Raw genomic sequence first — 144179 nt, 5'->3', positions numbered from 1 at the left:
ATAAGAATTTTGAGCAAAACTCTGTATCAAGTATGCAGATGTGCAGCCTGGGTTTCACATAAGCCAACTACTTTAAAGCTAAAGACCCAATCCAAAGATCTTTGGAGCTATTATAAAAGTGTTCTTAGGTAATGGTTGAAAAAAACCTTGTGTCATTTTCTAGAACATAGTTTCTGCGGAGCAGCAGTAGTTCGTTAGAAATTCACCTCTGATTGATGGTGTGAAGCAAGCTCACCTTTCTTCCCCTCCCTGTTACTGAGAACTCTCTGTTTACGTGCTTTCCTGATAACGTTTAGCCCCTCACACCCCAAACCTAACATTACTGGAACAATAAAAATGGCGTGCAATATGACAGCTATCCAGCCGAACAGTTTTTAGCCAAATACATCTCAGACGAGGAAAACAAAGATCAACATTGATCTATTTGTCTGCAAGTGGATCCATCAGAATGTAGCAGTCTGGGCGCTTTTGGCATGCCCAGTATATTTTCTACGTTAAATACGCTCTTTTTCAACTGCATTTTTTTCATCTGCTCCTGATGTGAATAAATAAATACTCAGAAATACAATTTTAATATTTATTTTCTTTATATATGTATCCAACATGATCAGAAAAATGCTTCAAGAACATGTTAAAAGCACTCAAAACAGGATTTTCATTGGAGTGGGTCTGTAAAACACAACTTCTCAAACATAAGTGTTTAACTGTATAAAACAGGTTTGACTGACTTTTACAACTTTTGATTTTTTTTTAAAGGCAAATTGATTTGAAAACTGTAACCAACAGAAAAAATGAGGAAACGGTTTAACCTGTCAGCCTTTTGAATGTTATATATTCTAATCTATAGAAGTAAACATCTTTATTTGCACAGTACATTGATTTTTTTTTTTTACTTCTAATATGCGCACGTCTTTGTAGGTGGACTTCAATGTGTTCTCGCATGATCAACCGTGCACCTACACCAATTCGAGTGAGAAGGGGCAGCTGAGAAGCACCAAGCTGAATCGGCCCTAATGTGTCTCTTGACAGTCAGCCCTTATTTTGCAGCAGAATACTCCTATTGATCTGTCCGTCTGTTGCACAAATAAATAAATAAGTCGACTACACTGCACCTGAGTTCACAACCTGCCCTTGATGATGCTTGTGTGTAGAACGCGTGGAGAGAGACGGAGAGGGTTCTGCATTGTTGATCCGGTATGGCATTGATGGACAGCAGCAGAAGGAAAACTGATAGCCATGTTCGGCATGCTGGTTTTTAAAGGACAGACGTGGCTGCCGATCCAAAGTTGACTGAGCGTGAATTCAGCGGGCGATCGCCCCAAGTGGTTGTACTGAAGGGAGGTGAAGATGGAAACTTTCACATATGACTTGCTTGACTCTCTATCTTTTTGTTTTATTTTTCTCCTCCAGAGCTGCAAGTTTCTACTCAAGTTTGATCTTTTTGAAAACTTTTGGGATTTTGTTTTATCGTGCAGCTCTATTTTAGTCAGGAAACACATTAATGACTTTCCCATAATGCCTGAATTACAAAACTTTAAGTTTCCGCCAGCTCATTTGGAAAAATACTGTTTCTAAAAAATGTCAGTGACATTTAAATTCCTACATTTTGCACACCAACTCAAAGTTAATGGACTTCTGTCTTTGAACCTTTGACCAATTTGATGTATCAAGCAAGCTGTCACGCTAGAGATGGATTAGGATGTAAGATTGCGCAACCTGAAGGCTACCAAGCTCATCTGGGCCGCCTTCAGGCGATATGTGGGATTTGGCCAACATCTGAAACATTTTTTTTTTCAAAATGCCTTCTCTTTGAAAGAATAAACTAACAAGATAAATTAGCAACGGTGCTAAGTGCATGCTGCTTTAACAAATGAAAAACCTCCAACTTTGGACATGATCCCACTTTTGGCCTTTTCTTCTGTTCAGGCAACCACACACGGCGATGCTGAGTGCTTAACATTGTGTCAAATTCTAACCAAAACAGTCTCTAATGCTGTTAATTTTTCTTGATACAGTCAGTCTCTGGTTAGCCTCACTTCTACAAAATGTCACACGACACTCTTTTGGGAAACATTCAGCAGCTGCTGCATTTCCAAGCAAAACAGAGTAAGGCCGGCTACAAATCCAACTAAAAGCCCCAGACAAATTAATTTCAAATGGAAAACGAAGGCCAGAAAAAGAAGCGTTTCAGTGCGTAGACTTCAAGTTCACTTAATCTACCCACCTCTGCACGCTCAATTGCTCTACAAGTCATTTGTAAGTAGCAGCGGTTCCTTTTAACTGACGGACAGAAATATTTTATTACAACTTTATTCATTTGGACATTCAGTCTGGGAGAAGGCGTAGTACAATTAGCTAAAATCACTTTACAAATTAAACATGAAGTCATGGGCGGTTCAAAAGTACATGAAAGTCATGAAAATTGCTGATAAGTTGTCCTTTTTATAAGACTGATTATCTTACAGTGCACACCATCACAAATTCTCAATATTTTCTACATAAATTTTGTTTGTAGTAGCCACTTCCCTTTCCTGCTTCCTATACATCTGTCATAATGCATGGTTAGAAATTACATCTTAGTCAAAACTGCCCTTATGTGTGTGTAGGCTAAAAAATGGACAAACCTTTATAGGACACGCAGCTGCCCTGCACAAAATATCAAGAATGTAGATCGCTGGGTGAGCCTGTGAAGAGAGAATGTTCATACAAATGTTTTTCTCCTGCCATGCTGCCGGCAGCATGTCATAGTGAAAACTTAAACAACATTGAAGTTAAGTAAGTCTAAAGTAGGATGCAGGCTTGCCATACAGATTTTTCATTTCATTTTTCCAAGCCCCCCAAATTCTTTGCAAGGGGCCCATTAGTGTTGTTCAAGTGATAGGTGTGTCACCTCTCATGCAGCCTGACGGTTAGAAATTAGGAGTGATTCCTAGTAATGTCCGTCTTAGTGTCATATTAATCCGACCGGACACAAACCACAATTATTAGCGTGTCTATGTTTACAACGGCTGGTACATCCGAGTTTTGAAGCTGACGCCTCCCACACGTTACTACTAAATCCGAGTCCCTGATGGGTAACAGTGCTGTGTTGCTGCAATTCACTGTGATAATGTTCAACTGGCTGAAATGTAAGAGCGCAATGACTGAAAGTCCGATTTGTACGTAGAGCTTGCAACCAGACTTAAGAACTTGTGTAGCGACGCACGATCACAGGCTTTCTGGACGTAGAAGCCTGAAATTCTGGTCTGCCCCATTGACTGCACACAGAAGAGGAGCCAGAGCACACCAGACATGGCTGTATCCTTAACGTGTTTCTAAAAGGAATGAGACCTCTGTCAATGGTTGAAGAAGATGGATTTAAAGAGATGATTAGGGTGCTGCGCACTGGCTACCACCTTTTCTTTTTTAGTCACTTTTGCAAACCTATGGAAGAAAGATTATTTACTGTTCACTAATTGCAAAAGTAAAACCCATGTTCATAAAAATATTTTTTGCTTGCTGGGAAGTTTGGACAATGATTTAGGGCAGGGATCAGGAACAATATAGCCAATAGCCAAACTAATTAACTAATCGAAAAAAATAATAATTGACTACTAAAATAGTCGTTGGTGACACCCCTAATTAAAAGTATCCCCTGTTTCTTTTCTTTTTTGTGTTTGATGCTGCCATCTCTTATGACATAACTCACAATGATATAAATTTTGGGAGGTTTTTGTGTTGCATTACTAGAAGTGCTGTAAGATAGGCTTTTAATCTGAGACCACCTGAAAGGCAGATGATAATGAACCTGTCAATGACAACAGCAACAAAAAAACTGGAAAAATGCCTTACCCAATGACTTTCTTTTCCTTGGTTTTTGTAACACTGTTGGCTAATTAATTCATAAAAATATGTCCCCACTGGCTGCAATTAATGACAAATGAATTACACCGGATGGTACCCATGAGGTCTGGATCTCTTCTTACTATGTGTGCAGATAACATGTGCATCCACTGTGAGTTAAGAAGTGACCAAATGATTATGTATATACACAAGTGTAAGTCTGACCTTGTAATTGAGTTTTTATATGATCCAATTAACCTTAAAACAAGTCATCAATCTTCTGTCATTTTAGTTGGCATGGCTTAATTAATGTCATACAAAAAATTTAGACCAATCTCTTTTATTTTCAGATTACAACAGCACCACCTCATGTCATTTGGAATGTAGTTACAGTGCTCCCTTCAGAAGAATCACTTAACGTGGGCTAAACAGAGATGTACAGCCATCCTGCGAGTAAGAGACTGGAGACTCTGAGGAGTCTGAAGAAATTAATCTAAATCAGACAGCCTGCATTCTCGCAAGTCCTGCACATCACCAGTTTCACCAGTTCTACAACCTGAGCAGTGACGTGCAGTCAGGAGAGGCAGGTCATTATGGGAAGAAAAGAGAAAAAATTAATTCATTCATTCATCTTCTTAACCGTTTATTCCCTTTCGGGGTCACGGGGTTGCCGGAGCCTATCCCGGCCACTTGGGCGTAGGCAAGGGATACCCTGGACTGGTTGCCAGTCTGTCGCAGGGTGGAATATCCTCAATCACACATCCATTCACTCTCACACTCACACCTATGGACAATTTAGAGTTGCCAATCAACCTATGTAGCATTTTTTTGGACGGTGGGAGGAAGCTGGAGACTCCGGAGAGAACCCACGCATGCACGGGGAGAACATGCAAACTCCACACAGAAAGGTCCCCCATTGATGTTGTGTTTTTTTTTACATGTCCCCCAGCCGGGACTTGAACCGAGGGCCTTCTTGCTGTGAGGCAAGAGCGCTAACCACTGCGCCACCGTGCAGCCCAAAAAAATTAATTTAATTATTATATTTAATCAGTAATTTGTGCTTTGCAGTCATTTTCCATTTAAATTTACCATTTTTGGGTGTTTTTTCTTTTCAAAATCGCTGAATTTCCGCATTTGCCGTTCAGATACTAAGTGACGTGCGATGAGGCACCAGCCCGCTGAGCCTCACCTTGGATTGCGCAATACCTATGCAGTCAGACGGTACTGCTGTCTCTCTGTATGTCGGTTCAATCACTTGTACTATATGAGCTGAGTTTACATAATTTAGCAGATGTATATGATGTACAGTGTTTGTTTTTATAAATAACTGTATGTGAGGGACGTGTTTCTTGTGCTGAGCGCTAAACACCGGTTTAGCGCCGCCGGGTGAGGCCAGACATTCTAGTGCCTCATGTTAGGGGGTGCCGGTGAGCCCTTAGATTATGACGCTAAAAAATACTAGAAGAAGTGATAGGAAGCGGCAAGTCATTTTCTTCAGAAGGAGCGGCGTATGGACTTTATTTACAAGTAAAGGTAAGACGGTAATAAGGTTTGTGCTTTTTTTCTATGCTGCAGTTTGCATATGAAAAAAAAACATGTTGAAATGATATTTTAAACAAAACACGTTAACTGTTGTCAATCAAATGGTGAATAAGTTACTCAGTATGGTTCATATGTTTGTAAATCTGACTGATGACGTCAGTGCCTCACCAGCCATTAACCTCACAGCACGTCACTGGACCTGAGGGATTGATACCGCGAGCAGTCAGTGTCAGCCCAGAACTCTGCTTTGTATTTAACTGTAGTTTGATCAGAAAAAGTGTATCTATTTTTAAAACACCCACTGCAATAAAAATCATGTTTTTGATGTTTTTTTTACATGTTCTTGTCACATTTTTCTCATGATGGAGGGCATAAAGAAAATTAAGTTTAAAATTGCATTACTGAGTATTTGTTTATTCAAATCGTGTTGAATCAGGAGCAGACAAAAAAATACTGTCAAAAAGGATGTAGCCATGACACAGCTGCTACAGTCAGTAGGCCAGAAGATTCCTTCTCCATTCTGCTGCATGCACTTGTAGACGACTAGATCCATATACGTCTTTGTTTTCCTCGTCTGATTTGGCATCTGGCTCAAAACTGTACAGCTGGAGAACTCTTGATATTGCTCGCCATCTTTGTTGCGCCGCCAATGTTGGGTTGGGGTTGTAAAGGGCTGTAAGATAGCAGGAGAGAGTGTAAACAAGGAGATCATGGGAAATGAGGGAAGGATTATTTCACAGCAACAGTCTCGCCCACAACTCCGAGGCAAAGTTCTAATGGACTCCTGCCAATCTGCAGAATCGATGGCCCTGGAAATCGATACAAGTGTTTTTCAAATTTTGGCTAAAAAATGCAGAATCATAAATAAAGGACCACTACGGAAGCTCTGAAAATAGATCAAAAGATGATTGGAGTGGGATTTTAAAAACTTTCTTTAAAGACATTTTGATTGTTATCTTTTCATATTGGAATTTTTAGTTGTATATGTAAAATCTTAAATAATATTTAGAAATAGAGCAAGTATGTCTACTAAAATACTGCAGTGTACCATGGTAAATAAAATATTATAAAATGTGAACACGAAGTTTGGACTTTAGGACACTTATTTACTGGCTGCCATGTTTGGCATCTAAAGCAGATGTGTTTACTTGTTTTTTTTTTGCTCTAATATTATTGCTAGTTATGGCCGCATGCTTGTACACGGTTTTTGTTGCTGGTGCTGTCTTAGACAGACATCAGTGGATCTAAATATACTCACAAGTTGAATTAAAGACTGAAAAACATAGAAAAAGCAGCTTGTTGGATTATACCTTTATTGGCTGGATTTCACAACCAATAAAACCAAATTTTTAAAGTGTAATTGTAAAAAGCGTTTGAAATGCGGATGTGTTACCTCAAGGTGCAAACTCTGGAAGTGAGAGTACGACCAGGAACTGCTGACTCTAACATGTATGTAAATGAAACTGCACACAGTTAAATAAAGCTTTTTTTAAATATTTTCTTTAAAAAATCCATTTGAATGTGTGTTAGTTTGGTATTTGACTTGTTTCTGTAACGTTTAAACAGGTTTCCACATTTAGTTCATGTGATTCTTGACCTCGTGTTCTGTTTTGCTCTGCCCTCTGTGTTGAAGTTTCTCCTGTTAATTGTTCACACCTGCTTCCTGTTTTAATCACCGCAGCTGTTTCTAGTTGCTCATTAGCTTCCTTCACTATATCACCTTGTTATTAGCTGTGGCTCGCTCCCTGACAAATCTTTGTCATCCTTCCCATCATGAAGCTCTGCCATATTTATTTATCTTTTCTATTTTTTTATTTATTTTTAGGATTGCAAATAAGAGATTTTTTTATGTACTGTTATGCCCTCCCCCCTCTAAAGAATGCTCTTATTTTTGCATTTTATGTTATAAAACTTTTATTCCTTATTCTCTGTCGATCTAATGTTCGAATATTAATAAAGGAAATTACATTTTTTCAAGCTTAAATTCTAAAATAATATCATAACTCTCTTTTCTTCAGCAACAAAAAAGTAAGCAGTCTTGTTTTTATGCAGAGTGTTTCACAGTGTTCAGTTTATTAATGAACATCAATTAGTCAGATCTGCATATCTCAGGAAATGCTGTAACGAACACACTATAGACATGGTACGAAGATGCAAATCAGAGCAAGAGTGGAGAGTTTTTTCACTTGTGACATAGGCTTTCTTTTCTGCATTATTGTTTGCTTTATGAGATTTAATTTGCTTAGTTAAATTGACATGGCTTTTATTGTTTTCCTGTTTTTTATGGCTTCAATTACGTTCTTTCTTTTTTTTTACTTGATGGTCATTAATTACGTCCTGATCCATGCAAGATAGCCTCTGACTTCTGAAAGTTCTGTTATTAATCAACAGGAAAAAAAATTGAGATTAGAAACAAGACTAAATGTGTTTCACACACAAAAAATCTGCATGTTAATCAAAATAAGTCTTAAAATAAGACAAAATTTAAATAATTATGTGTTTTAATATTGTACAATTTTCATAAAAAAGTATTATTATATTATCTATGTACGCACCTTTTTTGTTTCAAGCTAAATAAAAATATGGGAAGAACAGTTTATAAATACAAAGCACTTAAATTAAATTAAACTTCATTGAAAACCAACATTTTGGATAGAATTCTCGGGTCTGCTTTTTTAAAGTTCTAACATTTTCCTTTAACCTTGTGGCTTTGCCAGAGTCATAGGGGACAAAGCTGAAAGGATTTTTATTCATTATTAAACCCTTACAAATCATTGCTAGAGGACCACAAGGCCCACTAAAGTATTTATATTTTAAGGAAATTTGACAAACAAGATTGAACTATAACACCTGTTGAACATTTTATCCCCACTGTGAGATCAGTCCTGAAATACACAGGGAGTGAATGCATTCGCTGTAATTGTGGTCTGGTCTTACTGTGGTCATTTTGGGAAGACCGGAAAGCCAAGCACATCAATGTTCAAAAGTTCAGACTTAAGTGTGCGCTCCATTACCTTGAAACAGGCGATACTTGAGTGTTCCTACATGTGACACCCCTAAGCCCCTTTCTTTCCTTCTTTTCCAAAAGTGCAAAACTTTCATATGAAATCCAGATCTGGCTCTTCCAAAATGTTGGAAGTCTCCTTTCTGCAATGAAAGTATACAGTGCATTCAGTGGTGGGGGGTTCTGGCTGTTAAGCCTAGCTAAATTAGGAATTACATTGGTTGTGGGCGAGGGGATGTGGTTGTGGTGGGTTGTGCCGCTGCCAAAGGGTGTGTTACTGCAATTTATTAGCTTGCTAAGCATGGCTGTGAGCGAGTGTGGGAGAGACGGTGTGTTCCTAGATTAGCAAACTTTTCTGTTTTTGGCCCCTACAATTTTTTATTTTTTCCTTTTTAAAACTTTGTTGTAATCTTGATTGGATTATTTTCTTCTTTTTCACCCTAGCCGCACAGTACAGGTGCAGTTGGGAACAGGTGTCGGTAGATTGGTCCCTCATGGAAGACAAGTTTGAATGTGACCAGGGTGTCTGCAAGTGTGAGAATTTCTTGGTTAGCGTGTAATTACATGTTAATGACCCCCCCTTTCCTCTGCTCAGCTGTTTGCCGAGTGGAGCAGCAGCTGCAGATCAAGGCTGCGTCCATGGAGAACGCCGGCGAGGCAAACCCACTGCCGTCGCCGGTTCTTTCTCCCACCCTCCAGCTATGTGGCGAGGCCAAAACGGTGTTGGGGGGCAGTCACCCCGCAAAATGCAATCTGCAAGACAGATCCATTATATTTAGGGATTCAGGAAAAATACCCAAAAACAAAACATAAAAGTACAAATAGCCCCGCTATCAGAGTCGGTAAGCACCTGCAGGTTTTGCTCATGTTGGAATATTTTAATTGAACAAGCAGAAAAAGCTACAGAGACAGCAGTATGCCTGTACAACAATAACTACCTAGTCTGAACAAATGACTGGTTTCAAAGCCCCATCAGCAATCCTTTGCGGTAATGAGGGCGTTTTGAGATGGTGTCATTTTACTGTCTCAGAGCCGTGGCTCCTGCTGTACAAAATGTTGATTAGCTGGAGAGAAGTGTTGTCATAACACTGCAGGAGCAGCCATCAGCACAAAGTTAAAGACAAAGGGTGGAAGTCACCGTGCCTACATGTGTTGTGCGCCACACAAATGAAATCTTCAGATGATTGTGTAGCAGGGAAACGCGGATGCGTGCTTACCGGCGTTTTTTTGTTTTCTTCTTCTGCTTGTTGATTAAGTTTTACAACAAAGGAGTGAACTGCCATCGACGGGGGAACAAAGCCCCCCGCTTGCCATTTATTTTGAAAATAATCACTGCCTGATGCAGGCGCAGAGAGGTCATAAATATTTATACTTTTTGTTGGAAAGTTAAATCCTATAAATCTTTCCTGACCTTTGCTTTGAGAGCAGCTGTCCTTAATGAAAACGGTGTCATGTAAAGCCTTCCCCCCCCCCTCCCTTTCTCTTGTTTTCTGCCTCCCATTTTCCTCCCAGTTTGTTCTATTTTTTCCACAACACAATGGTAACAAGCTCCTTTCTCTGCTATCTAGTGTAGGTGGCACAGCAACAATAGTGACAAGGTGAGAGGGCGCGGGTGTGCGCGCGTTGTTGCGTGTGCGTCCGTGCATGCATGTATGAGTGTGCGGTCCTCACGCATGCCGACCAGTCACTGTCAGGGCTCATGTTGCTTTCCAAGGTAACAATAATCATGGGATTTGATTGCCAGTTCCCTCACCCCCTGTAATTGATGAATCCAATATTTACTCTGTTACTCTGTGTGTTGTAAACATTCATTACGGGATTCCTTCCCAGATAGGTGAGCAGGGGAGGAGAATGGGACAAGTCCAGCCTGCAGGGACCAGCTGTCAGTTTGACTAATGACAGAAATGAATAAAATCTCATAATTACTTTAGAAAAAAAAAAAAAAGGACAGTCTCCACCTTATCTCTGGCCAATATGCATTTAAAATTTTTTGGCGGGTTTATTAGATTCCAGCTCAGCCTCCGCTTCCCCACCAGCCCCCCCTCCACCACCACCCAGCCCCCCACTGTAATACATCACAGACAGAGGCAAGTTCTCAAATTTCAAATTTAATTTTGTACTCGCCATACACACACAGTCTCTGTAATCAGATTGAGACATTATTGTGTTTCTATTGACATTAGCATTGTTATTATTTTGTACTGTGTAAATATCAGTAACTGAGTGCAACTGCTTGTTTTGCCAGGATGGGATTTTTTGGGGGGTATTTTATTCCAAAGCTTCTCAAAGTATATATTTTAAGACAATATCTGCTCCCTTCCATTATCACAAGAGGCTGTCTCTGTTGCAATATTATAGTGTGTGCCTGACTATGTGCTGTTTCATGCATGCTTTATTGTGAAAGCCCAAATTGGTGACACAAAAAGTCCCAGAGACCTGCTGGATGCCCTGATATGAAATGACGGTTCATTTAGAAAAGTTGTTTCAGGTCAGCCCATGCTTTTAGATCTCTTGTTTTCATGGGTAGCTGTTTAGATCAGACTTCAGTAATATGTGAGGCCATGAGGTTTGCAGTATTTTAAGCCACATGAGCAATTTTGGTGTCCGGACATGGAAAGCTCTCAACCAAACCATGAATTTTTGGATGTAAGTGTGAGAGAGCAAAGAGGAGGACAGATGAGCAAAGACAACACTGGTGTTCAGCAGGGTTTCTTCCGCCGTGTCGTCTCCTCTCTGAAATCAGGCCTAACAGGAGGCAAGCAGAGAGCGCCTTTCTGTACAAATAAGAGGTAATTGCCATCAAATAAACAAGCACCAACTGGATCCATCAACATGCGACTGATATCGGCATTTGTTGGGTCTCTGGTGTGCTGGCCTTATAAACAAACTGAAAGCTCTTCGACAAAACTAAACTTAAATTTTTGAGCAGCTAATCTCTAATGTGTTTTTGTTTTTTGTTTTTTCGTGAGTGGATCCCACTTTGAAGCATGTAATATGGCATATTTGTGTCTTATGGGGGCAGACAGCTGATCGTGTCCATTTGTCATGCTGTCAAGTTAATTACCAGATTGAAAAGGAGAATGAGATTATCCCTCCCCTACCAACAGACACTCACACCTCCATACATTTGACACGCACACTCGTGCAGATGCACAGAGCTGCATGCATAAGTGCAAAGAGAAGATTTTTCTTTGCACCATTGTGATAACTAACTGTAGTGGAGCGAGCGACAAAAGGTAAGGTCAGGCTGACACCTGTAGCTTTAAATAGATATTTATGAGATAAATTAAGCAAATTACGCTATCTCTCAGGATATCACTTAGGAGGAAGTCTAAAATCTTGTTTAAAAAAAAAAACCTTGCTCTGGCAATAAGAACTGGCTCTTAGACATCAGTTAAAGTCATTTTTATTCACTTCAACTTCTATGAAAAGAAGTTTGTCTCAGTACTCATGTGATCAAAGAGAACTCTTTGAAACAGTGAGCAGATCGTTAGTGTATAATGAGCTGAAGTGCTTTGGGCAGCAAGAAGGATACCTTCAATAAGTGATGGCTTAAGGAGACGGATGCAAGAGAGTGGAAATCAGATTCTCGGGGTCACAGACAACCTTTTTTCTCATCAGGTGAGTCTTCTTTTAGTGTGCATGCTTGAAGCAAAACAGAGTTCAATCAAAGTGGCCAGGAGCATTAACAAAGCCTCCTGGAAACCTGGAAGATGTCTCTTCGTTATTGACAACTCTGATGCAGCTGATGGGTCCTGTTATGAAGACCCATGTTCACCACATTCTGAGAATAAACGGACAACATAAAAAGCAGGCAAGCTGCCTTATTTATTCAGTGGGAGTATCTTCCACTGAAAATAAAAGTTGTGACAGAAGAGAGTTTGGGCTTTGATGAAGTACTGAACAAACCAAACTTGTCAGTTGTGCTGCAAGCTTGGAAAACAACCTGGGTCACTTAGGAAAATGGTAACGTCTACAGGGATATGGAAAATGTATTTAAAAAGAGAGGGGATTCACTCTTGTAATTCATTAACACTTTAATTAAACCAGCTTTCTTTTCCCATCTTGACATCCATGTGTTTTATTGGTAAATTTAAGGTAATTTGTTTACCCAGTTCACAGCGGACCCTCTAATGCAACTATTTTTCAATATCCTTGTTGATCGTGTAGCTTTGCAGCTGTTTTAATATCCCTCCCCCTGTTGGTGTTTTAAAAAGTCGCAGTCTGCTTGGTTGAGATGTGAGGCTTTGTGATGGCACCCAGCTGGCTAAAGTCTCGCAAAGGTGGCCTTTGTGGCATCACTGCAAGTGGTGTTTGACAAAGCGCCAACATGCCAGTTGGGACCTACGAGATACTCTCCGACAGATCGGGACGAGGGCCATCTTGGTGAGCGTGCCCACCCACTGCCCTTTCGCCCCATTCGCTGCCGTCACATAAGGCGGCTTGAGCTTTCGGAAAGGTGTCAGATGCACAGCATGTATTGCCAAGAGAAAAAGCTGCTTCTTGTCAGGTGATGACAAGTAAATGGCAGGCGAGGAAAAATTAAATGCATCACTCTGATTTCCGCGCCACACACGCACTTTCTCATGCTGTCAATTAGTCTCAATCAATCTCGTGTTTTCTGTTTAAAGTTATGGCAAGTCCACTCTGTTTTCCCTTCTGTCAATGCATAATAAGCTAAATGCACAATATAAGTTCCTGTCAGCTGTTGGCAGCGTGGACTTGTGTAATTGTGTTTCCACTCGAAGCAAGTGAAACAAATGAAACCTCCGACTCGCTCGGTTTTGACAAGACGGGACGCTTCTTTCTACTTGTCCAAAACTCCATCTTCTTTTGATCCTAAGAGTGAGGCAGAACTGAAAACTGACAGTGGAGAAAGTTGTCTCCTCAAGAGGATGTGATGTGCAAAGACTTCTCTCAGCTTATTTGACTAAAAAGCAAGGTGAAGTGGTGCTTATTAATAAAGCAAGTCCTCTACAATGTATTATTAAGCTGTGATGGTGTACAGAGTTTGCTTGGTTAAAAAGAACTTCAGTTACGCGGAAGTGAAACTGTCAATCTTCGACTCCTTTGAGAGTCAATTAGCAGATAAACAGGTCGACTTGACTTTGGGTTACAGGGCTACAGAGGGAAAAAGACCGATAGGCTAACTCATAGATGTCCTGGGGCAAGGTAAACTGACAGTACAAGTTTGCCATCAGGGATGGAAGAAAAGCTAGCTGTTTGCGACTGGCTTGCCACCTGAGAGGTAATGTGTGTACTTGTGTCGCCAGCACTGTGCCGTGCACAGACATTCGTCGCTTCTTTCAGGTGCGCCAATACCCACCTGGATGCTCGAGTCAAAGACAACTGAATTTAAAAATGAAGCATTTCTGCAGTACATCATTATGAAGTTCAAAGCGCTGAGAATGATACGGACGACTGTGGGAAAAAAAAGCCAGAACACTGATGACTTTGAGTTAGTCAGCAGCTCTACATTTGTGTTGACTGCTGCAACTGGATATGCATGGGTTGGGATGACTTGAGTGCATTGAACAAATATGGTTATGCCCATGTTTGATGTTTGTAGTGCATGCCCTGCTAGCACACAATACCTCCAGTGACTGAGGAAAAACATGCACATCAGTGTGTGAATGTGTGAGTGAATGTGTGTGTGACTGGGTGAATGGGTCTGTGACTGTAAAGCGCTTTGTCCTTGTAGGAAGAAAGGCGCTATATAAGTATACGCCATTTACCATTTACCACCACGTGGAAAATGGTCATTACTTACATCACATGCCACAGGAAACATGTTTTTCTCCAACAGAGCTTATGGATGGGAGAAAAGTAGATTTTTACCGGCTAATATTTCTTGCGAAATGATACAGTAGAAATGCCCGATTGGATGCGCGTGATATAATCACCAGATCTTTTTTCACAGTTTTATAATCAAAAGACTGAAGCACAACATCTGTGTTGATGTTGACACTCAGTGAACAGATCCACAACATAATTAACAGTCATTTTAAAGCAATGATGGGTATCACTCAAAGCAATTATATCTTCATTAAGGAATTTAGGTAAATCCAGGTAATTCACTTGCAGTGCTTTATTTAATAAAATTGCAATATCTCTTTTGCCTTTGTTATTTAGTTTCAAGGTTAAAAAAACACTTTGACAGATGACTTCTAATGAATGTTTCACTCATTATTTTCCAATTAGCAAACTGTAGCCTATACCTCATTCTGTTAGAAACACTATAGTGCATATCTGTAAATAAGAAACTCAATGCCAGACAGTTTAGAACCCCTTAAAGGCTAGATCATTGGTAGTGTGGAAGAAATCCACTTTGCACGGACGAGGCATCAAAGTCCCACTCCAATCATCTTTGGATCTATTTTCAAAGTGTTCCCGGTGGTCTTTTAATTATGATTATGTGGTTTTTAGCCTACACTTAAAAAACTTGTGTCGTTTTGTTTTAGGAGATAGTTTCTGCAGAGCGGCAGTAGTTCAGTTGAAATTAGCCTATGGGTTGTAGGCGGGACTGTTGTCACAGAGTAAGCTCTCCTCTTTCCCATCATCCATCTGATAGCATGCTAGCAATATTGGAGCAACCGTACAGTTTTCAGCCAGACGCCAGTTCAGACAAACAAATTCAAAGACGTACATGGATCTAGTTGTCTACAAGTGGATGCATCAGAATGGTGCGGGGCAGGGAGCTTGTAGCTTGCCATAATAGCTAATAGCTGGTATTTTTGGGTCTCCTCCTTATTCACAATGATTTGAACAAAGAAATACTCAGAAATGCCATTTTTAATTAATTTTCTTTACATATGTCCTCCATTATGAGAAAAATGTTAAAAACACACCAAAACTAACACCTTTCAGTGGAATAGGGATTTAAGTTCTTATGTTAACCAATTCTTATGCACAAAAAACAAGAGCCTGTTTGCATTATTTTGGGCAAAAAAGATAAGCAGAAAAATAAATAATGTTTGCCCTAATTTTTGTGGTGGGAAGTTTGGTCTTGTTAACTTATTTATACGAGGAGATCTAGGTCAGTGAGATGAGTGATCTAGGTAAATTAGCTTTTAAAACTGTATTGCTAATGAAGTCTATTAAGGTTGTCAATTGATTTTTTGCATTTAACATATTGATTCTCCTTAACAAAGGGGAGTCTTTTAATGACTATCTTAGTTTTTTGTTTGTTTTTATAATTATAGCACTAATCCTGCTTAATCTGTAATATCTGTTTGCCTTTCCATGTTTATAGATTTTAACCTATTTTCTACCCACTTTTGTAGAAGGTGTACAAAGAAAAGTGCAAACTGTATTTGAATCTGCTCAGTTATTCAGTGGCGAAAAAGAGGCGTCATCAGGTGCATATGTTGCGTGAAATGCAAGTGGCGGACGAGTGACAGTGTCAGTTCCTTTTTCTCCACCTTGTCTGTTGGTCGTGGAGCATAAGAGCTGGTTGGCTAGACAAGCGGGGCTAGCGGGTCATGGTGCGTGTATGGGGAGATGCTCTGAGTGAATAACCTTTCTCAGTAACAGCTGTCAGATCCACCGGAGCAAAGCAGAGGACAGAATAGCAGGTCCATCCGGCTGAAGACAGAGTTGAGGCTGATAGGGGCGTTGAAGGAGCAGGAGGTGGGTGCGAGTTAAACTGTCTTCCAGCACTGGACGCGGGGCTCATGGGTTTTGATGGGTGGCCACACCGTGCCTTGACGGGGGTCTCCGCACCCAGGCAGCTTATTGTTTAACACTTTGCTCATCTCTTTTATTTCCCCCAATGCAGATTCCACGCACAGCAGTGCAGAGCACGCAGGCCCAACGGTGTCCTGGGACGCCGCCTTTGTCGACATGTCACTCGCTAACACAGCATCTCAGTATGGTTCACCACTGTGCATGACGGGGGATGCAGACCCCATGAAGAGGGATTAGCAACACACCTATTGTCTGAGGGCACTGTGCTGCTGGATTTGCCTGCATGGCTATTCAAGGACTGTATTTCTATTCTTTGCCACTTGACAGTGACGCTCAGTGGCCTCGCTTTTGTTGTGCTACACCATCAGAATATGTTGGTGTCATGGCCTCAGCCGAGACCCTTATTATATCAGTTGACATGATGAGGAGAGTTGTGATGGTGGATTCTGTTATTGCAGCCTGACCTGCAGGTTAGACCGCATGTTTTTATGTTTTAATAGCTTATGTAGAGTATTGCTTCCCCATATATAATTTACTGTTGATTCTGCAAATGCTGAAAGAGGAGCGTGTTGACTGGGACCTGATGTGAGGGCAGATTCATGCTGGGAATAGAAAAACTGAAGTGATTTTGTTTGTTTTATTTTAGCTGCCTTCTATCGTTCAAAGAGCATTCCATTAATGTTTTAAAAGAGAATGTTCTAACATGTAGAACTATGTAAATAATGGTATGTTTTGAATGTGGCTACAAAAGTGGGGTTCATTGATTACTCTGCAAGTATTGACATTTTGAAAACAAAAGACGCATCAAGTCTGCGGCTATATTTTCTGGAGAACGATGCAGAAATTGATGTTTGTGATGTTCCAAAACCTAAAGTTGAGAGAGAATAGTTTGGATATGGTGTTGTGGGTAATGGGGGTGCAGGGCTCCTTGTTTCCTCATAATACAGCAGCAGCACTGTTATACATATTTTTAAGGCAGTTATTCAAGGAGACTGGGTTTTCTGTGAGTGCTCTAAGCCTTTTCAATGTCACATTTTCTTAAAATTCAAATATTTCTTGGCCAAGGATTCAAGTTTGATCTTTGTAACATGCACACTTCTCTCACCTTCACCTTTACCAACTCAGCATTTCAGAATGAGAATTCATAAACCTTTCTTGTTCCGTCATTTCTTGGAGATGATTTTTCAATTTTGAAATGCGAAAAATGCAGTCATTGCTTAACATGATGTGAGCATTTTGCCGATGTGCAGTCATTGCTAAAGCATATTGATGATACTGTAAACAAAACTCCGGCGTGACTTCATCCTGGGCTTAAAAATGAAATTGCGATCTTTTTTGTGCTGTACACTGTTCAAGTCTTTTTTTCCCCTGCAGCACTAATCAAAAGTGTTTTTCGGTAAACCTTTGCAGCATCTTAAGATGAGAAGATTTCCGAACCTTATACAAAATAAAGCTTAGCAATCCATTACCAAAGATCAGATCGCTATAAAGCATTTTATATTAAAAAAGCAAGAAATGAACAAATTCTGGGACTGATATTTCTATTAACAGCACTATTAAACAGTGTTACGGTGCAACTTCTCGTCAGTTTAAAGAGGAGAAATACTCCATAGATTGCATTCCATGATAGTTTTGAAATTGTCTCACTTCTCACTTTATTTTGCCGTTTGAGTCACAATCCAGGACATAAATAACGAGAGGTTTGACTCACCTTGTTCTCCGTCAGACAGCTATAATGAGAGAAAAATGTCGTCCTCATCAGTTGGGAGTATTGTCTGCAATAAAGGCTTTGATTCCAACTGTTTGAAAATGTCTACTAGTATATGTGCAGAAACTTCTGCCTTTCAAAAGCACCAATGCCTCAGCTCATCAAGCTGAACCTTTAACCGGTTAGAAAAAAGATGAAATGAGAATGACTTCAAACAAAAACTAAATTTAATTTATTAATATTTTTAAAAAAATTAAATAAAAAGCGTGTTTTGATTTTAAAGAAGTGGCTAAATGCATATTTTTCTTTAGGTTGACATTTAAAAAACTGTTTTTTTACACATTTTGTTTCTCAAATAAATCTACCTTTGCATACAGAGTATAAATAAGATATAAAGTAAGGGCATTTTGATGTTGGGCAAAAAAGTTTTACAATTTTAAAGAGTAAACCCAATATAAAATATATACATAATGTAAAAAAATATATTTATTTGCTAAATTTGAGAAGTTGACAGTTGATGGGCTTTATTAAAATATCTCGGTAGCACATACATTATTCAAAATGCAGTTTAAACAGTCTAAAGAAGGTCAGATTTAACGATGGTTGCAAGATTTAATATTTGGCCTTTGTTTCTGTGATTATTTTGTGCATGAATTTTGTAAGTCTTTGATTTGCAGAAATACTTCAATCCAAACAGAATTTATTTTTAGTCTTTTTTACAATGAATCATAAGAATTAACAAAAATGCATGTGTGAGAGAAATTCATAAGTAATTTTGTAATGGTGCTCGGTCTAGGACAGGCACAAAACGTGCATTGAAAGTAAGAGTTCTGCGTATATGTGTACAGTTAACTTGTTTATGTTTGTCTAGTAGCCAAATTCCAACCTTAAAAATGACACCGAACAGTGAGCTTTCTTGTTAAGGCTGTGTGCTGTGACAGACAGGTGACTCCTCTGGATGTTTTTCCCACAAATCACTTAATTTACTGCATGGAGATGTGGAATTCTTTCCTCCATGTTCATCTCCTGCACTGCTTTAAATGCTGTGCATGAACTTAAATTAATCCCTAAATTAGTAAAGTGAGTTAAGAAAATTAAAAATGTTAACATTATATACAATTGTTTGCATATCCTTGAGATAATAGCAAACAAAGAGAAATGGGTCAAGACATTTTTTTTTCTGCTTGTGTGCGTCTGTATAATTTCAATATCAGCCACACAGCAGAGCATGGGCGGAACCAGACATGGCAGAAATCCGGATGAGGTGTCCTGTGCTGTGTGGGTCGCTTCCAATTAACTAGATCACCATTTTCATTTACAATCAGCCCCATAATTAAGGGGAAGCAACCCAGAAATTATCAATCAGTTAATTACTGGGATGCTGCATGACAAATCCAGCTCCTGATTGAAACTCAATGGCTGCCCCTAACAACATGCTGTTGTCATCCACATGAAACCAGAGACGTGTGTGAGCAATCAAATGCAATGAATGGTTTTGTGAGGCAGGGCCGTTTGTAGCAGGTAAAAAAAATGAAAGTCTATAAAATGCTTTCAAATATATGAGTTCTCTTTTTTGTTAGATGACCTCTTATTTGCAGCAGTGATGTGGTATGTTTTTACAGACTTATAGAATTTGTTGCAAAACAACATAAAGATTGAAATTGGAATTGGTTTATTTCAGCAATCATGACACAAAAATACTAAATTAGGCAAACCAAAGAAATGTGTACATAGATGTCTCAAACCTAGGATGATTAGTTATGATTTTAGGGGAATATAAGAAATTAAAAAGTGAGAGAAGATGCACTTCCATATTTATTCATCCTCATCCACATATAAATGACAGTATAATGTCTCTTAATCAGACACGTTTGCACCTATACATGCACTACATCAGATATTGAAATGATTAAATGTGGATTTAAAAAAAAGGATATTTATTGCTTGAAAACGAGTAACAGGAAGAAAATGTAAGTTTTATTTATTTGTTTTTTTTTTTTTACATAGTTCAGTTCTATAATGACACGTACACCTATTTTGTTCTACAATGCTTTTTAGCAGTTTCTTAAAAAATGAGACCATTACTTAGAAAAAAACATACAAAACAATTGAGGATTCGTACTTAGAAATCTAAAAAAACATCCCTATGTATGTATTTTCTTAGATCATATATTTGTTTCTAATATTATCATTTTGTTTCTTTAACTTACTAACTGTAAAAACCTGATTTGTGTTTTGTACTTGTATACAGGTGATATATTTGTGTAGGTTTTCATAGGTACTGAGCAGGCACTCAGTGTGGAGGAGAAACGTTTAAGTGCAAATAATTCCTTTTTTAACTCCCCCCTCTGGACTCTGGCGTCTTAAAATGATTGCATGTTAATCACAATATATTTTAGCCTTCAGCAACATGGAGCTAAACAACGGCAGCAAACCTTTTATCATAATTTCCCTTTTTTTAGAAAATTAGTCATGACACCTAAAATATTGTAAATATAAAAAAAAAATAGAATTAGCATTTTTTTTTAAATAAAAGTCTGCTGTTTCAAATGTTTTTGGAAGCTCATAGCATGAAACAAAACATGCCGTTCTGCAAACATAAGATTCTTTTTCATTTTTTTAAACATTTTTTTGTAATGACCTCATTGCTTGAGACCTCAAGATGCTTTGTTGGAGCTGCAAAAGCTGGAATGCAGCAGTTTTCTGCTGGTGGTTGGCAGGTAGTCATGGGGGTGGGGGCTGGAATGACACTTTAGAGGCCAAATCGTAGAATCTGGGCCCAGGGTTTTTTGGCAGGCAGCAGAGTGTGAAATTTACAGAAATTCATATGTTGCCGGTGCAGCTGCCTTTTTGCCCACCAGAGCATTGTCAGACAGTAGCTCTTACAAAAGATTAGAGCTCTGGAAAGATGGAGTGGAAGAATTCAGATCTGATGCTTTGACAGCTTTTGTTCACAATAGGACAATGCAGATTGATGAAAGAAATGGTAGGTTATTGATTTTTTTTCCCTTTTTTTTGTTTGTTTGCGTGTGTATGCCTGATAGGACTTCAACTTCAACAGTTACAGATGGTTAAATGGTTTTTTATTCTTCGCTGTCTTGAGTTAGTTTTGCATCCCTCTTGATGCTGAAGAAACACAAAAGAAAAGAAAAATGCAATCAAAGACACTGCTAATATCAGGGACATCTCCACAGTTGAAAGAAGAAAGCATCAAAAACATTTGTGTAAAACAAACTTATCAGAGTGGCTTTTATGCATTGCTTTCCTTCTTTTTCATGATGTCTGTGTCCTTGTCACAACCCTAAGCTTTAAGTACCGGTATTTATTTACATGGCAGTCAAAAACAGTATAACTAACTTGGAGCAGAGGCCATGTTTTCTTTGCAAATCGGAGTCACCTAGTATTTAGTTGTCTTTATTTCTCCACAGAAGAACAATCAGAAAAGTCAAATATGAACACCAGCCTCACTGCAACAGATGCCGTCTTGTCTGGTCGGCGTGCTGCTTGTCTCTGTCAGAAGGGTAGCACATCCTGAATGACAGCACAACAACAACAAGCACCCTGGAGAGCGTTTGTTCACTCTCTAGTTGTTTAAGGAAGATGAGGAGAGTCGCTGGGGTTGATGTGACCAACAGCACATTCTGACACCCTGCTCTGCCTTTCTGTTGACCCCGTTTCTGTCTAATTCCAGACCTTCTTCCTGCTTTTCCTCCCCTTTTTTCTACATGTCTTCTTCTCTGGACATTAATAGATGACTAAGAGAAGGTAAAAAAAAATACCACAAAAGTAGGAAAGAAATGCAAAGCCAGCTAAAGAAAAAGACCTGGTCATTGTCCTGCACTCATTATTTTTTGCTTTGATTACAATCTGGAGGAGCTTAAGTTACCTTGATTCAGCCAGCTGAGGCTTTGGCTGAAATTGTGCTGTGTTGAGTGATGGTTGAATTGAAGTTGCTCGGGAGGGGGGGGTCAGCTCTAAAACGGCTGGGAGAAGAACAAAAATGGAATGATTAAATGAAATTTACAATTGCAATACCAATATAATGTCTGTGGGAATGATTCTGCTCAGTAATTTGAAGTTTAACCAGCATGAAAAAGTCAAAGATGAGAACAGCTGTGTCAATCCTTGAGGGTCGCATTCATACAAACGGGATCTGTTCTTTATGCAGGAATGTTGAGCAAAAAAAAAGTCTCTTTGCGCTTCTGTCCAATGATTGCTGCGTAACAGACAAGCTGGGATTCTCAGGCTGGGGACGGTGGAACTGTGGGAGGCCAGGGAGAGCGGAGGACGCTGCTGCCTCTGGCCCAACCGCCGCTGGTGGTAACCTAATACTGCTGAGGCCTGGTCCCTCTATAGAACTAACCACAACCTTCTGCTCCCTGTGTCTGTTCTCACTAGTCTTACACCATAATGTGTTCATTTTTTTCTATTCTTCATTCTGACTATGACTTTTTCCACATTTGATGCCTTTCTATAGCCTTTTTTATTTTTTTTCCCTAGTTTTTTGTCACCAGTAAAAATCAATATGTACTTATCAATTTAACAACACTTATAGCAGTCATATGATTTTTAAAAATACATTCATGAACATAAATATTTGGACAGAGATACATTCTTTCTAATTTAGTTTCTGTACATTACCACAGTGAATTTTAAATAAAATAACTCAGATGCCATTGAAGTGCAGACTTTCAGCTTTTATTCCATGGGTTGAACAAAACTATGGCATAAAAACATGAAAAACTGAAGTATTTTTTAAACACGATCCCTTTATTTCATGGGCTGATAAGTCATTGGACAAATGAAATAAGTGAAAACAAAATGGTCATTACTAATATTTGGTTGAAAACCCTTTGTTGGCAATGACAGCCTGAGGTCTTGAACTCATGGACATCACCAGATGCTGGGTTTTCTTCTTCTGAATGCTCTGCCAGGCCTTTACTGCAGCGGCTTTCAGTTGTTGTTTGTTTGTGGGCCTTTCTGTCTGAAGTTTAGTCTTCAACAAGTGAAATGCTGCTCATTTGGGTTAAGATCAGGTGACTGACTTGGCCATTCAAGAATATTCCACTTCTTTGCTTGAATAAACCCCTGAGTTGCTTTGGCTGCATGTTTTGGGTCGTTGTCCATCTGTATTATGAAACGCCGCCCAATCAGTTTGGCTGCATTCACCTGGATCTGCGCAGACAGTCTGTCTCTGAACACCTCAGAATTCATTGGGCTGCTTCTGTCCTGTGTCACGTCATCAATAAACACTAGTGTCTCAGTGCCACTGGCAGCCATGCACTCCCAGACCATCACACTGCCTCCACCGTGTTTTACTGATGATGTAGTGTGCTTTGGATCATGAGCTTCTCCACGCCTTCTCCATACTTTTCTCTTGCCATCATTCTGGTAGAGGTTGATTTTGGTTCATCTGTCCAAATAATTTTTTTCCAGAACTGTGCTGCTTTTCAGTAAAGTCCAATCTAGCTTTCATATTCTTGAGGCTTATGAGTGGCTTGCATCTTGCAGTGTACCCTCTGGATCTACTTTCATGCAGTCTTCTTTTTATGGTAGACTTGGATATTGATACGCCTACCTCCTGGAGTGTGTTGTTCACTTGGTTAGCTGTTGTGAGCGGGTTCCTCTTCACCATGGAAAGGATTCTGCCATCATCCACCACTGTTGTCTTCCGTGGACGTCCAGATCTTTTTGCGTTGCTGAGTTCACCAGTGCTTTCTTTCTTTCTCAGGATGTACCACACTGTTGATTTTGCCACTCCTAATACTGTAGCAATTTCTCACATGTTTTTTTCTGTGTTCTCAGCTTAATGATGGCTCCTTTCACATGCATGGAGAGCTCCTTTGACCACATGTTGTCTGTTCACAGCAAAATCTTCCAAATGCAAGCACGAGTCCTCTAATCAACTCCAGGCCTTTTATCTGCTTCACTCATAATCACATAACAAAGGAATTGCCCACACCTGCCCATGCAATAGCATTGAAGTCAATTGTCCAATTACTTACAAGCCCATAGAATGAAGGGATTGTGTTTAAAAAATGCTTTAGTTGTTCACATTTTTATGCAATCTTTTTGTCCAACCCATGGAATAAAAGCTGAAAGTCTGCACTTCAATGGCATCTGAGTTGTTTTTATTTAAAATTCACTGTGGTAATGTAAATAAATATTCAATATTTATGGTCCTGACAGTATCTGCAAAAAATACACCACAAGTTAACTGGTGACTAGAACTGAGTCGTTATTTTTGTCTAGGCCTGTCTAGTAAACAACAATACACGCAGTTTTTTGCAGAGATTTCTGGAAAATTTCTAGTGCACTGATTTCTGGAATCCTACATTTAGATAGCTCTCTAAAATGTTGAACAGACTATATGGTACACTGAATCGTGAAGGAATTTGGACAAAGCCTTGTACATCAATTTGTCACTTTTCTACTTTTTACCGTGTTTTCCTCCAAGGGTGACCATATTAAAACCTTCTGACCATCTGCGAACTGAAATGACATTAGCCAGATGCATCTTTTCAGAAAAATCCCATCACTTTAGTATTTTTACCCTGAAACACAGTTGCACTTCTGCAGTGATGATTTTTGCAGCCATCTCTGATCAGATTAGAATAACTAATTAAAAAAAGAAGAGAAAAAAAAACAATTTTATGAGCTGCCCTAACGCTTCTCTGGGCGGTGATGAGTGAGGGCAAAGTTATTATTCTTTTGAACTCCTGCGGTGTGGGGGAAAGACGGCAGACATTCAAAGCAGCATGACATTTAGTGTTTATTTCTATTTTACTTTTTTCTTTTTTTAATTTTCCTGCCCAGAGATTTATGGCTTGATAAGTGGGCTTTTAATGGGCTTCATTTAAATATATCGTATAAGCAGACAATGACTTCTTGTTGCTGCCTGAATGTTTGTTTCTTTCTGTTTGTTTCTCTCAGCCTCACTGTGTTACTGCTTTATTGTCTCATGTCTTTCACCTAATTTAGATGGCAAAAAAAAAGAAAAAAACGACATCGTAATTGCACAATTATTTATGTATAGAAGGTAATATATAAAACCAGTTTACCCTGTGTGGAGGCATTGTCTTTTCTCCACCACTGTCTTGTTTCATATTCTGTAAGAACTGGCCTTTTTCTGTCAAAGACTAACAAAAACAGATGAGATATAAATCAGGTATAGAGCCTGAGCACATCTCATTTTGTTTTTAAAATCTTGTGATGAGTTTTCTTCAAACTGCTCATTTGGCCATTACGTCATTTCTTTCTTTTTCCTGTCATGCTTGACTGCTTTACAGCCCATCCTTATAATGAAATTGACCTTTTTAAGCTTTTTGCCACGGCGTTTCTAATGTTTTCAGTCTGGTCATTATTCCCAGTGCTCAGATGTAAATTGTCAAAGAGGGAACTAGACTTTGACAGCATCTCGGTCTTATTGTTCATTTAGAATATTAAAAACTGGGTAAAGGTAGTGGGGTGGATGATTGAGCCATTTTCCATGGCGTTCCTTCAAGTGTCAGTTACACAGACAAACCTGTAGTGGGCAGAGCTGGTAGAGCCTGACAACACAGCGAGAGCACAGTCATTAATCACCATACATTTGATCAGAATGCAGCAAACCTCTACTGTTTCCTGTGATGGAAGGACAAAGGAAGGCTCTGTTAGATCTTGCCCCACTAATTGAGTTTGTCCAGCTAATGGCCATTTAGATGGTGGATAACAGGGAGGCATTTTGCTCCACAAAGTGGTGATGGATGCAGAAGCTTGTGCGTATTTGAAATGTACTTAAGATTAGTGTGCGGGGGGTGGGGGTGACAGTTTATGCCTTAGCTTGGTTCAAATGCTAAAGGTATTTGTGCATTTTCTGTGTTTTCACACTTACAATGTAACTATTAGAAATCATTTTAAAGAATAGAAGAACCTGTGGATATTTGTTTTCTATTTCTCTCATTTTTAACATGCTAAGGAGCTTGCTGGGATCTTGTAAAGTGTGTAAAACGATCTGTAGATGAAGGGTTTCAACTTCCAACATCCATGTTTTATACATAAAAAACCCCTCTTTTTTTGAGGGTCTCTTGCTTAATTTCAGCACATGGAGCATTTTCACAGTCATTTCACCTCTGAGCCATTTGGGAAGAACAACAGCCTACTGTACACAGACGTGGGAATTGAGATGGGAATTAAAATTACGATACCTGCATGCCCAGCTGCCCAACTCCGATTGCTCAGCTGTTATATTCTCCTCTGCAATATCCTGCGAATGAGCTCTGTGCAAGGCGCACTAATGAAGCTGTCTCCGGCATACGGATTTCACCGTGCAGGTTGGGAAAATGGAGAAAAGTCAGAGTGAATGCGCCAACTAAAATGGCCTTGGAAGCCTTTTATTTTGATTGTTGCAATTTTTGGAGAGTCCATTTGATGTGATCGTCCACTTGCAGCAAATAGTCTAAAACTGTAGAGCAACACAAATAACCACAGAAGGAGTTTGTATTTGGCTCACTGAGATTAGCTTAGAAACAAAAAAATAAATAAAAAATGGAAAGTTAAAAGACTGGTGTCCTTGGTTCCTAGCGGCTCTGGGGCACAGCTTCTGTTTGGTTGCCAGCACAGTAACCGGACTTGGTTTATTTTTGCTTTTTTTTCTCCAAATGAGAGAGAAATGTTGTTTTCCCCTCCATGAGCAGGCAGGCGCTGACATGAGGAATATGCCTGCTGCTTCACGCAGACTAACGTGACAGGTTGCATGACATCACTTAGCACAAATGGATTGCCACTTCAAAATGGGACAGTCGTGCTCAACGTTAGCAGGGTTTGAAATGGGGTGGGAAAGAAAAAAACCCAGCCCTGAAACGTATGCAGTTTGCCATTTTGTTGTTCTACCTGGGGTGTTGTGTTTTTAGAATGTTGAAAATGTTGATTTATTGTTTGTGTAAACAGAAAATAATATATCAAATTAAATAATCCCCAGTAAAATCATGACTTAAATTGAATGTGGGAATATCTTATATGGGCCACTCCATACTAGGTCCTTGCTTATGATTCCTTTTATACATTTAATGAATTGATATTGCAGAAAATTATCAGGCTACAAATACTGGTTAAACAATAAAACATTTATTTTTTTAAATATTGAAAACTGCAATTAAAATAATACAAATATGTCTACGTTGCATATCTTAAAAAAAAAATAGGTTTCATTTACCGAAATTAATTCAATTTTTATTAAATAGGCAAAAAAAAGTACGATCATGATAAACGTCCATAGAAGTGTTTGCAATTTCCCCCTACCTCCACCCTGTCTCGGTTGACCTGTGCACCAGTCAGGCCCTGGGGGCTCAGGCTCACACATGGCCTGACCGACTGCTGCTGAACGCTTTGAATTTCATTCCAGTGGCTGAACATATACATACACACAAATGCACGCCCACTTTCACAGCAAAAGCACATCTGGTTTCCAGGATGTCCCTCATGAATGCAGACCTTTTAGCTGACGGTACAGGCAGGATGCTGGTGTTAATGACTGGGGCACTCCCCAGCTCCCGGGATAGAAACAGGGAGAGGATGCAAAACAGAGGCAGCCCACTGCTTTCAAGGGGGGTAACCCAATCCTTCCAACAGGAGCTACGTGTGTGTGTGTGAATAAATGGCCAAATGGGGTCGGCCAGCCGAGGTCTCCGAGGTCACAAAACGCTGCCATATTGCCAATTCACCTATGTGCCAGCTCTGGCTTCCTCCCAACATTGCAGAGAGGTCAGAGCAATTTCCCCAAGTTAGGAATACATCAGGGTCCCGCTTCCCCTACACATCAGTCACTAAAGGATGAGGAGGAGAGCGCGAGTCTGGTCTTTGTAGAATTACCTCCCATAATCCCAGGGGTGTCAGGACTGCATGGAAAGTATGCTGTTGTTTGGCAGGCCATGAGGTTATTCGAGGGAAATTTGAACCAGAGACTGTACTTCTCAGTCTGTAACATTAAACGTAATTATTCCATTCATAATAGGAGGGGAATTTCAACACAGGTGTCATTATTTTTCTGTTTTTTGGCGCAGTCCCACATGTTTTCAGTTACCGTCTTCTTTAACTGTGGTGCGTCCCCTCACCTCACTTGGCAGCAATAGCAGAACCCAGATGCTCAGGAGCTAAAAGGGAACGCATTAAGCTCGGAGTTAAAGAGCTCCACAATGACATAAGCAGTTTGCAGAGAAGGAGATAATTTGAGTCGTTCATATCTTCTATCTGTGTTTTCTTGACCTAAACCTGCTGTTCTTGAAGTCATTTCTGCTCTGTTTGGCTTTCGAGTCAAATGTAAATATTACGTATGTGCATTTTAAATTTTATGAATAAATAAATCAATAAAATCGGTTTATTGAGCACTGCAGCACTCCCAAAACAAGCCACAGGAGAATATTATCACAATATTGAACATCATTTGGCTTGGTCTGCATTTTTTTTTTATCCATAGAGAGGAAAAAATTAATTAACATTTTGAAATTTAGATTAAAAGTTTAACTCCGCTGAAACCACATTCAGTATATTTCTTGCTCAGTACATTTAGTGTTAATGGGTATTTTTGGAACTTGAACTACTTACTAAAAGAGAGAACATCAGTGTCCTGAAGTCCTTCTTGATTTATTTAGTGGTAAAGTAAACTTGCTGCGTGGCAGTTCACATTCTGGCAGCGACCTAAGGGTTTCACCATGCATGCACCCAGCCAGTCATTAACAATTAATAAGTATTTATTAACACATAAAAAAAATCATAAACATTTGTCTAGGGATAGTTATGTGGTTCAGTGCCTAAGGAGCTCGCTGACCTGCTAAGATTGAAATCCATCAGAGGCACATATTTCTAGCCGTCATATTTTGGAAAAAAGTGCTCCGTAAAGGGCAGCTGGATCCTCAAAAGCCAGTGCAATGACAAACAAGCACGTTATGCGTTTTTCCTGTGGAAAAAAAAGTAATTCTAAGTTAGTAATACCTGTTTTCATTTTTCACCACATTGTCCTTATAAAACATTGAGCTCGATGAAGCTATATAACCTGAAAGCCAGCACCGGACAGGGCAGCAAACAGGCGGCACATGCGCCACTTTTGCTGTTGATAACAAAAGCATTCACCCTGTGCACTGCTAAGCAGTTACCACATGATTTTATGTGAGCCATGCTCATTTATGAGTGCAATCAGTTGCAACCCAGTGGCCCATAGGATGTCAGTGGTAGCGCCCCTCTTTGTCCAATGATGATGGACTGTCAGTTCAATGGCATTATTGTAGCTCAAGTGGCCATCCAGGGAGTCATACATTGATGACAATATCGGCTCATAAAGAAGGGCTGTTGGAGGAAAGGTCACTTCCTTTCTTAGCCACAGTCAGCCTCTCCTCCCATCTCACCATTCCTCCCTGGATTCTCCTCCTATCTCCTCTCCGTGTGTCTGCATCCTGCTCTCTTAGGGTGACGACGGCTGCCCGTCAGTGTGTAAGGAAGCTGGAATGTCATGTTTTAACTGGAGTTAGAGGTATGTTGACAGGTCAGACAGAGGGAACAGATGGCGGTGTGACATGCCCAAGGTCATCTGGCATACCAGTGTTGGGGAATGAAGGATTTGAAACCCAACACTTTTGTGCTTACCTCCTTTTTTCTCTGTTTTGGAATGTTCTCCTTTCATCCTCTTTCAACTCGGTTTTTATTTAATTGCTTGTTCTTCTTCTGTTCTCTTGGTGTTCCAACCTTCCCTCCTCTTTTTCTAACTCTGTCCCACCTGAATATAGGTCAGAAAGCCTTCTATACAGGCTGCTGCCTGTCTCTCCTCAAACGTATTACCCCCTAAATTCTTCAGTGTCCTTTTCATGCACACTCCACACGTTCTTAGCTCTTTTTCCTCACACAGGCATGCTGATTTATTGCAGCGTTCTCAAACCGTGCCAAGCTACCTTTGTCTCCTGAAGTCTTGCCCCAAACAACCCTGCGAGCAGGGATGCAGAAAGAATAGGGAAGAGATTTAATTACCTGTGCAGCCATGCCTGGAAGGTGGTGCACCGGAAATCCCAGCCATACGGTTACTGTAATCGTGCCATGTTGCAACACGCACTCTCTTTGTCTCAATGCAAATTTTCCAGAAAAAAAAAAAGAGAAACAAGGAGCAGGAAAAAAAAGTACTAAAACAAGGTTGAAGGGTGAAGAAAAAAAATAAAAAGGTTGTCGATTTTTCTGTCTTTATTAAATGCTTTTAAAATGCTCTAATAGAATCTCAAGCAAAGGCTGGAGAGCGCAGTGTCCTTGCTTTACCCACATCTTGTCAGCCTTACTCGATTCAGCTCAGCAGGCAGAGCTGTTTATCCCCAAACAACATTCACTTCTCTTTTGATAAAGGAAACATTTCAATGTTGATGCCAAAAGCATATAAGGAGACAACTCTGACTGAGCAATTCGCACATTTATTTTTTATTTATTTTAAAGATGGAATTTGCATTTTGAGAATACCTAGCCGAGTACATGGGAGATTTGTTTATCAAGCATGTGAGAAACTGCATGTCTATCATTTCCCCTTGGTGGTTACCTCTCAATATGTTTTCCGTTGGAGTGAGACATGCTCTGGTGCTCCAGCCCAAATACAACTTTCACATTCTGCTTGCAGTCCAACGCAAACGCTTTAACAAGACGGTGAGGAGACCATGACAAGTGCAGCCTCCAGAGGTGACTTCCCCAAGCGGACAACAAAAAAAATGCACTAATTTGTATCTGTTGGCTCCTAAAACTTCACGAAATAATGGGATGGTAATTTTGGATATTTTTCTTTTTTTTTGCTTCTACTTTTTTACTTTTTTCTTTGCATCTCTTGCTCATTGATCTGTTGTTTGTTTATTTATTTATTTATTTAGGCAAAAGGTTGTCAGAATATAATCAGTTTATAACAAGGCTGGGGCTGATTATATTTGAATGCAGCGTCAACCGCAGATCAGATCTGTATCTGGAGTGATGCAGCATCAAAATCACGCTGGGATAAAGAGAGGGAAGAGGGGGGATGGGTGGGGAGAAAACCCTTTTAAATCTTCTCATCTACAAAGGTTATTATCTGAATAGTAAGTCTGTCAGCAGAAAACCGCATGTTTTTCCTTGAGTAGAAATATGCACAGCCACAAGCAGACGCATGTGGATGTATTTACCGCGCAACTTGTTCTCAAACTGTTGTGAGTGTAGCGTTTACACTTTGTGTTTTCTCACTTTTCATGGTTCTTCAGAAAAAAGGTTATGGACAGCAATTCCATTGTTTACTTTTAAACAAACAGCCTAATTTGTCACAATTATTTCTTATGTGCACTCACTTTCATTTTTTGATGGCTACCTCTATTTGTTTTTAATTCTGTAAATCAGGTTTAAATTTTTGCATGAAATAAAAAAAAAACACTTTGCAAGCTCTGTGGCTCTGGCCAGGAACACTGATTGCAGTAAAGTTTAATCAACTCCAAAACTTTTTTGTTTAACTGATATTTATTGTCATCTTTTGAACTTGTGTTACTGCACCCAAAGGCCAGTCCAAACATTCCCAAACAATGGATGCCACGATGTGACACCATTTCGGAGTGCATGTGTGGATGTCTGTCTGTGGGGGCAATAGGGATTTTTGAAAGTACAGTGACACCTAAAGGCCTAATCCCACAGGGTTGCCACCTCGGCAGCAGAACTGGAGTTTTGGAGAAAAAAAATTGGAGAAAAACTGAGGATATCTTACTTTTACTGGGCTTATTCTTGTGGACTCTCTGTCTTAATGACATGCCCAGAGCTACCTTCAGGTAGAGAGGATTTTTGTCTGGAGACTTGAGCATCTGATGAGACAGTGGACGCGAAAACTATTTTCTTACGTCGAGGAGGGGATTTTATTTTTCAACGCTTTGCAACCAAACTGATTGAATAAGTTGTTTGTTCACCAAAGAAGTGTTATTTATTCATCTTTAATTGTTTTTAGTATTCATTTTTAAAAAGATGCTGCTGTTAAAAAAAACATTCAAAAACTTGTCATTATTTTTTTACATGACACTTGAAAAAAGTTCATTCATTTTATCTTAGACAGACATTTACCAAACCTTTTTTAAGTAAAGGTTTTCCTTTTTTTTTTACTATTATTTTAATTTATTTAAGATTTTACTGTACTTTATTTCATATCTAATACCTTAGAAATATATCTTATAATTTCTATTATCTTGGGAACTTAGTATTTAAATTTTTTTGTTGTCTTTTTGCTTCTTTATGATGGGTTGTGTTTATTAAAACATTTGCGATACATGTGTTTTTTTTCCTCAATTTGCTATTTCCCTCAAGTCTTAACAACCCACACTCGCATTAACACACATTTCCCAGGCTGAACCGCATCACTGTAGCAGCGAGACACACACTAGGCAGCCTTTTGATGTCGCCCCGTTGCTTTTGTCTACTTTCACGGTTAGCTCTGCATGCAGAGTCCGTTTTTAATATGGCAGCGCACCCTGGGTCCCAGAGTAACAATAAACTTTACCTTCAACTGTCAGCAGGTCTTAATCACTGGAGTTACTAGAGCACTAAATGCTGGATTCCTGTTAATATTCCTCCCAGTGGGGAAAAAAAAGTAAACAGACCCACAGTGATGCATATCATCCGCCCCGAAACAGAAATATCCTTTGGAGTTCACAATCTCATTTTCATCACTTGCGAATATGGCACGGAAGTCAAAAAGAGAAGAATAAGCCTCAGTTTCAATGAATGTGGACTTTCACAGTGGAATTCTTTCTCAGCTGCAGGCTTTTTTTTTTTTTTTTTTCCACAAATGCACAATCGGTCACTCTCAAAGAGCCTTCAGCAGAGCTGTTATTTGTTGTCCCGTGAGGTATCATAGCTGGAGCTCACCAAGCCAACTAATGGAGCTTCAGAGGGCTTCAAATGGCAGACAGGAGGCACACAGCAGCCTCTCTGGGTAAAATAGATTTAGATATCAATTTAGTTTATTTTCCCTGTGGAATAAAGAGAGAAACCAAGCGAGACATTTCAGAAACGATCACAAGTACATTGGTACAGCGTGAAAATTTCTGAAACCATGCATTGTAGCTTGTACTTCTTTTTCCATTTTTTTGTTAATTTTTTCACAATTTCCAAAAATATTAGTTGAGCGGCCTCTCCCACTGACAAATCATGGAAAACGAGCTCAAATCCAGTCTGACAAAGTTCGATGTCATCCATTTATTCAAACACCCAACAAATGGCGTCCAGTTGAGTGGAGCGTGCAGTCTGAGGCGCAAAAATCCCTGCTTTGCCGGGTGTAAATATTTTACCATAGCTTAGCTGCTCCACTAAAATCTGCACTTGTATGCACTCCATTGCCCCTTCATCTTGCTTTGAAAACACCAGTGAATTAGGGGGCCGATGTCTGAGGACTCAAGCGGCTTGACTCTTCCGCGACACGGGTCTCATGCCGCTGTCATATTGTGCGAACAGTCGACAGCGAGAGCGCGAGAGATTTACACAATTCTGGAGCACGCTCTCTTTAGGAGCTGCAGCCTCTGAGAGGATGGGTCTGAGAATGAGTATTCATGCATTTTCATCAACGGTGATATCACTCAAAAGGAATGCAATTCAGGTTGTTTGAGTGAATACATTGAAGTAACAAGGCCCAGCCATTTATTGAAATTGTACTGTACAGCCAGTGTTTAAGTTGTGCATGACTGCACTCTGGTTTCATCTGCACTTTCACTTTTATTTTCCTAAACCTCTTCTTTTTTTTTTTCGTTTTACAATTACCTTCATTGAATTGTATTCTGTGTTCAAAGCCCTAAATACTTCTTTGTTTGCTTTTGAACTTGACTATTTGGGTGAAGTCATGTGATCGTTTGCTTGTAACTGCCATTTTGACAAATAGCTTCTTAAAAGGATATTTTTCTTTGTTTTCCGAAGCTTAGACGTAATACAAACATTAACGCAGGAATAATATTTATTTGTGTTAATGACATGGATCAAAGATGCAGTTGCAAGATGGCACTGCTGATGTATGATCCTGGTTTTCATTGAAATTATTTCTATGGTTGTTTGTCTCACTACTGGCTCAGAATAAGCCTTTTAGGAAGAGGCACAGAAGAAAAATAAGGGGTGGGGAGAGACCGGGTGGTGGGTGGGACTGGGTGAACAAAGAATATGACATTGATTAGTGAACTGGGATAGAAAATAAAGACTTCATCAGGATCATTTTCTTCACTCCTTACAATCAGCTGTGAAACAATGCAGCCGCCCTAATGAGGACAGCGAGGCAGAAAGAAGCTCTGCATCGTGTTTGTGTGCGACTGCATTCAGTCGTGCCACTGATGTGGAGATGAAAAGGATCAGCCATGTGGGCTGTGGGGGTTTCAGTCTGATCTTTGGAGGAATCTTTTATTCCAAATCAAAATGTCCAAATGTTGACCAACAAGTAAAAAAAAGAAAGGAAAAACCCAAATTTAAATTTGATTGCAGCCAAAGTTAAATTTAGAGAATGGTGATTATAAGTGTGATTATTCTGAATATAAATGTGGCAAAACAATACAAGTGCCTCCACTCAGGCATGGAAATAATATTTGCACAGTACAGGAATATATTCTGAAAATGTTTTTAAATTTCCAAAGAAGTCAAACCCCTACTTCATGTTTAATTTTTTTTTCTTTTTTTACACGACGTATTTTTAATCATTTTAAGGTTTAACAGACTAAAAAATATAAATGTTTTGTGTTTCTTCTTTCAAGGGGTTTTACTATAGACTAAGTTTAAGAATAAAAATTTGGAGCAGTATTAACCTTTTTAATTATTTTTTATTAATTACTTTAAAACATTGTTTTATATTTTAAAAGTAAAACAAAATTTCTCCCATGTCACACTTATTTTTCTTGTTGACCCGATCTAAAAAAACATTGTTGCTTCTTTTTGGTTAATTTCTTTTGGTAGTAATCAAATGAAATACATTTTTTAACAGTTCCACCACATAAGGGACCATAACGGGTGGTGATTCACGTGAAATTATGCTTGACTTTGCGTGTTCAGCCATGGAATTAGAGCTGCAGCTGCACCGTAACAGCCCAGCATCATCCGCATCCTCACAACCATCTCAACACAGTTTATTAATTGAAGTGAATGCACAATGAAAAAGCATGCAAAACGCTGAATTATCAAACTGTAAAGAGCTCCTTTTTCTGGGTCAAAAAAGAAAAAGAAAAAACAATTCTGCAAATTGCAAAAAAAATGTAAGCTTCATTGTAATTGCAATCGTGCAGGAATTTTTCTAAATTAACATGTCCACTCATTTTTACGATTCCAATAACTAACTGAGTCGTACTAAGGCCTACTAACATTGTTTAAAAGCCAACTGTGAACTTGTTAGTGTTAGCACTTTGTACAGTCAGGAGCTTCATTAAACACAAACTGCCAGCGAAAGAAACACACCAAACTGGGGCATGTTGAAATAACCAATCCTGGAGAACCCCCATCAAGCAGGCCTCCAATCAAAATCCTGCTCTAAATGATGCTGACGAATCACTCACATTTTTTTCTCCTCCTTTTTCTTTTTTTTACATCTATGTTGAGAACATTCTGACTTGAATGTGAGAATGCCTGAATTGCCTTAATGTTGCTTGCACCATCTCCCCCTCCACTGGTTATTTTGGTGTGTTAGTGAAAGTGTGGCTGACTCCTGGAAGAAACCCTCTGGCGATTGCTATTTATAGGGAAGACACACAGTCGCATTTGCATCTGGAGCTAATGGGAGAGGGACGGGGGGAGGAGTGAAGGAAACAGTCACTATTTTGACATAATCTAAGTTTTTCCGTAAAAGTCCCTTCTTTTAAATAGGGGAGGGGGTAACAACAAATTTCCATCCCAAAAAAGGCAAAAAATAAATAAATAAAAACACCTTGAAAAAGACAGGCTGACACAAATTGAATTAAATCGATTTGGATTCTCCTGAGCCTGCTTTTTCCACGGTGTACGGAGTATTATCCTCCATTTCCTGTGACAGTGTCATGCGCAATATGCATTACTCAGCTTCTTATAAAAATACTCAGGAGGTATGATATTGATTCCTGTGCGTCAATAATTGAGCCGCCTATGCAGAACAATGACGTCCGCATTGTTCCCATTTCTCCCGTTGAAAGTTATTCCCCTTGAGGCCTTTCTCGCAGGGAAGAGTCCTGCGTGCGACCTGCGCTGCACACACACAGTCACTGAGTTCACCGTGACATCAGCAAAATATCATTCTGACTCAGAAAAGGACATCATGTGGGGCTGCTGTGCTTACAGACGTTATAGGCATGAATGAAAATTCAATCTCGGATTTTCTTAATTCAGAGAGTAAAAATTCTTTAAATAAGTAAGGAGGGAAAAAAATCAACCTTTTTGTTGTGCAGATCTCCCTCCTTCTCAAATGACGTTTCCATACGCAGGATTTACTTTTATGAGACGAGAACCTCCAGGGAATCAGATCCCCGATGCCTAAATCTCTTTTCAGAACTACAAGTTGGCATCAGAGCGTATGTGTGACCCTTTCGATATGATCACAGGCGATATCCGTGTGCTGCGAATGTAAAAGAGAAGTTTTTTAAGGTTTTCAAATGAGCCTATTTACATCACTTTATTCTGGTTGAGGAGGCTTAAGGTATAAATATGTTAATGCATGTTTGCCCCTCCCCTCCCCCTCACCACAGGGGCAAGGTGCATGAGTGTTCTGGAGCATACAGTTGTGTGGTGGGAGAGGAGTGAATGGGAGAGTTATCGAAGAGAGGCAGAGGGAAAAGAAGGGGAAAGAAACGATGGAGGGGTGGGTGGGGAGGTGTATACATTATTAACTACGACTTCATCACATGTTCCTAGTTTCTTGGGGACTTATTATTCTGAGGCGCTTTAATGAATAACAAGAAGAGAGGGCAGAGGGAGAGAAAGCAAACGAATTGGTTGAGAATGTGAGTGCATACACCGCCACCATCTGGCTCACTCAAGTACTGCTCAATTGACAGGAAGCTAAGGGTGGTGTAAAGAAAAAAAAAAAGAAAAAAAACAGTAGCCATAATGACAAATAACCTCTAAGGTATACCCGGTATCAACGTTTGACAAGGTCACCATGTGCCATGCTGCAAAGAGATCAGGACCTGCTTTGTCAAGGGTGTTTGTCAAGTGGGGCTTGACAACTACAGGTAGATTTCCGGGGCTCTGAACAGCAGGAAGACTAGACATTAAAACGGGAGCTACGTCAAGCTTTGCTGAAGTTGAGTGTGTGTGTGTGTGTGGTCGTACAAAAAATGGTGAGATGTTTAGCTTGCACTTAGTGCACTTAGTGCTTCTTGGTTCTTTTATGGGGTTTTGTGCACACGTTTCTGATTTTTATCCCAATTCCAGACTCTCTTTGTGTAAAGTGACTGCTGCTTTTCTAATTTGCATCATTGCAGGTATCTAAATTTGTTTCCTATTTATTTGCTTTGGTAAATTGAACAAGAGTGTGATATTTTCGAACTGTCTGCTGGTAAAGCAAAAGGAGGGGAAGAGAAACGAAAGAGTGAAAATATAAAAGAAAAGACCAGATTTCACATTTGTTGGCTCACCTATGGCAAATTTCAGAAAGGTTGTTCTTTTAGTGCTAACAATGTGTCCTTGGAAGTATGAGTGTGTGTTTGATGTATCCTGCATCCACTGATATCAGACTGTGCTGTAACATCCAGCCCCTGCATGCTGCAGGGCTTCAGAAAGAACAACGAACGGAGAGCAAGCAAGCTGGGGGGAACTCAGGACCTTTCACGGCAGAGGAAAAAGAGAATGCAATATCAGAGGCTGTCAGGTCCGTTTACAGAGCTGCATGATTCGGGCCCCTGTGCTCCCTGCTGCTACCTTTCGCTGAGAATCACAGGAAAAAATACAGCATGTGTAGAGGGACGATTTGAACAGAACTCAAGAGAGAATAGCAGCTTTTATACTTTCACTTGATCTCTTCTTCTATTTAGTCCAGATCCTTCGTTCTGCTCTCTCTTTATACATATAAGTGAATTTGGTGACATTATAAATGGCCTGTCAAACGATCTGCTGCCCCTTTAGAGAAGGAATGTTGTAATTAATCAAACATTAGAGGCAGTCACTTGCTCAGCACTTCACAGTAGAGACTTTAGATGTACAATATGCCTCCCAGTACTTTTTCATTGCATTTTTACAAGTATTTGAATGCACGTATATCCAAAACAAAATTGTATTTTCTGCAAAATAAAGGTAAAAAAACTCAATGACTTTTCAGAACTTAAGTGGGTCACTCATGTTTGCATGACAGCCATTTGAGGAAAATACAATTTTTGTCTATTGTTTTAACAAATATAAGCAGCTGAAGAGTTAGCCTTGAACCATATGGAGACAATTTTTGCCTTTGGCCTCTTCAGAAGACACAGCAGAAATGTTTCTGCACAGACTGCTAAGTTGTGCAAAAAAAAAAAAAAGAACGAGCAAGAGTTTTACGGGTGGGCTGTCAGACTTTTACCAGGTCAAATGACTCTGTGGTTCTCCTAAACCCTTTGAAACAATACTACTTTACTGTTTTTAGAGGGTGAAAGAGCCCAGTGAGATTCTCTGTACCCAGACAATAGAGATGGGCCTCCATAGAGAATAGGAAACATCGGGGGGATCCCTGTATTTAGAGCAGGCAGCAGAGTGGAGGGGGAACAGTGCGCCCTTTTCGGGAAGTTTTTTTTTGTGTCTTTTTTTGGGGATTCATAGCTCTTTGCCAGTTCCCAGATTGTGTTGTCTCACTGTACCCTTTCTGCATGATATAAGGAAACATTGTGGCATTGTGTAGCCATGACGACACTGTTCTAAATACATTTTAACATAGGAATTTCCATCATTTTTGAGAACCAACTTAGTTTTGATGCCTGGATTTGGAAGGTGTGACCATGCAGCCATGTTTGTGCTGTTGGAACAGATAACAGCACCAATACAGATTTGAAACCAAGAAGGTCAGATGTCTGCACGAGCAATTAAAGAACACGCTGCACTTTCACCGCATGACATGGAGTCATGTTCTGCGTCAAAATGGAGGATGATTACTTGTTCACGTTCATTCTAATGAGCTTTGTTGCATCATGGAGTACTGCCTGTGACTGTTAAGCGTTATGTTAAACAACGTCAAAGACTGATTAATTCATGCAGTTGGGCATCCAAAGATTTTCAACACAATCTGTTTTGGTTGTAAGCCAAATGATGAAATGCTTCAAATGGCTGATGAATTCTCTACCTGTTTACACTACACAGTTCTTTAGACCCTCTTCAGTTTACTCACAACCCTGTCCAGTCTTCTGAAGCTGCTTTCATATACATCCTCTCAACCTGGATGATCACAATGGTTCTGCTTTACCAGGCAGATCGTCCCAGATTTGCACCTAAGTTGAGCTCTTTGCTCTCCTTTTTTCCATCCATCTTCTGCTGGAGCCTATCCCAGGGTACACCGTGAACAGGTTTCCAGTCTGTCACAGGGTCTGCTTTCAGTCATTTAGAATTTTTTCTGCCATACCACACAATGTAAAAATTGAGCAAAAAAATCTTCCAAACCGTGATCATCAACTCTGGTACTCCCAGAGGCTGTGTTCTAGGACCTCTGCTCCAATCTATACATATGATTGCACAACTTAACACTGTTCATGCACACAATATTAACAAATGTCACAGGGGTTTTACAAAAACACAATCCTAACTCCGGTCACCGTGTTGATATTAAAAGAAAAACTGTCTTTTTTTGTTATTAATTTGAAAATATGAAAAAAAAAGTTAAAAATATTGCATATCGGTCAAATGTTTTGCGTAATTAATAACTATCTTGGATTTTTAGACAGACATTTTAGTCTAGTTTAGTTGCGGCAGTGCCTGTCGTTAAAAGAATGATGCCAAACAACATAATCAACAAAAAATAAATGTTAAGATGCACATGCACGTTTATTGATTCTTTTAAACAAATGTATAAAAGCAACAGTGGTCAATTACTGTCAGTATCTGCCAATTAACATTTGACTTAAACATGAGATGAGCCAAAAACTTGATCTGTTTGAAATGTATTGAAGTGACATGTGGAACTAGTAGCTGCTTGGATGCCTCATCTACTATATTTTGAAAGGAGATCATGGGAAGTGTTGATGGAAAAACTTAGCGAGAAGTGACTTTTGTCAAAACTTAGATGCAGACGACTCTGTAATGGCTAGAAAACCTTGACAATCACTCTCTCACAAATGATCACATTGTGGTCTGGTTCTCGTCATCTTTCTTTTGTAACCCCAACCTCATCCACAGCTGTTATTGCGGCTCTTTGATTTTCCTTATTCTTTTCAACAATTGTGCCAACTGGAACTGTGTCGTATGAAACACTGCTACTTGTCCCCTCTGATGTGACAGCTTAACTGTTTCCTCTGCTTGGCAGAGACAGAGTGCACCAAACAAGCAGCAAAGTCCCAGGGTTTCAGCTCGTGACTACCAACAAGCCAGACTTCATCGAAGTGGATAATGGTGTTTATTACACGGTGTCAGAGGTCACACATCCCCTAATAACCTCAGTCAGTATTTTGTCATGGCTCGACAGAGAGGAAAGCCAGTTTGGTGCACACGAGCGCCTGTCGCTCTTGTTTCCACAGAAGTTAAAAAAAAGCAGCAGTAGGGTTTAAGAGATTTGGGATTTGGGAGAGTCTACACCTGTAAACTGTCACTCATGGCCTGTCATCACCATTCTCAGCCATTCATCATGTTCATAAAATCATTAATCTCCTTTCTCCCTCAAAGCAACTGGTTGCAGATGGATTCAATCCATGCCTTGTTCCACAAAGCAATATCTCTATCTACTCTCCCTTGTGTGGAAGCAGCTATCAACCACGCACAGTTGTTAAAAAACATTCTTTATTTTGAACATTTTGGCCTAGGTTGCGCTTTACACTTGCTACAAGAAGTAACAAAAATAAGAGTGTTGTTTCTAGATGATTTAAAAAAAGGAGGATTTTGCAGGCAACCATACCTATCGTGTTACCGTGGAAGTAGGGTAAAAACAAGACAAGATGCTATACGTAACAGAAAACAATAATACACACTGGCTGTGGTAGATGGAATCCACAAGACTTGGCATTGGTACTTCATCTGCATGAAGATAATTTCTCATGTGCTGACTCCCCTACCAGTCTCCATTGTGCTTTAGGGAAGGAGCTTCCAAAACAGATCAAAACGAGTTTTCATTGCAGATAAAGACCAAGCACATGCCGTCCCACCATTATTTAAATACATGTAAAAACAAACAAAGCTGTATCAGCATTTCTTTTTCAAGAACTTCATGTTATATCTCTATGACAACACACCTTCTGATTTAGCCCCAGACTGTGTTTAATTATTTAAACTATTTATCATTTGGTGTAAATTTTTTGCCAAGACAAAATAGATAAGAAAAAGTTCATACTTTTCTTCTTGAATTAAATACAAGTTTGTAGTTTTTGACTTTTTTTTTTTTTTACATTGAATGAAAAGTCTGAAAATGCAATTTTGTGCACTTTATCTTCTCTTGCTTCGCTGCCTGGCACCAGAATGTAATTGTGATTTTGTCTCGTGCTGAACACTGACCGCTCCAAAAAATGTTGTGGTCCAGAGCCATGATAGTAGGTCCAAAAGTTTTTTTTTTTATCACATTTCTTTAAATTTACATTTCATTTTCAGTTCAATTTATTTGTGTGGAGTGGGTGTAAACAAGTTTAGTGCAGGGTGAGTGTGTTACTCAGTGCAGTAAATTCGGTTTGTAGTAAAGCTATGTGTGACCAATCAGATTTGACTGTACTTGCCTGTTTGGGGAGTTCTTTTTGTAACCTTTTTATCATTATTTTTTTTTTAGTTTGGTTACTTTAAGCAACAAACTTTTGTATATATATATATATATATATATATATATATATTTTTTTTTTTTTTTTTTTTTTAACTGTTGTTCTTCTTTTAGCCTCCAACTTTACAAAACTAAAATGCTTCCCTTTCGGCTTTTCCCATCAGGGGTTGCCACAGCGATCAAGTCGCACGGTAAACTTGGCAATGTTTTACGCCGGATGCCCTTCCTGACGCAACCCTCTGAAAGCAATCGGGTTTGGGACCGGCACAGAGTTGGAGAAGGGAACAGGGAGCAGCCCGGAGTCGAACCCTGGTTTCACGGACGGAAGGCACCGCAAACCAGCACGAGCTAAACCAGCTCCCATTTTACAAAACTAAAATTTAAAGAATACCAAAAAATATCTGATAAACACTAAAGTATGTGTGGTTAGATGATATTTTTTAAATGATATTGATCTTTGTAAAGTCATTTATCTTACAAAGAAACCCAGCTGGGAGCAGGATCTGTTAATTCTACTTTTTAACAAAGATAGATTACTAATATAGCTTGTATTAAAATAGACTTCTTTTGTATACAATTTACAAACTTTTCTGAATTTTTTAAATCTAACACAAGTATTGCTCCTGTGTGTTTGATATCCACATTGTGTTCCTGCTTCTATTAATTTGCTTTTGTGCACCACACAAAATCAAACATATTCGACTCCAATTTGCCAATCTTGATTGTCACTAAAAAATTGAGAAATTTAAGACAATTTCTCCACTTGAGAAATACAAATTAGGAAAAGCGTCTTTTAAAATTGTAGTGCACGTGTCAAACTCAAGGCCCGCGGGCCAATTGTGGCCCGCCATGTCTTTTTATGTGGCCCTCCAGTTTTTAATTTCTTAAAATAAAAAATAAAAATTGATGTGTATTTATTTATTTCTAGGGGGAATTCGACTTGAAATATTTGATTGGGCAACTAGACATTAGGACTTAAACACTGTCCATAAAACCTAACCTGACAGAATCAAATTTAAAAGGATTCATGCTAGAGGAACAAGCAAACGTACGTTTTCTATGCAACTGTAATTGTCACTTTAAAAGGATATAATAATAAAAAATAAATGAGTTATTTAACATTAAGAAGTAGTTATGTTTATTTTTCATTCCACTTAGTTACATGTATAAGTTATATCTGGCCCTTTGTGGACAATGTGGCCCTCTGTGAAAATTAGTTTGACAACCCTGCTGTAGTGGATTCAACTTTTTCCATTCAAATGTCCCACAGCCAACACAAAAAACAATCGCTGGAATCTGCTGAACACAGTTTGGACATATCCAGCTGGACAGTGGCTGAAGGATGCATACCATCAGGGTTCATATTGGACAGCGTATGAGGAAAACAAACCGGCTGAGTTAGAGTTTGTTTCTGCAAAAGCTGCACGCTAAGTCAATACTTATTTTAACAACATTAGTTTACACTTTGAGTAAATGACAGATCTCAATAAAAAGCAACCTAACATCCGAGTAGCACACGAGTCTTTACACTTATTATGCAGGCTACCACTGTCTGCGTTAACTTCAGTGCAGCCGGAGTTTGATATTCTTGGCTAGGTGTATTCCAGGGAGAACAAAAGTCAATGATCCAAAAATGATTGTGATTTCTGATGCCTGTTTTGCATGATGGTTCACAAATGGTGGTGTGGTTACATTTCCACAGAAATCGGACAAGGAATGCAGAACATAGATTTTATCATGCATCACTAAAGCACAAGAGTGTGGACAGATTATATATTGAAGTGCAAAAAAAGTCACAACACTATTCTTGCTATCATAGCTGTTGTCTAAATTCAGTTTATTTTTAGGCAAGACAGACATAATGGAGTATCTTAAAGGTTCTCCTCCACCTTCTCCTGCCAGCTGTGTTTATATACGGCTGCTTTTTCCAAGTCCTCTCTTTTAAATTTACTTTCACAGACAAACACACGCCTCCCTGATTCCTGGTTCAACAGTTCACGTGGTCACCTCGTGACCTGTACTTCAACCCATGCCAGATATCAGTGGTCTCTCCTCTGTTCTGAGCAGTGGGAAGACTTAAATGAAATAATAAATATCCCTAGTGTGGCTCCTTCTTGCACACCAGGCTATCCTGACCCCTTGCTGGACCTTTCAGCAAAGGGATGGGAACGTGAGGATGCCAGGGAGGGGTTGGCCACAGGTCACTCAGGTGACCCAAGAAATGCCTAGAAAGGCTGGGGAGCATCTGATTGCTTCAAAAGTCAGACAGTTCATGAGGAAAGAAAGGAGCCTGAGCTGAGCTGAGCCATGCTAAGCCAGGCAGCTGGCAGACATCACAGAAAATATGTTTATGTGCCCTGGAAAAAGCAGGTCAGGAGGGCTATGATCCAGAAGTAGACAGGCAAAGAAAGAGTAGACCATGAAACGAGGATGTGAAGACAGCTGGAAGTTAAAACAAAACAGAGCATAGGTCACCAAAATCCAAGGTTTTTTTCTGCAATATGAAAACTCTCACTTTTTAAGGGTTTAGTTTTTTAAAGTTCCACTCCGATCATCTTCTGATCTATTCTAAAAGCGTTTCCAGTTGTCTTTTTTTTAATCAAGATTGTGCCTTTTTTAACCAAAATTTCAAAAAGCCTTTCATTTTCTAGATAGTTTCTGCAGTGGCAGGGGTTCATCAGAAATTTCTCATCTGAGTTGTGGGCTGGACTGTTGGTGCCGAGTGAGCCTTTCCTGACCTCCCATCGTCCCTTTGTTTACACTTGCCCCTGCTAGCTTACAGCCCCTCACACCCCCAACTAGGGCAACTTAACCCTTGTGCTATCTTAGATGACCCCACCCTTACATTGACGTGTTCTCCCTACCATGACAAAGGTGGATAAAGGTGGAAAGATTTCATGTAATCCATGGACACCAGTGAAGATCACAAATCATTGAAGAAAAAAGGTTCAGAGCACTATCTAGTGGGTCTAGATGACCCCACTCCCAATGTTAAAGTGCCTAGGATAACACAAGGGATAAATGGTGAGCAATATCAGAGCTTTCCAGCTGTACAGTTATAAGCCAGATGCCAGCTCAGATGAGGAAAACAAAGACATACACGAATCTATTTATCTGCCAGAGGATGCATCAGAATGGAGTGGAGTAGAGAGCTTGTGGCCCGACCACTGTAGCACCCATGTCACTGCTTTTACAAACAGTATTTTTTCGTCTCCTCCTGATTCACATTCACTTGAAAAAAGAAAAACTCAGAAATGCCAATTGAATCTTAATTTTCTTTATGTATCTCCTCCACCATGAGAAAAATGCCACAAGAACATGATAAGTGGTATTACAGAGTAGTAGGATAACAAACAACACATGAATAAATGAAAAAGTTACATTCCGCAAATTTGAACCCTGCTAGTGTAATCCACCACTCTCATGTCCATTATTGTCTTTAGCAATGATATATGACCACTGTTTTATGATCACCCAATGTGTCCCTGACCCCAGCCTGGATGCTTATAGGAGAGACTTGGCCGTGCCCAGATGTGGCCTGTGAAAACACAGCGAGGGCGAGCCCCCTCCTCTGAGGGCTCGAGTTCAGAGTTGTTATAACATAAGAGGACAGCAGGATTAGGCGAAAGCATACAGCTGTAGCCAGCGCGCCTGTGAGAAAGTGTGTGATGGGGAGGTGGAACAGATGAAAGAATGGGCGTCACACTGAAGGATGGAAAGATCGTTTGACACAAGTGTGCAAAGACGTGCAGATTAATGCACTGACACACACATGCCGTTTATGTGTAAACGGCATGTGTGTGCACCTTGGAGGGGTGAATGGAAGGGAAGATGACTGTAATTATGTTGGGCAGCTTTCAGTTGAGGATGAGTAGATGTCATGTCCGACTGGATGACAATGAGCTTGCATAGATGTCCTTGACTGGATGAACACAGATATTTGCAAACATGAGAAACCACACAGAAAATATACATAAAGACATTCATTGGCCTGCGTACCGAAGACTTTTTAGCCTTGAACAACTGTAAAGCACAGCCCTTTTTTTCATTTTACTTTGACTTTTTTGATATAACAAATTTATAACAGGGCACACAGGAAGAAAAAGAAAGACAAAATTAGTAATAACTGTGTTTTAACAAAGGACGTCAGGGTACAAAAATAGCATCTTCATTTCCTGGGTGTGGATGAGATAAATTAAAATAGCTAGAAGACACAAATGAAACCTGGCAGCAGTGATGAGAAAGCAACCACGTCCTGAATTTAATCCAAGCCCAGCTGTTAGTTAAGAGTTTGCCAATATCAGAATATCCACCTATTTATTTTGGTGGATGTCAAAACATGAATATCAACATCCTCGCTTATTTGCTATGACAAATGGGGCAAACAGGTGCCAAAATAATCTAACTGCTGTTTTTTTTTTGTTTGTTTTTTTCCAAGTCTATGGAATAGATTCAAAATAAATATTTCTGTGATTTAAACGAACAAAATTTGATGGATTTCAGTGGTGACTGCTCTGAAAATGTCATTGGTGTACTCTGAGTAATCCTGTTTATTTATTTATTTGAAATCTTTTCTTCTTTCACTGCCTCCATGATGCATTCAGGGACAGGCTCAGATGCTTCCATCAAGCTCTATGGGGGGTTCAGTGTGTTTTACCATCCCAGCAGGAAAGTCGATGAGTGTCAGCTGGGGTCAATGCAGGTGGGGACTTCTTAGTAACCCTTTTGACAGAGTGGAACATCTTCTGACCCCCACAGATCGTAAGTTCATTACTGACGCTGAGCTCCCAACTCTACAAGCTTGTTGACTCCTAATAAGTATCAAGCGAGCGTAGTTTAATTCCACGATGTCTCAGAAGTTTTGTGCCATTTCCCTTTTCTGATTTTGTGTCATCTTTTTTATTTGGAAGTGTGTTGCATGAGATTAGCGATGAAACCTTCTACCAAGAGTCCACATGACATAAAAGGGAAACTAGGACTTGGAAATTGATTGAACAAACTTTTCATTTGTCAGTGAAAAGAAAAACTTCACAATTCCATATGGAGAATAGGAAAAGTCAAATAAAGTTAATAAAGAATTCAGGCAGCACGCCACTTTAGTAAAATTACTTTTTTTGTGTTGGTATGTATCGGGGCCAGAGTTTTTACCCACTTTTGTCATCATCTTGAGTGGTGATGTCCCCCCCCTAGAGGATGCAAGCAGCTCTAGGTAGATGTGAGCAGCTGTGCTTTATAAAAGGGCTACTTAAAGAGGCCTTGCAGGTGCGGTAATGAGCAGGTTTTTAAACCCCCCTACCGCCTCACTCCTAATCAGCCCTGGGGCTATTTTTACCAACCCCTGCGGGCCCTCGGGCTCATCCACTTTCAGTTTTTTCGTAGAGGGCACTTTGATTTCACAGAAACACTCTTACAGTGGCACACACATTCAGGTACAGTAAATGCAAACTCCACACACATGCTACAAAGCTACAGGTAAGACAGCAGCAGTTCTATATTTGCTCTGTGTTGGAGTCTTGCACCTTTTGTGAGCAGCAGTTTCAAGCTATCTGAAGAACAGTGAAGAATGTTGTCTGCATTCTCTGAGATGACGACCATAAAAATGTGCAATCGAAGTCTAAGGTAGTCTTTATTTCACATCCAGTTGTGGGTCCCTACATTTTGCAACACCAAAAGTCCCACTCCAATCATATTTTAAGCTATTTTAAAGCATTTCCAGTGGTCTTCTAATTATAACCATTTTGTTTTAGCCAAAATACAGTTGAAAAACTGTGTTTTTTTCTTCTTGTTTTTTCAGAATGGAGTATTCACCTGGACCATGGTATATAAACAAAATAATGAAGCATAACTTGCATCTGTGCCTTTAGTCACCATTTCGCACCAGATAATTCAGGCTTTGGTGTTGTCTCTTGATAATGGACACTCCATCAGGTATTATCCTTTACTTAGGTAAAAGTCCCACTCCAATCATACTTGCAGCCCTCAGTTAACTCTTAATTTACTGAGGTAAATAAATGACAAAGATCATCCTCTAACTGCCACAGAATACACATTTTCAATCATTTGAGTAAGGAAGTAAAGATTTGGTAATTATGGAAATGAAAGGAGGAAACAGGAAGAACCCTGTTTGTGGGAGTTTTTTTTCTTTTCTTTTTTTTTGACTGCCTTTGTTTTACGTTATTGAAAGATGCTGCTTGTCTTGTGCAGACAGCAACAATGGCTTTTGATCCTCCCACTACAGCTGCCTTTGTGATGTGACATTAAGGTATATCAAGGGAGTTCCAAGGGAAATCCATGATGACTTAAAATTGTCCAAAGTCTCAATAATTAAAATCTTTCCTCTAAATGATGTTACTTTAACTCACCCCATGATACGTCCGGTTTTCTTAGAAACATTTTCTGAGGTAGTCTGTCTAAACAAACTGAAATTGCTCAACAATTTTCTATTCTAATAATGAGTAATTTAACATCTGATATTTTTCACGGGCTTTGTTTACGGTTGTGTACATTTTTATGTTTCTTTTTGAAAGTTTTTCTTGAATGCTCTTTTTTTTGTGAATACTCTTTGCCAAACCAGAGCAATGAACTCCAAATTGTTTAAAAATAGCAATAACAACCAGTCAGATTGTTGCTTCTCAGTGCGACGTGTGTCTTTTCCTCTTGGCGCTGTGTTGATGCGCAGCTGACCGTAGAGCTGCCAAGAAGTCTGCTTTAATGGAGGTCTGCACACCTGCAGATAATCATTTAATCAGAGGCTGATAATTAACAACACCTGGCTGCTTGGTTTTCTTTGTTACATAAACATGTAGCATGTTTTGGTTTTTTTATTAGAGTTTCTTAATATTATGAATATAAGGATCAGAATTTTTGTTTTCCTTGCACATAAATTAGACTGTAACCATTACAGTTTGATATTTTCAAGGTGTAGACCAGATTCTAACCTCCATTAGTTCAAAGCTAACAGTAGCCTAATAAATGCAATTTGGATCATTCGGATGGGTCAAGTGACCCCACTAGGTAAATATTCTTAACCAATTACAGTCCTAACAAAGTCAAAAATATTGATACAGACAGAAAAATGGATACTAAATGTATTATTCTTCTCACCATGGAGCTATTTACCTTTAAAAAGTAGTTTCAATTACCGGTATGTAAAAATTCTGTCCCACTTCAACTATATATTTTTTCTGTTATAAAATCGTTCCGAGTGGCCGTTTAATTATAATTACTATTATTAAAGCCTGGGTCTTTTTTTAGGACATATCTTCTGCACATAGGCAGTACCTCATTAGGAATTTGTCTCTGATTTGAGGGCGGGACAGTTGGCGAGGAGCAACCCCGTCTCCTTCCCCTCCCCGTCGCTGAGAGCACTGTTTGCACGCTAGCTTATAGCCCCAAGATGACATTAGCAGCACACAAAAATGACAGGAAATATTGGCGCTAACCAGCCGTACAGTTTTGAGCGAGATGCCAGCGCAGATGAGGAAAACAAAGAAGGATAGATAGTGAGACTTTGGCCATGTCAGTAGCTGTGTCACGAACTTGAACTTTTTCATCTGCTCCATGATTTGAACAAAGAGAAACTCAGAAACTTAGTTTCAATTTGAGATCATTTTATAAATGTGCTCCATCATGAGAAAACATTTTAGTTATCTAATTCTCAGTTAAACTGAGAATGTACAAGCTCAGCAAGTGACATGTTGCCGTGGCCCTTAAACTGGTCAAACATGTCAATTCTATTATCCTAAACAAAGCAGCTGCTTCATGGAGAGCTGTTGCCATGACTGCAAGTCCTGCTTTGTCCTTAAAAGTTTGGTGCTCAGCTTAGTGCTGTTTGTCTCAGACTCTAAAAATCAGAGATAGTGGCACACACAGACGTTGGTTTAATGATTTGATTTACAAACATACAAAATCAGATGGGTCTTTATGATCAGTTTTGCTCTGGCTTGATAACTGGGATACCAGTTCTGCTTCAATCTTGGGCACTAGTATGTTTACTCGTGAAAAAAAACAACTCTCCCCATCTGTCCCTCCCTCTGTCTGATAGATGAAGCCAACCGTTTTTGTCTGTGTCTTTCTTCAAGCCTTGTCTCCTTCTACGCATGGAGCGAAGCTGCTAAATGCATTTGATCTCAAAGATAGCAAGAAGAGAATTGGGATTAATTATCCATTATTGCATACATTTGTAGTGCATAGTTCAAAATGTCTTTGAAACTTCCCCCATAGGGGTTTAAAGTGCCTCAAAAGTTGCTCAGTTACCCTCAAATCTATTCAGTCTTTGAAATAGCCGCATTTTTAAAACCCCCTGAGTAAAATTCCTATTTTTAAATTTGTTATTTCTTCCTTTTTTCCCCCCATTGACTTTTGATCAACAGGACATGTGCCTACTTCCTGTCCCAACAAGTCTTTCTTCTATTTCTGAGGGTTGAAGGGATCATGGCAGTCACAAAAGAGAACACAATTTATTCTATAGTGACAATTTTTAATGGAAATTCTGGAGCCATAGATGCAGCAGAATTAACCTACAAATGTAATTCAACCAACAAGCTTCCAGGTGTTTGTGATGTTAATGGGCAAATTTGTATACTGTAAAATAAAAATAATTCTACAGTACAGTCATTTATCTGGTTTCTGTATTAATGTAAAAGAAACAAAAAAAACCTGCTAGGTAGTGTTCTTTGTATTTTTTGTAAAGATATATTTATTGTGTAAAATGCTTGAAAGTTACCACCAAGTTACCATCAACCACACATCTATTACCTCATCCAGAGATTGAGATTATTAAAAAAAATGTCAATGATCATGCTATTGGGGTGACTGTGGGGTAAAGGTGGAGTGGTTGACTGCAGGACCACAGGTTCTCCACACCCATGTGTCTTTGGACTTGCTCCTGATGGCAGAGTTAACACATTGCATGGCAGCGCTGCCATTGTAGGTGTATGAACATGTCTGTGAACGGATTACTGTGACTGGGATTTGTAAAGGGCTTTGGGGCTCAAAGAAGATGGGAAAGTTCTATATAAAACCACGTTTTTCTTAGCCTTTTTAACATGAGTCACCTCCACTAGCCGATACTTGATTCAGTCTCATTTTTCCATTAGAGTACCATCCATTGACTCTATTTGAGAAGTAAGTGTCATGTCACCCATGACTTGGCTCTGGCTCCAACGAAATGAAGTCGATTCTGTCGCCAGTTTTTTTGCGACGTTGCTATGTTGGAACCAAAAATGATCCGTAAACAGTGATTGGTTAAAGTTGGTCTGAGTCTTTGTTTCTATGGCAACCACTCTCACCAATAAGAAATCAGCTTGTTAGAAGACCACACCCACACTTGCAAGTGGACTCAGGTGAATCAGTCAGTGAATCGTTGACAACGTTTAACATGAGACCATCAAGTTCTATTGAGGCATCTGAGCGTCCAGGTTATAACTTATAAAAAACATTGTGAAAAAAAATAGAATTACCAAGAACTATGTTATAAAACAGGTATCAGAGCAAGAATTGTCATTCTGACAAATATAATGACTGAGAAATGGCTGTTTATCTATATTTAGAAGTCTGTAGATTTTTTCTTCTTGGTCCTCTCTATATCACATCCATCCTGACCTGGCTTGGCTAAAACTGCAAGCAGAAAATATTAAAATTGAAGCCACAGTGTGGAACACCACCTAGTGAAAACGATCCATACCTGGCCTTTCTGTGTCTGTAGACACCATCACCTCTCTAATCTTCTTTTGTGACTTTGTAATAATCTCTCAATGGTTTTGAATTCCTTCAGCTGTCAGGCTTTTCATTTAGCATTCCTGCACGCAAATTATTAACCTATATTCTGTGTGCTGTTGTCAGTCTGAAGGACCATCAGTGATCATTTTTATTCTTCTTCTGTTGCCTTGAAATAAAACCCTTCCTTTTCAATTCAATCTGCCAAAAAACACGTTCTAAATCACCACGAACATTTTATGTTTTGTAAAATGCATTGATTATCTTTAAATGGACTTATCTTGTGTTTTTAAGTCTTATGTTCAGTGCTAACAAAACCTCTGAGCTAAGTAGCTGCTGGCCTGAACTTAGAGACAAAATGCTGAATGCGAGGAAAGGGTCTGTTTTGTGTGGATTACTTTTTGCTGCAGATTAATGTAAATTTGGAGCACTCCTGAGGTTTTGCAAAAGCAGGACAGTTCATGTGGGACTAACCACAGGGCCCATAATGAAAATGTCAACCAGTGCAGTACTGCCTCTTACTGATGCACTAAATGGTTTGGACACCATGGGGTCTCTCCTCACGCGATCAAGGTGAGCAGTTTTTGACAGCGCAAAGCAGACTTCTCTGTCTGGATTACTAAATGATTGTAAATTAAACTGATTGTAAAGACATTATTTTTTTACCAGCTAAACTCCTTCAGTGGTTGTTTTAAACATTCCTCCCTTTGACCCTATGTGAGATTTGACAGAATATTTAGAAAAGTGTCATTTGTAACCCTTTCATGCCATATGTCATTAATTCACAATCTACTATTTAATCCACCAAGACACCGCTTAATTTACCATCACCTTAAGAGAAATTTTTTTTCTATTTTTAAACTGAAAATAAATCAGACATGAAGGGGTTAAACTTTTTTTTCTCACGCAAAGTGGATTTTCCACAGAATGCTAAGTCTAGAGCTGCCAGGCAAGAGGTCTAGAGGAAGACCTAAGAGGAGGTTTATGGATGCAGTGAACGAAGAGAAAAAGATGCAGAAGACAGGATTAGAAAGAGGGAGCTGATTCACCAAAAGGACCCCTGAAGGGAAAAGCTGAAAGGAAAAGAAAAAGAAGAAAAGCAATTTCACTCCTATTTGGATGATTTGCAAATTGAGTGTGTTCACAAACCACACTCAATTTGCGTTGTGGGAGGAGCTACTGCAGACCTTTTTCTGTGTCCTATTTGCTTCATTACGGAAGGCATGAATGGTGTTGAGAGAGTAACTTGGGTTTGTTTGTTATGGAGAGCTCCACAAAGTTCACCCACAACCATGTCGAGGTTCCGACCATGGAGGTCAGGACCAGTGTTGGGAATGGTACATAAAAAAGTAATCAGCTATAGTTACTAGTTACAGTGCCGTAAAAGTATTTGAGTTAGTAACTCAGTTATTGCCTCTTAAAAGTAATTAGTTACTGAGCAAAGTAATTACTCCAGTTGTTTTACCAGTTAAAATCTGGCAATAAATTTTGTATTTTACCTTAGCTGCCTGCAAACATAACCAAGCATTTAAATGCAATAATTTAATAAAAGTGACAATTCTAGGTCTACCAATGAAATTATGTTTAATTACAATAGAAAGAGAGGATTGAAGTGTAGAAATGTAAATATTAATTTATCAGAATTATCACACAACACTGCAACAAGTATAAATATAAATATTATTAAGATTAAATTCCCATAAACCTTGTATGATGGATTTAAGCATTAACATCTTTTAGTAATCCTAATTTTTGCTTAAATAAACAAAAAAGTTTTGATAACAGTAACACAGGGGGAAAATTAACATGCAAAACTATCAAAAAAGAATTATTAGCAATAATAAAATAGCTCTGCTGCACTTAAGTAATTCTCAATTCTATTGCACCTTAACCTGAATTTTAACATTGTCATTCAGAATGATCACACTACAAAACTGCAACAACAAAAAATAGAAATAATATTGAATTTACATGCTTTTCCTTAAACTTTGCGTTAAAGTAAAAGCAAAGGTTTTTAGTATCAACAAACATTGCAAGTATCCAATGAAATGACGTGATTAGCTGCATATTTAATTTTGTGTTCTCATCATCTATGTACATTATGAACGTCTTCCAGCAGGGAGGGGAAAGTGCAGCTCTGCTGAATCTTTGAATGACTCTGATTCAACGTAGTCAGCAAGAGCACGATTTCCACATCATAACTTTTCACTAATTCTGTTCTGTGCAAGTTACTGGGCTGTAAAATCCAGTCTGTCTTGTTTTTAATGGTGTGGTGCTTGCTATGTCACCCCATGCTCGGTGACTTGTGTTTGGTGCTTCGTTAGATTTGAATGGCTTCAGACGAATGTCGGTAAAGTCTTTGTATTGGGACACAATGTGAATTTGCTCCTTTAGTTTGTTCCTTTAGCTTCAATTAAAGTAAAATAGTGTTGATACTTCCTTCATGAGAGTGCTGACTTTGTCGCTGACACTTGCTGTTTTTTTTTATCCTGCCAACTGCGTTGCACGCATAGACTGTAGAAACAATGGACGAATCGAGGTGTGACATCATCAATAGAAAATGCCTTACCTCCAGCTCTCAAGAAATGAGGCCAATTTCGGGTGCCACCATGTTAAACCAGTCGACTGTTGAAACCAGTCGACAGTGATTGGTCCAAGTCGCTCTGAGCGACTTGGACCAATCACTGTCGACTGGTTTCAACACGGCGGTGCCCGTATCAGGAAGCAATGGTAATTCCTATTTGGGAATAGGAGAAGGGAGGGGTTGAGCTGTCTATTTTTTTACAGTCAATGGTTGCAAATGCACATCTTGGAGAGTTTCAGTATGCACTCCCTACCCAATCATGACCTAGCATGGTTAGTTCCTCCTCCTCGTCACACAGAAGACAGCCTTGTTGTGAGGCACTAGAGGGGGGGAAAAAAGAAGCGCTCCAGGCTGATAAAGCCACATCAATGAACTGTGAAGTAATGCACCACAATTTATACTAAGCAACTATTACAACTTTGTAGTGGGGATAAAAGTAATTAGTTAAATTACTCCGTCACTTAACTTTTAATGCGGTTAGTAAGGCAGTAACTTAAACAGCGTTGCTCCTAACTCTGGTCAGGATGAGCACAAAGAAAAATGATGAGCTTCCCCTTTGTGATGACCACATCCATCCCTAACATGTCTCTACCAAAGCTGAGTCCCTGATTGGTTGGTGCAATGTTCTCATTTGCCAAAGTTCTATCATTTCTATTCAATATTTGCTGTCACTCGTGAATTGCAACGTGCTGGCAACTGAAATTGCACCACAGGACCCTCTAGGTGAAACGTTTTACATTGACTCAACAGTGGAAATGGATGCCCATGGTGCACGAATAACAGAAGTTGGTTTCATTCACTTCAGTCATGTTTTTTCAGTCAGAGAAATGGATTTGATACCAGTGTTAAAATGCTGCTGGCATCAGTGCAGCAACACGTAAACCGTTTAACAGATTTCTGATCTGGAAACATTATTGACTATTCATGATCAGACGCATGTATTTCTCAGGAATCACCTGTCCAGTAAAGAGAGCTCATTGCTGTCTGTAAGTCTGCAAATCTGTTTAAGACTGCTAACGTTCTGACAGGGGCAAGTTCATACTGCAGTGTTTACCCCTTCAACCCTTGTGCTATCTTAGATGACCCCACCCTTATATTGATGTGTTCTCCCTACCATGACAAAGGTGGATAAAGGTGGAAAGACTTCATGTAATCCATGGACGCCAGTGAAGATCACAAATCATTGAAGAAAAAAGGTTCAGCACACTGTCTAGTGGGTCTAGATGACCCAACTCCCAACGTTAGAGTGCCTAGGATAGCACAATGGTTAAGTGGCTCTTAAAGGGGCAAGTGGCTCAGGCAGTAGAGCAGGTCGTCCAATAAACGAAGGGTTGGCGGCGCGATCCCCGCTCCTCCCAGCCAGCTGCCGTCCCTTGAGCGCGGCTCGTCTGCAGCTCACCGCTCTCCCAGGGGATGGGTCAATGCGGGGAACAATTTCCCCACTGTGGGATAAATAAAGTAAACTTACTTATTTAAATTTCAATTTCACAGACTGGCTTTTAATTCAATGACACTGGAGCTTACAGCAAAACCTGCTGCCACAACATTTTTCTAAAACACAAACTTTCTTAATGTGATTGAATTCACTCAAACATGAAAAGTCAGTTCTTGATGAAAGCTGTCAAAGGGTCTGGCCTCACAGTGGGGGAGTAACATGCAGAGGTGAGAGTCAATAGCAAAAAAAAAAACAAAAAAGATCTTACAATATTGACATTTGGCAAAATTTTTATTGATGCAACCTAGCACCTCAGCTCTGCTGTTTATCTTGTATAGACGACAGACAACCTTCCTCATTTAAACCCTAAAATTTGTCACGATTAAAAAAGAAAACATTTAAGTAATTTCTTTCGAATGTTTTTTTTTTAATTAAACTTGTCTACTCAAAAAAAAGAAGTTCTCTCAAGGTGAACATGTCTCATCTGCGTTTTTGACATGCTTGCTGTTCCGTGTTGATGGTGTTACAGTGCTATGGGATGATGCAGCGCAGACAAGGTGTTAGGGATGGAGCTGTAGAGATGCAGATGCACAGACAGTTTAAGGAGGCAATTATTTTCACTTTGCAAGGGCTGTGAGAATGCTGGGCTAATTATCCAAAACTAAGCTCATTTAAGTTAGTGAAAAGCTGCAGATACCCTGGAATGATCTGCTCACATTGAGCACCTTGGATAATTAACGTCAGTCTCAAACACATAGCAAGTCATACATTCAGAGAAGACACTCTTCTCAGCACTGAGAGCCAAAGAAACTTTGTGTTTAAGTCTTTCTGCAGTTATGTTTATTTAAATTTGTTTATTTCAACTCAGGAACTGATTTATTTCAAAGCTTCAACACTAACGCTGATACATCAGACATATTTGGAAGTAAAGAAATCCAGAAACCAGTAATTTTTAGAAAGCATTGAGCTGTCAGCAGCGAACTGTAAGAAAGACTAAAGATTATAAACTGAAAGAAAAGATTTGCTTTTCCTTTCATATTAGGGAGGTCATTGAACACCATTGACCTTTGGCTTGATGGTGAAGCATAATGGAAATATCATGAACTGGAATCCTTTAACCGAGACACTGTCATGTAAAGTGAAGTCAGACAAGATAAAGGAATTGCAGTGATGAGGAAAAAAACAGGTTTAGCTTTTTGAGTTTTCCAAGGTTCTAAAGTCGAAACTCATTTAAAAAAAATTGTTTTAACTCATTTATCCACAAATCAGCATTGAGTAACACTGCTGTTTAAATCCTCTGAGAAAGATTAATTGGTTTATTTCAAAAAATTAAAAAATTGACAAAGACAAAAAAATGACATAGATGTACCAAATCTATTTGAGGTTTATACATTGATTGGAAACTTAAAAAAACATGATGGTATCTTATTGATATTACATCATTTTAAAAAGAAAGATAATCCTAATCATAAATACACATATTTGCACTTTTAGATACATTGAATACATTAAAGATCCTTTCCAATGAAAATCATGTTTTGGTGTTTTTAACCTGTTCTTGTGGCATTTTCTGATCATGGAGGACAAATATAATGAAAAATGAGCTAAAAATTGTGTTTCTGCATATTTCTTTATTCAAATCGTTATGAATCAGAAGCAGACAAAAAATATGTCATTTGAAAAAGATTGTATTTGTGATTTAGGAAACACACTGGGCGTGCCACAAGCTCCCTGCTGCTCCGTTCAATTGTCGGAGATAAATATATCCATGTACGTCTTTGTTTTTTTTCTAGTCTGAGCTGGTATCTGGCTTAAAATATTCCAGCTGGATAGCTCTAATATTGCTCGCTATTTTCTTGCACCCATGATGTTAGGTTGGGGTTGTGAGGGACTGAAGCCTAGTGGGAGAACGTGTAAACAGATGGGTGATGGGAAGTTGGGGTGAGGTTGCTCCTCACCAACAGTCCCGCCCACAATTCAGAAGCAAATTAAGAATTGTCTAATGTTACGCTGCAGAAAAATGTCCTAGAAAAAGACAGATTTTTTTTTACAATTTTGGCTAAAGGTGGCATAATCATAATAGAAAGACCACTGGGAACACTTTGAAAATAGATCAAAAGATGATTAAAATGGGTCTTTAAATATGGTGATTGTCATATAGAATTTTATTTCTCAAATCAATTTTGATTAATCACTTGAAATGGAGTAGGAAGAAGCAAACTTGTATGATCTCATCTCTATTGTGTTCGTCTTTTGTTTAGTTTTTTTACACACTCCACAATGTTTGTAGGAGACTGCCACTGACCTGTCTCCATCACTAGTTGCTCCAGTTTTTCTTGTAAGGGAGTCTCTAGCTGATCAGTAAAAGATGCATTCCTGGTAATCATCAGGGGTAAAAATTAGAAACGATTTGGCTTTTCACTAGCAGGCAGCAACATAAATGTCTTTATTTGATCAAACACAATGGCCAGAGTGGAACATTAGATTGCAACTATAGTGAGTGATGCTTTCAATAACCTCCAATCTTGGTTCACCTCCCATGTTGTTTGAGTTGTCATCGAATTACTGTGACTTCTGCGTTAGATTACGATGGAGGCATTTGGAGGAAGTGGCACATTCACGCTGAGTGTCCATTGAAATCTCATGTCTGGCATTTATTCAACGCTTGGATGGTTTCAACTATTTGCATATTTTTCAGAAGTGCTAATACAAGGTCAGCCTCCTCAATACACAAATATAATATAAAACAACTCTCTAATAAAACGAGAATGGAGATGTAAAATACAAAAGAAGTGACACTCACATGAGGCTATGAAAATATAGAAGAAAAAAAACATTCGCCCAGAGACAAAGCTCTTAAAGCGGGGAGGGCATGCATAATTGCTGGAGTGGGCAGAGCATTGCGAGTGTAGGTGTACCTTGGTGTTGTCAAAGGGAATGGAATGAACAAGAAAAAAGATGAATAATGGTGTGAAGGCTATGTGAGGTGGGAGAAAGGGAGCAAGGCGGCGAGAAGGACAGGAAATTGACAACGGAGGTGGAAGTAAAGGGACATAAACAAAGTGTGAAGCAAGGCTGAGCTGGCCTTTGAGGAAGACTTTAAACAAGTAAGGACAAGACAGAGACTAAGGACGAGTTGGCAGAGGCTCCAGTAGAACCAGCTGTTCCCCATAACATTGATGCTCAGCAGCAGACTAATAAGTGGAGTGAGTCAGTGGCTCCGTCTCCTGTCTGCCAGGCTGCCTGGAGGGGCTGTATTGATAATATCCCAGCCTGCAAGGCTCAATCCGTCCCCTGGGGCGTTCAGCAGCAAGTGGATGAGGAGTCCCTGGATGGTCTTTTCGCTCCACAGTGAGACGTTGCAGCAAAGGAAGAGATCTGAACAGCCTTGAAGGCAGGTACATGCTTGCACAGACACACACACACACACACACAGAACACAAACAGGCATCCTGCCAGAGTGCCTTCCACCACCTCATTTATTCTCATTTTTAGTCTCCTCTCACACGCGTACTGCGGTGCGAGGGCCACAGAGCAATGATCACATGGGAGGCGGAGATATGTTCCAGGGAGGAGATGGATGGACGGGAAAAGTGGAGAGGAGAATGACGGCTGGCGCCTAAGATCGCCCTCCTCTCTTCTCCCAGCAGAAGTGCTAATCCAGCCAGCAGAGGTGTAGATCTCCGTCTGGTCACACATGCCTGCTCCTCTCCATCTTGTTAGGGGCCGGATGGGACAGAAAGCGACTTCTTGCTCTACTTTCACTGCAGGGCTTGTTCCCTCACATTAATACCTTTACTGCTTGGTTCCATTTGTTACAAACGCTGAAGACACGCACTCAGGGAGAGCCTGGAGCTGTGAATGATGGCCATATGCAGAAGTGCGCTTATCTAAAACCCCCTGCGGCTGAGACAAAGTACAGTATGATACTCAAGTATTGCAGCCAAGGTTAACATTTAGAGCCGGTGCAGTGGTCCAATTCAGTAGTTCAGCGTTTGAGTGTGTCCATCTTGCTTTGACGGTAGGGTTCTGGGGAAAGGATCTCTGATTTCAGTGTTGGTCATGATCTTTTGAATGTCTTGGAAAAAAAAATAAAAAATAAGGTGAACAAGTAAATCATGTAATCACACCTCACAAGCAACAGCCACTGCAGCATTTTAAATCTTCGTAAGATAAATAAATCATAGAAATGAATTTAAATTTAAGAAGAGGAGTTTTGAGGGGCAGTTCAAAGAAGAAAACTGTGGAGAGCTGCACCAACAAACCTGCCACTAAAATTCCAACATAACTCAGTTATTTACTCCATGTGTATCTTTCCTAGTGTAGACCCTCTTCACACGTTTTACTTATTAAAGTTGCTGTTTTTGTAAAGCACTGAACACTGCACACCTGAACAGGAGTTTCTGTAAGATCTAGTAATTGAATCTGTTCTTTCCAGTTATGAAACGGGCACTTTAGTTTATTATTATTATCTCAACCACCAAATGCTTCCTGATTGCACTCAGCTCAGCCCCCCTCCAGGGAATGGGTCAAATGCAGAGAACTTGTCAACTACTGAGACTTTGACATTTTAACTTTATTAGTATGTCATTTTAGGTTGTTTTTTTTTTTCATTTGCATTTTTGTAGCCATTGCTTTTTGACCCTTTAAAGCTAATGTGTTGCCGGCAACAGCTACATACCACACTCTTTAACATTCCATAAACTCTTTGACCGTCAACATGAATCAGCTGATTCTGACATGGCGAAAAGCGGCTTTGCACACGGATTTTGCACCGATAAGTAACTTGCGTTGGCACTTCACTACTGTAAAGTGTTGCAAAGCTGCTTTTCTCTGCTTCAGAATCTGCAAGTAGTCAATGCAAAAAAAGTTGAATAGTCATGTTAGTTGAAAGACTGTCAACACTGGAGCTGAAGCTCTGGTGTTAAAGGGTTAAACCTAGAGATGCTTAACTTTTGCAGGAAAAGAAACAAAGTAAACATGTTATAGGAGCTAAGTGTAGAACTTGAAGCTGCTGAGATGTGTAATGCCAGAATGACCTGGCTGATGAGCAAAACGGACAAAATGCTGGGGAAGGTTCTCATTTATCTTGTTGAGTCAAAGCAACTGAATTGAAAATCTTCACCACTCAACCAAATGGCTTAATTAGTCTGACTGATGGAGCCACTAAGAGGAGGTCTATTGTAAAAGGGTTCCAAGTGGTCCTTTACTTGTGAATCTTCCGTTTTAGGCAAAATTCACAAGCTTGTCATTTTACTTCAAAGTTGACAACCTATATAGTAGCTTTTAGAAAAAAATGCTATACTAATCATGGCCTGGAATTTTCATCAGTCACTTTATTCAACTTTAAAGTTAACATCTACTTTATCTTCAGTTTAATATATGTGTATGTACTAATAACTCAAAAACTACATAGTAAGAGTACACAAATCTTTGTGAGGAGAAAGGTTTGTCATGTGTATTAATTTTATTTTTGTAGTAATTACAACAGATAAGGCGTTTTTTAATGAAAATAGAAAGCAGCGACGATCATGTTTCCTGCTCTGCTGAAAATTGTTGTGGGGTGAATGATATTCGGTTAAGTGCGGCTGGCTTAACCACGACTGACAGTGGCCTGTTCCTTGGTCAGGGCGTAAGAAGCACGTGCTTGTGGACACTTCTGCCTGAGTGGACAGGACTCGCCTCTGATCAAGGACGCACACGGGCCGGAGCGGCCTTTAAAAAACGCTCCTGCGGTTCAGAGTGGTCCTATGCCAGGGATTCGGGGTGCAGCTTGTCGTGCTGCACGCCGGGAGGAGAAAGAAAAATAAAGTGTGCTCACTGTAGTTAAACACAGTGAGGTGTGTTTCAGAGGATGTTTGACTGGCCGATCTAAAGTGTGAAATTACGTATTTCACACAGAAGGTTGATGATTCGCTGAATTCCTGCCATCTTTTGCAATGGACCGGTCAATCCCGATCGACATAACGAGCACGCCTGTTCTAGATCATATTTTCTGCAGAGAAGCAGAAGTTTGTTATGGATTTCCCTCTGATGTGGGCGGGACCGTTGGCAGAGAGTAAGCCTGTCCTCATTTCCCACTATCCATTTGTTGACACTTTCTCCCATTAGCTTACATGCCCTTACAGTCCCAACCTAACAATACTGGCGAAACAAATATGATGAACAATATCTGAGCTACCAGCCGTACAGCATTGATCCAGATTTAGGCTCGTATGAAGAAAACAAAGACGTGCACGGATCTATTTGTCTGCAAGTGGATGCATCAGAATGGAGCAGAGCTCTCCTCAGGGATCCCAGTCGCCTGCTGCGACAGGCTTTTTCCAACGGCTTTTTTCCATCTGCTTCTGAGTCACAGCAACAACTTTGTTGAGAATGTTTTGTACAGAAGATGCTTGTTCTTTCACGTATAATTTAGCTGCTGCTGATCATTTTTAATTATTCAACAGTGTCATAATGGATCAAAAAAGGAGGTAAACGTCACCAGTGTTGAACCAGCCTCCAGGGAATGTGTACATAAATACTTGATGTGGTGATTTAAAATGTTTTGCTTTTGTTAAGCAAATTTTCTGTTAAATATCATCACTTTATATTAGTGAAACTGACATACTTTTTTGCAAACAGCCCAAACCACAGGAACGATCAGAGAGAAGACAAACAGGCTTCTCCATGCGCACATGTTTGTCTGTTGGTTTATGTGTCGTTCACTAGCAGGACCCCCTGCTGAGAGCAAAGATGTGGAGGCACACATGACACACTACCAGAGTCACTGAATGTGTCCCTTTGAGAATACACACAAACAAACACAAGCAAAATGTCAGGACAACAAGGCAGGTGTGTGGCTTGGAATACTAACGAATGGCAGCGAACATATACAAGCATGCCATGCAGGCATATGCCAGTGAGCAAACACAATATGACCACTCGCAGATGAAGGAAAAAGTATTGATTCTATTTCAGCAGCCCTGCCACTGAATGTCTACGTTATATAAAGTGAATAACTACTGTAGTTCTCTAGGAGTGATGAATGAAGGGAAGGTGAACAGATGTGGAACTCATTTCCAAGTCTTGTGTGGTTGTTCTGGTCCACAGAAGTGACAGGCGGCAGAAATGGGTTCAAGGATGAACACACATGAGCTTCAGACAAGGGGTTGTGGCGGAAAAGGACTCATCTATGGCAGCTCCACATCACACCTGACAGGACTTAAAGGATTTGCGGCTAACGCCTTGGTGCCAGATACCGCGGGGCACCTTCCGAAGGTTTGTAGAAGCCGCAGCATTTGTGGGTCAGAGTTGCTTTGGCAGCGAGTGAAACACCAACAGCAAAGATGGCAGGGTTGGTCATAATGTTTTGGCCCAACTGTATTGCACAGTGCATGCTGCTGACACAGTTGGTAGAAAGGACGTTTAATCCACACACACACATGTTGTACATGGGCCATGCACATGCTACATTTGTCTGATAAGAAAGGTCAGCTTTTTATATGTCTTTGAAAGTACACAAGCCACCGCAGGCTTTAGTTTAAAAAGCTTTCGTGGAAGTAAGAGGGCGGCTATTCTTTTGGACACCTCACTCAGCTGTAATTACAGCGCACTACTTTTTTTCCCTGCTGTCATTTGAAACAGTGGATTAAGAACTGATTTGAAGCCAGACCATCTGTTTTTTTTTTTTTTTGCTCATGTCCTTCCTTATCTCATCGGAACCATTCACTTCTGAAGCAGCTCCCAGTTGCTTTTACTCTCCAAGCCAGGGAGGTTGTTCGGCTTAGCGCCCTGAAACTGGGTCAGTTTCTAAAAAAAAAGGGAGGGATAAAAACAAAGAAAAAGGTCTGGGCGCTGGCTCCAAAGCTGCTTGGACCACACACAGGTAGAGGAGAAGGAGAGTGAAAAGGGGAACGGGCAGAACTGAGCAGTACAGTCTTGTTGCTGAGGTATTTTTGGACTGTATGCTGGGGTCACGGTGCCAGACGGCCACTGGCCCCCACTCTGGTCTGAATGTAGGGGCCAAGCCGAAGGCCTCAAGGTCAGGCCCTACAGCTCTGCTGACACAGAGGAAGAGAACATGGGGGTGAGCGGACAAAAAAAAGACACTTTACTACAGGCTGCCATTACACACCCAAATAAAACCTCGGCTGCTTTCCTTCCCCTCACACATCAGGGTAAGATGGCTCACAGGTCAAGATGGAACACGAAAGACGCTCTCGTTACTGAGATGAGTGACAGGTCAGGAGTGTCGCCCATCCACAGAGCCTCTGCTGTGAAATGCAATACCTCTCTGAAGTTAATCCAAAGAGCTGCTCAGTAATGGATATCTGGGGGACAGGAGTTCACACTTTAGTGGTATTCAACTGTTTTTGTTAATTCTGCTTGATTTTTTTTTTTTTTTTTTTTTAGTAAAAGTGTCAGGTTATACATTTCTAAACCGACCTACCTAATTGTCCCTTTGTGCCCCCCATGTTTATTTTTAAACCCCAACATTTTAGGAACAGTTTAGCTATGCTAACAAATACACTCTTTGCTGTTGTTGCAAGTGTGCAGGACTATCAAAACACTAGTTTAACATGTCAGTTGTCTAAATGTAATCACTTTATTGGACTGTGCAGTAAGTAAGTTGGAAACCCCAAACAATGTTATCAGATTTTACTTTGCACCACTCCTCCCTCACCGAATGAACCAGGACTCAAACGCTGCACTGTTGATAATTCCATGGAAGTTTCCCAGACGGGTCTTTAGGCAATTGCATGTTTTTTCTACATGCAGTAGTCCAAGAAATTTGAGGACAATCTGACTTTTAGGGTACTATGAGTGACCACTGGAATCCTACTGTCCTCCCAAAGGCCTTAAATGTGCAGCTACAGTCATTTCACAATCCTAATAAATAAATGAATTATCAGATTTTTTTTAAAAAAAGGAAAGAAATTGACGGGAAATTGTTAAACTTTTTATTGCTATGTAAAATTAAAAATCCCCGCATTACCAAGGAAGAAGTCCTACTCTTAAATAAGGGAAATTAGGCAAAAAGAACATTTATGGCATGGTGAAAAAAAAAAAAAAAACATAGTGAAACATCAGCTTTAGACATTTTAGAACAGTGTAGCTGCTTCACTTTTGAATCCGATTAGTTCTTCAATCCAGGATCTCATATTTTGTTATTTTCAAAGTCTGAACACACAAAGTTACTGCTAAACACACAACACTGTGTTTGTTTCCTATCAACACACAATAAATCATTTAAGTATGTGAAGTGAGCCAGGACATGAAATTCCTAAAAATAACAACCAGTTGAATCTAAGCAGTAGATGTGCATACTAATGGCACATCAATCATTTCCCTGGCACTTGAACCTGCAGTGCAGTGGGGGGGGAAAAGGCTGCAGCAGCTCATCCCAGGCGAGTCACTGCTGTTAAAGTACAGCGTTATGGACCATCGAGCAAATCATCCTGCGTGCTAAACAATCTCTGAATCATGACAAATATCGCAGTAGTCCTCAAGACGTCAGTCCTTAAACAAGACAAATCTAACATGGAAGAGCCTTCTTTGCAGAAACAAAATGATCGCTGGAAACGTAAATCTTCAAGTATGCTCCAAACAGACTCTCTGTCTAAGCACTTCATCTAAACAAACTAAAGTCTACGCATGCATAATCTACTAATGTGCAGCCACGTTCTCTTTCTGCAACGAACTGCAAAGTGCATATCAGAAACGAGCGAAAGGTTTGGCTCTTTACATTGTGGCATTAAACTCAGCTCAAGCTTAAAGAGGCAAAGAGGCTCGGCTTTACTACGCTGACATTCAAGAAATGTGTTGCTCAACAGTGGTCCACCTAATAGTGTCTCACAAGTTTAAAAAAAAAACAAAGCATTCAGCATTCAAAAGTTCAACATTTCAAGTTGCCTGGGGTTCCCCTCTTTTACAATTATTCAGAAGTGAAAACAAGAATAAAGTCACTGTTAACAACATAAAGCCTTTGATATAAGTATGAAATCAACATTATTGTACAGACACAAAATATCTTAGACTTCAAAAATAATCTTTGTAAATCCACTTTGCTGATAAAACTCAATGTCTGCATTTTACACCAGCATTTAGTGCATAAATGAAATATGTTAAAAAAAAAAGAAGTATTGAAATAAATAAATAAATAACCCTTGCATTTGTTATTTTTTTCTTTTACAGTACCGTGACCTGTAGCTGTACAGTGAAGTATGACACAGCATATAAAATAACTACAGGTAAGGGGCGGTTTGGGCTAGAGGATATCTGTTGTCTGCTGGTCTGAATGCTGCAAACTGAACTAAACTAAACAACCTTTCAGAACCAAAAACTATCCAAAGTTGGTTTGCTGATCTTCCAAAAGGCGATTGGGCACGGTTGAAACCCCATCTGGAGTCAATAGCTGCACCAAATTCAGATCCATAGCAGGATTATTAATCTGGGTTGGCCAGAGAGCACGGGGGTTGAGGTCAAAAGGTAAGGTGTCAGGAGCCAGGGTTGGTCTGCCATGGTGACCTCAGAAGTGGTCCGTCCTGGCAGCCAAAAGGCTGCGGGAACATGGCACGGCTGAAGAGATGTGGCCAAAACTGGACGGAGGCCATTTCATGATGAACTGGGAGGTCACTGGCAGCACGTACCTGGACAGACGGACATGGACCATAGATGGAGGGATTAGGGAAAAGGATCTTTATAATGAAAGGATTAGTTCTGCAAAGGTCACAACTTTGAGGTCAGAGAGCTTTGGTTGACACCACGGCGGTACACTGCCAACTATTCACATACTGGTTTATCATTTATGACAATCACCGTTTACACAAGTCAATTTTAACAATGCTCCAAAGACAATTTATCCTAGCACCAGTTGGCCTTTGAGATATAAAATAAAGAAGGAAAACAAGAAATTTCTAAATCTAAAAAAGAAACTGATAAGAAATTGCATTACAAAGCAATTTTGCACACAAAATACTATCTTTATTTTCATATATTGTCTTTACATACATTTTTTTGTTACTCAACAAGATACAATCCAAGAAAATATTGTGTTTATTTAAAGCAGGAAAAAATGCTAAAAAAAAAAAGAACTTGTGACAATTTCTCATTGAATTTTTTTTAAAGAGCTTAAAGACTCACTCCAGTCATCTTCTGATCCATTTTCCCAGTGGAACGCTTTGTTTACGATTATGTCGTAGATTATGTCGTAGAGCAGCAGTAACTTATTAAAAATTTGCCTCTCGGTTCTGCCCCCCCCCCCCCCCCCCCCCCCCCCCCCCTTGCTGTAAGTTCTCTGATTACATGCTCTCCCATTAGCTTACAGCACCTCATACCCCCAACCTAACATTACGAGGAAAACAAAGACGTACATGGATCTGTTTGTCTACAAGCATATGCGTCAGAATGGAGCGGAGCAGGGAGCCTGGGGTCTGCAGTGTATTTTTAAATATGCTCTTTTTAAAAGTAATTTTTTCGTCTTCTCTTGGTTCACAATAATTTGAATAAAGAAACACTCAGAAATGCAATTTTGGGCTAAATTTTCTTTGTATACATCATCAGAAAAATCCCACAAAATACGTTAAAAACCCAAAAAATCCCACTTCTTAGTCTGTATTTAATCACAATAACAAGTCTTCACAACAGCTCTGTATAGTTACCGTCAAACTCCTCAGAGGTTATTCCATTGTTAGATTGCATACGTGTGTTATTATGAACAAAAATCCTCACCCATCATTCCGAGGCATAGACGTCAGTATCTTTCCAGGACCTTTCTATGACACCTTCCACCGAGACAGAGCAGTGAGGCAGCTCCTGCTAACAGCGTTCCAGTACCTGACAATGAGACCAGGTTCAGGTTGAAATAGAGTCAAGGGAACCAACCCTGCTCCAATCTTCCTTTGTTACTGGAAATGAGTCAGACATGGTGTCAGAGCAATGTGAAATGAGATGATCAGATCCTGAGCAGGGTAAACTGCTCTAACAGAGACTGCTGTTTACAAGACGGGAACCACACAATATTCTTTTTCAACTAATCAGTACAAACCATCATAATTAAATTTATTGATTTTATCAGCAGAGATGCACTGTAACTAAAACTGTCTCCCTTTTAAGACTTTTTAGATGTTACAAAATACATATCGTTTATATATGTGTGGCACTTTTTTTGGTACACAGGGAGGCCAAACGAAGTAGATCATGCTGAAGTCCTTGAGAATGTTATAAAGAAGTAGCCTTCTAATCAAAAGTGACCTCGTGGAGAATGAATCTTTGGCCCCTGAGGTTTGTTGGTGATACCACGTTTTCATTGAACAATTCTTGAACAAATGAGCAGAGCAGCATCTGTCTTAACACAGGTTCAGACCTAAGAGAGTTGGACAGAATTCAAATTAAACTGATTTGGTGGATTCAGGATTTTATTGAAACAGCTTTAAGGGGGCTGTGGGTCTCCTTCAAGCAAATAATCTTGGTAATCTGCACCCTGACAGAGTGAGCCCAAGTAAACCAAAGACGGTAAGAGACGTGACCACTGGGTTTCTAGAGAAAAACAACAGACAGAGCAAGTCCAAGGAAATCACATAAAGGTTGGAAAATGTGGTGTAGCAATGAGATCATGGGCTTAAAAATATGTATAATATTCATACGGCTAATAAGATACGCCATATTTTTGTCATTTTTATTTTATTTCTGATTTTAAATAAAAACGGCTCCCAAACAAGCAGCTATTATGCTGCATTCACACCAGACGCGATTCAATGCTAAGTCAGATGCAATCTGAAGTCCTTTGGGTGTCGGCCGCGATGCTTTCAGTGACTTCATAGCAAGGTAAAAAATAAATCTGATATGGCTGATCAATGCAGGAATTTTTGTCCTGAACTTCCATCCATTTTCTTAACCCGCTGGGGCTGCGGGGTTGCTGGAAACTGTCCCGGTTACTGTTGAGCAAAGGCAGGATACACAAGTCGCCAGCCTGTCACAGAGCCCCTGGAGCTGGAGCAATCGCGCCCGCTACAATAGCACCTGTGGTCTGTGACAGGCTGCCGACCTGTCCAGAGTGTGTCCCGCCTTCGCCCAACAGTAACCGGGACAATCTCCGGCAACTCAGCGTAGCAAGTGAGCAAGGCGCTCGCTATGCTGGCCCGCAGGTGGTTGGCTGCCCGTCAGACTGACAGCCGCCGCGAGTGCTGTCGTTGCGGGCGCGATTACTCCAGCTCCATGGGCTCATGATGTTTATCTTCTTTTCATCAAGACAATAATAAAAAGATCCTCCAGTTTTCATTCTAGGGTTTGTGTGGGACAGAAATTCTTCAAACTGGACCACAGAGAGAAAGAAATAACATTCAAAATGGCCGTCACATCCAGGAGCAGCTCCTGCAGTAAATGATGATGTGAGCATCCCTGAATGATCTGGTGAATCTAGACACAGTGACGTGCTTGCTGGCGCCTCTGTAGAGCTCTCCAAAACTTATCAACCCAAGCTACTCGCTCAACATCATCCAAGTTTTTCATGATGTGGCAACGAATTAAGTCCAGAAAAACATTGGCTGTTGCTCTGCGGCCGGGGCATCAAGGTGTCAAGGGCAGGCGTCAAGCAGTTAATATGATGCATGTCAAAAGAGAGCTGGCGTGAATTAGACACGAGGATGGGATCCAGTGTGAATGCAGCATTACTGAGACGTTTTAACCCTTGTGCTATGCAAGGCACTTTAACGTTGGGAGTGGGGTCATCTGGACCCCACAAGACAGTGCGCTGAACCTTTTTTTCCTCAATGATATGTCATCTTCACTGGTGTCCATGGATTACATGAAATCCTCTTCACCTTTATCCACCTTTCTCATGGTAGGGAGAACACCTGAATGTAAGTGTGGGCTCTTTTTGACCCCACAAGATAGCGCAAGGTTTAAAGCAGCTTGTTCTGTTTCATGTAAAAATAAACCAAACCAAACAATGGTGTGAAATCTGAACCATTTCTGTTATTTTTAATTGAAAACCTTTTGGTTCTGGATTTTCATTTTTCTCAGTCTCAATAAAGCACCTATAATGTATTCTGTTGATGTTACACATTCTTAGTAGACCTGTCTTTAATGAAAAACTGAAACTTACACTGACTGATCCAAAAGTTACACATTTTTCTATTTCATCCTCAGTATTTCCCTTTGGTTGGCAACCTTAGCTTTGCACTTTCTTTTATTTCACATTATGATGTAAAGGTATGTCAGATTGTTGGTTGTATACATTACAACATGTATCCTTTTTTCAGCCAATAGTATATTCTATCATTCTCATTATTGAAATGGACAGAGCTGTGATTGTTTTCATTAGTTTGTGGTTGGATGTTACACATCTATTTCCAGGTTTTATATTCCAAGCAGAGTCATGGAAATTGTATTAAAAAATGAAAAAAAAGGGAATTGAATATTAAACATTTACGAAATGTAGAGTGAGCCTATCAGCATTTTTCTGTTATTCACTTTGAGAATATTCAGTTCATAAAAAAAAGGAAAAAGGAAAAAAAATACTTTAGTAGTGGCTAGTAATGGAATAGGGGGTGGGGGTGGGGCTTTTCATATCGAAGCGGCTGCTCTCTACAGGCTATGTTTAATTGGACCCTCAGTCCGCATCTTCCAGGTTCGTATTTCTTTTGATCACTGGCCTTGGAAACTTGGTGAGTGCTTGAAGCAAGGGGGAGGCTTTGCCTCAATTCATCAGCAGTGATGGACAGATGCTGCATCCAAATCTATACATCCAAAGCTGCTATCAGCTGCTGTTATCTCTAAAGAAAAAGCTGATCCCAAGTCGTCCATTGAAATGCAAGAGCCATGGTGTATTAGGAAGAGGCTAGACTTATGATGGAGAGTGAAAGCCTGTCAGGATCACTGATGTAATGGTAAACCAAGAGGTACAAAGAGGCTTGAAGCTGTCTATGCCCTAAACTCAGCCCAAAACCCCAATTAAACCTAATTACTGCCATGCTCTTCAGACAAATGAAAGTTAATAGAATCTGAAACTTTTGTCATTATTGGAAAGTCGTCTTTAAGTTTTGACAGTAATTCCTGGCTTAACAAGAAACTCATTAGCGGGGTTATTTGGCTGCTTCCTCTCATCTGCCCACACAGAAACAATGACTTTGCTCCAACCCATGAGGCTGTTGAAACACTTGATCAGAGCTCTCCACGCAGGAAAGGGTGCTTGAATAGAAGCAGGCAGTTGTGGTCAATAGTGGAGACCCTGTGGAATCCAGTTAACAGACCAACTTTAACCTGCGCTAAAAGCCACATGTGTAGTAATTTGCACAATATGAGAATGTTGACTTCTAAGTCAAATACAAGATTTTACTCAGGAACGCTGAGTGTAAAACAAATTAACACCTAAATAAAATTGAAAAAAAGTTAAAGAAATATCAAATGTGAGGTACTTTTGAAATATATATTGTTTTATTTACTCTGTGCTTTAAAGTATCACATTTAATTTTTTCATGCACAAACAATTATGCTCTTGAAGTGACACTGATAGTTTCTTTGTCTTGTTTTTCTGCCTGTCTAAAGTGTATCTTCATGGTGAATAAGAGTACACTCTCACAACAGTCACTAGAATTTATAGGTGAAAAATAAAATATGGGTACCCTGAGTAGGTTGAACGCAACACATTCTCACACAACAGTGCTTAGTTAGGAAAAAAAAAGGAAAACAAGCATTTCGGGGCTGCATAGGTGAGCGGATGCACAAAGCCACAAGATACTAAGGAATCAGCTGAATGACAGCAGCCACGTTGTTAAAAGTGAAAATGTGGCAGTTTAGTTTATCCATCCAATGGTACTATGACACATGTGAAGCAAAATTCTATGCCACTGTATGAAGATGAAAACCCTCACATTATTACCATGCAAATAAGAAGTTATATTGGCACAAGGGATGCCTGAATTGGGTTAGAGATTTTCCCCTCCAATGCATGATTGAGGATAAAATCCTCCAACCACAAGCTGGTTTACACATCCAGCTCTGTGTTTAGCAATCTGATTCATGGTTCTGATCAAAACCAAATTAACCATATTATGCTACTTGTGCCATTTATTAACAGCATTACAATGAATCAACTCAAAGTGAAAGAACAAAGCAAAGTAAAAACAAAACAGGAGACAATCCTCCATCCATTTTCAGAACCTGTTGAATCCCTTTCAGGGTCACAGGGTTGCCTGAGCCAACCAAGCTGCTATTGGGCGAAGACAGGGCACACACTGAACAGGGCGCCAGTCTCTTGTGGGACCACACACACACACACTTACACTCAGTAGACAATACTTTTCGATAAGATTATAAAGGATGATGTCCCCTCAGGAAATCTGGTTTGCTGCATTACCAGATGACATGACATTTACGAAAACACGTTGGCACAATCACAACAATCAGCTGAGCAGCAATAGGTCAGAATCTGATAAGTATCAAACAGTTTTGTGGCTGTTAGATTTTCACTGCCATAGGACCAAAGGAAAAACCTGCTGTGCGTCCACCTATGAGGGACAATATCTGTGACCAGACAGTAGAGGAGTGAAGGAGGAACGGACTGAGTGTTTGTTGACTTCCTTCCAGCTCTTTCAGTGATTTTTCTATAACAGGTAGGGCAATTCCCATCAGTTTTCTAAATGTGGTCACTGCCCCTAAGATGTTTTTTGAGAATCTGTAGCATTTCCAAACCACTAAATGAAGGAGAATGTTCAAATATTCTCAAATAAAGCTGAAGAGTACCTAAATATTTTATCATGAACAATAAAAAACACAGATTTCCTTAGCAAAGGCCGTCTCTGCTGTGCTTTGGTGTGGCTGCACTTGACCCAAGAGTTTTTAGGTTGGTATTCAAGAACTAAGACACTTGTAACTTGTAACTGACTGTCTGTGTTTCATTGATTAAAGTGGGTGAGGATGTTTACTTCTTCCTTAAGTCTATTACCATTCTTTGGTTTTCAGGTTAATGTTAGCTTTGATGTTTTAAACAAATTGAGGAAGAAGTAACACTGTCCCATGTTCCTCTTCTTTCTCGTGTAAAAGGCTTATTAAAAAGCGAATTATCAGATTAGTGACGTGCTTGTTGGTAAAAGTGAATCTGCATGAGGTTGTGAATTAAATAAGTAAAAGTGACAACAAACACATCCCCAAGGGCAACCGGGGCGGTTTATTCTTTCTCTTGAAAAAGACTTGCCAATCCTTACTTGTTGTACTCCACTAAAAAGAAAGTACCTGGTTCATTAAACCAAAATGTGTGAGATTAAGCATTATTTATCTATAAATTTAGCAAAAACCCATTTTAAATAGTTAAATGAAAAATCTACCAATAACATCTTAGAAAGCATTTCTAACTTTTCTAGGTGCATGGAATAAATGCAGTAAAAAGAATGGTATCTTCCACTCCTCTACAGGTCTTACATGCAGATGACAAATTGTCTGATGAACTCTGAAGAGGTGTTGGATTTAGGTAATTATGATTATTTTAAATGTAAAATTGAAGCGCTTTATCACCATGGATGTCAGTGAAATGGGACAAACGTCATTTGGATTTGAAGGTTTGGAAGTTTTAGAAATGTGGTTGTGTTCCAAAGGACAGGGCTGTGTTGGTGTAGTGAAATATTTAAGATTTCTGTAAAAACAAATTGCTGAGCACAGTTCTTTAAAGCATGTCCATGGATGATATCCAGCCCAGAACTTTTTAGGGGTTTGCTAATTCTAAAGTGACACAGTACTTCCAGTGCATCTTTCACATGTTGGTAGCAGATCGGTGTCCTTTGCTGTTGACCTGTGGAAGAAGCCATTTAGCTGATTTCCCAGAGAAGTTTCATCAGTAATTGGTGGGAATAAGAAAGGTGTTTCTTTGCCCTTATGCAGAACACTGTTCTTTGCTTTTAGCCCCTGCCATCCCCTGTCAGCTTTTTTAAATGGAATTTAGAATTGATAAAAATTTAAGTTTTTCTTTGTGAATCCCATTGTATAAAGTATTTAGTTAATTGTAGGAGTCAATCTTCTTTCAGGAGCCAATTTAGCTGAGCAAAGACCCACAGATTGTAAATTTCACAAGTCGATACAGTTTGTCATCACTACAACTTGATCATTAATGTCTGGTGAGTTAAAGACCTTCCATATTGTGCAGTCAAAGCACAATATACAATTGAGGATTCACAATTCTATCTCAAATTTGGACAAAACTTTTTTAATGTGCTTTTTAAAAACTCACAATGTGCACTGTGTGCAATGTGCACCCAATTCTCACTCCATGTGAGAATTTTACACTTTTGTTTAGTCCATGAATGCAGGCCCGTGTTATGCCAAGCTGTGCCTGCCATAACTTGCATGACTTTAATGGCGTACACTTGTATAGTGCTTTCCTACCCTTTCCTTGAAGGCCTAAAGCGCTTTACAGTCCCAGTCCCAGACACCCATTCACACACATTCATACACTAATGGCAGCTCCGCTGCCGAACACTGGCGCCAACCTTCCACCAGAGGCAAGGAGGGGCTCAGTGTCTTGCCCAAGGACACTTCGACAAATCAAACCTGCAATCTTCTGAGGTCGCCCCCCCTAGTGCTGCACCACGGCCGCCTTGAATGTAGCCAGAGAATGCACAGCTCAGCAAAATGTCAATTTCTCATGTCATTGGTCAAAATAATCAAATATTGTTTCGGTTGTTAAAACTTTGACTGTAATTGATATTGTCAAATTGATAATTCAAAGCTGTAGTCTTCATTTTTATATTATAATGGCACAAACTATATACTGGCAGTATCATATGATCATAAAAGTACCTGCAGATGAATATCTGAGAGGTTGTTAACGACTGTCAATCATCGTTTGAACTTATTTAAGAACTGCATCCCTACTTTTTGAGCCACTATTCCAGAAACAAACAAATGACCCATTACCCTCTACCTATTCTTAATGAACCGGTTAAAATGTATTATTTACTACCTTGTTTTACCCGTGATTAAGATTGTTTGGCCCTGAATAAAATTAGCATTTGATTATTTGGCCCAACTAAATTTGTAAGTAAATAGCCCTATAGTATTTAGGAACAGCGATGCCAAATAGACAGAAACACTAAATAACAAAATAATTTTAAAAATCATCAGTCTCCTATCATCTCCTAAAACTGTCATTTGTGGACAAATGGCTGCCGTCTTCACGTCTTACTGGGATGTAAGATTTTAAGTAGCAACCAGACGTTGTGAATTAAAAACTATTTATGGATCATGACAAAGTCTGAACACGCCACAAAAACAGCTGCCAAGAGGGGGGTATGCTTCGGCGTTGATCTTTAAGACACAGTTACTGTTGTCTACAAATTTACACTCCTTCTGAAGTGCATTGGAAAAGAAATTCGACCTAAGCTTTGAGAAAAATACTTTCAAGATGTTAGCCAATCAAATTCCTCAATTTGTGTTTAACTATAAAAGAAAAACCAGCAACAACCCCAAGATCAACATCTCTATTAACTGTTTTTATTTTTTTTACTTGAAATAGAAGTTTATAAAAACAAAGTCTGGGTGATTATATTTGCTTTGCATAAAATAACAGGAGCTGGTCACCTTCCAGTAGTTTTAGTGATATGATTTTTCTTTGACGGGAAGTTTTTTTTGTTTCATTTATTGTCATATGTCCCCAAAAAGTTTATCTGTTAGTTGTGTGTTGAAAGTAAAAACAGGTTGAAAATAATATTTGAAGTCTAACAAAAGTAGTGTGGCTGTATGCAGGAGGGATGAGGGCATGTACAATTTATTCTCTTGTGTTTAGCATATGCATCAATGAGAAAATAAACCTAATTGCTTCTCTGCTTTCTGAAGTGGTGTTAGGTCACACCAGCCCTTTACATGCCTCATGTAGAGCCGTGTGTCGTTTGTGTTGTGGAGTGCAAGCACATGGTGTAAAGCCAATTCGTTATTCAGTCTTCTTGTAACAAGAAGAGCGTGGTTAGAAGATTGATCATGGCACTAAAGCGAGGAAGGTGAGGCTCTCAGATCCCATTAGGGCCACTTGTGCTGACAACACTCTTGTGGAACTGTACAAAGCTGTTGACTGAAGCACTGAGTGAAAGAAGTGGCAGCTGGGTATGTACTGCAAGCAGGCTAAATGGTTGCAAAATTGACAAAGTTATCCAAACAGTCTGAATCTGCTTCCGTCTCCTTTTTAAACTGTTTGTAAAGCGCTTGTTTACATTTTGTAGCTGCAAGTATTTCGAAACACTTACAAACTTTTTTTTTTGCTTTGTATTAATCACCTGCTCATTTTGATGTAGGTGAAGGAAACAGAATCAAACATGCATGACTGTTGGTTCTTAGCCAAAGCAACCATCTAAGAGCAACACTATGCCCAAAGCGGTGACAGAGTGCAGAAGATAAGTAGTGATTGTGCTTAAGGATGGGCAGGGCAGGGGGCGGGGGGGGGGGTTTAGCAGAACTAAACCAAGCAGAGACCTGCATCGAGGGGCGAAGAGACGGTAGAAGAGGAAGCAGCAGCAGCAGCAGGAGTGGAGCCATGGGTAGAGGCCGGTCCGGCAGCGAATGGTAAGCTTTTATTTTACACAGACACATAGAAATTAAGAAGAGACAGACCACTGCATGCCTAAAGCTACTCCCAGGTATACCTGCTGAAAAACAATGCGCATTCAGTTGTGAAATTGTTAATAATGTAACCCAACACCTACCGTATTTTTCGGAGTATAAGTCATTTTTTTTCTTTGCATAGTTTGTCCAGGGTGCAATTTATACTCATGAGCAACTTAGTAGTGATTTTAAAAATATATATTGGGTCATATAGTTGTTATTTCACACTAACAACCGGTTGCCCTTTAGCGGTTGTTTCCCACTAACAACCCCTAGAGGGCACTGTAGGTGTGTGTATCAGTATTTGCTACTGACAGCAATGCAGAAGAAGAAGCAACGTCCAAAACAAACATGGTGGACATCCGGAGTGTTCTCTTCCTGAACATTATGATATTTTTCTTATTTGCATCAACACAATGTTATTCTTGTTTTTATTTTTTCTTCCCTTTGACTAACGCAAGACTGGAAGTAAAAAAAAAATGCTGCAGACGCAAATTTAAAGCATGAATCGTGTACCATTACGCCGGGCTTAGCGGATTTGTTCAGAGGCATTGCACTTTTCTCCCGAAAGTGCAACTTATATATGATTTTTCTTCTATATTACGCATTTTTTGGTTGCTGGGATTTAGACTCCGGTGCGACTGATACTCCAGAAAATACATATTTTAACAGCTGAGGTTTCTAATACAGTAGGCACAAAGTTATAGTCTGTTAACATATGAGCAAGAGTTGTGAATCATGTAAAGTGAGGCCCCAGGAAAAAAAAAAGAGCCTCTCTATCGTGAGGTCATTTGCCGCTTAGGCTCATCTGGATTCTAATTGAATTAAGAAGGCCTCTAGGGGCCCCAGGCTAACCTGAGGACTAATCTGTGGGCCATTATTTCCTGTTAACAGCCCTCTCTCTTTCCCTCTCCCTCTCTCCCAACCCAGATCGCACCCTGTCTGCCCGCCCAGAGCATGTGTGATTTAAAAGTTCACTCATTCCTAACTTGTGCGGCTGTCCCCCATGGGGATCCGTGTTAAAAATAGAATAAGGCTGATTTTTGCTTGTTTGTTTTATCAGGGTTTCATGAAGAAGACGATGGCTCCAAGGCACCATGGAGGGTGGTGGTGGGGAAATGTTTCCTAAGAGAGGTTTAATGATGATAACCGCTTCATAGCCCATGGTAGCCTCCTAAAAAGAGTTTATTTCTTCACATTTTTTATGTTCAGACGAATGAAACCAACTTTACACCTGGGCCTAAATATAAGAAGAAGACATGAAAATTAATATTTACAGTAGCTCTCATCTCTGTGTATTTTTAGCTCCTGTATTTGGCTCTTGATTAAACATGATTTTACTCTGTAAGAACAGTACACCTGATTGCCAAACACTGAAACCACCTGTCTAACATTATAAAGGCTTAATTGGGGATCGCCTATCACATCTTGAGGTCATGATATCCTGATGATCTCCAGTGAACAGCTCAAAGATCCTTTTAGGTTGTACAATTAAAATAAAAATACAAAAAAAAAAACTCTGCAGGAAGATGTTTCTATCTCTAAGAGTTTACGATTTCATTTATGAGTGATATTCATTTAGGGTATATTTTTGAATATATGTGGTGCAAAAGCTTTTTCTGTTAAATAGAATTAATTTCATTTAATTAAGTTTAAGGATATATTTTTTTAAACAGTTAACAGAGATAAATAGTCTTCAAAGAGCTAAAGATGAGCATGACAAGCAGAGTGGAGCCTAATCTGAAGAGACTCTTGAAATGTGTCTTTCAGTCTTCTTCAAGTCTGTATTGCAACAGAAATGGTGGAATAATTACTCAAAAGGGCGATTTCCGCCTCACCTGGTGTCATCCCATTCAGGGCTGAGTCCACTCAAAGAGCCGCGGGACTCAGACACAAACTTGTAGACGACCAGCAGGCAGTCTCGGCACAGCTGGACCAAGCGGCGGCAGCACTGCAGCTCTTGCGGTGATGCCACCTCACTGCTCTTGCTAAAGATGGTCTCCCACGATGAACTGCAGAGCAAAAGTCGAAACAAAGGCACCAGATTTAGATGATATCATGTCTTCACAGGGATGTACAATGATCTGTTTATGTGTGATGAATGCACACGAAGAGGCGAGTTCTTTCACCGCACTCGGGGAAATGTATTTGCCTACATCCCTGCGAACACAGACAGGCGGGAAGACACACAGAGGAGGGATTAAACAAATCCAAGTACAGTTAACCCCTTCTCCGATCCTGAACATACCCCTGACTGTGAGAGAGCTTTAACAACTAAGACACACAACCCCAGGGGGTACTTTTGATGTCTTCCCCTTTTTGCTCCTTGGGAGGCTTCTTCTGAAAGGGTTCAAAACTGCATGTTTCTATTCTCTCCCTCCTAAGTCGTTTTCAAAGCTCGTTGAATTCATTACTCACGATAGCTGCTAGGCCATTTGACTGAAGACACAGAGCAGTGTGTGTGCGTGGGGGGGGGGTTCAGGTCACGTTTGGTGTATACATTTTGAGGTGCACCGCCTCTCTGTCGCTCCATTATACAAGGCCCCCTAACGGTTTCATCTGTTTTGAGTCGCGGCCTGCTTTAAAGGGAGGGGGCAGCACGACAGGATAGCAAGCTAGCTGAAGAACACGCTGAGATCAGACAAAGGCTGCACGGGGCGCAACATGGGGTAGCTTAGCAGGCTAATCCTCTGGCCAGGACCCCTCCACCCAGTCTGCCATTTCATACAATGTCTCAGTTTCAGTCTCTCCACGCTCTCTCTCCGCGACCACGTCTATCTCACCATGTGTCTCTCTCTCTGCTTATCGACCACTTCATCTGTGTCACCTGCTCACTCCCTTCCATGCTTGACTCCAATTAAGACTCCCAAGGAAGTACGGCGGGAGAAAAATGGAGAGCTGAGGCATCGACTCGAGTTACTCCCTCTGAGCCCTCTGTGTCAGGGGAAACACGCAACTGAACAACTGAACTATAAAGAAAATGTGGAGGGGGGGGACACAAGAGGAGGTCATATCTTTATCTCAGAGGAAATAAGAAGGCAACAGTACAGTCAAGTGTCGGCAGAATGGTATGATTTCTACATTTGAGGGTTTATAGGTAAGAAATGAAGCACTGTGCTGTACATCTTTTGTTTTTCAGAAAAAACAAATAGTGATAAACAAAGAACGTAAATACATGCTGTTATGTAATGTACACAGTGCTCACAGGCATGAAGTGTGATTACTATTCATGTTGTCTCTAAGGAATTAGGAGACAACATTCTACTCATTAGAGAATGATGCTTATGATTGCCCCCCACCCCCTAGTCATCATTTAAAATCCCACCTGTACTAAGGTGATGAGGCAGTTTTTATTTAGAGGCGCTACAACTGTCTTTTGTATTTACAATTAATTTAACACACAATATGTGACAGAAAAATCCATTGAACAAATGTTTTTATATATCCGCACAAAATGTTTGTGTAATACACCCCTGACACTTTATTGCGTTATTTCTTCATTTTATTTTAGTACAATTATTGTTGTTATTTATTGTAATTTAGTGCTATTTCTTAGCTGTTATTTATTTTAGTGCCTGTAGATTTCTGAGCCATAGTAACAAAGCTATTTCCCCACCGTGGGATGAATTAAAGTCTTATCTATTGAAGTTCTCTCTAAAACCTAAATGCAGCTCTTAACTCTCTGAAATTGGATCATAAGTATTTAAAATGAGTCCACATGTTAATAAACATTTTGCATATATTTGTCCAGCTTTATTAAAAAACAAAAGTATTAAACATTTATTTCATAGTTCCAGAAAAAAATGTTTTAGAGACAAAATAACATTCTTCCTTGTGCTATTTTAGATGACCCCCACCCTTGCATTGATGTGTTCTCCCTACCATGACAAAGGTGGATAAAGGTGGAAAGATTTCATGTAATCCATGGACACCAAAGAAGATCACAAATCATTGAAGAAAAAAAGGTTCAGAGCACTGTCTAGTGGGTCTAGATGATCCAACTCCCAATGTTAAAGTGCCTAGGATAGCACAAGGGTTACAGAAGACATGCTGGTCTGTCAAGCTTGGGATTTGCTGAAAAAAAAAATCTTTATGCAGCTGCTTGATTTTCCCATAATCAATACAACAAAAACATGCAGCATTTGTGTTTGAACACAAAGTGTCGAGTAATAGATTTTTGTTTTAAGGCACTAAGCGTATCAGTTCTTACATTTAAACCAGATAATTGAAACATACAGACCTTGTTTGCTTTTTAATTATTGAATTCACTTTAAATTTGCTTAGTAACTGAACCACGACACAGCTGTGGTCTGGCTCAGAAAGCCCTACCCGGTGTTGGAAAAGCAGTTCCACAGACCCTGACCATGACTCCACAGCAGCCTGTTGAAAACGCGGTTAAAAAGTCGGTAGAGGTGGAGACTCTCAACATCAGGCTCCCTCCAGATCCGCTGTAGAGCTAAACGGACATTGGTGCGGACAATATCCAAAACCTAAGAGACAATCAAAGTAAGAGATGAAAAAATGAGACAAAATCCAAGTATGACAATTTATGTAAAGTACAAAGTTTATATTTATGTTCCCATGCTAAATTTATAAGAATTAGAAACATTCCTTTTTTTTCTTTTGGTGATGTAACCTTTAAAAGTAATCATGGAGCCTAGTGCATTTGCTCATTAACAAAGAAAAGTACATTAAAGTGTACAAGAAAAAGAGTTTAGACACAATTATCACTGAAATTACTTTTTTTTTCTAAATCACAGACGTACAGTATAATGAGTGCCTCAGCATATATTCAAGACATGAAGCTCGCTGTATGTCTCATTTGTGTGTGTGAGGCTGTAGTACAGGCAGGACGAAAAGTGTTGGGGCAGACAGTGGAGAGGCTGGGAGAGGACTAATTGCTCCACCAACGTCAGTCTTGGAGATGAGGTGTCAGAAGTTCCTGGGCTGTCTATGGACACCTGCGCCAGCCTTCCATCTTTCTCTTTTTCCCTTCCCTCCCATCTCACTGCCTTCTTTTCCTCCCTCTTCTTTTTTTTCACCCTGCACATTGCTGAGCCCCTTTGACTTTGATTCTTCCCTCCTCATTACTGAAGTGCCCATCCATCTGTGTGTAGGTGAGTGTGTGTTTGCAATGTAAAGAGTAAGATTTCCCCACAGCAATAGGGGCCAGCAAGACATGCATATGCACTCAAACAGACAAGCGAGTAAACACGCACAGAAATGTTTTGGTATGGTAATCAGAAGGCAGAGCGGTGGGCGCTGCGTCTCTGACCTCTGCCTGCTGATCATTAGGCTGTTTCACTCCAAATAAACATCAGCTCAAACCACCATCACCAACAACACAGCTGAGCACAGTGGTGCAAAAAGCAGCGGCTGAGAGATCACATCATTACTGACACGCCTTCTGGATGCCATTTCACGTCTGGTACCCTTCTTCTGTTTTGTTTACATCCTATTTGGTGTCTTTGCCTCCTGTTCTGACACAGTAATGATCTTCATGCATGTCTGTTTTTTTTCTCTGAAGTTTGATTTGGTGATATTTTTGTTTTTTAAAAGTTGTTCAAAGGCTTTCAAAGAAAAAAGGTAGGAGCACCAACATTTTGTCATGTTTTTCATTTTAACAAAATCCCATTCTGCAAGGGGTGACAGTTGCCACGCAATGACAGCAAAAGCAGGCAGCTTATGCCCGTGCCAAAATATAAATGTGTCCCAACTGCAAACTTATATTTAAAGTATAGAAGCACTTAAAGCTTTTTCCCAGTCCACCTTAAACCTCAAATGTTTTTTTTGCATCTTGCTAATCATGTTTAAAATTGTAAAGAGTAAGTTTCTTTTGAGATCACAGGATGTACCAACTACACTCAAATACAAAACAGGTCATCGTAGACAACAGTCCAGTCAGATTTGAAGTCATTCAGGCTACTTTGTGCTGTGTATGGTGGAAGAATGATTATTTTTTTCAGGATAAGACTGGGATACCTAAAGCAAGATCTTGATATCTGTCACGGAAAATTAAAATTAGTGACACACTTTTAAATGTCTTAAATAGCCTGAAGTAATTTCTCCAATAAAATTAAAATTGTAAGACATTAAGGAGAATGGTTAATAGTTGAGTCTGTGGAGAGTCTCATTCGCCCAGGTCATAATTTTGCTAGTTCTGTTCTCCGATGTCATCAGTTGTTATTGGTAGATGTAAGACTAGAAGCCTTTACACTTCCAGGTTTTTTATCTGCATTGTGTCCTGTGGTCTGACATTCTACTCAAGCAAAGCTCCAAAAGCCCAGCCAAAACAATAGTATTTACTGCAGTTAGAATTCCACTGTGAGACTCACCTTTCTTTGTTTGGTTGAGTCCAGCTTGACCAGCCAATAAGAAGCCACCTTTGGTTTGTGGTATTTCCAGTTGTCGAGGATCTGTAACATTTATATTGTAAGATATATTTAAAGTGAAATAGCCTGTGGAATACCTATATGCTTCCCCTAAAAGAGATACTGACAGTAGAGTATCAAATTAGCACACCAGAGGTTGGATTATTTGTATTTTAAAACACACTTTTATTGGATTAAAAAAAAAAAACTTTTTACACAAAACCCTCTGGTTAAGGTGCTTACACGGCTGTCATCATTCATAGAGCTCAAATAAGAACTATGCAAACTGAATATTTATTATACCAGATTATGTTGGACTATCAAATTTGCTTAATTTTTGCAGATTTGGTTGCTATGAAAGTGTCACAGACTATATGCACTTAGTTCCAAAAGATAAGTGCATATAGTCTAAGTAGGCAATGACTAAAGCAACAAGGTGAGACATTTATTTTCCACACAAACTATCTAGTTTGCAGTTTACATAAAACCATACCTAGTGAGAAGCAAAGCATTTAAATGATCACTTCATATTTCTAATGGCCGGCTTGGATTCTCTGTAAGGTTAAAAACAATCTTTTTTTAACTTAAAACTTAAACTGCTTTTTTGGTTAGTTTTTATGGCAGAATAACTGCACACTGGAGATTACACTCTCCAGATAGAAGCATGTTCGGATCCCAGTTGAAAAAAACCCTTTGTCTATGACTTTTTCTATTTGTATGCACTTACTTTCAGTTGCAACAATTCCGTGTGTCTACAGGCAGTGTTGTTGTTGTCATGTTGACATAGCCTGTACTTTCCCACTGGTGCAAATGCATGATACGATCCAGGATAGATCCCTTGCAAACAGCACTCTCGCTGGAAGCTCCAGAGTAAACTCCAGAGGATGCACAAAAGTACATTCAGTTGGTTTTACATAATTTCAAACTTTGATTTTCCTCTATGTCTACTATAGTCATAGCTACTTCCTTGACAATCTGTTAACCAAACTTTAAACAGAGTCCTTGGTTGGATTTGAGTTTTAGAACCATGAGAATGTTGCTTTGCCTCTAAATAGTCCTCACAGTGCAGCAGTTTGAACCACAAGTACACAAGCACAAACATCCTTATCCATCCTCCCAAGCACACGCGCAGGAATCCCCTAAACACACACAAACATCACAACAAGCACAGATGGAGCAGCAAAGTATACAGTAAACATTTAGTCCATATTTTACTCTGTTCTCAACAGGAACCTGCAGGAAAAAAAGTGATAAATTGTTGACTGCAGCACATCACTAACACTCCCTGCTAATTGCCAAGTACGCTTCATGCTAAGTGGTCACATTGTGTTTTATACAAATTACTGTCAATTTAAGAACAACAAAAAAGCGCATGTGATACATTTCACCCTTTACTGGGCGTAACAGAAGATTTTAAGTAAAACACAAAGAAAGCAGCTACCCGGAAACAAGATTGCCTTTTTGCCAAGTAAACACTCTTCTCCCAAGGCAACAAGTTGACAGTACAGGTGCAGTAACCAGTCTGTTTCCATGGTGCTCTCATTAGAGTTTGTTAACAGTACAGGTGTTGAGGTAATTGTCTTTTATAACCTCAGCACACCCAGATGTTATGCAAACACAAAAGTGCTGCTTGTGATGAGGATGATGATGAATACTGTGTAATCTGCCAGAAGCTTGCTCTAATGGTAAAATTAAATATTACAAATGCATAATAATTCTCTAAACAAATTTATTGTAGATAACTATTATGAATGCAAGTATAAACTGACTTTTTAATAGATGTCAGCACACCCTTGATAATTATTATTATTACTTGGATCTAAATGTTCTTTCTTGAGCTCACCTCCTTGGTTAAAGATGAACAGATTAAAACTTAAGATAAGTGTAGTACAAAAACAGACAGCTGTAGTTTAACAGTACAGATATATCAAAACTTGGATTTAAGTGCACGTAACAAAGCTAAAATCAGCCATATATGCCCACATTTATCTGTCAATGTTGACAATACCTTTATAGTCAGTCTCACTGGAACCATTAGAGCCACGATAACCATGTAGTTTTGAATTTCAAAGAGCCTCATAGAAGAAAACCTCTAACTTTAGTCTGATTTAAGTGTATACAAATTATTTTACTTCATTTAATTCATTTAATCATTCAATTCTTGAAAGGTTATTCTTAAAAAACAGATCTGCTCACCAATCTCTGCTTCATGTCATGACAGAAATACTTGGGTGACCGTGCTTTTTCCATTGCCAATCGGCAATGCAAATCATTCATTCAGAAAATTAAAGAATCTTGAGTAGAGTTATCAAATGAAATTAGTATTGCTAATTGCTGACTGTCTCTCAGCGCGGCTCTGGCCTCTGTCTGCAGCTGGGTCTGACCTCCTGCCTGCCTGGCCGCCATGGGAGGGGGGGCACCTACCGCAGCTGGCTGGGGGGCCGGTCGCTCGGGGGGAGCCGGTTGTGCCCATCCACCTGCTCCTCCCCGCTCCCACCCAAACAATTGTTGCACACAGGCACATAGGGCTCCGGGAACTGGATGGGTGGGTCATGCTGGCGGGGCTCACTGGGGGCGTTTCTCTCTGGAGTCGCGTCGGCGCTCGCCCTCCATTCCACTTTTACTCGCATATTAGACACCTTGATTAATTTAGGGCTTTGTGGGGATGGTCGGGTGACGGGGGGTACGGCGAAACATCCGGGCTCATCTTTCACTGGTCCGCCCCACAATTTTAACTTGCAGTTTAGACACACACACTGCATGTTCGCAGCACGAACACAGCAAATACACACCACACACAGAGGGGACCCCGGAGTGGGGGGGCTCTGCGGCTTGGCAGCGGTGGGGCCCGCCACACTGGAAACCTCCTATTTTACCGACAGCACACACACAGTTCACCCACACCAACATACATGGGTGGGGTCGGGGAGGAGCGGCCGGTCTTCACCCGCCTGGTCCTCTCAGGGCGGCCAGGCTTGTGGGTATCCTGTCGGCTGTAGTGGTGGTCAGGCGTACGGCGCTGGGTGGGTCGATCGGCCGGCGGGGGTCACTGCGTGGCGACGGCGGTTGGGGGGCAACCAGAAGATTGTGACTGTGTGTGCGAGACTGCATGGGTGGGACAGACCTGGGGGCCAGCTCACCGGGATCCTCTGGGGCTCTCCCTCCCCACTCTGCGATGGGGAGGGAGAGCCCCAGAGGATCCCAATAGAGGGGTTATGGGAGGAGGGGTCGGAGAACGTGTCGAGTGAGGAGGGTTGTAGAGGCTAGAGTGGGATGGAGCTGTGGTTGCAGGACGATATCTGGGTTGCTTGGGTCGGGTGCCGGGGCTGGCTGGCTTGCGGAGACGGGGCGCCGGCTGGGTGGTGGGCGGCTCATGGGTCCTCTGGGCCCTGGCTTCGTCCTTTGCCCGCATCTCGGTGTCCGGCGCCCGGTGGCCCCCTTGGCTGCCGCCTGGTACGGTGAAATGCGCCTTTTCTTGTTGCCTGGAGGCCCAAACGCCGGGTTCACCTATGCCTACCGGTGCCGGGGGGGCCCCTCTGCGCCTAGCTGGGTGGGTGGGCGGTCCCCCCCCCCCCTTCTCCTGGTCTGGCTGGTGGGGCTGGGAAGGATCTGGTACCCCTTATGAACACACAGTTCACTTAGGCAGCATGCCTGCATCTCTACCCCCACCTGCACGTGCACACTACCACACTGTTCCCTGTCTGCTTCATCCCTACTCCTAACCCACAGTGTATTGATGGACAGATATCTTGTGGTCATCTTCGTGTCAGAATTTCACTGTAAGAAGTAATATTTGTCTTCTCAGCAGATCTGGTATATTTGCTACACAGCTTAAAATAATAACTTATTAAAATCGGTGCTTGTGTCTCTCACTTTTTCCACCTCTCTTCCTTTTATTCTCTTCCACACACCCCCCTTCACATTCTTCCCCTCTCCCTCCCCACACACACTAAATGTAACAAATAAATAAAAAATATGAATGAAAATCCCATTTAAATAAAAACAGCAGCCAACCTCGTCCAGCACAGCCTCGGCCTCCTCTTCAGTTTTCCCTGGAAATCTGATCCGCATGGCGGTGAGCGCTGCCAATGTCTGATGCACCAGATCAGCCTCCTGTTCCTTACTCCTTAAGTGTATTAAAGAATCACCCTAAAAATACAAATGGAGTAAAAGTCCAATTAAGAAACTGCACTGTATACATGCACATTTGTACAGTATATAAATTCTTCTCTAATTGTATAAATTGTCTTAAGATTAAAAAGGTACAAGATTTACTAAACTATTCTCAACCCACTGTTTTTCACCATCAATAAAAAATGTAAAACAACATTTTCATAACAACACAAAAAGCACAGGCTTTAATTCAAATTTCCTTAGTAACAATGCTAATATCAATGACTGAAAAAATGAAAACCACAATCAATAGAAAAGTTCAAACAGTCTGATGTAAGGTGGTTATAGTCGTCAATCCATTTGAATTGGTCATTCTGCAGGATTAACACTGAACGGATTAAGTGCGATAAGATTTTCAAAGAAGGAATATTATCTGCTGAATAGTTCATTTTAGAATATATCAAAGTGAAAATTTTGAGAAAATCTGGGTTTTCCTTTTTGTTCAGCTTACTTTACATCAAAATTGTTTTTTAGTTAACAACAAAGTAAACTCTCTCTTTCAAAGGGTGATATCATTTTAGATATTTTGCTTTCATTTATCCCTTAAAATATTCTTAAATTTAATGTTTGCCGGGACAAGCGAGGGCCATAAACACATCAAAACTATTCAGCCAAGATTAGATATTACATTATTGGTCTCTACCAGCCTGCATAATGTTGGTCTGACTGTTTGAAAAATGTTAAAGTATGCTCTCAATCCCAGAGGAGGTGAAAATCAAGGGTACAACAACTATAAAAGCTGAGGCTAATCAAAAACAAAACCATGCTTTTAAAAAGTGTGTTTGTGTGTGTTTACTGAGCGTCCTACTATATTGGAGTGGATGGTCCCCAGGCTGTTGCTGTGAGGTACCCGAGGGGCATAGCCACTTCGGCTCAGTGAATGAGAACGCAGCATTGCAGAGCCTGGTCGGATGAAGGGCGTGGCCATGGGAACCATGGGAGAGGGCCTGCTGGACAGAGCTCGCACCTCACTGGGAGATGAGAGAGAAGCTATAGAGCGGGGGCAGGAAATGGAGCGTCTGATTGGATCAGAAAGCGTTGGTGAAACGGATGGAGCAGTGTTGTTTTTGAATGGCTTGACCGACGGTTTCCAGTGCATACGACCTGTAGAGAAAGGGGACAGAAAAAAAGATGATGTATAATGACTTACTGTCACACATTACTTGTATTTTCAGAGCCTTTCCCTGAGTCCCTGTCACTGTCAAGCTCTTTGCTTTCCATCTGGCATTGGGCTTTTGGAGATGAAGTGTGGCCTCCAAACTCCCAAAGCTGCACTGTAGCACACTGGCCCAGTGGTCTAGTGTGTGTCATTAGCTGCTCCAGCATGTTCAGAGAAGTCAAGAAACTTAACATAAATCCTGTAGGGCTTGAGAGCAGATTAAAGAGCAGCTTTCTGTCCCACATACACATCAACAAACATACACAAAGAAAATAATGGAGAAACTCACACTGACAGTCCATAACAGTTGACTCAGCTCCAACACTCAACAAGCCAGTGTATTAGTGTGTGTCTGATATCAAGTATGCGCACGTTTGTTCATGTGTGAGCATGCTGCCACAGAACCTTCCAAGGTTTGGCCATTGCCAAATGACAGCATTATGAGGCTTAGTAGTGGTTGCTCTTTGGTAGCTTAGAATAGAGAAGGGTTTGGCAAGGTGGCTGTGTCTGTGTGCACCCATTTGCACACAGACACATACTCGGATGATTTGTCCAAAAGTTAGGTTTTCCACAATTGTGTTTCTGTCTTTTGTAACAAACAGAATGAGTTCATGAAAAGGTTTTCTCCATTACCATTACCATCCGATCCACAATGTAACCAGAGACATTTTCTGTTTCAAGGCCAGTACATAGACTCTTTTATTAATGAGCTTTCTCACTTCTAACAGCTAAATAGAGTTGATGTATGTGACTTATGTAAATTTGAGGGACTGTTAGAGACTTGTCACTGTAAGACAGGACATTCCAACATTAAATTCAAGGTGCTTGTCAAGGTAAATGACAAAGAAGGCTCTTTTTGCTTCTCTTTCAATCAAATTTCTTTCTATTCATCGCTGCTTTTATTTTTACTTTGTATTGAACTTAACTGTGCTGTTCAGGGACTCTTCTTTCCTTTCCTACAGTGTTTTTTTTGCCTCAAAAGCTTCTTGGGTTCTCAGGCACTTGGTTCTTGGGCATTCCTTTAACAACAAACTTAGCAAAAAAGGTTCTTCATCCCTCAACTTACAGGGAATGTATTTTTTACACTTAATAAAATAGAGCCAAAATTTCCATTTTATCACAGATTTAAAACAAGTCAGTGGATATATGTGATTTCGCTTCTGTTCACAAGGGTCTTTGCAGGAATGTGTCTTCTGCAGAAATGTGCAAGCTCTTCTATGTGCACTAGAAACCTTAATGGGCTGCATGGTGGCGCAGTGGTTATTGCTTTCTATCAAATCCCAGCTGGGACATCTCTCTGTGTGGTGTTTGCATGTTCTCCCCATGCATGTGTAGGGTTTCTCCAGGTACTCCGGTTTCCTCCCACAGTCCAAAAACCTGCCTCATAGGTTGATTCGTTATTCTAAAGCAGGACTGTCAAACTCCAGGCCTTGAGGGCCGGCCCCCTGCTGTGGTTTTCCAGAAATCCTCCCTTATCTGCTGCTAATTACCTGGATCAGGTGTGTATAGCCAATAAGGAGCTTCAATGGCAGGTTGGTTGGAAAACAGGTTGGACACCAGCCTTCAAGGCCTGGATTCTTACACATCTGCTATAAAGTGTCCCTAGGTGTGCATGTGTGAGTGATTGTGTGCCCTGCAACAGACTGGCGACCTGTTCAGGGTGTACTCTGCCTTCACCCAACAGTAGCGGAGAGGCTCCCGAGACCCTGTGACCTCAAAATGGATATAGAGGGTTAAGAAAATGAAGAAAAGAAAATGCATGGATGGATTGAGTTTAATGCTACTTTTATGATTTAAGAGGCTTATTTTTACTCTGTATATGCAGAGTTTGTTTGGAGTCACAATTATAACACTTTTATATAATTTTCTGCACCTAAATAAATAAGAGTCAAAAAATTTCACACTCAACACATAACAAAGTTTGTTATCTTTAAGCTAGATTTAAGATTTTTTCACTCTATTTTTTTTAGATACTTCTCTCCTAAAGCACATAGTTTATATTTTAGATATAAAATCAAATATTATTTACAAAGTTATAATAAAACATTTATGTTGAAATATAAAATCATCTCATATTTCATAACTAAAATACATATTTTTTGCTGTTTTTTTCTAAAGAACTTTTCAGAGGAGAAGCAATAGAAATTTTGAGATTGAAATAGTTAGCAGGCGAAAACCTTTGCTTTAACCATTGTGCTGGTCAAGATGACCATTGACATGTTCTCCCTACCATGACAAAGGTGGATAAAGGTGGAAAGATTTCATGTAATCCATGGACACCAGTGAAGATCGCAAATCATTGAAGAAAAACGTTCTTGTGGGTCTAGATGACCCAACTCCCAATGTTAAAGTGCCTAGGATAGCACAAGGGTTAAAAGGAAAATTAACCAGAAAATGTAGCATACTTCACCTGAACGCTCGACAAAGTTCTTCTCTTTGCTCTCGCCAAGATCATAAGAAACCTTCTTCTCCCCTCTTTTCTCCTGACTTCCTTCTGTTTTCCCCCTATCTCCCATCTCTTCATCTGAGGAGGAGCAGGAATTGTCGACACTGCTGCAGCTGGTAAAATCAGCCAGGTAGTCTGGTCGTTGGCGTCTTGGCGTCTGACTGCATTCTGGCATGGCGCTTAAAGACTAGTGAGAATATAGAAACATACGGCCTTAGGTTCATTATGCTCCCACACAACAGAATGACAAAAAAAAGAAAAAATATAAGTCCATCCACACACAGGGAATGGTAACAGGTTATTATAAATAGACTCAAACCTGAAAATTGCTCCATAAACCATTCAAAATATAAAATCTTGAGGAAAAAACAAGGAAGCATTATGTATAAGTTTGATTGAGAACTTTAAATAAACTGATACCCAGCCAAGTAAACATCATTTTTATTTCTGTCACTGTGAAAAAACCTACATAAATATCTGAAAAATTATGAAAACATATATCTGCATGGATTCATTAACCTTTAGGTCAAGGTGAAACACTTTATTTCTTGTCAGACAATTTATTTGACATTTCTGCTGTTGCTTTGCACAAAAGCTGTTGACAACATTAAGTGCTGCTGTAACACTATTTTGATGTTGCGTTCTAATAAAGCAAGAAGGTGAAACTACTTAGGAGAGCTCAATTCCAAGGCATTAATTCACACTTCTGTTTAAACCTTAGGTACATTACGTCAGTCTATTTCACATCCTGACAAGGGACACAGACTGCATTAATAAAGCATTTGCACATCTGTTATTCAACCATCGACTCCGGCAATCTTGTCAGGGCACACAAATTAATGGGTAGGAAGTGATCACAGGGCTTACACAGTCACCGCTAGGGTAGTTGTGTGGCAGGGTGATGGAGGATGACAGAGAAGGAGAGAGATTAAATACACAAGAAGAGAATAAAGGAAAGATGGGAACATCAGATTGATGAGGTGAGGGAGGTATAGAGAGGAGGGCAAGGTGAACATTAGTATGGCAACAGGGAAGAGTTTCTGAAAACATTGAAGAAGGCAGAAGTGAGGAGTCTGAGAAAATGGCTCTAAATGCTTGAGAGGAGGTGAAAGTCTTGCAAAACTGACAATAAATTAACAACAATGTTTTAAAATGCGATGCGAGCGAGGTTAAGGAGTAAAAGAGTAATGTGAGGTAAGGAGAAGAGTGGATGCAGAGGAGAGCACAAAGACGTGGTATATTGAAATAAGATGCGTTGGAGGATGATCAAAGTGTTTCCATGTCTTTTGCTTTCGTAATTTCTCCAAAAGCAGTTCATGTGCTAATACATACCAAAGTCTTTCCTTCCATTCCTACCGGAATTCTGTTTTCCATCTCAAACCCCTTCTTACTGTCACGAATGCCAACGTTAACCTACAGACAAAATGTTCTCAAAACTTTGGGTCACTCTGTTGAGATGGACAAGGTAACACATCTAAGATAATTCACTTCTCACATTGTTTGTTTTACTGATATTACTTTTGTTTTAGTGTGTTTATAGGTGTCACCTGTGTGCGATTAGATGAAAAAAGGCCATGGCAAAAGCCTTATTTTTCTGGCAGATGAGGAGTCATTGCCTTATGATGCATTCAAATTCGCTGCTAGATGTTTGTCCAAAAATGTGTTCAAAAACGTAACACTCTTGATACATTTGGGGAGATTACTATCAAAGGTTTTTAGCCTCACTGCTACCTGGACGCATTAGAGGATCAGCACATTAGAAGATTTGTCTATTATTGTCTCGATACAAATAAAAAAAATATCATAAAGTTCATAAAGCCACGAACAGATTCTCCTCTATGTTGGTTTTGGACTCAATCCACTGATCACATCATCCACATGTCATGGGCCAAAGCTGAGTTCCTGATTGGGTGACGTGACAGAAATTCTTCGCCAGAGTTCAGATATTCTCTGGAAACATCACTCTGCGCCGCATAAAAGATGCTGCTCCTAGACCGCCACAACAACCCTTAAACTCAAAATGTACCGCATGGCCCTTGATTGCATTTGTAGATTGATTCTATTGATTGACGTTGAAACTGGAGAGTCCTGCTCCACATATTGTGTTCGATGTGAACGTAGCTTTAGAGTTTTCCTCTGCTGTAATTTGTGAGCGTTGCACCCTGAGAAGTGAATCTTTGGTCGCATAACTTCTTTTATAGTGCTTTTTGTGTCTCTATCCTAAAACTCTGAAATATTTCAATTGACAGGATTTAAATTAATTTTGACAATAGTGATCGCATCGGAACAAGCTCTCATTGACACTGAAAAAAAAAAAGTCCTGAGAAACTGTAGGAGTGTTCCATCCAATTTATTTTCTGAGTGGGAGACTGATGCATATGTGCTGGTAATGAGAGGGATATACAGGTAAAAGGACGAGAGGGAATCTGGGAAATGGAAGGAGTCATGCGCTGTAAATTGAAGGGGCCTACATTGGGATGTGGCAGAGACAAAAAGAGGCTGATGGACAGGAAGAAAGGTGAGGGCGGCTGGCAGAGCAAGAAACAGACAGCTTGACAAATGTCCCCTCTGGGAGCCAGGTCTTTTCTTTGGAGCTCCTTTCGGATTCCCTTTTTCCTAACCTACACTGCACTCTTTATTTTTCTAAAATCACTTTCAATGAGCTCTCTGTGGGTGTTAGCTTCAGGCCCCTGACCCTCTGCATTTCTCTTTCCTTCGTCTTTTCTACCGGCATTGCTTTTTCTGAGGTCCCACGAGACACACTGTGCCTACATGTTCCTGTCTTCACCTGTTCTTACCCACCTTTGGGCCTCTTTGCCTGGAGGATTTGCCCATAAGCTTCTCATCATCCAGTTCACATTGTTCCAGGAGATCCAGTATGTCTTCCTCCTATGCATAAACAGACACACAAATGCATGCGATTTAACAGGAAGTCCCTTTAGGTAAACACTAAAAAGAATAAAACAAAATTATTATTTTTTTAAGAAAGAAAAAACTGCAAGGTCAAACAAAAAAGAAGCTACACAAACATTGCTGAACATTGTGTATCTTTTCTGGGGACTTAAAAAAAAAGCCACTGGCTGAACACTCTGCTTGTTGGTAGCAGTTGGAGATAGAATTGAGAAAAGCCAGCATCATGGCTGTCACCACAATCCAAACGCCTTGTCCATGTGGCATTAGCTGAAATGCAGGCAGAGGTCATTAATGTTCTTTCATGGTTGGAACATAACTGGGTTGAGCTTTTGTTGTAAATCCAGATCCAAAATGTTTGTGTTCTGGCTCCTGATTGTGTTGGTTTGCTTTCATGGCTGTGCATATGTTCTGGTATGTTTACTTACTCAAGGGTATTATGAAGAGTTTAGACAAATAGGCTACTTGCAAGTCATAAATAAATACAACTTAAATAGATGTTGCTTAAGTACTCCAGTTACATCAAAGAATATTTCCTTTTTCTTCGCTAATGCCTTTCAGTTGAGCTGATTTACTAACTCTGTCAGGTACACACAGTTAGCATTTCAAAACTGAAGCACACTCTTCAGTTTCTACAGATTTAAAACTGTCTCATAACTATTATTTATGTTTAACCTCAGAAAACTTCATTTCAGTTTTACTCAGAGATGTAGTTGATCTATACTAACACATTTATATACCGTCATTGTTACCATGAAACTGCTGTCATGGCTAGTGGTGGCAGAACAAAGCTGGCCTGTTAGGGTTGCAGCTTTCAGATCACCTTTTGCTTTGTTATTTTCTCTATTTATTTAAAAAAAAAAAGAGCAAAACAGCATCTGAAAGGGTGGGAAAACAAAGCTAAAAGCAACAAACCAACATTCTGGTGCTCCTGTCAGCATAATTATGATGGAAGTTGGGAGAGAGGTGATGCAAACCCTGTTGAAACCAGTGTAACCCACAGCTCAGTTATATGCTGCATGGCAGCTGAAATCAGAAGGGTGTTCTGCAGTCAATCAGTATGTTATCACTTAAGTTTCGACGTAGGCTTCAACTTCTTTGATAGCGTGACAGGCTGTGACATTTTTCAATTCAGAAACCTCAGAAGAACACAAAGGCCGTTAACACGTGTGCTCTTGATACAGTGACAGACCTGACAGACAGGCGTGTTGATGTTCCCTGGAAAATAATATTTAGCATTGTACTAAATTAGGAACTAACCATGCGATGCTGCACAGGTCGGGTCACCGGTCACAGGTCTCAATCAAACCTAAATTCATATGTTTGTTTAATTTTCTAAATAGTAAATGTTGGCAAATATTAAATGATACTAAAAATGTGTTTTGGCATGTGAGAGTGACCTGCAGCTATAAAAGATTAATTATTTACTGAGAAGCTAAATTTGCAAGCAGAATAGTTTGCAACTGGTCTCTATATACTTTAAGTAACTGGGATATCAGTCTCATCAGCTGATTTAAATATTGCTCAAACAAACTCAAGGACATAAAGAAACCTTTTTGCATCTCATTCTATCAAGCTATCACTCACTATCAAAAACTCTGATGTGAAACAGATGAGTGACTCTCTTTCAACCTTATAAAAAACTTCTATCTGGGCTAAAATTTGTATTTATTTATTTTGGTGTAATCTTTAAGTAAAATCTTAAGCTGTTTTATTAGAAAACATTACAATCTTAAAGGAGCGCATAAAGTAATGAGTTAAAAAGCTGTGAAAGGATAAAAGGGTCTAAGTTGTTAACACAAAAGTTTTGACTGTTGGAATATAAAATTATCCATACTATGGTTGAAAAAAAAAGGAATTATATAATAACTTTAAAAATAATTATCAGTGATTCACATTGGAAAAGTATTTCTAAACTTCATTGCATTGGTTTTCTTAAATTCATTTTTGCCCAAATGTCTTTTTTACTGATTTTTTATCCTGAATCTGAAAAAGGATCTGTGGCTTTTCTGTTATATTTGTGTGTTTTTTCAATAAATAAAATGACAACATGGTTGAAAGCGTGGTTGCTTTAAGTGCCCACTATACTTTATCTTTTTTAATAACCATTTGAATGTTTCAAAAGCAATCTACGCAACACTAATAGGAATAAGTAGCAATCTCCTCCTCATTAGGCTAAATTAATCGATTTATTTCTTGTATGTTACCCGGGTGAGAATAAGACGAGATGGGGAATAGAAAAATGTACAATGTTGTATATAATATAGTTGCATGGGATGTGATATTTGTTTAAAATTTGTACAGTGGAAAAAATATTCGTGAAAGGGACAATGCAAATGACAGCAGAAAGGCAAAGCACGTAAAGAGAAGAAAAAGGACATATCGTCAAATGGTCTAACAAAAACCAAGGACTGCAACACATTTCCCCCATTATTTGCGCATCCTTATTCGTCTCTGTGGGCAGAATTTTAATAGAAATGTGTGCGTGTGTGTTTCCTTTATATTGTCCGCAAGTGTCTGCATACTGTGTGTATATGTTCAGGTGTGTGTCTCTTCAGGTTTTATGCTGTGCGTGGGTGTGTGTCCGTGACAATCTGCCATTGACGTACGTGCCTTCATTCGTTTCAGAGGATTATTCATTTCCTTTTGAAGTGAGGCTGCTCGCCCAGCGAGGAAGGTCTGAAAGGCGGCCGAGAGCAGGCTTTCATACTTTTCCAACAGCAGCTTGTCGTCTGGGGGGTAAATACGTCTGTAGACCACAGAGACAGGGAGAAAGAGTGAGAGAGAGGCAGGGAAAGTGAAAAGGGACAAGGGAGAGTAAAAGACGAAGGGTTATCGATGTAGGGAGAAAGCAAATACAAGAATGAGGTAATACATGGAAGTAAAGGGAAACAAAGGGTTTGGGTTTCCCATGAAGACAGAAGAGGAAGATTGAGGTTTAAACAAAGGAGGTAGAAAGTTTAGAATGACCAGAATTTTAAAAAAAAAAATCAACAAAAAAAGGTTGGCAAAGCATTTTGAAACATCAGAAAGAGGGGAAGGTTACAAAAACAAAAAAGGAAGAGCATATAGAAACATAAAGAGGTTTAAAAAGAAATGCAGGTGAAATACGTGCGCAGACAAAAGACCAAGCAGAGCATGAGACAGATGGAAATATTTCAGTGAAAAGGTTTCAAGTAATAGACATAAAGGGCAAGTGATAGGATCAATGGAGAGGGATAAAAAAAAGAAGGAAGCAAATAGAAAATACAAAAAGACGAGCATTACGGAAGAACTTGAGTCAGGAAACAGTGCAAACTTCATTCAGTCCATCTCTCATACGTGGATGGTATTGGTGTAGATGCTTTCTGCTCACATGTTCTCTCATTGAGATGTACAGTGTTAAATTCCTTGCTAATATTCTTATTCACATAATCCACATTTTCCACTTAAGACCCAAAAATTGACAAAAGACTAAAAACTCACAGTTTATCACCATAACACAGCACTAAACTCCCTCATGTCATCACTCTGGCCGCCAAATCAAATTTTTTTTTATAAAGCACTTTTCATACTAAAGTCACACAAAGCCATTTGGTCTTTTGATGCAGTTTGACTTTAAAAACAGAACAATCAGAGAAATCAGAGTAAATAACACAGATAAAAGCTACATAAAGAAGTATGATTGACCTATCTTTAGAAAGAATAAAAATCCTACTTAGATCTTTCATCAGCACAAGCTGTGGATTTCACTGCTTATCTCATTTCAAATATGAGGTCACAAAATCAGGATTAAAACTTTGTACCGCAGGTCACATGCCACTGATCATTTTAACATGGCTTTCAAGTAGTATTTTAAGATAACATAAAGAGCTGGGGGGGGGTTCTACTTCTGACCTGATTCCAAAAGTTGACTGAAATCCATTGATTGCAGCTCAAAACAAACATCTTCTTAATTTTTGGATGTGAGATGAGAAAATCCCTGAACCGCCTTCCCTTAAGGCCCTCCGACAGGAATTCTTTTCATAACTGCTGTGCTTTTACTAAAATCCATTATCTTAAAAGCCTGAGTTAATTTAGAGGCTTACTTCCTCAGCCATATCTGTTCGCCTCTACTCATAGTAGATGATTTTTAGGCGTGGAGTGAGTTATTGCATTACACTCCCCTTCTCACTGCACTATGCTTCTTGTTTTGTAAGTATTGCAGGTTTACACTTTCAAATTACCTTCCAAAAACTGTAAAACCTTGTATTTATTATTATTAATGTGAATTTAGTTCACAGGTGTTTATTTGTGATAGCGTGTCTCAGGATTTTCGTTAAAGAGCTCTTTTTTTCACAAACTTGTATTGTTCATTGTCTCCCAACAGAAAATAATACTTACTGTTCTGTTTATGAAATAAAGTTTATGTACTTGTTAAATCTTTTGCTTATTCTTGCAAACAAAAATTGCTTTCAACTTGCATTAAAATTCTGAGTTAAACTGGTTTTGTCTGTTTGAAAAAAAAGAGAAAAACATCTCTGTAAATGAGCTAAATCAAAAGCTGAAAAGCTCAGCTTTTATTCACTTTTTATATTAAAACTTATCTTTGTGTTTTAATCTAATGAATAGCTTGTATTTTTAATTAACTACTTGTGTGGATTCCCTCCAGTTTTAAATGAACACACATTGTTTTATCAAAATTCTAATTCAGTTTTGCGCATTAAGTGAGAAATGATCCTCCGTGTTTAAAAGGGTCTTGATCCAGCTGCATTAGATACAGATTTCATCTAATAGCCAAAGGTTTGCGAGTTCATTACTCGTACTTATCTAATGAGAAGCAGTGTGTTAATCAGACTTCAGTGTAGTGCCGGGGCACACTTTGAATGCTAAGAGGTCTTTATTAAGTGTCTTCCAGACAAACCTCAGCCTGTCTGATTGACTGTCTGGCAGCCTGTCGAGAAAGAGGAAGAAGGTGACAGCACTTCATGCAGGCCTGGAGCAGCATGTTCACTAGCCATTCAGTCAAGTGACACGTCTAGAAGTCACTCATGCTCGGGGAGGAAGCAAATGCGTGGGAGCAGGTTGTGTACGTCTACATGGAGTTTTTCTCCATCTCTTTTCTAAGTGAGTGTGAACAAGGACTTACAGCAAAAAAAAAAAAACTTAAACCCAGAAAATGAGAAGGCGCCTAAATGTTGCATACAGAGAGAAGAGAGGAAGAGAAGCTGACAGGGTGAAAACAATTAGTTTTAAATCCAAACTTAGCGTTACAAAGTTCTGCTGTAAGGCAAATCATCAATAAAGTGAAACATTTACACGTTCAGTGTCTTCCACCATCCAAGAGGTAGTTTTAAAGGATTAGTAAAGAAGTAGTGTAGGTAGAAGTAATAAAAGGTATATTGGAGCTGCCCATCAAATTTTACAAGAGAAATTAAAGTTTCTAAATATGGTAAAAGACATTTGAGAACCCCTGAAACAAACACTGGTTCTTTTCTTCTATTACTCATGATATCTCAGCATCAATATTTGTTTTTACAAGAGCCTGTTATTCTGCAGATGGTTATAGAAATAAGGGAAGTTAGTGGATCTGCTGGAGCCTTTCCTCCCCAACTGTTTACCTTTTCTTACCTGTAATTCCCCAGATGTTGCTTTTCATGTTGTTCTCTTGAAAACTGCTTGCGAACCTGAGCAAGTTGTTCTTTCTACAGAAAAAACACCAGTAAAAAAATTGTCACAAGCATATCGGGGGGGTCTGTAAAGAACAGAATCAGTGTATGGCATAATAGACTGCAGATTTAAGAAAGAGAGCAGAAAATGAGTTCCAGTCTAAATGTCTTGCTTTCACTCCAACAAAAGGTGTAATTGCGGTTTTCAGTATGCTAATTTAGCAAACAGCAGAGAGTGGAAGGCACCCCTGCAAGCAGCCACCAAAATCATTGAGTAATGAACAATCTGTACCTTCATCAGACCTTAGCATGATCTCACACTTGAGCCAAACAACACTCAGTGATGATGGTGGTTCACTTTTCTGCCCTTTTCTTAAATAAATGCAGCTCTTAGTATTTGTTCTCTACTAATTACTGCAGTGATTATCTAAAGGCTAATCAAAGAAAGCGGTAGATATTTAACCACCAGTATTGCAGTTTTTACCATATAGATCAAAATTGTAATTCTTCAAATCAAAATATATTAATTTTATAGAAAATGTTTTTTTTGTTAAAAATTGAAACGTTTTGGGAAAGTCAAACAACAAAGTCCCACTCCAATCCTCTTTTTGAATGCTCTGATCTATTTTTTAAAGCACTCCCGGAAATACCGGTATTTATAAATGGATTATTTACTGATTACTTTCCATGCACTTTCTCCCCCTACCTTACAGCCCCAACCCCAACCTAAAATTACAGGTGCAATATCTAAGCCATCCAGTTGTACAGTTTTGAGCCAGAAGCCAGCTCAGACAAGGAAAATGAAGACGTACATGGATCTATCTGTCTGCAAGTGGATGGATCGGAATGGAGTGGAGCAGGGAGCTTGTGACCCGCTGACTGTAGATTTTAACTATACAACTACTATAGTAGTTGGTGTTAAAGGGGCATAAACATTGTCTCCTTTTTATCTCAATTTTGTGAACTCAATTCCAGCATCACAACATATATTCATGACGTATTGAACAGAAAATATTGGCCAATACATTTTTTGAAAGAAATGATTAAACTTGCACCTAGATGCATGCTAGGAATGGAAACTCTCAAGCCGAAATGTCTTTAGTTCCCTTTTTTTGTGTGGCATAACAAGATTTAAAGGTATTTCATGACTTGTGCTCATGGGTCATGACTGAACAGCTATTGTTTAATCCCCATGCTGGTTTTGAATGTCAGGGTGGGAAAACAAATGAGCTGAGAATCCCCTAAACCCCCTTAACCACAGTTAAGGAATACCATATAAGAGCTCAGTGAAGAGTGAAGCTGCACTGCAGTTTATCTGTGGTCAGCAGTTTAGGAAACTACATTTTACTTTGAAAAATCTTTAGAGAAACGGCATGTAAATGTGAAATCAAAGTCCTTGTTTGGTAAAGTCTTAGCATTTCGTTAAATTAGGCCTTACCAGCTCTTCTCTTCTTCGTTCCAGTGTGTGACGTTGTTTCTCCCAGTCTGAGGAAGCCGCTGGGAGTTTTTTCATAGAGCCGTGTCCGTAGAGCCGTCTCTGAGCCTCAGCCTTCTGCTGGGCTAGGTTACGTTTCTTATCACTAGCCCTGGGTCAGTAAAACAAGTATGATAAGTTTAGTTGAAACACAAAGAATGAGTGTAATTTTTTCCTCTACCAAAGGTTTGGGATTTCATAGCTGTTAGTGAATATGTTTACCAGCTCGCAAACTTTTATGGATCTAATAATCACATGATTTGTTTTAAAAAATTGAAATACTAAACTAATATGAAGACGAGACGGTCTATTCTTAATTAGCTGGCTGCTGTGGTGAGGAGAAAGGGCAATTCATTTTAGTCAATCACTGGCCCTTTAAATTGGACATTGAGTGCTTTTGGGGGGCTCAGGTTTATCAATGTCCATGCCTGGGTGGGTCTGAATTGATCCTATTTGATACAGTTGGTGTTGTGAGCAGGCTCAGAAGTGAACCCTCCTTCTCCACACTGAAAACCCTTCCTTTGGGGACACAAAGTCATTTCTGTAAAAGAGAAAGTGTGTGAAGTTCAACAAATCCCTCATTCACTGCAAGAAAAAAAAAAGAAAGAAAAGAAATTTTTCCAGAGGAAACCTTCCCATCTTTCAGGACCTCCAACTATTTCTTTCTGCGAAATAACCAAATCTTCCTTTTAATCTAAACGGCAAAGAAAAGCCGTGCAACAAATTATTCTAAGAGATTCTTTTTTAGTTTCAGATAAAGCCAGATGTGTGAATTGGTTTTATGTGGGCTGGCTGTGCCGTGCAACACATTAGGGCCAAAGCAGCTCAATGGTGCAGCATGTAATTGATTCATTGTGTATGTGCATTCCTATGTTTAGTTTTGTGCACACGATTTCATTGTGTGTGTGTGATTAGTTGGGTTGAGGCTATATATTTAGTGCAGTAAAAAGAAAAAAAGAATAGAGGAAACCAAAAAAAAAAAAGAGAGCAGAGATCCAGAGGTCCGGTGTGCAATGATCAATCAATGAATCCCTGAATACAGGGGACAAAAAGCGCGCTGGCAAATAGACACACACAAGTACACAAGTACATAACACAATGAAAAGAGTAAGCATAAGCAAAAACAGCAAACTACACCCACAAAGCAAAGAGGCAGAGCTAAACAGCGAGCCTGTTTTAACGCACATGGAAGAGCCAATTGTGATTGAAAAGAAACAAAGCAAACTAGAGACGCACTGGTTTTGTCTTGGCCATTATATGTCTTTGTATCCAGCAGGAAACACCAACACACCCATTTGCAATGACAGTAATTTATGTGTTCAAAGCTCAAACCCCCTGTCATGTTCACACTATTACTACTGTCTCATCATTGTGGAACTGAAACAAGATGAAAGCTAAATAGTGCCGTGCAACCGTTGTTTTAACTCTTTTTTTACTTTGGGGTAAAAATTTACATGAATTGATCAAAATCTTGAATTATTCAGAGCCCGAGGAGAGAAAAAAAGCCAGTCAAATTTTAGCCATGCATGGCACTGCAGATGATCTTAAGATACTGGGATAATTACAAGCTAGTTGCACATACAGGCATATGTGTGTGAGAGCATGGTGGAAAACATTACCTAATGTTCAGGAGTTTCAGAGCATTGAGCAGAGCCCCTTTCTTCACGTCGTAATCAATCTTCTGATCGGTCGCAAAGCTTGGCGCTCGATTGATCTGTCGAAGAGAAGAGAAAAGACTCTTTCTGAGAATACTTCCGCTTAATTTCTGAAATTCAGAAAACTGAAATGGCACATAATTACAGAGCATGTGGGGCATTTTGGAGGGGTGGGGGTGGCAGGAAGAAGGAGATGGAAGAGGTTTGTTTTTTCCCTCTTCCTTTGACAGACACTTTGAGGCTCTTTCAGTATAGTCCTAGGGAAAACAAATCCTGTCTGGCATAGATGTGTACATGCTTGTTAACTAAGAGAGCTGCTTGTGAGCCCAAAACCAGCTCGTGCTGGTTAGGTGACCCTCGTTTGTTGCTAAATAACTAAAAAAAAAAAAAAGTAATTTAAAAAAATCCTCCCAGACTCTAACTTTTTGATTTTAATCCCACACAACAAAGCTCGGAGAACTTCAACCAAGCAACAAAAGAACAAGGAATGAAAGGAACAAATGCTGATTTTATCCAGGGAATCGTTTAACAGCACCTTACCTTTCTCAATAGAACAATTTCAAGCACCAGTGTATAGTGTTTAAATATCAGTTATTATACCTGTCATAACAAATCAATTCTTTTCTCTTTGTTAGGTCTCTTTATGTGTCCCTCCCATGGTGAAAAATGCTTCATAAGAGACAACAAAAGTAGCATCAAAGAAAGAACTGGCAACACTGATTAGAATGGTGTCGTCTATGAGGTGATTTCAAAATACAATGTGACAGATGCTCTCCGAAAGGCTGGCGTGGGATGATAAACCTTGATTTTTTATTTTTTATTTTAGATAAGTCAGGTCTCTATGTTTCATTCAAAATGAAGCTCGTTTTTTAGGTTTGTGAACAATACTTTGTGGGCCTTTTGTTTTTTAGAAATTCAATAGCTTTAACTAATTGAATATTTAGCTAAATGTCCTTCAGGATGTAAGTATTCAAGCCATTCATGCATGTTTTTTGGGGATTTTTTTTCCACAAAATGACAAAATGTAAAGGACTTTTGAGAAGGACTCTCAGTACAAAGAATTTCACCAGCTTCTATGGTACACGCTAAATATGAGCCAGTTTCCAATTTCCAAGAATATTACAATTGCACTGAAAAAATTGCAATCTCTTAAAGACCCACTCTGATGAAAATCCAGTATTTAACATCTTCTTGAGGCATTTCTCTGATGTTGAAGGACAAATCTTGAGAAAATTGAGCTTAATGTTGCATTTCTGAGCATTTCTTCATGCGAATTGTTGTCGATCAGGAGTAAACAAAAAAATTCCATTTAAACAAGAGCTTATTAGCGACGTAGAAGCTATGCTGAGCAGTACACAAGCCCCATGCTTTGCTCCACTCCACAGGGTTATTGGGGTGGGGTTGCTCCGCGCCAATGGTCCCGCTCACAATTTATAGGCAAATTTCTAATGAACTGCTGCCGCTCTGCAGAAACTACGTCCTAGAAAATGACACAGGTTTTTATATTTTGGCAAAAAACAGCATAATCCTAATTAAAGACCACTGGGAACACTTTTAAAATAGCTCAAAAAATGATCATAGTGGGACTTTAAAACCACAAAACTTCCCAGTTGTTTCCACAAAATCTGTTATTTATAGTCATCAAAATTATTAGGTAACCTTCAGCTTATAGTAGTTTAGGAATGTACTGCCTCTCTCCCTCCTAGTGGTACAAGCTGTGGGCACGTTAAAAAAAGATAAGGCAAGGGAATCTTGGTCCATTTTTATCTTGTTAAGAAAGTCAGCTTACAATGATTTTTTTATACCAAAAGCCCAAACATTATCTGCTGGATTAATAAAAAACTGTTTTGCAAAATATGTTGAGCAGAGAAACTGGAGAGGAAATACCCAAAAAACAACTGCTCATTTTCAGGTAAAATGAATGTTTGCAGTTTACTAGCAGGAGCATGCGTAACATTGGTGAAATAAATAAATCATGAACACTGGTGAGGCCTATCACACGGCTAATTACTTATTACCCACAAGTTTCCATCTAATACTATGTCAATGAGCCAGGATGAGCAGAGAAGCACTAACTTTCTGTGAGCACAAACCCATTTTTTAAACTTACCATGATTTGACAGCTGTACCCTCTATTTCAAACCAATTGCTTTATGTTTTTTAAGTCTCTATATTTTAGATGGCATGCTATCTTTCAGTGTTTTGCAACTATTTGTGTATGTGTACATAGAACAAATAAAAACTCAGTTCGAATGTGCAAGTTGCTCAAGCTTTCCTTCTCTACAGCTCTGTACATCAACACTAAGGAGACATTTTGTTCCTTTTCTTTTTAGACGTTTAACTTTCTTAGCTACCAAACTGAATGTTCGTAAGACATTATTAAGTGTGGTCAATACATTTATTTATTCTCGCTATATGTTAGTTGAGTGATAGCTTTAGCTTAATTTTAAAAAAATAATAATTCAAAAGGTAATTCATAAAAACAAAAAACACTTTGGTTTCTATCATTTATTTTAAATTTAAAAAATTTTTAAATAATACAAATTAATCAAAAGTCCAATATTTTCCTAATTTTTAATGACAATTACATATTCTAATTTCTTGTACATAGAAAGTTAAAAAAGGCTTTTTCCATTTATTTAAAACTTAAAAGTCCCACTCCAATCCTCTTTTGATCTATTGTAAAAGCGTTCCCAGTGGTCTTTTAATGATGATTGCCATATTTTCTGGAGTATAAGTCGCTCCAGAGTAGAAGTCGCACTTTTAAGAGAAAATTCCAACATTTCTGAATATATTCGCCAACCTTGGCGTAAAGCTGCATTCACACCAAATGCATTCAGTCCCTCTTTTGACACGCGACAAATATAATGCTCAATGCTTGTACAAAAATGTGTTCATAAACTAGACGCTCCCATTGCGCGTGGAGAAGCTACTGTCTTAAGTTTTTAGCCTCATTACTACATTGAGGCTTTGACTGATGCAAAAATTCAGTAGGATAAAAGCCCAGAGTAGTTTGGGTGTAGCTTTAATTTAAATTTGATTTCATTATTTTGCTTCTGAATGAATATCTGTACAACTGATCCAAAGAACTCTGTGTGAGTCTACAGAATGGTAGCCATTTGTGGTAGCCACTTTGGCTCAGGGTGCCTCACACTTTCTACAGTGGCCAACCTTGGAACCAGTGTAACCATATTTCCTCCTTTACAACAGCCGATAACTCCATTTCTCATTCCTAGAAATTGTTTGTGTGTAAAAGAAAAATAAGTTTTGGTAAACATGAACTTTTTTATTTCTTGTTTTTAAAACATTTTTTTTTTTTTTTTTTTTTTTTTTGTTGTGGGAGCCGGTTTAGCTCGTGCTGGTTTGCGGCGCCTTCCGTCCGTGAAACCAGGGTTCGACTCCGGGCTGCTCCCTGTTCCCTTCTCTACCTCTGTGCCGGTTCCAAGCCCGGTTTGAGAAGGTTGCGTCAGGAAGGGCATCCGGCGTAAAACATTGCCAAATTTACCATGCGACTTGTTCGCTGTGGCGACCCCTGATGGGAGAAGCCGAAAGTGGAAGTTTTTAAAACATTTTGAAGCTATTTAGCTAGAAAATTAATTTTGCATAGAAAGCTAAATTCTAAAAAACATTAGAATGGGAGTTTTATTTTCCCCAGTAGGCAATAGCTTAAGTAAATGCTAAAGGCACACGTTAGTAATCCACCAACTGTAAGCCACCAAAGTCTGAATTTTCCTTTTTGTTTTTTTTTACTTGGTATAATTTGGCAGTTAGCTTAATACCACGTGCCTTTTCTTATGCAACTGGCCTGTAACTGAGAGCCTCCAACCTGTTAAAAACAAGCCGCCCACTACCCAGGGGACAAGGCCTAATTTAACATAAATACATCCATAAGCACACATATATATCTAAACTAATTAGGGTCACAGGGGTTGCTAGAGCCTATCCAAACCTCCAGTTGTCTTAAGTCAAATACACGGTACACCCTGAAAAAGCTACCAGTTCATCCCAGGGCCACTTAAAGAGACAGGCAACCACACAGGCACACACTCACTTCTCTAATCTCTCATTTACCTTGAAAAGCCAATGTGGGAAAAAGCCCAAAGAAAACCCACATATTCCTACTATCCATCACACTAGCATGCAGTCCAAAGTACATTCAGATTAACCCTTGTGCTATCTTAGATGACCCCCACCCTTGCATTGACGTGTTCTCCCTACCATCACAACGCTGGATAAAGGTGGAAAGATTTCATATAATCCATGGACACCAGTGAAGATCATAAATCATTGAAGAAAAAAGGTTCAGAACTCTGTCTAGTGGGTCTAGATGACCCAACTCCCAATGTTAAAGTGCCTAGGATAGCACAAGGGTTACGCAAGAAATGTATCAATTTATTACATTTTTCGATTTAATGGTTACCGGTAACCCAGAAATTTTGACTGTCATATTGTCACTTACCTTATATCTCTAGATTAGTAACAAGTATTTCTTTCAAGAGTTATAAATAAGGAGTGCTGTACAGAGTCAAGCTAAAGTACTAAAACACCTCTCTGCAGTCAGAGCAATTGGGTCAAAATGCTTCAATGGTCTCATTTGCTTTTTATTTTCTTCCATGAAAATCGCTGGATACAGTTGAACACATCAAACCTCCACAGCAACCAATTGTTTGAGTAGCCAATGAACAGTGAGCCAATCACAGATTTACTGTATGACTTTGTGCTAATGATTTTGAGCTGCAGAGTGTTGTGACAATAGACCAGATGTTAAGAAAATTGGGAACCAGAAAAAAATTTGTTATTAATGAGCTTTACTCACTTCTCTCACACAACAAAATAAAACTTGAGAACTACATTCACCTACATCAAAATGTACGTTTATTAATAAAACGTGTCCATTTGTATTTACAGGGCAAGCTACTAAATCCTCATCAGTTAAAGATGGAATGGTATAGACCTGCTTTCTGTAACCATAATTTATTTGTCTACAAAACAACCATTTATCTAAATTTGGATGAATGTCTTCCAGTTTAAAGTGAGAAATAGATCTTGTGTTTAGTCGACAAAAAGATGTGTACAATACATTCCTCTGTGTGTCAAAAAGGACAGAGCTCCACTTCGACCTACAGTACCTTACCTCACTTCAAGTAAATAAGGAGCAGGTCTGTTTTCATTTAGAGTAGTCCCCACTGTGACAGCCACAATGAAAAGAGCGCTGCTTTAGAGTGTGGCAGCCACAGGTAACAGGCAGACTGGCAGTGATCCTAGTGACGGTTGCCTCGTTACATGTCTATATTTCTTAGTTTGATTTGGGGTGTCGAGCTGTCAAAGAATAGATTGGCACCAAAGCACTTTCTGTCTCTCTTCTTCTAGTTCAGTTTTATGTCTCTCTGTTTCTATTCCCTATATACAGCACTTCTCCTCTGCTGTTGCGTTTCTATTCCCACTCTATTTCTCGCTGTCTTTAACAATGTTTTCTGACTGGTCAAAGCTGACCCCTACTCCAACCCCCTCTCCACCATCTCTGTTTGCAGGTCTTGCCAGGGTTGTTCCCTCTCTTCATTTCTGTTTCTGTGTTCTCTCTTTCCTCCCTGGCAGAGGAAGTTGGACCAGTCTGTTCCTAATGAACCCCTGCAGTTTTCCAAACCCCCACTCTGATTTCCTTAAGTGACTCTGGCAGGGTTTAAAAAGAGCCCTTGGTTGCTGCAAGACGCATTCAATAAAAAAGTCAGATGAAAAGATTAGAACCTTCTTTTTACTTGTTCTTTGATTTGGTTCACCATCAGTCTTGATAAAATATGTGATCAAAAAGCAGAATGTGCAGGGCTTTGTTATTATAAAACACTTTATTATCTACTGAAAATGTGTATTATCATTTGTTTATCTGAATAAATACCTAGCATCAAATATTTCGCTAAACAAAAAAAAGTGAACTTAAAGATGTATTATTTTTTGCTTGAAAACTTTAGGAATGCAGCTACTATATTAAACAGCAAAACGTCATCTTCTTCAAACTCTAGTCTGGTCAAAGGTGCTGTCTAACATTAGCTGCGTTTCCATTACACATATGAGCAAAAATTGATAGAAATTCTAGCAATGTCAAAAAAAACGAATTTTGCTTTTACACTGTTTCCATTAAATCACAAATGCAACTAAACACAAACCGACTCACGCGATAAATCATTCAAAAACATGGATGTGAACAATACTTTGATTACAGCAGATACATTCAAATTTCTGCCAAGGCACTAGCGCTCATCATCATCTATCACAGGAGACACTGGCATCTTATTCAGGCCATGAAGTGTCAAGCTCCTTACACGTGAGAGAGGCTACGAATGAAGCCATTTTGGGAAATCCTGGTTGGTGATTTTACAGAGGAGCTGTTGATCGAACAATTCTGCATGACACGCCCAACTTTTGATGAGCTGTGTTGTTGTGGGATCCGCTGTGCGATGCCCAAGGCAGCCAGATCCTACCAAGAAGCGCATTGCCATCCGGTTGTTGGTCATGTGACTCATTTAGTTTGAAAGAAGTGTTTCTATTGCAGTTTTCAGAAATGTGTCCATTTCAAAACGACTCAAAAACCACCTCCTCCGACCGCAGAAACTTTTTTCGATAAATGCTAGTCTTTTCAAAATTGTTGTGTTTCCATTCAGCAAATTTGATATTGCAAATCCAATTTGCACAATTTTATAGTCAATCGAAACACACCTAATGTTAAGGCTCTTAAAGCATTTGGAAACTATGTTTTTTGTCCAAGGACGGCTAGAGTAAAGCAGGCGCAAGCAGCAAAGTAAAATAAACCATCCAGGAAACCCATCAAATATAAACAAATTCAGTTGCTGTGGAAAGCTGATAGTGCTAAAAATGCATATAGCTATGAAAAAAATTATTTTGTTTGAACAATACAGTAGGATTGACAAAAATGCATAACAAAAAATGATGGATAGATGGTGGGTGGGAAGACACAAAGTTGGGACCTTTGACTTCTTTTGTGCCACACAAATGTTGGTAATGCTGGAAAGCAGTGGACCAGCAGCAATCAGCTGCCTTATTTCCACAACAAATTGCTTCCCCACGTCGACATTTATTCTGTGTCTGGAATTCTCCCTGAAACAAACACAAGGGCTTCTCGAGATTAATCGGTACAGAAAAACGACCCCGTCTTATTATTCCTGGCAGAGGGTAAACAACCACTGCTTTGACAAGCCTCCCATATTGCCCCGCACACTCAAGGGTATCGGCACAGTTCAGCCGCTGTCAGAATGGAGTGTTTGTTGCCGCACAATGGTGGAATGAGAAAGGGAGGCAGAGAGAGAAAAAACAAGCAAGAGTAGCAGAGCGACAAAAAGACAGACAGCTGGACGCCCGGTTAAGTCGCTCTCTTATTTCAGTCGTCTTATCAATCACTGTTCTGGTTTTTTGTGTGTGTGCCATTTTACGTGATCCACTTGGACACATGGAAACTTTAGCTAAACATGTTGGGCCACTGGTAAAGGACCTGACAGACAGTGAGCAGGCCGACACTTAGCTTATAGCCACCAGCCCAAACTGGCAAAAAGGCAGGCCGCCAAGAGAGCCCACTTTTTGTAGAAACTGATACAATAAGGGAACAGGGGGCTTCTGATATCCCCAGAAAGTATAAACTGATATGATAAAATGGCCACACAGAAACGTAAACACATCCATGACACGCAATTTATCAACCAAATATCTGTGGGCCGAAGCTGTCACTCCAAAATCTAAAGCAAGTTTCAAGTTTCAAGGCTTTCAAAGCACAAACCATACCCGGAAGATGTCCATGTGTCACTCAGTAAGCATGCAGTCTATACCATCCTTCTCAATCACATGCATTCACACACACAGTCACTGCCAGCATACATGCCTATGATGAATGACTAAATGTTGGGGTGTGTTTTCAACTGCCCCACATACAAGGCCGATCCTCTACTAATTTGATACTTATTCCATGAAATAGTCATGTTTGGGGAAAATGAACGTGGATGGAGACAGACAGTCTCATACATCATTCTAATTATTCTTTAATAAAGCTCATATTTGCCAGAGAGTGGCTTACAGGTCACTACTGCCATCTAGAGTTCTCAAGCAGAAAGACAACCACCCAGAGGTAGAAATGGTAAAACAAATTATTTTAAAATGAAAATAAATTCAATTTAATGTCAAAAATTAGTAAAATGCAAATCAAGGTGAAGTTAAAAGGGACTATTATTTAGTGTTTTCGACTTGTTTTTTATTCTGCTGTTTCTCCTTATCTAAGGTAATTAAATCTTGAAAGGCCAAAAAAGATTTTTTGGAATTACAAATATACAATTATAACCTCAATGGCGTTTGTCTTGTAAAATAAATGGAATTTTCCAACTTTCTAAGAAAGAAATCTTAAAGTCAGGCTAACCTTTAGGTCCACTATCTAAAACTAAAACAAATATTTGCACATTGCCACTCTTTGTACTTCGATTGTATCTGTCTCGTCAGATAAAAAAGAAATTCAGTTGAAAGCTCGTAAAAGTGGTAAAACGCCATCACCAATATGTTTTTGGAAGATTGGGGAGCAGTGGAAACCGATTTTGTATTCATATCCATTTGCGTTGTGATCTATCCACAGTTGTTGATGCAGTTTACTTCCCAGAAATACCTCACCACAAGCACACATACTCCCACCCGATGGAAAAGGAAGTCTGGATTATGTTGAAAAGACAAGCGAATCCAAACTCATCTTGAAACAATTGGGGACAAAGAGCAGGGAGAGGGGAAAGTCATGAGAAGGGGTGAAGAATCACCACTCTTGGGGGAGTAGTCCAGCTGCAGCCTATTGTCATGACGCCTGTTCAAACACAAACACTCTAAGACGCAAACAAACTTGTGCTACGGTTGACCCCACCATGCCCAACTCATTAGCTGTCAATCATGCTGCGCAGCCATCCCAAAGAGGCAGCATGGCGGGAAGAAAAAGCACAAAAGGTGAACAAGGTGATGGTGGTTTACTTACTATTATTAATAAATCAAGGTATCTTTGTGCCTTTGTGGGATTATATCCTAAACAATGACGAGTAAACAAGCATGAAAGCTACCAAGAAAGGTTTCTTCCTCTCTTTCTATTGCAGCTTCCTGAGCTTTCTTTTTCTGTGTTTCGTGCTGAATGCCTTCTCATCTCTCAGCGGTTAAAAAGATGGGCTGGAGGACGGCCAGTCACACACACACACACATTAAAGAGGTCTATTCATCCCAGAACTAGGACGTGATTTCCAGATACAGACACACAGACGGAGAGCCTACATGTTTACACAAAAACAGACTTTCTAAGCCTAATGTCAAAAGTTTCTTAAGAAAACAATCCCACACACAAAGACAAAATAGAGAAATAAAACAAAGTCATTTATACACTCATTTAACACATGTTCACTCTTGTGATCGTTTCCTCCAACAAGCACGCCAACCATCCTCCATGCTGCCAGGAACCCAAAACTTGAGAAAGATTTGCACACATATGAAATTCTTTAAACCTTCTACAAAAACATTTAGAGTTTACCAGCTAGACTTTTTAATGATGTGTGTATGTTGGTCACCTAATTTTTTAGATCTCTGGACTTCAACTAATTAAAAAAAAACAATTAATATTCAAGTATGGCACAATTTGTCATCCCAGTTCAGGTCACTTGGGCTACCAAAAAGAAAGCTAAATGTAGTCAACATTACTATGTTTTTGCTTTGCCATTAAGTGAATACTTTTGTATAATATGACTCACATTGCAACATAGACGTGTGGCGTCTTCTTTTTGCCCACACATCCTAATTTAAAGAGTGTGCAGAATTTATAAGTGAAATCTGTGATTTCTGAGCCAATAAATGTGCATGGTTTATGTTTTATTCTCTTTTTTTTTCTTTCATTTTGCTTTCAGTAGATAATAAACATGGTCAAAGCACCCCATAAAGCAAACACCTTGGCTTTGAGCAAAGAAGAAACAGTCAAAGCAGATTTTTTTGTGTCTGTGTGAGCCCACGTGTGTGCACATATGTGTGCGTACAGCGCAGATCACGGCACAGCTCAATGAAACGCCTTTCTTATACGAGACACAGATGCTGTCTGGCCTTGCTTAATGAAAGTGAACGTCTCGGGTTACGCCATTTGAGCAAGCGTGTGTGTGTGCCCGTTTGTCTATGTGGTACCACTGTTTTGAATGTCAATAGGAGGTAAAACCTGTGTTAAAACTCTTCTGAATTAAGATAAAGATGGCACAAAAGGCGGATTGTCTGTTTTCCCTTCTCCTTTTTCTTTCAATACGTGTTTTGAGCACAATGTTTCTTTTTAATCCCTTAGTTTGGTTCGAAAGTTATCGCTCTTGTCTCCTGTTTTTACCACTGTAAAAAGCAATTTCTCTTAAATGCAAGTATTTGAATCAGATATCTGTGGTTACTGACTTCTTGTTGCTTTTTTTTCCAGATAGAACTAGTATATAATACATCAGTACAGTAAAAGATTGAAATACTATGCGCTCTGTGCCACAGAAGTCTGGAATTAGTTATTTTTTACATGTATTTTTAAATCTTTCTCACTTTTTTTAAAGTACAGTTGGAAAATGTGAAAGGTAATCATGTCTCTTTGGACACAACTACTATCACTGAACAGTTTCTTATATACAATACCATCTAGCTTTCAGACAACTAACTGATTTTCAGTCTATCGTAGTTGAACTTTCATTTCCTGACTGCTTGCTTAAAATTCAAACAACTGACTTTGACATCCGGAAGAGTACGAAAGGATGTTGTCAGAACAGCAGACTTGGTAAAACCCTGACGAGCTGTGGCATGTGTAATTCAGTGTGACACCAGTTCGGAAACTGGAGCGGTGGAGTCTGCAAATTCAAAACAAACCTGGAGGCCTAGACTGTTAAAAAACCTGACATAGTTTTACTGTTTTTAGAGACTTGAAGGTAACAAAAAACTTTATGTTGAAACAGGGGGAAATATATTCATTTTGCAACAAAATGATCTGTTAAAAAATGTAATTTCGACCCGAGGAACTGCCACAGGCTCCCGTTTGTGGCAACCACCCTTTGGGCCCTGTCTGCTTTCTGTATCCTAACTGTTTAAAAATAAGTACTCGCATGCAAAAAAGTGAAGATGGAGTTTTTTTAGACCTGACAGTAAATGCCACATGGTTTGTAGAGGAAACCCTTATGGCTCCAACGATGCCCTAACTAATCAGCTGAATTTTGGAAATAAATGATTGTCACTGGAAATGTTGCGTGAAAGAGAAGCAGGCTTAAGCCGTGTGTGTGTGTCTGTGCAAGTGGGTGTGTAGGGGGTGTTAATTGATGAGAGTTATAGAGAGCTGCTAGTAGCACAGGGGGGATCATTACTGCTGGAGTGGAACAACTGCATTCACGGCTGTTTGCTATGTGTCATACACACATAATGTCACGGTACTCCAGCAGTCAAAGGAAACACAATCCTTTTATTCTGTGTTGCAAGTCTCTTGGCTTGATATTACAACTGCTAAGCAGCACAAAACGAGACAAATAGACTAGTTATGACTCTGTAAATAAGCAAGTAAATCTGGGAAACGAAGAAAGAAAATTAAAATTTAATTTTTTTGATAAAAACTGAAGCTAAAAACATGTTTTTTCAGTGTGCTGGATTAAGAAAAGAATGTTATTTCTATAGCTTCTCCCATCTTTGGCTCTATTTGTAGGAAGAGGTTGGGGGTGCGGCCACTTTGGGTTAGAGGATTTAGGTCACACTTAAAGCAACTGGCAGACATCGAAAGGGCCAGATACAAATCCTGGAGTGGATTTAAATCCATCTTCAAACTGATTGACATTTTTAGAGACTGGCACTGAGGAGCTAGAATGTTTTTAGTCAACCTCCTATCCTGGCCTATATTTTCCCATCCTGCATGTGCGTGAACCTTTGTCTTGTTTTATATTCATCTACATGTGCAAAATATTCCTGTATATGTGTTTATGCGTGTGCATGTTTTAAGCGTGCAATCGCATGTGCATGACTGTGGTTGTGTGCACTGCTTTCATTTTACATGTGTCTCCCTGCATTCAAAGGTGCATAAATAGATACTTGACACTGTGTGGGTGTCTGTGTGGAGATGTGTATAAGCAGTGTGTGTTTATCTGTCAGTTTGTGTTTCTTCCACTCGTGTTCTGCCCACATTAGTTCTGGCGCCGCTGTCATTTAAGCAGTGGCAAATAAATAAGACAAACATTTAAAAAAACATCTTTATGTTATGACGTTTAACAATAAGACTTTAATTAAAAGTAACATCAACATTTTCAGAATTTCACTACTGATACGTGTGTGGAAGGGCTATAAACCCCCAGCTGTCTTTAAAGTAAGTTGTTTTGGAGGGTTTTTTCTGTTGTTTTTTTAAAGTGAAGAAATTACATATTAATAAAGACCTTTAGTCTTACCTCCAATAGCCATGGTTTGAGTTTGTGGTCCAGAATGATGTCAAAACCCAGCACCTCAAAGCAGACGCTGTCACTCCCTGGTGGCTGGCCGGGGCGGCACATTCGGTAGGCGTGCAGCACATGGGGCTCAGCAACTATCAGAGTTTTCACCACCAGCTCCTGGCAAGAGTCATGCATGAAAATATTTACATAGCTGAACTGATAGAATGGGGTGTTTTGATTTCTTTACATTTCCAAGTTGCAACCCTTTTTAGATACATGTATTTTCTATATTTTGTAGAAGAACCTCAGCTGTATTTTATGTTGTAACAAACAAACATTCTCCACAAATGTAGTGATACAACCAACACAAAAATAGGGAATGTTTTAAAGTTATTGTGTGGGAGTCTGGTAAACAGCATGGGAGAAATGGAAATGATTACTGGCACAGAAGATTTTGAATTTTGGTTTTTCACCGTTGGCAGTGCTGATCCATCTGTGTTGCCAGTGGTGCTCAACCTGCATCTGTGTCTGCGTGTGTTGGATGGTACCTACTTGCCTAAGCAACACACAGACAAAGCCTTCCCTTACCAGAAGAGCTCCCCGCAGTGCTACTGACCTGAAGTTTTGCCCAATCCAGTCTGACTGCTGGGTGCAGGAAAGGGGGGTAAAGTGGTCTGGCTCTTGCCTGATAAGCTTACACTTCCTCCTCTTTTTTTTCAGTCCGTGTTTTGCTCATACACATAGGCGACAACCCATCTACCAATCTGACCCACAGGCTGCTCAGCTCAAACACCTGGTCCCCCATCCACATTTGTCCCCAAAGTCCCTAGGACTATTTGCTGTGTTAGTGTGCGTGATGGTGTGTGTGTCTTTTGTCCTTGAACACATCACCTTCCTTATTTTCCTGCGGCCCCTGGTCACAGTCTCACCCCTATGTGTGATCAGTGTAGCAGCTTGTTTGTGTTGACTGCATTTCTGCTTCTTTTCACAGTTGTGTTTTATTTTTAAGCAAATATGAGAGTTGGTTGAATGGACAGTAAATCTGTTAAATTTGTTTTACACGTACACAGCCTATATTTTCCTTGTAGTTGCGCCTCTGTTAAACAACCTACTGTCTTGAGTTAGTTTGAAGACCCACTCCGATTACATTTTTTTTGTGTGTGTTTTTAACACATTTTTGTGGCATTTTCCTGATGATGGAGGACATGCATACAGAAAACCAAGCTTAAAACTGATTTTCTGAGTATTACTTTATTTTAGTCTTTGTGAATCAGGAGCAGATAAAGAATGCCATTTGAATGCCGCTTGAGCTCCCTGCTCCGCTCCATTCTGATGCATCTACTAGCAGGCAAGTAGATCCATGTAGGTCTCTGTTTTTGTCATCTGAGATGGCATCTGGCTCAAAACTGTACGCCTGGATAGCTCCGATATTGCTCGCCATTTTTCTTGCACTGGTAATGTTAGGTTAGGGATGTGAAGGGCCGTCAGCAACCAAGAAAGTGTGTAAAGTGATAGCTCATTTATGGGTGACGGGAAGGGGGTCCATGGTTGCTCTACACCAACAGCCCCACCCACAATTTTTTTTAAAATTTTGGTTAAAAAAACATAATCATATTTAAAGGACCACTGGGAAGTCGAAAGGCGATCAGAGAGGGTCTTTAAATAGTTTTGTCTGGGAAGCTCTGGTTTTCAAATATCTACCTTTGACTTGCTAAAAATGTAATTATCTATAAATCTTATATTTCAAATGTTCTATTTTTAACAAGGAACGAAAAAAGTCATATTTGGTGCTGACCATAAAAAAAGGCATAGAAATATGTAGAAGTTTCCGGAAAAATGTAAAAAATGAAGATACTTAAGTTTTTGGTAAAAGTCTTAATTGCAAAATCTTGTGACCATTTTCTATGTATGTATGTATTTACAAACACATGACCAGCCCTAATCAGGCCAACTAAAGTCAGACAATTCTGTGATATTTACAAATACGCAATATTGCTGCTCAAACATCAAGGTTTGGTGCATATAAACCTTATCAACATAACAAAAATTGGGACTAAGCCCCTCACTGCTTCCTAATGGAATAGATCTAATGTAGAGAAACACTTTTATTTCCACTCTCAAGCACCTGTGGCAACTCTATCTTAAGTCAGATTTTGCATCGCAACAGAAACTTATCTACCTGGAAAGGAGCTCATTAACAAACCCCAGACATGGAGAGACTTTGTCCTCTCACTGTGGAACATTTATGTCACTGTTTTCACATATTTGGCTTTTAGGAAGCACAATTTCACACAGGATTTAAGGGGCTTTGCATTTGCATGTGTTTTGATGAACTGCATACTCACCGAGATGTCCCCCCAGAATTTAGCCACATCGTAGTCATTGCACCGAAGGAACTGGGTAAACCAGCTGATGGACCTTTTACTGCCTTTGTCCACTGTCTCATCTCGCTCAAAGTTCTCATTATGTTTGTTGACTGAATAGTTGGTAAGGTGCATATAGAGCTGGCTCTACAAAGACAAAGAACAACCATAGAAGCATTTTAAATTTGTCAATCAGACACAAGAACAAAGGTAACCCTTGTGCTATCCTAGGCACTTTAACTGGGAGTTGGGTCATCTAGACCCACTAGACAGTGCTCTGAACCTTTTTTCTTCAATGATTTGTGATCTTCACTGGTGTCCATGGATTACATGAAATCTTTCCACCTTTATCCACCTTTGTCATGGTAGGGAGAACATGTCAGTGTAAGGGTGGGGTCATCTAAGATAGCACAAGGGTTAAACAAGCTGGCTCTTTTTGATTTTGTTCATGGAAACTGAAGAACAAAAAACCCTAACTATCGAATACATTAATTTCAGTATTTAAAATTCTAAACTCAGATGTGATTCGAGGCCTGGTCATGTTTACTTTTATTCTGACAGTAGGGGCACATTTTATTTTTGTCCTTAAACACTTCATGTGCTTCTCATTGTGGAATAGACTGAACGCTTCTTTGTACCAGCAGTGAAATCTGCATTTGTGCAAACAAAATCAAATTTTGAAAAATTCTCCATCGTAGTCTGGCATTCCAAATGAATCTAAAGATAACTTTATAATAGCAAAATTATGGAGAGAAATTAGACTCACAAATCAAGAATTACGCACGCACAAATCCGACTGAGTCTAATTTCTCTCCATACAAAATCACTTATGGTTTGATTTAAATGTGACTTTTTTTCATTGTAAAGATAAATACTTATGACTAAGTTTATTAAAAAAGTAAATTTCAACAGACAGAAAATCTATTGTATTTAAAATAAATTAAATAAGAGTGTGTATATTCAAAATGTAGGTGTTTGACAATAGCTGCTACATGTTTAAGTCATCACAAAATAATGAGTATATTTTAATATTAAGCCCATAAAATCAGAACAAAAGATTTTTTTTAAAAAGGTACTTAGACTGCATCTTAAAATAATTTAATTAATTCAAAATGTTCCTTTCTTCAATTAACAAGAAAAAAAGTGGGCAAACAAAATAAAAGTTAAAAACAAATTTTCATTTTTGCTATTAGTATCCTTGGCATTAAAAAAAAAAGATGTATTAAGCTTCTACACCAAGGGGGCTTTGTAGTACTGGACGCAGGTGTATGATTTGTTAGATTTACCAAGTATGTGCTAATGATTCCATCTTTTATGTATTTGAACACAGTAATTAACTGAAGCAGACAGCTGCGTGGACGCGGCTTTACAAAAGGAAAATCACAGGGAAGATTATAAAAAGCTAGTTTATGTTACAGGTCGTGTGCAATAGCAAACATGAAGAACAGCAATAAGGTTTAAGTTACTTCTACTGCAGTTTGAAAGCTTCTCCCAAGAAAAGTTTTTTTTTAAAGCTGGTAATAAAGTAACGGATAACTACAGGCAATAGGGATAAATTTGCAACTTTCTTTCTACAAATGCAGTTTGATTTTTAGTTCGAGTAGATAATTTCACATAACATTAAACCAGCAGGTCATTGATTGGCCAGGATAATTTCTCTGCAGCAGAGGAAATGAAAGTAAACAACCATGGCCATTAGGAACTATTTGGTGCAAAAGTACTCAAAGTGCTTGTTTTGCCCCCAATTTAGCTCAAATGTCAATATCACTGGTTTTGTTTGAAATTTTAGTGACTTAAGGATCTAAATCTGCAGAATTATTTGGTTTGTAAGTTGGAAACTACTTGCTTTCTTTCAAAGCTCTGCAAGTATACTGCTGAAAATCTATGCTTTGCAAGAAAGGTTATCACAAAAAATACAGCAACTGTCAAAGCAAAACTTTTTACGACAGAGTTTTAGAGCCAGTTTACAAAAAAAATGTTTTTTAATTACGACTTTTAAGTCCTAAATTTACGAGAAAGAAAGTCATAACTGTTAAATTACGAGATTTTAAGAAAAAAACTTGTAAATGTACAAGTTTTTTGCTTTGCTGCGTGCTGTGCGCCGTTCACTTGCTGCGCTGTATGCTCACCTCCACTTTAATCTCGTAAATTTACAAGTTTTTTTTCTCTTAAATCTACGACTTAAAATCTCGTACTTGTACACATTTTTTTTGGTGGCCCTAAAACTCTGTCGTAACTTTTAGCACTTTTCTTTTTTTGAAAAATTTGACTTTAAACAGTGATCCCTTGATTATCGCGGGGGTTACGTTCCAAATAGAACCTGTGATAAGCAAAACCCGTGAAGTAGAAACCTTTATTTTTTTTACAATTATTATACAATGAAATACACTTTTATACATTGAAAAGAAAGAACAAACCATTTAACAGGCTAAATCAATTGTTTTTTTAACAAATAAAAGTACTTTAGAAACGTTTTTTCAACAAATAACTTCTGTAGTGTGCTGTCAAATAATAATTTCAATCATCGATAAGAACAGTAGGCTTTAAATTGCGGAGATTAGCCCCGCCCACCGTGACCCGAGTGGATTAAACGGAAGAAAATTTAAAATGATTATGGAAAAAATAAAAAAGTACAGTGGGACAGATAGTGACTCCGGTCTTCTTTTTCACTGCTCTTCCTACTGAGCCGCTGCATCCTCTGCAGCGTTTTTTCCTTTTGAAGCCCGCGGTGCAGCTGCAGGTGTGTTTGTTCGGGAGAGGAACATAGTGATAGGCAGTTGTTGTCGCTCTTTTTTCTTCTTTGCTATAAGATCCTTATACACCGACATGCCCCCATCGATTATGTTGGAGAACTGTAATGAACGGCTCATCAAAGGGTCCCATTCTTGAGCTACTCGCTGTGTGACTTTTTAGCCAATCAGAATGCAGAACACAATGCACAATCCAAATCCGTGAAGTAGCGAAACCGTGAAAAGTAAACCGTGATATAGCGAGGGATCACTGTATAATGTTTCTTCACACTTGACTAGAGCCTGTGTACTGAAGATAAAAATATCAAGTACTGATTCCTCTTTTACACCAAGATTTATATAGAGCCAACGATGTAAACACAAGAATTTTGCTAGTTTTGTCTTTTGCTAATTGTGTAACTATACATAATACATCATTTGCTTTTAGAAATTGTGAAAGGAGCAAAAATGTCTGCAGTGTTGGCAGCTATAGTCCAGGGCCAACAAAGTCTGCTTTCAAGTATTTTTTTTTTATGTGTATTAAGTTAGATTTTTTTATTTTTACCATATTTTGCATTGGAAAATGTTAGGGAAATTAACAATAACGTTTTGCAATAAGTCAAAATAGCAAAGACAAAATCAAAAATGCATGGCATGCCAGACTTTGGTAAAGGTACTGTGGTTTGTAGGATGACAATGTAAGAAAATGAAATTAATACAGGAAATAACCTTATTTTACTCCAATATGTCTAATACAATATCTAGTTTAGGATGATATAAGACTTTTTGTTTTATTTAATTGTCATTTATTTAGATTTTATCGGCTGTAGGCAAAAAGCATTCAGTAAATTCTTACATTAGCAGAAATGTCTTAAATTTAGTTCAAAGGCAAAGCCGTTATTAGACAGATGTGCTACTGAATGGTCAACTATTGCAGTCTGTTGTCTAACTCTTGTTGTTTCCATGTTTAAATAAAACCAATCCTCTCACCTGAAAAAAATACATCCCTGTCTCCAGCTTAAATAGTTAATGCTGTGCCCTCCGGCCTGTCTGGGAGCCACTCTCTGTGGGACTCAGTATCTTTCTTCATGGCATGGCTCATTCCATCATGTGTCACACATAGAGTAAGACAATACAAACTTGTGCCCCGAGAGGGGTTTCAGGATGTCTAGATGTGCATTTGTGCTTTAGAAAAGAATCAGGCTAGATAGGAGGTTCTCTGTGTGTGTTGCCGTGTACATCCCTTTATCTGCAGCCGTCTATGTTTCAGAAACCCTTCAGGCAAATATGGGAGGTTTGATATTGTGAGAGAAGTCTGATAGACACACTTTAAGACTCAGCTTTGTGTATACTGTAACTGCACATTTCATGCTGGTGTGTTTAAATTCAACTATACACCACAGTTGTCTGTATATCTGGGGGTGCTGGGTAGTTCCGTTAGACAGAAGTTTTGGTGATTGATTATTGATCACTCCGGACATTCTTTTCTTTCTTTCAATGTTTTTCTTTCTGTACATTTATTATAATCTCCCGCTCAGTCTGGATGTATTAAGATGTGGTTTAAGCACTTAAATGATGTTTTCACTTGACACAAACATTTTAACACAATAAAGTTCTTTTGTTGTAGATTTTTTTTTTGCAAAATACATGTTGCAGAAAACTCTGACCCTAAAATGACTTGCAGTGTTTTGCTGACGCACGTTCTCATTCACAATCAATGGCATAAACCTCAGTTTAAGGAAAATATGCGTCATTTATGCTTGCAGAATGCAATAAAATCCTCCTGAATACGACCCAAATGTAAGCCTTCCTAATAACACCCACTGTTCAATAAACCAGAATGTGTAGACAAATGGTATTTCCAGCTGCTTGCCACCCACAACTGGGTTGTTTTACACAAACACAAGGATTTTGGCACACAAACAATAATTATTACAGGAATATAACATGATTTGTTGATATTTCTTCTCTTGATTTACAGTTTACTCTCCCAAAAATGGCAAATGTGTTTAGTACTGTAGCTCCTCCTTCACCTTCATTTACGTCTCATGGAAGCCAAACATTGAGGGAAAATGTTTAAGAGACTTAATGCCATTGTTTTATAGAGTGTTGAAGCAATCAATGTTCCAAACCTCATGCCTGTCAAGGACTTTGTGTGTATGTTCATACTTCAGACTACCTCCTCCCAGAATCTTAAGAAAGCATGTTTCACCATTGATTACTAATAGCAACTGTAATATCTTTGACTCACCAGGTTGGCCTCGCTGGGCGCGTGGTACTTTTCCGTGCCCATGCGAACTAGGCCGTCGTTGTAAAGAAAAATCCGAAGCGGGTCGCAGGAAGTGACCAAGATGTAGATGCGCAGGTCAAACTTGTAGCCCTCCATCAGAAAAGGCTTGTCCAGGTATTCCTGGACAATAAAGTGCTCTTGGGCAGGAAGCTTCTCACAGTTTCGGATGAGCCAGATCCTGGATCGACAGAAACTATATTAATCCTCCAGGAGGGGAAATTATAGTGGCACGGTAAAATATGGCAAGGTAAAGACAAAAAAGAAGATAATTAAAAAAATGATAGATGGGAGAATAGCAGAGACTATGACTAATGACACTGAAAACTGTCCAAAACTCCCACTTAAGTCAAAAATTGAGACAAACAAGATCCAGATATGAGGTCATATTATTTCTTGATATCTGAAATACATCTGGAAACATTCAAAATATATAAATTGGCACAAATAATTCAACAAATCAGCTTAAATACAAAAACGTCAAATGAAGCTTACATTTAGGCCAGAATATTTCTAGTGTGTAAAAAAAAACTGAAATTAAAAGGAAAAAAAAGATTTAAACCAAACATTCTCCTAATTCTTCAGGCTTCTGATGTTTCATTCAAAAACATATACAAAGTACGTGGAAGTCTGTAAGTCTAGTAATCTTCTGAGAACCCAGGCACCTTAAAAACATTTGTACACAAAGCACTTTATTACAAATGACAGTTTGTCGGAGCTACACTCTGCCAGCATCTGGAGAACATGTGATTTGTTTAAAGCCAAATTCCACTCTGTCTGATTGGCACTGAGCATCAAATGGTCTGGTCGGGCCGTTAGACTTTGGGGTAGGTTAAAAAGAGCAGGCACTGCGCTTCATCTCAACCTCCACTCTAATTCATTTGCTTTGGTCCCACGTCAGTGGCACTCAGCCCTTATAATACCCAGACCAGTGCTAGCTGGACTTAAAAAAAATGAGTTTGGTTAGTTTGCGGACATCTATGTGGCTTTGCAATGGTCAGGGGCAACCCTTTCAAAGCAATGTGTCTCTGACTTCATGTGTGTGGAATACATCTGTGTCAATCTTCCAGTGGGTGAAAGCGAAAGAACTGACTTTTACCACCATCACTCCTAGTTAAAGCAGACTTAGGGTAAATTAGTAACATGCACAGCCTGGAGGGATCCATTATACACATGCGAGCAGGCATGCACAATCATCAGACCGGGCCAAGAAGAACAGACCCGATGGTACTTTGCCCTAAATGTATATTTGAAGGTGCTGAGATATTTTGACAGCAGGTCTCAGAAGGAAAAAACATTATCCTGACTCTTGAAAACACAATCAGATGCTCTGGGAATTATACTGTTTATTTTTTTGTTTTTTTAACCAAACAATTTGCCTCCTTAGCTAAAACTCTGGAAAAATTAAATGAAAGACAACTTAAAAAAAAGCAGAAATATGTTAGTCTTGAATACAGTGCTTAATAAACTATTAACTCAAAATCTTTTGCTAAAGATTAAATAAAACTTCTTTTGCAGCAGCTTTTGATCCTGCAAGCTGTTTTACTACAACAGAAAAGCATTTAGCTGACCTGCTTATTGCTAAAAAAGAGCTGGGAGAATAAGGGGGAAGGGCCCCTCATGTTGACTAACAAAATGAGAGGGCCTCTATAACAGGCGGGGATAGGGTTAACAGTGTTAGTCGCGTAAAAGTATCTGAGGAAAAGATGACATGATTGATGAGCTGGGGTGTCAAATAATCACAGCCCACTCTCCCCTGCCTATTTAATATGGCACTTGAGGGGAGCCTGACTTTTTGAGCTCTGCACACGCTTTTATTTTGTTTTCCTTATAACAGGCTGGGCTTCAGACATAAACAATAACTTCATTTAGTTGGCTGTCGGAAAAATAAATTACTGGGGAAGATATAACTTAATTTCCTGCCGCGTCACAGTATGAAAAAAAAAAAGAGAAAAAATCTAATCTTCTGAGCTGACTGCCATTGAGTGGTCGAGCTAAACTCATCATCTTTCATATTCTTAATGTATTGCAATAATTCAGCCTTTACTCTTTAATAAATAAGGGCTTAGTGCAGCACGGATTTATAAGTAATGCTCACATTATACCAGAAAGGACAAATTCAAAGAGAATTAAAGTGAGGGGTGAAGCGCACAGAGAAATTCTCACTTCAGTATCTCCACCTATTGCTGCCATATATACGGATGATCCAAAATATTAAAACATGTTTAGACTTCTGCAATAACAAACAAAATAAAAGCTTTGCTGCAAAATTGAAATTAAAAAAATGATAGAAGGATGAGTTTAATGATATTCTGAGGTTCTCTAAAGGTTTGAAAATAGTTTTTGAGCAATGTTTTTGTTGATTATTTCCTATATATTTATATTTTTGTTTTCTCATGTAGTAACCATAAAGAATGGATTTCCCTTTGATGTCAGTCAAAGAAGTATCTCTCTAGTAGGCATTGGTACTTCCTCTACAGTCTCTTTTTACAGAGATAGAGCATTATGATCAAACATAGTAGTAGGTTTAGGGGATGTCATCTGGACTTCGTTTTTAAAGTTAGAAGACGTTTTACCTCTTATCCAAAAGGCTTTGTCGATTCTGAATTAACTGGTAAAATAGCTGGTATATATGCGCTCATGGGGGAGGAGTTTACACACAAGCGGCTTTACCAACATCGCAGAGCCAACTCAAGTGGACCGGAGTCTGCAGTGCACCTTCACCTGAAGGCCACAAACCACTCGTTCGAGGACAGTGAAGTCTGAATTCTAGCCAGAGAGAAAGGATGATTTGACCGAGGAGTGAAAGAAGCCATCTTTGTCAAGAAGGATAAACCTTCTCTTAATAAGAATGGTGGTCTCAGGTTTATTCTTCCATCCATTTACGGCAATGTTCTGAAACCCAAAGAAACCGAACCAGTTCCACCTGGGTCGTTAACAGCTGAAAGAGATGACCAGTTTGGGGAGGGAGTCACTGGCTCCCCAAACCCCAGCTGAGGACAAAGGACCCTCAACAACCAGAAACCATGTAGGCTAACAGGCTAAGACAACACCATCCAGTTTCAGGTCTGACTCCTCCCCCATGAGCGCACCTATACCAGCTCTTTTACCAGCTAATTCAGAATTGAAAAGCCTTTTGGATAAGAGGTGAAACGTCTTCCAACTTTAAAAACTAAGTCCAGATGACAGCCCCTAAACTTAATACTATGATGGAATCAACCTGGATGAATGAGAGTCTTTATCGACATTATGATCAAAGAAAAAAGTTAGTATCACTTGGAAAAAAACTTTCCTGCTCGCAGCCTGAAAATTTTTTTTACTTAAAGCTTTAGTGCAAAATGAAATGCATTTGGTTTTAACTTTTGTCTGCCTTTTATATTTCTTTGACATATAAGTCTTTTTATGTCTTTGACATATAAAAGCTTAATAAAGGCAGAAATGTATGCGCACATTGTATCCATTTTATCATCAGCATCCTAGATGCTGCTTAACACTTACCCTGTAGAAATGATTTTTAAAAAAGCACTGTACATACATGAGGGCTCTTTAATCAGTCTAGCAAATAGGAAAAATTGCTCATTATTGCAGCTTAAACTTTAGGGGTTTCATGTATGAAAAGATGAAATTTCATCAGTAGAATTTTCCGTGTTTGGGTGCATTCACATGTTTTCAGCCAAACTGACAACATTGCAAAAATGTAGGAAACACTTTTTTTCTAATACAAGCATTGAAAAGGTCTTCCTCCACATTATGATTACACACGACAATGGGGCACACTGAAATACCTGCAACTGAGCATAATTTAAAAGTTTGTTAAAGGAACAAACCATTAAAAAGTGATGAAATGGGAATCAGGCTGAAATAAAGAAAAAGAAAACTTCAGTGTAAGAGATCAATGTGTTGTATTTGCTTGTAGATTCTGAATTCTGTAAAGCCTTCTGGCACTGTTAAGTAAACTTAAACTGTTTACTAAGACAAACCCAGAACCCAACAGACTCAGCTCCTAATATTAAACTATGTAAACATTCATAATAATCCATTTGAAAAGCTGTGCTTCAAATTAACCCCATGCTGCTCTGGCAACTCTAAAACACGTGTGTGCGACACAAAGGAGCTTCTTCAGCATTTCCTCTCTGTGGGCACACATATCTGATTAACATACTGTACTACGCTGCATAGGAGAAACACTCTTTGGATTGCTCTGTCACTAAATAGAATTTATCATCTTTTAAACACTTTCCTCCAACTTGCATCTTACCAAGAATCGAATGATATATATCTTTTAAAATAAGAAAGAAAAACATGATTATTCGTAATATGGAACAGTCACTCATGCTGCTCTACTCTTAATAAGAAACAAAAAGGGTGACAATGCATTAGTGCATTGCAGTAATGGTGTACTAACACCAAAAGTAAGCATGGAACCTCGCAACTTTACTGCAGCAGTCCTTTTTAGTGACTGTGAACGAGTGAATCGCAATTTATGAAAAGGTAAAAGTATTTGACAAAGTAAAGACTAGCTTAACACTAACCATTCCAGTTATCCAACGATCACAGATCTAATCTGACTTTATGAGAGACCCTCGGTTGCTCTCAGCCCGTGGAACTGCTAGAAATATGCATTCAGGTAGCACAGGCAGCTCATCTGTTGATAAAGAGATGCAATTGAGAGACAGAGTCCCCTCCAGCAGCCATCTATGTCTGTTTTATAGTCTGACTGGTCTCTCCTGATGGGGCCTCATAAAAGAATCCAATAATCACATGCAGAGACCTTCGGGGAAGGAACTATTCTAACTGCAAAAGACCGTGTATGTGTGTGTGCACATGTGTGCGTGAGTGTGTGTGTCCACTGGCACCGGTTAGTGTGACCATTGAGGACAATGAGGCCCACAATTAAATTACCACACCCTCTCAGCTATCATACTCAATCTGGTGCCAAAAATCCTGCCTTCTCCACAGACGTCCACAGCAGTGAGCCTGTCTACATGCCCACAAAAAACAGATAGCTGGGACTAATTAGATATTTGCGAACACAATTATACGAAAACCTGTGTCTACATGGATTTTCATATAGAATTTTCAAGCTTTCTGTTCATTTTAAATCTGGAGTTGTTCTTGATAAACATTGCATAGATGGTTGCAGATAATCTATCTATCAATCCATCTTTAAAACCCAATTAATTCCTTTTTTGGGGGCCACTGGAGCTTATTCCAGCTACTAATGGTAGAAGGCGGGGCACACCCTGAGCAGGTTCTCAGTCCGTCACAGGGTCACACAATCAACATGCTCACAGGATTTGAACTCGATGTGAGGTGAGAGTGCTAACCACTACACCAGTGTACAGCCCGGTTGCAGAACTAATATCTGTGCATCATTGTCAAAATTCATTTTTACTCCACAAGGCAAAAATAGTGGTTGCTATGGATGCACAATGATGCCCCTCATCTTGTTGTTTTTTAAATTTGAACAGATGCGTAAAACTACTAACTAAATCAGATAAACATAAAAACATGTCAGGAAATATCAGCTTTTTGTGTTGACACGAACATATGTTGCTATTGGATAAAGGACACTGAAAAAACGTAGGAGAAAAGACTCAGGAAATCAGATTATCACTGAGTATTTGGCCTGCATGGAAACGGGTCAAAACCCCCTAATTTCCTTCCTTTTGTTGTGCTTGTCATTTCTCCTCATGTCCTTTTTCTCTCTTTCTTTTCACTTTTGCCCCTTGTCATATTTCATTTCTCTCACTTAGAGTGTAAAAACCATTATAGGACACTTGCTATACATGGCATACTTACCCGTGGCCCATGGCCCCGTTGGAAGGCTTGACTATAAATGTCTTTTGCTTGCGTTTTCTGCGTAGCTCTTTCACATAATTCTGTAGCTGAGTGTATTCAGCAGGGAAGATCCAGGTTTTGGGTATGAAGCTGTACTCTTGAGGCTGGCACTTGATCATTCTGCCCACAAAAGGAAGGAAACGGTAAGTGTTCTATTGTCTAAACAAATGTAACACCTTTAGAGTCATACTTCTTTAGTTCTATGCTGAAGATGAAAGCGTGCTTTCAGAGAAGCCACTGCCTATTTGGCTTGAGAGCACAATGCTACAAGTACCCAGCTGTAACTTCTAGAACTATCAGCAGGATTGGAAAATCTTGTTTTTTATACCGCTGAATGTGATCCAAACACATTTATGTGTTGAAATGGACAGAAAACTTACTTGGACATGTTTCTTGCGAGGCAGTCTTTCCGGCAAATTTCACCCATGCCAGGGAAATGGTTTATTCTCTGCAGAGGGACAGGCAGACATAATAATGTTGTTAGAACCATTACGCCACTCAATTCCACCCCCACCCCTTGATAAAAATTAGCACATTAAAGGCAGCAACCTGAAGTGAGCTTACAATGTTCTGACATTTATGCCCAATTACAGACTCAAAACAAAAAGGTGACGCTGAGACCTTTTTCAACCCATATTTAGTTTACAGTGGTTTTTTTATCATTTAAAGGTTGGGGAGGGAAGAGATGAGAAAAATAACGATCAATCTCAACTCAGAGGGGCCAAGGTAATTGGTTCTGCATCGCAGACTCCTGTGGTGACAGTTGAATGAATTGCTTTGAATGTACCAAAAGGAGGGGGTATGTAAAGGAAAAACTCTGTGTTTTTCTGTATTCTTTGACTAAATGAGCCTGAACGTTAATTAGGGGCGTTAATTAGGACTGTATGAACTTAGATTTGACAGCAAAATCTCACATTGCCTAACTTAGGTGAAAAAAAATGTAGGGGAAAAAAAAGTAGGATGGAAAAAAAATGTGTGACTGTTGTCCAAAATGATACAAACATAACGCGGCATTGGAAGGAGTTTATACAATTAAGTCAATTCCAGGAGACTGAGAGTGAATATTAAAGCCAATTTGGGTGACTTCCTACTTATTTTTTGAAAAATATATTTTCTTAAAATCTCCTCAGGATAAAGGCTCAGCCTAAAAAAGTAAAACAAAAAAAAGCTCAACCCTTTAGTAAAATTACTGGATGTTAAGCTGTTGCAGTATTTGTAGAATTCAGTTTACTCAATTGAACTTTTGCTGCCCCTCTCCTAACAAGCCCTCCTAACTAGCCTGAGATTTAATCAATCATTAGTGTCCAGTATAATCAAATAAGAGCTCAAGAAGATAGATAACTAAAGCTCAGAGTAGCCAAGTTCATTCTGGAAGATAGGGGGTCAAACTAGGGTAAAATCATGCTCAGCCCAGCACAAGTGAGTCAGAGCAACTGAGCAGCATCTCAGATGAGCAACTAGAACTAAAGAAGCTGCTGGGATGGGCAGCGAAGCGTCTTCTAGACCCACCTCTAAAGTCCAGTTGCCCTGAAGAACAGAATCCTGTGATAACATGACTTGGATGACTGAGAATCTTTGCAGACACCCTGTTGTTTAGGTCTATCTTATCAACATCACTAGTGACATGTGAAACCTGCCCCACAAGCCCCTGCTGCTCACAACATGTCAGCCTGCCTGTCAATCTTTCCATCTCTGTTGCCTCTCACTATGTCCACAAATCATTTCTGTCTGCAGGCTTCCTATAATTGACCCGGGTCTTAACAAAGCAGGTAGACAGTCTGAAAGCTTTTGCTTTTGTCGAATACTTACATTCTTTTGTTAGGCTTTATTTTTTTAACCTGCTGTTTCAAGTAGATAAACACATTTTTGTATTTCTTTAAGTTATCATTTCATTTGACCATTAACTCTATTAAGTTGTCCATTTGGGGGGTTTAAATGTTAAAGACCCACTACAATGAATATTGTGTTTTTGTTGTTTTAAACATATTCTTTGTGGTATTTTTCTGATGATGGAAGGCACATACTTAGACACATATTAAGCTCAAAATTGCATTTCTTGTTTTAAATCATTGTGAATCAGGAGCACATGAAAAAATGTTGTTTAAAAAATATCATATTTGTGAAATAGAAAATGGGCTTTAAGCTCTCAGCAACGGGGAAGGGAAGAGGGGGTGGGGTTGTGCTAATGGTCCTGTCTACAACTCAGAGGGAAATTTTTAATGAACTACTGCAGGAACTATGTCCTAAAACATGACAGATTTTGTTTTACATTTTGGCTAAAATTACCACAATCCTAATTAAAAGACCACTTGGAATGCTTTTAAAATATATCAAAAGATGGCTTGAGTGGGTCTCCAACACAGTATTCATTTAAAAGGTAATTCATTCTTTAAGATTTAGACAAAAAACCTGAGTAAGAACTAAACCAGGGGTGATGGAAGGCTTTAAATCTTCGTAATTAGGTACATTGAGTCTATAATCATCTGTAGTAAGACATCGTGAAGTTATAAGTTCAACATTTTCCAGAAAGATTTTTCCAAACAAAAAAACTCCTATAGTGTTGAAATAACTGCCATCTTTGTTTTATCCTTTACATCTTTTCATCAGTTGCACTGCTTCAAAATGCATGAATAAAAAAAAAAAAAATCCTTCCAAAAAGTTGTATTCTATCTTTAGAGCTATATTGCAGGAGTTCACGTGTGAGTGCAGAACACCAACTGAAGAAACTCAAACCTTTACTTCCTTTATAGATGCAGTTACATGTCTTGTATTGAGTGTACCTTAATTTTTTTGGCCAACAATCAGGCCAATGTGATTGCAGAGTGATTTCACATGACAGTTTGTGTTGCATACCTGATAGTTCCTGAGCTCAGCAATCTTTTCATGCTGCACCGCTGAGTCGTTCCAGATGAGGTTGGCAGTCTCATCATCATCACGTGCCTTGATGAAGTCCATCTCATTGATGACTATGCGAACTGTGAAAAAGGCACACAGGAAGATTTAAAGGCCCTAAAGTCAACATTAAACAATTGATTTCATACACAATTCAATGGCACCTTAATTCTGTCGATGCAAAATAGTATCATATTACACAGATTAAGAAAATCAATTTTTTCCATCAATCAATATTTCATCCAAATATTTTGACAGGTTTAAATGTTGCTTTCCATTCATTAAAAGTATGACTGTGGATGCTTATAGCTGAAAATTCTCACAGCGATGTTTACCATTCGTTGCATGGTTGCGGAGCAACTAATCGTAATGCCTCTCTAGAAAAAGATCAATTAATTGACTGTAATGCATTCAAATCCCACTGGAAACCCCGAAGTATGAGAGATAGGTGGCAGCCCATTTGGACATTAATCCAACAAGCATTCATTATTCAGGGAGTAATGAAAAATTCATATGCCCTAACGAAACAAGGTATTAATTAATTTCTTGAAAGCCTCCACAAACCTGGAGAAGGGTTGCCTAATGTTGCATGATGGCTCTTGAATGGGAAAAAGATGATTCCAGTGTGGCTTCATCCATCTGTTAATGTCAGTAGAGACTAACAGTGCTTTGCTAACTGGAACAGTAAGTGTTTATATCACAGCAGGCATATGTTGGTAGTTAACAGTAAGGTCTTTGAGAATAGCAAAGTTACTGTATAACTGATTCTTTCCATCACGTTTAACAATAAAGGCAACCTAAGTGCAAGAGTTTACATTCCCTTATGACTGGCTGTTAAGGACATTTTCAATTTTCTAACTTTGTAACCTTTAGCTGTAATACCCTAGTTTTGAAGCAAAATAAAAATAAGGTTGAAAAACAAGCCATTCATCTGGACTCTAGTGTTAATTTTCTCTCAAATGGACCTGAACTGCTCTCAGAATGGCCACTGTGAGGGTCTCGTCACAGCTAGCTGACCGACTCACAGCTGGACTTCCATTTTCCTACGACATCATGGTAGCCTCCAACTTGTACTTTCTGCTGCTGACTCCTCTGTTTCGTGGGTTGTAGTTCACCCCTGAGAGCTCTGCAGCCAAGCAATATGTTGAGCATTGGGAGGAATGCTTACAATGCTATTTTGGCTTTTCAACAACAACAAAAAGCAGTTAGATGGCCTTAACAAAAAAAAAAAACATATCTATATAAAAGCTGAACTGTTGCTGTATTATCTGTTTAGTTCTACCTAAACTTAAATTAGTTTCAATGCAGGAACTTTAATATCAAAAATTACTTTTGAAAAATCATTTTATGAAGAAAAAAGAGGTTATCTGTGGTGTTGCCATGAATCTCTTAAATTGGCTGACATTTAGATGAATATATATTTACTTTGTGAAAAAAGGAGGCGAACATAGAAAATACACAAATAGATACTTCAGGATCCTTGAGCCACCTATTCATGTAGGTGCTGTTTATTTAAATGGTAGCAGAAACTATTTTTCTATTTTAACCACAGCAACACTTTTTTTATTCTCAAACTTTAAATCCCACTAAAACAATCAAATTACCGTAATTTCTGGATTATAAACCGCTACTTTTGTCACATGCTTTCAACCTTGCGGCTTATTCAATGATGCGGCTAATTTATGCATGTTTATTTTCTTTTTTTTATGCATGTTTTCTAACGGCCGCTAGGGGAGCTCGAGCAGAAAGGGTAAGAGTGAGACAGGGGGAATACGGTATATGTGTCAAGGAAGACGCAAGTTTAATGTAAATTCCCACTTTGTGAATGAATAGCATGAACAGACCCTCATCATGGAAAATTCAAGAAGAAATGCAGATGACGCAGCTTTCAAGTTAAAAGCAATCGCTTAAAGCAGTGTGAAAAAAAATCCACCGTCAAAAAAAAATCCACCGTCACCAGCGGGTTTGGAAAAGCCGGTCTGCTGCGAAACGGAGAGGACAGCGCAAGCTCAGGAGTGAATTTGCCTCAGGAAGAGAGTGACACTGACAACGACAACAAAGGAGAGACTGAGAGAGTGTTTGGCGAAGAATGTCTGACGCTATACCAATCCCACACTGAGGAGGACGACTTCCATGGTTTCAGTGCACTGGAGGCGTGTGCAGCCATAAAGTTACGGCTGCTCTCAGTGACTTTTACCAGTATGTTTTTTTAACCAGCCCTTCTAGTGCTGTTACTAACATATTGCTGCCGAGTTACTGTCAGGCACTGTTTGGAATAGAGCTGTGACGGTGTGGGATTTTTTTGATCACCGCGGTGATGAAGCAGCAGGAGTTGCGGCGTTGCGACACGTCGCAAATGGATACCGGTGCAAGTAATAATTACAAAGCACTATTCTTTATTAACAAATAACAGTAACATCTAACTACTAACTATCTAACTATTGAACTAACTATATAGGTGCTGTAGAACGAGGATGTGTATGTGTGTCAGCGCGCTGCTGCGTGTGTAAGAGGAAGGAGCGAAGTGCTGCAGCGCAAGAGTGAGTGAGAGCGCTCCTTGCACTGGATGCGCTCTCCCCTCTTTCTTACACACGCGGCGCCGCGGTTTCAGCACATACACATCCTCATTCTACAACACGTTTCAATGTGGGCACATGCAGCTTATAGACAGGTGCGGCTTGTGTATGTACAAAATGGTTTATCCTTTGAAAATGAAATGGTTTATAATCAGGTGCGCTCTGTAGTCCGGAAATTACGGTAACCAGTTGAGTGTTTTGAATAATCCTCGGCTGTCAATAAATCTAAATTAGATCTCCGATATATTAAGCAGTGTAATAGATAAATAAATGTTTAAAAACATAGTCATGCATCTGAAATAGTGTTATGGGCATACCAATCTCATATTTAGTGCCAGCGACGTTGGCAGAAATGGTGCCTTTCTTCTTTTTTGAATGCATCTTCCTCTTCCCGCTGCTCTGGTAGGAACCTGAAGATGGCACGTTCACGGGGGATGCTCCTTGATCCTCTGGAGAAGACAGTATACAAGACTAGCAAATCCCATGCTGTGCTTCACAATGGCAACAGAACAGTGTTTTTTTGTGTCTCTGCAAGGAATGTTGTGAAACAGGTGGATCAAAATCCTGGTGATTGAATGTCAGTACATCGATGCAGAGAGGCTAACAAGTCTTTTTTGCAAGTCCAAGTCATTGGATGTGAGTTTAAGTCAAGTCGCCAGCCTTAAATGTGATGGTTAAAGTTAAAACAAATGTTTTATTGCCACAGCTTTTCATTAGAGTATGTTAAAAGAACTTGTGGGGAAACACTAATAGGTGTGTTTTGTATGTGGAGACCTTTGCTAAAACTGATGTCCTGGAGCTAAAAAAAAAAAAAAGAACACACCAATTCTTTTTCACCAATTCTACTATGCCTTAGTCACAACTGCCCTTACGGGTAGATCTGGGCGGTCTGGTGGTGAAAAATGATAAACTCTGTGATATCAAAGTCTTAGACTGCTCCACGAACCATAGATTGAAGATGTTAATGCACATTTCTTGTCTATGGGCATGCTCCAGGCAACCAGTTGTAGCAAACGCTTAAAAACATGCAAGAATAAAGTAGTCTCACCTACTTTACGCATGCACGACGTACAGATTTTTCATTTTTTTCAACCCTCCTGAACCCTGCGCAATGCTGAAGGAGGCTGTTAGTGCTGTTCAAGTCATAAGTGAGCCACTCTTGCGGGCTACTCGTGCACTGCCTGACTGTTAGAATTCAGGAAATTTAGCAGTGTGTAGTTTTTGTGGACATCCTATGGGCATTAGGGTAGATTATCCGATGCGGCATTTGTGTGCCGTCAGTAAGGAAGTGTGGTGTAAGGACACCGTACCACAGCATCACCTGTACGTCCTAAGTGCATCCAACTTATATAATCCTCACATTAGTTTACAATACACTAACCAAACGCACAACAATGAGATGTTCCATATTCTGGACATACCTTGAGGTGGCTTGACCAGCCTCAAGGGAACCGCAAGACACACCTTCATTCTGTATGGGTCAACCCCCCCCCCGTACCCCAAAATCTGAGTCTCAAGTCAGGGTATGCACTTCTCCTTCCATGTAGCAATATCCTTAACCTAAGTCTTGTGAGTCCGTGTGAGTGTATACATGAGGGAATGTGTTACTGTTTTGTCTCTGTGCTACCCTGTGTGAGAAAGATATGCAAAGTTGCAGAGCAACCAGCTAAATCAAGTCATGAAATCCCTTTGAGGAATGAAATTTTCTTGCTCACCTCCATCATTTGGAGGGGAGGGCATCTCAGGGAGTACAAGAGTGAAGGGGTAAGCTAAGCTTTTTGCCAAGCTAGGCGGGCAGGCTGCACGGGGTGCTCACAGCACCCTCCTAGGGGGTCTCCCACACTAATTACTCTTCTCTGTCCAGGGCAGTGTGGACAATGTGGTTCAGAACAGCCCGATGGATCATCTGAGCATCTCTGCAGCCCCCTTCAGCAGCATTAGCAGAGGAATCTTTGAGAACGGGGAGTTAGAGAACGTGCCGATGGTGGGAAGGTGTTAGAGGGGGAGGACTCCTGAAGGAGCTGTACAATCCAAGCTTATTTAGAGCCCCAAGAGGAGATGGAGGGGCGGGGGGGTGCCATAGGGGCTGGGAAATCCTGTGGAGGAGAAAAGAAAACATACTTTACAGCTGCAAAACAGTAGTAGCGAATTGACCAAGATTGACTGCAGAGCACTTTGTGGTTTGGTGTGTATTATCTTACTCCACTAGAGAGCATTGGGGCACCAGCAGCAGAATGCAGGCTTAACACATGTGATACCTGATCCAGCAGTTTAAAGAGTTTCATGCAGCTCTCACGCTGGACTTACCGTGCAACTTATTAAATAATGTATCTACAACAAGCTATGTGATCAGTGCTGAAAAAGTTTGCTTCTGTTTTAGAGTATTCTTAGATTTTCCACTGTAATACTAATAAATCCTGTGAATTTAGGAATTTCCTACCACAGTGCTCAGTATCAACATTTTTCCGTTTTTTATTTTTTGTGGAGGAAATAATAAAAAATACTCCTTAAGTGAAACATTTTCTACCTAAGAACTACAGCTTTTGGGGAGGCATGTGCTGTTTATGTTTATTCAAGTTTACTAACCCAGAAGTTACATAAAAAGATCAAGAGCGCCCTCTAGAGGTGAAGGTACGGTAAAACACTGCTTTACTTGTATCGTTTATATTTCACACACTCACTCTGCTGTGGGATCAGCGAGCACATGTGAGCTTAAGAAGATAAGCACCCATGCTAGCTTGCAAATCAGCCTCATCGATTCTATCGACGGCCTCTGAGCAAATTAGAATGAAGAAACAATCTGATCGCTTGATCTCTCAGTGGTCCTCACTGCGAGGCTGGCTCTGGCTGCGCTAAGCACAGGGCATTGATCTTGACTAAAATGGGATGAGCAGAGAGTGGAAGAGCAGCCACAAAGAGTCAAAGTGATAAAGTGAGTTTAGCTGTGCTGTTGACAATCCGTCCCCAGCTCCCAGTGGCATACTGTAGCGACTCAGTGCAGGAGTCACAGAACACTGCCTCTGTAAGGCCGCTGGCCCTGCTGGGTGTGATGTAAACCCTCAGGAACAAGGGCAGATCTGACGGGTACATGTGTTGCAACTAAAACACTTCCAACATTTATCTTTGACACATTGATTCTCTGGTGTAGGTCATTTGACAGAACAATCACACACAACTGAAGGAAACAGGATTAAAAGTGATGTAACTGTTGTCATTTGATGTTTTTGGTGTTTTTAACATCTTCTTGTGGTATTTGTCTATTAGTAGAGGATTTATATTAAGAAAACTAAGCTTAAGATTTCATTTCTGAGTATTTCTCCGTTGTTGCTAATCAGGAGAAGATGAAAGCCTTGTGTTTGAAACAGCACTTTTTGGGATGCAGAAAATACGGCGTGCGGGCAAATGCTCCCTGCTCTGAGCTTTCAGCAACATGGATGGGAAGGCCAAGCGGCGCGCCAACTGTCTCAAAGGTGAAATTCGAAATAAATTACTGTAGCTCTGCAGAAGCTACGTCCTAGAAAACCACAAAGACTTTTTTTTTTTGGCTAAAAATCACATGATCGTAATTAAAAGACCACTTGGAGTGCTTTTAAAATAGCTTAGACTGGGTCTTTAAAAAAAAAGGAAAGAGAGGATGATAGAAACTTGCTTCAAAATATTTCTCCCTTCCTTTGTAAATAAATTCAACATGTCGAGTTTGCTGAATATTAGCAATTCTGGCTAAAAGCTTTGTTTAAAAAATGTCAGCAATAAAGTAAAACTATAAAAGGTTGTTGGCAAAAATAAACAAAGTTTTAAAGTACTTCACTGTTAGTAAAACTAAACTTTGTTTTGTTCTTAACATAAAAAATCCCAATGTGGTTTACAGAACTGTTAGCAACATTAAAAAGGGATTGTTTTTCTTTGAAAAAAATTGTTTTTGATTTAATTGGCTTCAAGACAAGTTTAATATGACACAAATATGAAGATGACCGTGGCTTTTCCATTTCTCTCACAGCGAAAGGTGAATATGGATCAGTGAAATCACTTTGTCACTGGATCCAACAGATTACTATGTATGCAAGTCAACTTTTAGCAGCTAAAGACAAACTGAAACAATCCTCTTCAGCAAGCAGCAACTAAAAAAAGCATCAACAGTCAAAAATGTAGGCATTATTGATAGACTCTGACTTGAACTTTAACAGTCACATCAGATCTATTCCTACTTCAGCATTTTAACATCTTGAGACATCGCAAGAATCAAATGTAAAGACCTCATGAATTTACTTGTTTATCTCAGAAGGTTAGGTTACAACAGTCTGCTAACTGGACTCGGTAAAGAGGCTGCAGTCCATCCAGAATACTGCTACCTGTGTTCCCAAACAAATCCCAAAGTCTGATCTGTCCTCAGGTCTTTGCACTGGCTTCAGAGAGTCGACCTTAAAGCGGCTCCGCTTGTGCATAAGTCTCTCTATGGCTTAGCACCAACGTACATCTCTGACATGTTGGTTCCACATGAACCACCTCAGACTCTGAGAAGCTCAGGGAAAAGCCCTCTGCTGACGCCCAGAGTCGAGACTAAACCCAGTGAAGCAGCGCTTCGTTTTCATACGGATAAAACCCAAAGCAGTCCTCCTGATGTTGTTAGACAAACTTTTATTATGACAATGTTCAAGTCCAACTCAAAGCTATTATTTTTTGCTCACTGTATGACCGATGAAAGTCTTTAACTAGCACTCTTAACTAATATTTAATTCATAACTTTTTTTTATCCTAATTTTTGTCTTTGGGCTTTTATTTTGTAATTGCACTTGAGATTCCCCATTTGTTTGAAATGTGCTGAACAAATAAAACGTGCCTTGCCAACTTCAAAACAATTTAAAGTACATATCTTTTTATTCACAATCCACCCCCATTTTTCTAATTTATGTCTCTGAACAAGGTCAAAAATACTGCTGATGTCACCAGTTTATAGTCAAAAATACAGTCCTTACATCTCATTTTATAAGCATTTTATTCACTTTCTACATACTTTAAAATACCCTATTTTTAAAATAAGACAAAAGGTTTAGAATAAATAAAAGCCATTCAATTGCATATTACTAAATTGTTTCACTATACAATTCTACTACAAAAAAAACTTTGTACACTTAAAATTAATCTATTTCAATTTCTCTTTTCTAATATTTGTTGCTTCTAGCAAATTAAAATCAAAACCATACAGTCTTGACATCCCCTGAGGTCTGTAACTATATTTTAGCTTTACTTTAGGGGACAGCATAACAATGACATTTTCGGTGGAAAATTTGTATCCTCATACTTAACCAATAGCTGAAACCATTACAAGCTTTCACCAGGAGAGGGAGCCAAAGACCTATATAAGATAGGAGGGGTGAGCAGCTTTCCTAAGAATGTTTATGTCATCACATCTCATCTCCCTTTGCCACACAGCACAAAAAAGCATTGTTAGGAGTCAGCTCTACACACCCGTCATCTGTGACACTCTTTATTCCATTGGCCTAAGCAAATAACAGAAGCATGTTTGTTCACCCCATTGCAACATAGCTGCCTCACACGAGTTGTTACCATATACAATGTTGATCTCACATGTATACCAGCAGATTTCAATAAGTCTTTAAAGACCCTCGCCAAGGAAAATGGTGTTTTTGGTGTTTTTAACATGTTCTTGTGGCGTTTTTCTCATGATAGAGGACATATATATGGAAAATAAAGATTAAAACTCAGTTTTTGAGCATTTCTCTATGGAAATCATTGTGAATCTGGAGCAAAAAATGCAGTTTGAAAAAGCTGGTAGTTGTTATGTACAAACTCCATTCAGCAGGGCACAGGCTCCCTGCTCTGCTCCATTCCGATGCAGAGAAACAGATCCATTAGCATCTTTGTTTTCCTCGCCCGAGCTAACATCTGGATTAATACTGTACGGCTGGATAGCTCTACAATCCAGCCGTACAGTATTGGAAAACAATATTGTTTGCCAAAAATGGCAAACAATATTGTTTGCCAAAAATGGCAAACAATATTGTTTGCCATTTTTGCTGCACTGCTAATGTTAGCTTAGGGCACTGTGAGGGGCTGTAAGCTAGCAAGAGAGAGTGTAAACACAGAGATGACGGGAAATAAGGGCAGACTCACTCTGCGCCAACGGCCCAACCCACAACTCCAAGGCAAATTTTTGATGAACTCTTGCCAGACTGTGGAGACTATGTCCTAGAAAAGGAAAATTATTTTTGCCTTAAAATGACATAATAAAACGACCACTGGTAACAGGTTCTGAAATAGATAAAAAGATGATTGGGGTGGGACTTTAAATCAGGATTTCTTCCGAAATCTTTGCGACAACTAGGAAGCAATGGTCAAAGATCTACGCATTTTTTAAGAACTTCATTCACAAAGAAAACACCAGAAGTTCTGTAAAAAGCAAGTCAAGGGAAAAACGTTTTTTTTTTTAGTATCGTGTTTGATATGAAACATTGATAAAGTAAAAGTTTCTAATTAGCTTGGCTACAGATGAGCAAAATCTGTTAAAAAAAATGGTTCATTTCCCGTCATTAACATTGTACAGACATGCAAGAGAAGGCATGGACAAAATATAATCCCATGCTCCTCCAATGCAATATTGCTGACAAATACATGTAAACATACAAAAAAGAAACTACTGGTAAATTGTGTCAATTCCAGTATGTCTTTAATATGAAATAATGAATTCAGTAAATAATAATGTCGCTCACAAGTCTTGAGAAACTGTCGTCGTTGGAATAACAGATAGAAAACACCTCAAAGAAGGTCGTCAGTCGATATAATGCAACAAAAGGTAATTATTCAATGATTTATGTTATTGCTACAGTAACAATTCTGACGTAAATTGGCCCAAAAGCTCTCCATGCTTTCATTCAGATGAAACTACAGTTTCTGATAATTCAGTTTTTTGTGTTTTTACTTGTTGGCAAGTTAAAAGTTAAAAATTTGATGTTACAATTTTCACATTTTATTTTTTATAATAAAGGAGGTTTATCTAATAGTTTACACTTGCCAAAGGTAAAAGAAGAAAACATAAATTGGAGAGTAACTTTTTTTAAATAAAAGATTAACAAACTTGCTATGACCAGTACACACTTTAAACACTTTTAATTTAAAAATAAAAACATAGAATCAAAAAACTGACAAAGTTCAAAATATTTATCAACTCTTAAAACTGAAATGTAAGAGTAAAGCCAATATTTAAAAAAAAGAAATATGAATATGAAAATATCGTCTTTTTTATAAATCCAACTTAAAAATATTAGCTGTCATGAAGAACCAGCTCTGCTGCAGATCCCAGCTTTGTTGATGTTTACTTTTTAAGTTTATTGTGTTTTCTATGATGATTGATTTTATTCTAGGTCTTAATTTAAGTAATTTTGCAGCAGTAATTTAACCAAAGCAAATTTGAAAAGATGAAAGGATTCCTAGGTGAGTAGGTTTTGCTACTAGGACAAGCAAGACAATTTTCCAAGTAAGTTTGTAAAGCTTTCCAAAATCTTTTTAGGGCAATCTGTGTCTTCTGTTCATCCACAGCCATCTGTTAACTGATGTGTAAAAGAGTTTCTTATCAACCATAGCAACTTACGGGAATAATAGGCAACCTGGTGATGAGTGTCAAGCCTTGGATTTTGAACCCCAAGCTAACCAGTTGGTAAATTAATTCAAACTGTTTTATTTAATTGACTTAAAAATATATTGCTCTAAGCCATTATTTAGTTGTTTCATGCATGTTTTGGATCAAATCCGAATGTTTTGGGGGCGCAAACATAAAAGAAAGCAAATAAACTCATTGCAGGAGCAATGGCTCCACATTTTCAATTGACACACAACTCTCGTGTGTAAACTAAAATGCTTCTGAATTACATTATAGTGCAGTGATTTGATGTCATAAAAAAAGCATTTAATGTTCTAAAAATTAAATCATTGTTAGTAAATGTCAGACCAAAACGCACTATTTATGACTATAAACTGGGTCTTGCCTAATCTAAAACAAAAAGTTTAGAACTAATAACAAATCTAAAATTAACTTGAATTGACCCATTTCTAAATTGAATATGAAGGACATACATTAATGAATACACAAAATGATTATCAATTTTAGAATTTTTACAAAGATTAAAAGAAATATGTCATTTTTAAAGTCCCACTCCAATCAAAATTTTATCTAAATATGGTGGGATGCAGCGCTAGGGGGGTCCACCTCTGATCGGAATATTGCAGGTTTGATTCCCGCCCACGTGTGAAAGTGCTCTTGGGCAAGACACTGAACCTGGTGGTTATAGGTTGACTCCAGCGTTCGGCAGCGGAGCCGCCATCAGTGTGTGAATGTGTGCATGAATGGGTGAATGGGCCTGTGACTGTAAAGCGCTCCTTTGGGGTAGATAGAAAAGCGCTATATAAGTATACGCCATTTACCATTTAATTCAAAAGCTCTCCCAGTGGTCTTAATAAGGATCTTAGCATTGGTAAAATCATAAAACCAGTGGTGTTTTCTAGGACATAGTTTCTGCAGACTGGCAGTAGTTCATCTGAAATTGGCCTTTTAGTTGTGGGTGGGACTGATGGTGCACAGTAAGCCTATCCTGACTTCCCAGCATCCCTTTGAGTCGACTCATTCCCACTAGTTTACAGCCCGTCACTCCCACAACCTAAAATTGTTGGTGCAACAAAAATTGGCAAGCACTATCCAGCAGGATAGTTCTAAGCCAGATGCCAACTCGGATGAGGAAAATGAAGACGGACGTGGATCTATGTCTGCAAATGGATGCATCAGAATGAAATTGAACATGAAGCTTGTAGGCCCCCAATTGTAGCACATATGTCACTGCTACAGCCTGTTTTAAACTGCATTTTTTCTTCCACTCCTGATTCACAACAATTGTTATAAAGAAATACTCTTTATATGCGTCCTCCATCATGAGGAAAATGCCACAAGAATATGTTAAAAACCCTAAAATCATTATATTGATTGGAGTGGGTCTTTAAACATTCACCACTACCAAGAATGCAGGGGAGCTCCCACTTCATCACAATCCTTTGGTGCATAATTTAAGCTAAAGATGAAAAATGGGATTCATGTCCCAGTCAATGGTACATGGTGCAGCAGAAGAAATTCCCACCAATAAAACCACTGCAGCATGAGCTCATATGAAACTATAAATCAAATGTGAACAGGTTAGCGGCTGATAGTGTCTTTTACAGGTAATACAGGTATGACGACTGACACTCAAGAGAACAGAAACAACTGGGATTTTTTTTATTAATTTAAAGATTAGGCATATCAAACCCAACTTAATCCGTATTACCGAGTTATGATCAAAGGCTGGATAATCTGTTATAACATAATCCATCTGCTCTGTCTGTTGGGGGGTGGTCAGTCTTCTCATTCACGCCAGAGTGAATGAACTCACCCATTTGTAAATGTAATTGAGCAACTCTAATTCATCACAGATGTCTATATACGAAGAATAGGCCTAGAAGAGTTTTATTAGAGGCCCTTTCAAAGTAACCACGAGCGAGGTCATTACTACTGTAAAGTGCTGGACTCACTCACTGAATTACATCTATCAGCAGCCAAGCAGCAGATTTGGTATCTCCAAATCGTTGGGGGTAATAGTAGTAGGCCATTCCATTTCAAATTAAAATAGCCTTCAAAACCCGCATAAAATCCACTACTGATAAATACAATTTCATAACAGTAAAACTACGTGAACCCACACACAAAACTAAAGAAAACATGAATTATTTGCTAGAAAACACTTGCTAACGATTTGATGCTAACGGTCAGGTGAAAAAGCAAAGAAAAGAGGATAACCAATTAAACTTACAGCGAACACCAATGCGTGTGTTTATTTGGGTGTTTAGAGGTAAATTCAAATAATTATTTAAACCAATAATAATTTCAAATAACTCTTGAAATAATCCCTAGAAAGCCAAATGACCCTTGATCGCTAGCTTAAACACCTAGCAGAATGTGCTGGCAAGAAGCCGACTGTTATCGTTACCTTGTTTCTTCCAGGCGCTGACAGAGCAGCTCTCTGGCTGGTCTCATTCGGAAGACACGGCTGCCGCTCGGAGAGGCTCTGAGGCCTATTTGTGAGAAGAAGCCCACTCCCAGAAGTACCACGAGGGCTACTGAGTGCTTTTATTGTACACAGCTTTTACAGCTGGAATCTGACAATTATTTAAAGACAAGAAAATCTGCAGGAAAAATTGTAGTTCCCCCCTGTGTGCTGGGAGTACTGGAGCGAGACCACGGGCAAAACCATTCCCAAAAAATAAAGGGGGGGGTTGCTGAACAAAAGCTTAAATTCAGGTGGCAATCAGGTACTTGTTAATAGGATGGAACGTAATATATTTATTACATATTAACTGATTCGCTACAAGCACATTAAAGTCAATTAATACTATACCACTATAATGTGTTATTGGGCGTACACGGATTTAATATCTTCAAATCAGAGTTGGCTACAGCCCCTCCAACTTGCAGATGTACAAACATAGGCTAGCAACCTAGCAACTGTGTCGCTGACCATGGTGCTAAAAAACAACCTGCCGCTACTGGGAGCGTTTGCTCAGAAGTCGTAAAGCTGCAGTTCAGTTTATCAATAGGCTTTTTGCGTTAAACATGTTTTTTTTACTATCAAACTTGTACAATAAAGTCTATTTTTAAATCATCAGGGAAATGTACTAGTCCCTTGAAGATTTTTGCATTTGATTTTTGAGGACTGGTGTTTTTCTTTGTCATTATTAACACATATCGTATTAACACAAAACCAACAATACATATTGTTCAAATGGTCTAGCCCATATGCATAAAAGTAAATGCATTTATCATTGCACAAATCTTTTGAATAAAAGTGATTACAAATTAGCGTACACACTAACACTTAAAGTAAAGTAAGTAAATCTCAGTCTTAACACAGACAGATTTAAGGTTCTGCACCTGTTTAGCAGTCAACAGTTCAATTAAGGTCAATTACTGTAAAGCAGGACCTTGCTAAGAGGAAATATGAAATAAAAATGACAAAACAATAATGTTGGATTATTATATTTACAAGAAAAGTTCAGAAAAGAAAACAACTCATGTAACAATAACTTAGCATTTATTTTTTTCTCAGACCACATAGCACATATCTCACAATAACAAACCTGGGTTTGGTGCTTCTAGAAACATTGCCCTGAGAGGAAAAGGGGACCTGTTTTGACAGATGAAGTGGTTTTAGCAAAATATCAGTTATCAATTATTTTAACAATAAGGAAAACTGTTCTCCACACAGCTTGACTATAATAATAAAAATGATTTCATAAGAGCTGGAACAAAGTTCCTAA

The 144179-nt window shown here is 39.3% G+C and overlaps 1 protein-coding gene across 3 annotated transcripts; it reads right to left on the bottom strand.

Moving 5' to 3' along the window:
* Window positions 1–63708: 63708 nt before the first annotated feature.
* On the bottom strand, window positions 63709–143444 carry ttll7 (tubulin tyrosine ligase like 7). 3 transcript variants are annotated; one of them, XM_020702299.2, is made up of 23 exons: window positions 142853–143184; window positions 134543–134923; window positions 133145–133276; window positions 130213–130334; window positions 127740–127807; window positions 127321–127479; window positions 121483–121699; window positions 116485–116649; window positions 114158–114316; window positions 101682–101776; window positions 100027–100174; window positions 98551–98624; window positions 95575–95710; window positions 92854–92940; window positions 90016–90238; window positions 87255–87550; window positions 86288–86422; window positions 82238–82318; window positions 80232–80392; window positions 77741–77914; window positions 75774–75868; window positions 67050–67154; window positions 63709–65968 (listed from the first exon to the last, which is right to left on the bottom strand). In XM_020702299.2, exons 2-22 carry the CDS (start codon window positions 134565–134567, stop codon window positions 67072–67074), a joined length of 2835 nt encoding a protein of 944 aa, XP_020557958.1. In that variant the 5' UTR covers window positions 134568–134923; window positions 142853–143184; the 3' UTR covers window positions 63709–65968; window positions 67050–67071. The 3 variants fall into 3 exon arrangements, 2 of the variants coding, with proteins under 2 accessions (XP_020557958.1, XP_004067787.1); XM_004067739.4 differs by lacking the exon at window positions 75774–75868 and having other exon boundaries at window positions 142853–143179; XR_002289955.2 differs by lacking the exons at window positions 63709–65968; window positions 67050–67154; window positions 75774–75868; window positions 77741–77914 and adding an exon at window positions 83001–83148 and having other exon boundaries at window positions 80360–80392; window positions 142853–143444.
* Between the last annotated feature and the right edge of the window lie 735 nt (window positions 143445–144179).

This window comes from Oryzias latipes, chromosome 4 (genome assembly GCF_002234675.1).
Source record: "Oryzias latipes chromosome 4, ASM223467v1".
NCBI classification, from domain to species: domain Eukaryota; kingdom Metazoa; phylum Chordata; class Actinopteri; order Beloniformes; family Adrianichthyidae; genus Oryzias; species Oryzias latipes.
The sequence above is the reverse complement of the archived record's forward strand: the minus strand, read 5'-3'. Positions and strand labels throughout refer to the sequence as shown.

Bases quoted from the DNA above. Each gene is read 5' to 3' on its own strand.
- ttll7 (XM_020702299.2), bottom strand. From the start codon at position 134,567: ATGCCCTCCCCTCCAAATGATGGAG. The intron at 95,711-98,550 runs GTAAGAAAAGGT...TGTGGTCTACAG, and splicing joins CAACATCTGGGGAATTACAG to ACGTATTTACCCCCCAGACG. The intron at 77,915-80,231 runs GTAGGGCTTTCT...TTTGCTCTGCAG, and splicing joins AACTGCTTTTCCAACACCGG to TTCATCGTGGGAGACCATCT.